General features: G+C 40.7%; 4 protein-coding genes across 8 annotated transcripts in view; 3 read left to right on the forward strand and 1 right to left on the reverse strand.

Moving 5' to 3' along the window:
- The first annotated feature begins 32180 nt into the window (after positions 1-32180).
- On the forward strand, positions 32181-43476 carry mmadhca (metabolism of cobalamin associated Da). Of its 2 annotated transcripts, none has more exons than XM_061715483.1 (7): positions 32181-32228; positions 36454-36592; positions 37436-37653; positions 37744-37849; positions 40821-40942; positions 41013-41099; positions 42732-43476. In XM_061715483.1, exons 1-7 carry the CDS (start codon positions 32217-32219, stop codon positions 42948-42950), a joined length of 903 nt encoding a protein of 300 aa, XP_061571467.1. In that variant the 5' UTR covers positions 32181-32216; the 3' UTR covers positions 42951-43476. The 2 variants fall into 2 exon arrangements, with proteins under 2 accessions (XP_061571467.1, XP_061571466.1); XM_061715482.1 differs by having other exon boundaries at positions 32186-32237.
- Positions 43477-46683: 3207 nt separating this feature from the next.
- Positions 46684-58650, reverse strand: lypd6 (LY6/PLAUR domain containing 6). 2 transcript variants are annotated; one of them, XM_061715722.1, is made up of 5 exons: positions 58616-58650; positions 53250-53401; positions 50413-50511; positions 47118-47248; positions 46684-46968 (listed from the first exon to the last, which is right to left on the reverse strand). In XM_061715722.1, the coding sequence occupies exons 2-5, from the start codon at positions 53368-53370 to the stop codon at positions 46795-46797; spliced, it is 525 nt and encodes a 174-aa protein (XP_061571706.1). In that variant the 5' UTR covers positions 53371-53401; positions 58616-58650; the 3' UTR covers positions 46684-46794. The 2 variants fall into 2 exon arrangements, with proteins under 2 accessions (XP_061571706.1, XP_061571705.1); XM_061715721.1 differs by having other exon boundaries at positions 58612-58650.
- A 9347-nt stretch (positions 58651-67997) lies between these two features.
- pspc1 (paraspeckle component 1) lies at positions 67998-107173 on the forward strand. 3 transcript variants are annotated; one of them, XM_061715706.1, is made up of 10 exons: positions 67998-68495; positions 71756-71905; positions 71998-72149; positions 72305-72400; positions 73680-73876; positions 73992-74076; positions 76393-76498; positions 88237-88294; positions 94227-94363; positions 94759-95991. In XM_061715706.1, the coding sequence occupies exons 1-10, from the start codon at positions 68082-68084 to the stop codon at positions 94933-94935; spliced, it is 1572 nt and encodes a 523-aa protein (XP_061571690.1). In that variant the 5' UTR covers positions 67998-68081; the 3' UTR covers positions 94936-95991. The 3 variants fall into 3 exon arrangements, with proteins under 3 accessions (XP_061571690.1, XP_061571691.1, XP_061571692.1); XM_061715707.1 differs by having other exon boundaries at positions 94762-95991; XM_061715708.1 differs by lacking the exons at positions 88237-88294; positions 94227-94363; positions 94759-95991 and adding an exon at positions 106706-107173.
- Positions 107174-119482: 12309 nt separating this feature from the next.
- LOC133424828 (rho GTPase-activating protein 20-like) overlaps positions 119483-144179 on the forward strand; it is a 30484-nt gene continuing 5787 nt past the window's right edge. Inside the window, exons 1-15 of the mRNA XM_061715358.1 lie at positions 119483-119809; positions 123798-123877; positions 131912-132085; positions 132164-132313; positions 133346-133387; positions 133472-133556; positions 133635-133712; positions 135117-135183; positions 136169-136336; positions 138341-138510; positions 138586-138750; positions 140466-140578; positions 140652-140844; positions 142121-142235; positions 143802-144179. The exon at positions 143802-144179 is cut by the window's right edge and continues 471 nt beyond it. Coding sequence (XP_061571342.1) covers positions 119735-119809; positions 123798-123877; positions 131912-132085; positions 132164-132313; positions 133346-133387; positions 133472-133556; positions 133635-133712; positions 135117-135183; positions 136169-136336; positions 138341-138510; positions 138586-138750; positions 140466-140578; positions 140652-140844; positions 142121-142235; positions 143802-144179 — 2053 coding nt within the window. The 5' untranslated portion in view covers positions 119483-119734. The remainder of the gene's footprint in view (positions 119810-123797; positions 123878-131911; positions 132086-132163; positions 132314-133345; positions 133388-133471; positions 133557-133634; positions 133713-135116; positions 135184-136168; positions 136337-138340; positions 138511-138585; positions 138751-140465; positions 140579-140651; positions 140845-142120; positions 142236-143801) is intronic.

Genomic DNA, 144179 nt, shown 5'->3' on the forward strand with positions numbered 1-144179 from the left:
CTGGGACCCCTCCTGATCAGACCCTGGTACGGCCCAGTTCTACGTAATCATAAGACAAGGGTGAACTCTGGTTCTGGTGACTGTGACCATAGCTGTCTTATATATAAGTACTATTATTACTTTTTTTTCTTTACTTTCTTTCCTTCTTAATTCAGTTATTTACTCATTTAAAGGAGCATGAGGTAGGATTGAGGCAGGATTTATGAAAAAAATTCCTATACGTTTTAAGTTTTCTAGTAATGTCAGATGAAGCGTTCCAAACCAAAAAGAATGAGCCCTCTACCGTATCTCTCAGTTGCCTTGAACAGGCTGTGTGCTGCAAAATGTGCTGCAATTCGGGGGCCGAATTTCCCGCGCTGTCCTGCGGATGTGACGTCACATGACGCTGCATGTGCGTTCTCCCCGTTCTCCCGTGCCGGCTTCACTGTTGGCTGCAGTACCCCCAACGGCCGTCGTGGCGAAGGGTGGTGCTAGAGAGTCTCATTTCTTAAAAGGAGCCTCATGCTCCTTTAACTGTTTATTGTTGTTGTCCTGATTTTCCGTATTATGTTTTCCCCTTATTCTACTTTGTTGCTGTATGACTTTAAGAACGTATTGTGTAATTTATTATTTTTCTAATTCGTATTTCCTTTAGAGGATCTGGGGACATGGGGTGGTGATGGTGGGGCGGCAGGGATTCATTATTTGAAGTTTCTTAAAGGGGACCTATTATGAAAAACCAGTTTTTTCTTGCTTTAACATATATAAAGTGGTCTCCCCTCAGCATGCCAACTCAGAGAAGGCGGAAAGCAACCAAATTCTGCAGTGTCTGTACAGCCGCCCGGATGAGCCGTCCAGTGTGATGTGGATCTACGAGCCGTTCAGATTCTGCTCCTGTCGTTACGTAACCAAAATGCGATTTACATAGGTTGGCCACCGATGTGTGAAACCACGCCCACAACTAAGTCTGCCGGCCGGAGCTTCCGCCATTTTTTCGTAGCGGTATATCGCGTCATTCAGGCAGCCAATCAGCACAGTCCCTCATTATCATAGCCCCGCCCACTCAGAATCCTGCATAGATAATGAGGTTAGAGACTGGGAAGATAAAGACATGGCTCAGAAGCTGAATTTCTCATTTATTGAGCAAAAACAATCAAAAGCTTGTTTTTAAGACAATCAAGGCCTGTTTAAAATAGGTATTAGATGTCATAATAGGTCCCCTTTAACATGTGACTTGTACACGATGTTTTGAACAAAAATGCAAAAATGTAGCGAGTCTGTTACAATCAACCCCCATGTTTGAATATTTACACCCCAGTTAATAAAACTATCTTTCATCTCTATGGCATAGTACATGTTTCTGTACTTTATCACGCATACTTCTATGAAGCCACAGATTTATGCATACGGTAGTTAGGGGCGTGGCTTCTGTGTCTACGCTTGCTGTTGTTCCCAGTGTCAGGCAGTTTCTGTGGATGTGACGTTTAAGCAGCTAAGTGACAGATAAAAGAGCGTAATCATTTTCATTTCAGGAATAATTAGGCTGACTGGCATGAAGGCTCTTTTTTAGATAGTGTGGTTCCCTACATTTACTTTGGAAAAGTACCGTTTATTACGTTTCCCCAGTTGCTTGTTTTTATCTGATGAACATGCGTCACTAGAAAGCAGAATTAACTAAATTGGCTTTTACATTCAAATGAGACATATTTGGCTTTTTCTTCATAGGCTGACACAATTTAATGAGTTATTAATGATTCTTTTATGTAATTTGGTCAAGATGCTTCAAGGGTACATTAATATGGCTCTTATCATGTCTCCACACTTATGAAGGGTGGAGGAGGGAGACACTTGACTCTGCTACGTCCTCCTCTCCTGAGATCTGACCTGCCGGGTGATCTAATAAAAGCACGGCGTAAAAACCAGTTTGCATTTACCAACGATCTAAAGAAAAGAAAAAAAGGAAACCTCAGCACTAGGGTTGCCAACTGTCCCTTGAAAAACGGAATCGTCCCGTATTTATAAACTAAAGTACGTGTCCCGTATTGAGCTGAAAAGGGACGCACTTTGTCCCGTATTACTGCAAGTCAAAAAATAGTCATAAAATGCCAATGGAAAGTGGCATTGAGCTGTTGAGTGTTGAGTTCATAAGTTATTTTTTTCTGTTTTACTACAACTACAGCCTACAGTCAAAATTTTGTGAATAAAGTTGAAATGTTGAGGAAAAAGGCGAAATTTTGACTTTATTCACGACATTTCGACTTTTTTTTCGAAGTGCACAATAAAATAAAATCTTCCCCTCTCAAATATTCTTTCTCCTACATGGCCCTAAAAATCTTCTGTAGAAAATGGCATTGAGCTGTTGAGTTCATAAGTTATTTTTTTCTGTTTTACTACAACTGTAGCTACAGTCATGGTTTTTGAGGCACAAATATGTTTACAAGTTTTCTACAGACTTTCTGTTTGCACTTTTGTTATTGCACTAAAAATGTGCACTATTACAGAATGGATGTTTTTTCTTTCTTTATATTGTTTTATATTGATTTATACAATTTTAAGTTAAGCAGGACATGTTTCTGTTTAAGAAAGATACTTATTTTATTCAGTTCATTTTGTGATTTTGTATTAAAGTGAATTGCTGGATAATAATTAGTTTTCCATGTGTTCATGGCATTCAAAAATATGCATCGAATTCAATTCAGGTTGGAGTCAAACAGTTAAAAAATCGTTCCACTCAGAAAAAAAAGGGGCTAAAAAAATTCACCACGCCAGGGAGGGTGAAGGCAATCCATGAGGTGTCCCTTATTTATTTTTCAGGGAGTTGGCAGCCCTACTCAGCACGGTTCAGAGGTGTTGCTCACGCGGGAAGGTCCTCGGTCCAGAACCCTGCGAGCTCGGTGAACCCAGCCATCAGAAAAATGAGCGCCCATCATCCCCCCCGACCCGTGAACCGGCCACTGCGCCACGGCGGAGGTGCCAAGCGTGGTCAGGTGTTGCCAGAGCTGCCGGCCTCCCCCCCCGGAGCAGGTGGTTGCAGGCGGCGCGGCGGCAGGCCCGGGTGGGGGATGGAGCCGCTGATGCGAGTGGACAGGGTGTCACTGCAGAGCATGGTGGGCTCCACAGCCTGCTGTCACTTCTCCTGACACTCAGTGGATGCTGCAGAGCACAGTTTGAATTATTGTGAATATTACATACAGTAGCCTCGCTGCAGAATATCAACCCCCGTTTGATTGAATTTACTTTTCATTCAAACCCGTTTCTATAGAGATGCTGCTACTTTTACCACCTTTGGGAAAACGTCTCACATCATTCTTAAAGGAGCTACTTCTTTATCCCAAATATTCACAACTGTAGCCAAGTTCCCTCTTACATGTAAATCTACATTTACCACCACTTACACTTAATATAAAGGTTTCAATTTACCACGTCGTCTTGGATTCCTGCGTCTCTGGATAAGAAAGCAGCAGTCGCCTGGAGCATTGATTCCTTTTCGGTCCCCCACTAATTTAATGAAACACGAGCTGTGTTTCCCTCGCTCGCAGCCTCCTCCGTTTCCACTCCTTTGAGGAAAGTGTCGCAGGGAGCCCCGGATTAAATGAGCGGTGGCACGCTCCCCCGGGGAAGCTGGGAATGATATCTCACGAGCTGTTCTGCAGACTATGTGAAACCTTCCCTCTTTAAATGGATTTCATCACTTCAGATTGAATTTGGGGCGCATGCTGCTTTAATTCACAGCGAGACCTCAACAGTAATCGGTTTTTGTTGTTTTTAAAATGAAGCATTCCAGAAAACCCACTTCATCAATCATTACATTTGGTAATTAAAAAAAAAAAAACTCTTTTAAAATCCCTGACCTCTGCTATAAATGCAATGATTATAAGTAAGGTACTTTATATCACTGTCTATGGGAATGTAAAGAATTATTTCCGCCCCGCTTCCTCTAAGCCCTAAATTGTGTGTTTTGAGTGCCTACCCGGACAATTGCGCTTTGTCCAATAAGGGAAAAAAAATGGTTGACCTACGCTTACTACAAGCTAGACGATCAATAGCCTTGTGCGGGAAAAGTGTTAAGGGTCCAACCTTAGGCTTCTGGCTGCGACATCCAACATCATGCCTGGTTCTAGAAAAACTCACCTACTGTGTCAAGAAAAAGCCCTTTGAATTTGATGATATATGGTACGGAAGGAGGAAAAATATTTGAGAGGGGAAGATTTTTTTTTATTGTGCACTTCGAGAACAAAGTCGAAATGTCGAGAACAAAGTCGAAATGTTGAGAAAAAAGTTGAAATGTCGAGAATAATGTTGAAATACAATTTCATGAATAAAATCAAAATTTCGTGAATAAAGTCGAAATTTCAAGAATAAAGTTGTAATACATTTCCACTTTTTTCTCAAAATTGTACTTCTACATTAATCTTGACATTTCCACTTTTTTCTCGAAATTTCAACTTTTTTCTCAAAATTGTACTTCTACATTAATCTCGACATTTTGACTTTTTTCTCGACATTTCGACTTTTTTCTCGACATTTCGACTTTTTTCTTGAAGTGCATAACGAAAAAAAAAACGCTTTAAATATTTTCCTTACGTGAATTTTTTCTTCTGTTATTTTTTTGTGGTTTTTTTTCTCTACGGAAGAGTATTAGGGCCATGCAGGAGAAAAAATATTTGAGATTGTGCACTTTTATTGTGCACTTCGAGAAAAAGTCGAAATGTCGATAAAAAAGTCGAAATGTCGAGATTAATGTTGAAATACAATTTCGGTAAAAAAGTTGAAATGTGGCCCATCAAATCCAGTTAGGAGAGCGACAGCTCTGCAGCAGCAGCCGTAACTAACTAACTAACTTACATCCTTGGAGTGGAACGTTAAGGGTAGTTTCTGAAGTCATGCAACTGCATATGTGCGATATGTGTTTCAAATCCATTTGCCTTTTTTCTCGACATTTCAACTTTTTTCTCGAAATTGTACTTCAACCTTAACCTCGACATTTCAACTTTTTTCACGATATTTCAACTTTTTTCTCGAAGTGCATAATGAAAAAAGAATCTTGCTCCTCTAAAATATTATTTTTATTTTTCTCCTGCCTGGCCCTAATACTCTTCCGTAGGTTTCTGTATTGTTGTGTATTATGTCGAAAATCTAATGAAGACATTAAATTAAAAAAAAAAGTAAAACATGCATACAGTAGTTTGGCCTCCTGGTGGACGGGAGGAGGGCCGGAGAGGCCTCGGGGTGTCAGTGTCGCGCCGCCCGCCGGACCGCTGCAGCATCTCCACGGTTCAGGCCCAAAGTGACACACAGCGGGCTGATGTTTTCCATATGCATCCAGATCGCCGTGCTTCCTTCATTAGGCGGTTCACAGCCAGCGACTGTTGCCCGTCACGGTCTCGTGCACGCGTGTGAGCGGTGATCTCTGCTGGCCGTCAACGCCCATCAAGACATTGCAGCTGAGTTTCCGCGTTGCCCGCAGCTATTTGGAGACGGCGAGGATGAGGAGCGTCTCGCGGCGTTAATGTGCTCTGACTGAGAAAACTCATTTGGCAAGTGGTTATGAACTAAATTATAACCATCATTTTTATGCTTTATGAGCATCTGTTTGTTGTTGTACAAGATGCCGATGCGTGGAATAATTATCCCTCAGATTCAAGAAGCCTTTGGTTTAGGAAGTCATCCAACCTCTTCAGTTTTTGCATGTTTGATTCAATTAAATCAGAGAGGGGGGAACCTCCACGACGAGGTACAAGGCAGTGCATACGATGCACGTGCTGACTATACACACACATATATATATATACATATATAGTTTGGACACACTTCTCCATTTGTTTGAATGAGGTGTGTCCAAACTAGCTATTGTGAAGCACGGTGGTGGCAGCATCATGTTTTGTAGCCAAATACAGAAAAAGCTTTGAAATGGTATCACGCGTTATATAGTTTGGAAAAAGGAAAATAATTATGAGGCTGACCGTGGCAGGCAGCAAAGCTGCGGTCCGCTAGCGAGGAAATTTCAAACGACCTCCCTCAAAAAAGGGAGAGCAATCTTCAATCTTCAAAAAAGGGAGAGCAATCCTCAATCAAGTCAGACATGTCAAGAATGCAATATTTAATCTTTCTTCATTAAGAAGGAAGCATCTTCTTTTTTGTCATTTTATCAGCTGTCAAAGGAGACATATTAATCCCTTTTGTGAAATGCTGATATCATTTCTTGTGGTTTTATTGAACAGACTTATTGAACTTGTGCACTAAAACAGTCCTTTTTTAGAATATGTCCCCTTTAAACCCACAGATATGGGTCTTGGCTTACATATACCCAGAGCAGGATGGGTGACCTAAATGACTTTGAATGTGTGTATTTTGGTCCAACCTCATTTATCAGCGTGGTTCTGTGTTGTTTATCGTGCACGCACCCTGCAGGAACGTGCATGCGGCATGTATAGAAAAGCATTATGGCGTCCATGTTGGCCTGGATTGATTGGGGGATTTAGTCTTTAGCACGCTTAAATGATTGTCTGCAGTCGCTGCTTCTGGTTTAATCCGGAGACTAAAACACGGGGGGTGAAATTGAGTCTTAAGGGGGGATTTGCTGCCGTACTTGTGGTTAACATGAGGTCATTACCTGAAGGAATCAATCAAATCCTGCTGTGATGGAGGCTCGCGGTGCCTGTGAAATACGCGAGGAAAAATAAATAAAAAGAAGAGCTCAGCGAGACGGGGAGGTCATTGCCGTCCTGTGCAAGGTCACAAAAATGCCACTGGGTAATTGAGAGAGGGCGGCCGCAAATCAGGAAGGAGCTTCACCTCCATCTGTCGACAGGAAAGCACATCAGAGCGGTTTTATGGCGGCGCTGCTTTTGTTTGGTCCTTTTAAGGCCGTCAGCAAACACATGTAAAGCAGCGGAAGGCGGACAAAAGTTTATCTGCTGGGGAGGAAAAGTGCGGCCGGCTTCGGCGGCTTCTCCGGCGAACCTTTGTCGCCCGGGAAGGCAACAAAGGCGAGCACTCTTGCAGGACGCGCGGCGCCTCGCGGCTCTGTGAGTGCATCAGCTGGGAAATGAATTCATGTTATTTGCCCATTACCTGCAGGCTCAGAAGTGCTGATGGCAGGGCTTTCTGTATCGACGGAGCCTTCCATCCCATCACAGCCTTGTCACAACCAATCCAGCTGCATCTTCTGATAGCTTTCTTTCACTCTGTGTCCGTGCATCATTTTGAAAGCTCCATCAGCTCTCCACAAAGTCTCTCTTTGGTCCGATACGTCCTTGACCCTCGTCTGCTGCCCACGTGAGGCGTGTTTGCTTGTCTGTGCGTGCACATGTGAACAGGCGATTAGAGGTGACATTGTGCGTTGGGAGGTGACGGGGAGGCTGGTTCTTGTTGTTCCCGTACCTCTGCAGAGCACCTGAAGAAAGAGCTTGGATCCTGGTTGGCTCAGAGTGAATCTATGGGAGACGGACCGTGCGGTGGCTTCTCCGCGTTCACGCTAACAATCACCCAAGGTTTCACAGATAATCACACGCACCGATGAAGCAATGGTCGCCTTAAAAAAATGAGTAAATACCACAGAAAGAGTGATTCAGTTAGGCAGCAGAGGGTTGCTTTTGAAAGTAAGCTAAATGGTTTTAGTGCTGTTTAACTTACAGAATCAAATGTGGGTTGGACATATTTTAATTTGAGAGTGAACGGTTTTTATAGAGAATTACATTTGAAGCGCCAAACTGATTCCTGCCACGCGCCAAGAGTAGTGACGTCCACACTGTCCACTTTGCCCCAGATGCTTATAGTTCTGGTCCCGAGCCCAGAAAAGGAGGAGCGTTGTGTCAAGAAGGATATCCGACATAAAAACCTGCCAAAGTCAGTATGCATGGCAGGGTGATACTAAACTGGAGCTAAAAAAACACTGAGCCGTCGAGAGATGGTGGTGGTTGGTGGTTCACAGGTTCTCTCCGTGCTCAGGTGGGTTTTCTCCGGGTACAACGGGTACTTCACACAGCCCAAAACATGTACGTTAGAGCAGGTTGATTAGTGGGTCTAAACCAGGGGTTGGCAACCCAAAATGTTGAAAGAGCCATATTGGACCAAAAACACAAAAAACAAATATGTCTGGAGCCGCAAAAAATGAAAAGTCTTGTATGTATAAGCCTTAGAATGAAGGCAACACATGCTGCATGTTTCTATATTAGTTATAACTGGGGGAAGATTTTTTTTTCATTATGCACTTCGAGAAAAAAGTCGAAATGTCGAGAAAAAAGTCAAAATGTCAAGAAAAAAGTCAAAATGTCGAGAAAAAAGTAAAAATGTCGAGAAAAAAGTAAAAATGTCGAGAAAAAAGTCAAAATTTCGAGAAAAAAGTCGAAATGTCGAGAAAAAGTCAAAATTTCCAGAAAAAAGTCGAAATGTCAAGAAAAAAGTAAAAATGTCGAAAAGAAATGTCTAAATGTTGAGAAAAAAGTTGAAATATCAAGAAAAAAGTAAAAATGTCGAAGAAATAGACAAAATTTCGTGAAAAAAGTCGAAATGTCGAGGAAATAGTCGAAATGTCGAGATTAAAAAGGAAGAAAAGAAGAAAGAAAAAAAGAGAAATAAAGGAAAAAAAAGAAGAAAAAAGAAGAAAAAAAAGAAAAAAAGAGAAAAAAGGAAAAAAAGGAAAAAGAAAAAGAAGAAAAAAAAAGAAAAAAAAGGTCAAACATTTTTGAAAAAGCTCCAGGAGCCACTAGGGCGGCGCTAAAGAGCCACATGCGGCTCTAGAGCCGCGGGTTGCCGACCCCTGGTCTAAACTGCCAGGACGATGTGATGGTGCACCTTTGCCTTTCATCCGCGTTCCCTCCGTGCTCAGGTGGGTTTTCTCCGGGTACTCTGGGGGAAACTCCGGAGTGGGTACTTCTTCACACAGTCCAAAAAAAAACATGTACGTTAGAGCAGGTTGATCGGTGGGTCTAAACTGCGAGGAGAAGACAGCTGGGACGGGCTCTGGCTGATCCCCGTGACCCTGACCAGGAATAAGTGGATTAAGATGATGGATAGACAGACAATCGTCCACACCTTCTCCTCTGGGGACCGGTTCAGATCACAGGCTGGATGGAACCAACAACACCTGGTAGATGCAGATGCCTCCGAGTCCAGAGACGTCAACATTGGGTTTCTTTCTTCTTGTTTTCTTTTTTTAGGGTACAGGTAGTCCCTTTCCTAATTTCTCGTCCACGTTGTGGCCAGAGAAGAGAAATATGAGAAACCTAGTCTCTTTTCTTTTGCCTTCTTCTTCCAACTTTCTTGATTTGATATGCAACTTGAAACGCTGCTTTTATTACAGAAACTATTTTTATGAGGGTAATAAAAGTGGAGCTGAACGTCAGTGTGTTTGTGTGTCCGTGTTTCGTGTCCTTCACCCTCCTCCAGTACGCCGCCCAGCCCGGCCTGGAGGCTTCGTAATGTGCTGTCAAAACCTATTCATCTCCGTCACGAGGCCCCGCCGTGGCCCCATGAGTGCACAGGAGGGGTGCTGGCTTTATTACTATCTGTCATTGCCTTTACTGTGTGGCGCACCACAAGTTCATCCTTTAAGAGTAAGAAATATGTTCTGTTTTCCATGTTGCTCATAACGTTTATTACTACTCTTTGATTGAAATCATCCTGATGTATTTTGACTTTCTGCGGCTCTCTTCCTCAGCGCTGCGACGCTTCGGCTGTGTTTACTCCGGATGAAAACATCATTGTCAATAACTCAGCCAAGAGGAGCTTCTGTGATGTAACTTGTCATTATTCCATCAGAGTTGGTGGAAAGCACAACATATTATAGCGGCTGCAGCAAACATGTTTGTACTAAGCGCTGTGGTGAGGCGTCCCACCGTGAATTCAGTCAATCTGAGCGTCAAACTTCTCGTGACCTTGGGTCTTGTGTCAGTCTTCTTTCACGCACATTAATCCTCCTCGTGTGTTTGGATCAGATGGCCAGATTTGTGCTGCAGTATTTCATAAATGTGGACTTTTTTCGCTGGAACAAGACTTCAAAACTGATTATTGTTATTATTTTGGTGGGTTCAGGTCAGCCCCCGGGGCCCTGACACAAACCATAAAGTAGGTTTGTGTCCCTGGGAAGAAAGAGGTGATTAAAGAGGCATATTTTCTAAGAGAAAATATATCCATCGTGCTACCGTTCAGGGTTGTGCCAGAGATGGAATACAACCATGATAGCTTGATAGCAGGGACACCAAGATAATATTAACTGGCCGCTGTGGCCGCTGAGGGGTTGGTATCTTCCAAGAGCTAATTGTTAATGATTCATAGAGGGACGGGGTGTTTGACCTCTCCACCCTCCGAGGATTTGTGGAGACCTTTCGCTGCAAGCTTATCTCACTGCGGTTCAATAACCAGGCTCCCGGCTGCGTCTACGCTTTATCCGGCTGTTGACTGTAGACCACTGATTATGTTTCAAAAGGAAAAGTTGTGATTTTAGCGTGATGTTTTTGTGTCTCTGCCCCCGCCTACAAGACTTTTCTGAGGCATTTTTGTCGTAAAAAACATCTGCAATGACGATGAGGTTGTGATTGCCTTTCTCCCTCTCAAAGTATTGATTCGGAAGTCGCTCCTGAGGACATTCTCTCCGATCTGAACTCTGTTATGAGTTTCAGCCAACCAGGGAGCATGCAGGAGGATGTGGAAGGCAGGTAGGGCTTATTGATTGGCAGACGGACAGCAATAAGGTGGATATTGATTAGGCAAACAGCCCATCTTTGACCTTGAAATGCACCGGATAACTCAATGCTGTTAATCCAGCTGGAAGATGGAAGAAACGAGGTGGCCAATCTCAAAATACCTCATGTTTTAATGTCAAACACCTTATTCTGGGTTAAAATCATCTATTTTTTCCATTTAAATATGTTTTCAAATCAACATGAGCGTTTCATTTAAACTATGTGTAGAAGGAGACGTGTTATTGATAAAGAAATATTATTTGCTTAAGATTGATCAGAAAAGTACGGAAGAGTATCAGGGCCATGGAGTAGAAAAAATATTTGAGAGGGGAAATTTTTTTCTATTGTGCACTTCGAGAAAAAAGTCGAAATGTCGAGATTAATGTTGAAATACAATTTCAATAATAAAGTCAAAATTTAGCCTTTTTTCGCAACATTTCAACTTTATTCACGAAATTTTGACTTTTTTCTCGAAATTGTACTTCAACATTAATCTCGACATTTCGCCTTTTTTCTCAACATTTTGACTTTTCTCTCAACATTTCGACTATTTTCTCGAGATTGTACTTCAACTTTATTCTCGACATTTCGACTTTTTTCTCGAAATTTTACTTCAAATTTTATTCTCGAGATTTCGACTTTTTTCTCGAAATTGTACTTCAACATTAATCCCGACATTTCGACATTTTTTCTCGAAGTGCACAATGAAAAAAAAAATATTATTTTTATTTTTCTCCTGCCTGGCCCTAATACTCTTCCGTGGAAAAGCTTGAAGTGACGATCAAAGTTAAAAACGATAACAGAAGACTGTTAAAGTCTGCAAATATGTCATTTAGCGAGCGGTTTGAATCAAGTACCGCCAGAGTTGAACCAGGGACTGACCTCGATGAGCTGACACAACGAGGCCTTCGGGTCCAGCAGGCGCTGTTTTCGCTAACTAGCATCACCTTTCATCCCCTCATCCCATATATAGACACTATATCAGATATCAGATGGTGGAATTACATTTTGATTGCACTTAAATGCAAAGCTTGGCATGCTTGAGTTGCCCCATCGAGGACGAGGTTTCCGAGGCGTTTTGTCTCCCGTCAGCGGAACGGCGGGATGATAGTTTCTCATGTGTTGCCGTGCTCAACGTACTGCAATAATATTTCGCCTGCATGTGCAGCGATGCTAAACATACCGTGACTGCCCTAAAAACAAGAAATAAATCACCTAGTAGATGATTTATGCTGCTATGTTGAGCCAGCCATGTATGTCGGCGTCAGCCGGAGACCCCGTGCTGTTTCCCTCCCCGGAAATGTAAATATCCGCCGGGTCGTCGTCTGCAGGGCAGCCAAAGCTCCTCCGTACGGAAACCCGTGAGCTACGAGGCCTACCATCACTCATCACGGCTGGGCCGCACTTTTGTCTTATTCCTTTTTCGTCAGGAAAATCAATCTGCAACTCACGTACAAGTCGTCCCTCCTCCTTCATCACCACCTCTGCTGGGTCTGCAAACAGGAGCAGCTCCTTCAATGCTGATCTTATCCTTCCACTTTGTTCAGCTTTTCTTCTTCTTTTTTTTCACACACACTGATGGCCCAGGCCCATCACAGTTAAGGTTGCCAACTCCCTGAAAAATAAATAAGGGCCACCTCATCTGCAGGGCCGGCCGACCCGATTGCCTTCACCTTTCCTGGTGTGATGAATTTTAGCCCCTTTTTTTGTGAGTGAAACGATTTTTTAACTATTTGACTCGAACCTGAATTGAATTAGATGCATATTTTTGAATGCCACAGACACATGGAAAACTAATTATTATCAAGCAATTCACTTTAATACAAAATAACAAAATGAACTGAATAAAATAAGTATCTTTCTTAAACAGAAACCTGTCCTGCTTAACTTAAAATTGTATAAATTAATATAAAACTATAGAAAGAAAGCAGAACATCCATCCTGTAATAGTGCACATTTTTAGTGCAATAACAAAAGTGCAAACAGAAAGTCTGTAGAAAACTTGTAAACATATTTGTGTCTCAAAGGCCATGACTGTAGGCTACAGTTGTAGTAAAACAGAAAAAAATTACTTATGAACTCAACAGCTCAATGCCATTTTCTACAGAAGATTTTTAGAGGGGAAGATTTTTTTTTATTGTGCACTTCGAGAAAAAAGTCGAAATGTTGAGAAAACAGTCGAAAATGTCGAGAATAATGTTGAAATACAATTTCAAGAATAAAGTTGAAATTTCGTGAATAAAGTCAAAATTTCGCCTTTTTTCTCAACATTTCAACTTTATTCACAAAATTTCGACTTTTTTCTCGGAATTGTACTTCAACATTATTCTTGACATTTCGACTTTTTTCTCGACATTTCAACTTTTTTCTCAAAGTGCATAATGGAAAAAAATTTTCCTCCTCTAAAATATTATTTTCATTTTTCTCCTGCCTGGCCCTAATACTCTTCCATAATTTTCCATTGGCATTTTATGACTATTTTTTGACTCTCACAGTAATACGGGACAAAGTGCGTCTCTTTTCAGCTCAATGCGGGACGCGTACTTTAGTTTATAAATACGGGACGATTCCGTTTTTCAAGGGACGGTTGGCAACCCTAATCGCAGTAAACAATGACTTGACAGCTAAAAAGAGAGGTCAGCCCGGATACAGCTCCGGTCTAGATTTTTTTTTCTAAATTAGTAAGTAGTTTAACCTGATGATTGATGTGTTTAGTGAACTAGCTCACTAATTCAGAACCACAAGTTCCTCCTACATTCTTTCACACACCTTTGTGTACCAGTAAAAATGAAAGAAAGGCTTTTGCAGCATTCTACCTGACACCTGGCATGGACCTGACCCCTGAGGACTAAAACAAGACCACATCACAGACCCAGATCCCCGGACATATTATAATAATGTCCTCGCCTTTACGCCTAACAGCTGCGAGGATTTGAAACAGCAGCACAAGCAGCTGACGGTAACACGACCAGATCAGAGATACCCCACCAAATTAGGTCAGTTAGGCTGGATCATTGCCCCCGTCTGATTGAAGGAGGGCAGCACTCTCACCTTTCCTGGCGTCCACACTTTCCTGCACCGTACGAAACAGAGCCGGAGGACGAAAGTCAGGACTTGGCAGAGCTAAGCAGTCGAGCCCCGGGCAGACATTTGGTCCATGCAGTGGGAGACATTTAAAAAAATGAAACGACATTCACGCACTTCTGCAGGGCAAATGTTAATGAGACGATGCACTGATTGTGTTAACACTGCGAGATTCTTGGTGCGGGCTGTGCAGAGTGTGACAATCCGAAGTGAAGGACCTTGAGGTGGTTGACGAACGCCAGAAGTCCCACACAACAGCGACACCAAGAAGAAGGAGCACGAGAAGCTGCAAAAACAATAGGGTTAAACAAGGGGGAAGATGTCACACCGTGGGGAGGTTGTCTTGTCTTGGGTTTGTTTTGTCCTGTCATTTCCTGTTTTATTTTGAAAAGTAATTCTCCTCTGGTTTCAGGTCCCTTGCCCTTCCTCATGTGTCTCAGTCTGATTGCCTTAAGTGTTTCCACCTGTGTCCTATTTCCCTCCATGTGTTTAAATAGTCTGTGTTCCCCTTGTCTTGTACCAGAGTGTCTTCGGCCTCGTCCTTATAATCGCCATAGTATGTTCCTCGTGGCGAGTGATTTTTGATTTTTTTTGTAAATGTTCTACCATAGATTCGACTCATAGCCCTTTGTTATTTCCTCGTCAAAGAGTGATTTTTTTTTGTTTGTTAACTTATATCCTATCTTAGATTCATAGTTCTTGGTTTTTTCCTCTTTAAGAGTGATTTCTGTTTGTAGCCAAATTATTTAATATAGGCAGGTTTTTCCTCCGTACGGAGCATTTTGTGTTTATTTGTTTTTATTAGTTATTTTTCCCTCCTCTTGGAGTGTTTATTCTCTCTGTAGTCAGAGTATAGATTCAGATTCAGATTCAGCTTTATATATATATATATATGTATAGTGTCTAGTTCAGCCCCCGGGTCTGGCACTCAGAAGGCACGCCGATTTTTTCCAGTGGCCAGCCGCGGTACTGCAACAAAAAATCCCATGGGGCCCAGAAATCTTTTTTCTCATAGACTGCAATAGTAAAAGAGAAGCCTCTAAAACTGTTCACAGGACACCTCCAGCTGTAATCACCGGCAATTACTAATCTTTGTAATCTATATTTTTAAGTCATGGACTTTATATCCGTCAAAAATGTTTTATAACGGCCAGAAAAGTCAAAGAAAAGTCTCTTTCTGGGTGTGACGTCACGGCTGACGTCACAGCCGTGTCCGTGCACTCCACGGATGTTTATATTAATATATATTATGTAATTATATTATATTAATACATTAATAATATATGTAATACTATACATGTAATAATATACATTAATTAATATATTATATTAATACATATTATATTAATATTCGCGTCATTGCCCCGGGGCATGATGGGAGGCCCCAGAGCATCATGGGAGGTGACTCAACTGCGCATGCTCTATGGGCCGCATAACGCGGAAGTAAACCCGGAAGTCCGGAAATTTTTTCGGCTTATGCGCCAGGTGAGCAACTTACATTGAAATGAACAGCGGCCATTTTCCTGTCTCGCATCCAGTTATTTTAATAGATCCATGGTCTAGTTTTGTTCGCCATTTGTTTGTCACTCTGTCCGAGGTCTCCGGTGAATTCAATAAAAGCCTTGGATATCTAATATCTCTGCATCTGAGACCTGCTTTGAGTCTTGGCCTAAAAACGTGAAGGACACGATGCCAGCGGGTCATGGAACGACTCTGGGCGGTGACCCCCAAACTGGGAGAGATCCCAGGAACAAACCAAGCTCCTGGGTTGAGGACACAATCTAGAATAAAAACAGCGCAACCACCCTTTCTCAAGATCCATCCATCCATCCGTCTGTCCGACAAGAGGCGAGGTACCATGGACAGCAAGTACATCAAAGTGAAACGACACAAAGCCACGTTTGTTTGTCGATGACACACACATATGTACAAATACATGTGTGTGTGTGTGACTCTCCAGCCTTTCTTCTCTTCTTCTTGTCAGTAACGTAAGATTTATTTCACATTCAGATACGTAGGGATCCGTGTAAACTGCTGGATAAATTGGTCCAGCAACGTCTGAATTTACTCAAAAATTCACTTTCCAGTTCCGACACAATTACCGAGTCGTGTCATGTGACATAACGTTTACGTTGAACGGGTTTCCCTTTCTATCTGCGGCAAGTTCTTGTGAAATGGCTGCAGAGCCCAAATACACGCTTTATATTTCAAATGATTGGATAATTGATCTGTCAAATTAGACCAAAAACATACCAGACAGACGTTATCCTGGAAAAGGATTTTTACACACTTCGCAAAAAGATTTGCACTTAAATTTGTATAAAAATTTCGACTGAATGGAAGTGATAACCTTTTTAATTTTACAGCTTTTTCATAATAGCTGTGAATAATGCATGTGAGGGAAGGATAACTTAATTTCAGCAGTTTACCGGCGGTTTTCTTTGACCTTAAATGGCAAACAAACGTTTGGTCCCAGCAGCCTTTAACCTTTGAGAGATATTTCCTGCTAAGGTGCATCGTCCTTCGGCGCCGTATCATGTCGGTGTGTGTAATCCAACCATGAAATCAGCCCCGGGCCGCCTGACGCGCCACAAACTCACTGGAACACCTCCACACGTCAGCCAATATTACCCCCGTTCCCTTGTAATGAGGGTGGTCATTTCTCCCGGAGGGTCATTCATCCCTTTAATTGCTCTAACGACACCCAGTTGGTGCACATGTGTCACAGATGCCCGGCTCGTCTCCTGCTCCCTGATGTTTCACGGCCTTCGGTTTGCTCCCATCTAGTGTTGTTTCTGTCAGCCTGTTTCAATTTTAGTTTTATTATAGTCTTTGGGTCAAGCTATCATTTTAGTTTTTATTAGTTTTAGTCACGTTCATTCTCCTTTTAGTCGTGTCAAGTTTCAGTCGACTAAAAGTCTGACCATTTTAGTCTAGTTTTAGTCAAAGATTGTATTCAGGCAAACCCATTTTACAATTCAAACAAGGTTATCTTATTATTATATTATTGTTACCTTATAGACTCCAGAATACATTCATTCCAGATACAGAAGACTCTAATTTGAGACATATTTCTTTTTCTGCATTTCTCTCCATCTTTTTCTTTTTCGACGACACATTCAGTTTTCTTTTCCACGTCTATCTAGGAAAGTGTATCCAAAGATGCTCTCGTCTTCTTCTCCCAGCCCCAGAGCAGATCCCCACGTTTCTCTATGTAACTTTGTTTTTAATAACGTGAACCTAGAGCTCTGCGTTAACGGCATCAGCCTCTAACTCTGCAGCTGCATCTTCTGGATCTGATTCCCCGCTGCAGCGACTGGGATTGAGGACTAACGTCACCCAGCAGAACTAAACCAGAGAAACTACTGGAAACATGGACATTAAGGATCTTTGTTGGAACATTTCGTCTCGTTTTGGTCAACGAAAATGAAGACACATTTTAGCCTCATTTTTATTCCTCTACGATATTGCATTATATATATAACTATCGTTATCGTCACATGATGGTAAAGGTTGGTTGACCAGTGGCGGCTTGTCAATAGGGGGCGCTAGGGCGCCGCCCCCATTAAAATTACAGGATAAAATATAGACCCAGTACACATAAATTACGTAATAAAAAGTAATTATCACATCTGTGCACTCATAAAATGTGTTTGACTTTTAATTTTTCAAGCCTTCCCATCCCATACTGGGTTTATTCAGAGTTGTTTTTTGTGCAGACTGAAATACATAGGTCTCAATGGCGAGGGGCGTCGGCCAAATGAGTGTGTATTGCATGTTCTTAAACTTTTCTTCCATGTGACTTCATGCTGGTCTCTAATTAGCTACTCAAAGCTTCTTCTCCGGGCGCAGCTCTCTGCACCCGTGGCCAATCAGCATGTTTTCGGTCATTCTTCATCCAATCTGATTGATTCATGAGCTGTCAATCAGAGTCACACCCCTGACAGTGTAGACACGCGACTGCATCCGTCACTCGCTACAAACGGAGTCACAACGACAAGACAGGAGACAATGGCAGCAGAAAAACTAAATTCGGTTGTTTCATTACAAAATAATAATTTCACGAGAGGATGTTGTGGTGCTTTGGGGTCGACTTATTCCAACCGTTCATGAACAATCTTGCAGAGGTCTTTCCAGAAACTGTCTTTTAACTCTATTAAAGATCCTCATCACCCATGACCACAGCTGAAGCTGAGAGGCTTCTCAACCTTGAAAAGAGTGAAAACCTTTCTCAGAAACACCATGACCCAGGAGAGGCTGAATGCACTGGCCATGCTCTCCATGGAAAAGAGACTTGTTTGTGAAATGACAGATTTCAGTCAGAAAGTCATTAAAAAATTTGCTGGCCTGAAGGAGAGGAGAGCAAAATTTATGTTCAAGTAGAGTTTATAGTTTATAGTTATAGTTGTAATCCCCACTCGCCAATGCGCCCCCCCGCAAATGTTTTATCACCAGCCGCCACTGTCGTTGACGATGATATTTAGTCATAATTTTCGTTGACAAAAGCAACTTTAGTCCCGTCATTTGCTTTATTTGTGCCGTAAGACCAAACGAAGTAAATTGTGGAATGATTTTTCCCACTTGGCAAAGAGCTCTTCCTCTTTGAAATGTTACAAAAGACGTTTGAAGGACCACTTGACTGCTGTTTTGTAACTGTTTTCCCAATGTAATGTTGTTTATGTATCCATGTTCTTTTTAATATTAATAATAATAATAATAATAATAATAATAATAATAATAATAATAATGACTTGGATTTTTGTTTTTTTTCTTGTGTTTCAATCATAGTGACATGTACCGTCTTATTTGCTCAGGAGTCAATATAAGTAATATAAGTTGTAAAAACAATATCCCATGCACACTCACACACACTTATTTTTTTGTCTTTATTCTTTATTTATTTATATATTGCATTATTAGTTTGTCAATACTTTTGTGTAGTTATACTTTTTTGTTTTTGTATGTTAATCTTGTGTTCTTTATAACACATTAAATTTGAATATCTTCGGTGGAGGCTTCAAATAAGCCCATTGGGTTTTTTGCCTCTTCCTGCACCTATAGTATTTATATTTGATATTTACTGTATATTTTTAAAAACTGTGCAAAACAATAAACTAAAAAAAAACTAAAAAAACTAAAGTCTCAGGACGGACGTCGATCATCAGTGTTGCCACAGTTCAACAAATAGCGCACATCAACATGAACACCATGAACTTAGTGCTGCAAAGCTCCTTTCTTTTAATAATTGAGCCTTCGAGGGAGCTTTACCTTCATCTGAGGACTGTTTCAGTCTACAAACACTGAGATTCAGAGTTATATTACCACTGGGAGTGTAAAGAAACAGCTCCTCCTCTCTCCAGCCGCGCTGGCTGCAGGATTGTTGCCTGTTGCCACCCTCCCAGATCTGACAAGCACAATGATCTTCTGTTGTGTGTGAATGCAAACTGAAAGTGCAGGTTAGCAGGGCATCGCTGAGTCCTCCCTCCCGCCATGAGGCTGTCTGGTGTCAGCCTGTGGATGTCGGGGGGGGGGGGGGGGGGGGGCTCTCAGTCTTGGGTGGAGAAAAAAGGGAATAGATGATCTGTTTTCATCAGCGGGACACAACGGTCCACGTTCTCCTGCATACCGGCGGTTTTGTTGGCCTAATATCTGATCATCCCTTTGATCGCTCCTCTGCTGCAGAGAGCAGATGCATTTATTCCTTCATATGTTGTGATGCTAATGTCTGCTCCTTTGTACATTTTTCATAATCTGTTTTCGGTGCAGCTTTTGAAAACACCAACGTATCGCTTAAATAATGTATAAGGTCTCCTGATCAAAAGGTGAGTCGTCCCTGCTGACGCTACAACCCCAGTTTCAGGATCAGGAGACCGGCTGCAGGAGACAGGGGCATGCTGCCTTGCTCAGCAGTCCTGCGTCTTCTTTGTGTGGACTGCAGGCCGGACGCCCAGCATCTGCACGGTTCTTGTAGTAGTCTTGCTTCCGTAAAAAAGAGGCTTTTTGCCGTTTTGCATTGTATTGCTGAAAGATGCAAAGCCTTCCCTGAGACAGAAGTTCCCTGGATGGGAAATATGTTGCTCCAAAACCTCTATGTCAATATAGAATTGTCAAATTGGTTTAATTCACCGTACGAATTGTTACAGATTACTTTTGTAATACTGTATTTGACCCGGTCTTTGTACGTTTTGACTTGTGATTTTTATTATTTTACCTCTTTTCTTATCATTTTATTTCATTTTATTTGATATTTACTGTTTAATTGTGTCTTGCCGCTTTTAATGTTGATGTAAAGCACTTTGAATTACCTTGTGTTGAATTGTGCTATACAAATAAACTTGCCTTGCCTATGTTAACATGTTTCCCTTCCTGGTGTCCAACCCTCTCGTGCTCCATACCATCAGAGATGCAGCTTTTAAAATATGCACTGCTATGAATCCGGATGCTCCCTCTCTCCTTTAGTGAGTGTGGGCTTTCCTGGTATTTTCAAATATTGATTTCTCTAACCACAGGATGTTTTTCCATTTCTCCTCAGTCCATTATAAATTAGCTTTGGCTGAGCGTAGTCAGCAGTGCTCCTGAACCAAATCCACGTGTAGCCTCTTCGTTGCATTGACGGTATTTGGTATCATGAACGTCTCTTTAAAAAAGTGACTGTTGCAGGTGTCGCAGGAAACCACGCAACCATCTATCTTACAGAGTCAAGCCTGTTTTAATGCAGTGTCGCCTGGCCGGGATCACCAGCAAAGTAACTATGGATGACCCGATACAATTTTTTTCACACTGAGTACGAGTATTTTAATTTGTGTACTTGTTGCCGATACCGAGTACCGATACGATACTCCTACCACAAAAAAACTAGTCTAAAAATGCAATGAAAAATGCAATGAATTGGAAGACAGGTTTTATTTGCAACAGTCCCTACGGATAACTGATAAATTCAATAAAAATAAATAAAATGAGTAGAATAACTATTTTAAAATAGTGTAAATAAAAAGTCTCCACACTGCCACCGTCTTCACATTTAAGAAAATATTAAACATATAACACATCAACGATACATCATATCGCGGCCAACCTGAGCTAAAGTTGGCTGTTGTGGTCTTGCAGTAGCATTAGCAAACTCCGTATACTCAGCTTTATGATGCTTCTTGAGATGTTTTATCAAGTTGCTGGTATTAAACGACGTATTCTCCTTTCCTCCTCTTGACACTTTAGCAGCTTCTGTCGTCGTCCCTTATTTTGAAATATGTCCACACTGCTGACATCCCGCTTGCATTAATTGTCGCTATCTTGCCTGAAACGGCGCTGCCAGTCCCACTCATGTATCACTCTCTTCTCATCACCACGCTGACTGCAGCTCAACATCTCCCCATAGAGTCACTAATCAGTAACTACAACAAAAATGAAGTGGTATCGGTGCGTGATATCGGAGAATTTTTGCGAGTATGAGTTGGCCTTTATGAGAGCAGTATCGGTATCGGGGCATCCCTAAAATTAACTGCATTCAGCCTCGTCCCCCGCGCACAGAGATTTCTTCAAATTCTCACTCTTTTTTAATGAAATTATTATTATGAAGCAGGAGATCAGGGTGCAGCTAGTACCACCTGAAGTAAAGTGCTTTAGTAATGCTAAAAAAGCACTGCATGGGCAGCTAATACAAAAGTAAAACAGGGTTGATGAGTGTACGGTTTTTACCAATGTTATTGGACTAATAATTCCCACTTGACCGGCAAAACAGTGTCACACTCAGCTCTTTATTTTCCTCGTTAGCAACTCCACATGCTAACTTAAACAGCGATCGTGCTGTCAGCAGGTAATCAACTGAAAAACATAAATATAAACTGTATAAATATAAACATCCCTATATTCATTTCACAGACATATTGATATTTAACACAAATTAAAATGATTTCGTATACTAAACTCGCCAGCTTAGCTTCACCGGTTAAACCGAGTCGCAGTATATAAAACCACAGAAGAAGAAAATTAATATTGCTACCGTTAGAATAACCGTTTACACTACGAATAAAACAATATGAAACGTAGAAGGCAAAATAACATGCCTGAACAAGAAAACTTCACACTATGAGACGATGTAAAAGAACAAGAGAAAAGATTTCAAAATAAGAGCGGGAGCAACAGAGCAGATAAGCCAGAGATAAACGTTATATTTGTAATTAAGACCCTTTAACTTGAACGTGCGCTCGTGCAGCTGAAGTTGCAGTTAGAGATGCTCCAACTGTCAAACGGAGGATAATCGTTTCATTAATATTCAGGCTGTTTTCTCCATCTCCACAGCTTCAAATACATAAGCTGCTGCTTGCAGACACTTTTTAAAACTCTGCTGCGTCTCGATGTCTGTTTTTTCTTTCCCGGGCGTGACAGATCCGGGTATTTCGGCGCGCGTGCAGAGCTCTTCCCGCCGTAATCCAAGCAGACAGAGCAGGAGACGCGGCGAGGTCCCTACGTGCCTTCACAAATGTCACCCTGACTCGCCTCTGGTCCCGGAGAACGGCGGGCGCTGACTCACTCACGCACCTCGGCTCGCGCACTGCACATGCACAAGGGACGGGAACGTTAGTCGCACAAACATTGTTTTTCTAAAGGTTTAGGAGGAATAATTTATAAAGGTTATGGTTACAGTGAGTGGGCGGGGCCGAGGCAGGTTTTAAATGTTAGGCTGAAGTCTGGTTGAGGCTAAAGATCAGCCAGGACACGCTAATCAGTTCAATAATCCTCCTTCTCCCTGTTGCTGACCTTCAGATCTCATCCGGCTGAAGTACCGTTGACGAAATGCTGACCAGGAAATAAAAATCCAGTCATTTTGCATTTTGATCAAAAGTTTTCATAAGTGCTACTGCACCCAGAGCCGGCCCAAGGCATAAGCACATCGTTTTCAGAACTAATTATTTAACTTAAATGAGCGTTTTAAGTTTTCTAGTAATAATGTCAGATGAAGCGTTGCAAACCAAAAAGAATGAGCCCTTGAACAGGCTGTGTGCTGCAAAATGTGCTGCAATTCCGGGCCGGAATTTCCCGCGCTGTCCTGCGGATGTGACGTCACATGACGCTGCATGCGCGTTCTCCCCGTTCTCCCGTGCCGGCTTCACTGTTGGCTGCAGTACCCCCAACGGCCGTCGTGGTGAAGGGTGGCGCTAGAGAGTCTCATTTCTTAAAAGGAGCCTCATGCTCCTTTAATATTTGATTTTTAAACAATTTCTGTTACCTTGTTTCTGGTACCTCTGATCATTCACATCATTATTTAAGTATTTGTTTGATTTTATTTGTTTATTCTATTTAATAATGTCTGTTTTTGTACATTTGAATTTATTCTTAAATGGAGAACATATTGACGAGGTACTGTTTATCTAAGTTGAGTGATTTTAATTATAGTTCTAGTTTTTTGTAGTACTTTGTTGTTCCACTTAATTGTTGTTGCACATTGCTGTTGCGGTTTATTTAAAACCAAAGATAAAGTAGATAACGTGTTTATGGTAAATGGTTTATGAATGATCTATTTGATTATTTAGTTTCTTTTAGTAGGCCTACTGTCTAGATGACACTCAGTATCACACTTAGTACTATATCACTTTAAATATTAAGTGTAAATCAACCCCAGACTGCTCTTGTAGCTGAATTTGCTCCCATTTCAGATTAAAAACCATAGATGGTAAAAACATGCCAGGCTGACAATAGTATGATGGAAACAACACTGATGCAACTGTGCAGCTCTTTGACCTTTTATCTGTTGCTACAAGTGTATTTGTAATGACAGGGAAGACCATGAAATAAGTTTATAGTGGGTGTGTGAATGATCAATAATCAGTATTATTGGCAGTAACAGAGGGCCCCAAAATCTAATTTTGCTTAGGGCCCCATGGAGGCTTGGGCCGGCCCTGACTGCACCGCATCCACATGGGGTCTTTATCTTTAAGGCATGTCCTGACAGCTCCCTTCTAAAAACAACCCTTGAAAATGAAAAGTTAACAGAAAAGCTTGAGAATTTTAGCTTCATTAGACTGAAGGAGTCATGTGGACGCAGCAGCGGTTGTTTGAGTCAACATTTGTGAATATGATGTTTGCAAGACAGACATCGGACCATTTTCAAGTGAAATATGAGCTCAGACCTTAAAAAAGTTGGGATATAGGCCCCAAAATAAAAAAAAAAGGTTATGGTTTGAAACATTACTCCTGATTTTCAGAGTCTGCACAAATAAAGCAAATGTTGACCTTTCAGTCTTCATTCACCCGGGCCCACAGCTTTGTGTTAACGGGCCTGCTGTCCCCTGCAAATGCAAAAAAAATGTTATTCTCCATAGTTTTACTCCCAAATTTCTTCAATTTGAACAAGGATGTGGTTTCAGTTGCTCCAATTGAAGAGGAGGATGAGAAACCCAGCTGCCTCGCTGTTTTTCTCCGGGTTCTTAAGTGCTGCCAGTTTTCATTTGAAGCGTACAGAAGGGACCTGCTGAACAGGAAGGGAAACATTACTGCATCGAGGAAGCATGCGGCATTTCTGAATGTTTCCCCTCTCTTACGAGTCTGGTCAGAAATAGAGTTGCGATCATGTTTTTATTTATAGTTGCTTCCCCAGGAGGAGCAGCGCCGGGGATATCACGCCACATCAGGAGTCTGGGAGGGTAAATGAGCTCACGATATGTAAAAATATGTAAAAATGTACAATTATCAGCACACCGTGTGCCTGAATCCTCTCAATCCAGCGTTATGGTCCTAATAATAATTGCTCGCTGAATTTTAATCAGCGGTTTGCAGCGTGAAGGAGTTGTGTTTCAGCTGACTGCTGAAGATCAGGTTCTACATGTGTACATTTGGCCAGCGACTGCAGGCGGAGCCTCATCTGCAGCCGCGTTCCCGGGGCCCTTTCTGCAGGCGCAGCAAACGCGCTGGCATAGCACCCGGCGCCAGCTCATTAGCGGCTGCCGCCCCGAGGCCCGCGGCTGGGAAGTGGCTTAATTGCACAGTTCAGCAGCACTGACAGCGCCCGCGGCGTGCTGGGAGACCATGTCAACAAATAAGCGTCAGGTGCTGTGGTTTCTGACCCGTCCTGTTGCTGCAGCCGCCGAAGCTGCCACATGGTTCACTCTGCAGCTTCACCGCTCAGGAGAACTGCACATCACAACAGAACAACAGGCTGGTGCACGCCTGTGTTGAAAAGATCGATTTTCCGATTCTAAATCGATTCTCATATTAATCCCTAGAAATCGATTCATATGTCTAAAGATCGATTTCTTTTTTCTCTCATCATTACATTACAACCTTTGGGATTTTTTTGTTTATGCCCTAAAAAGGAATGTTTTGTTGGACTAGTGCCATGTTTTTGCCTTTAAATATGTTTAAAAGGTATGAAAACATTAAAGTTTTCAGTTATAATTGCATAAATTGTCTATATTTCTTTGCTTTATATACCCTCTTGGGGTTACATTTGCATAAAATGCTAAAAAACAAATTCTCATAAATGGGAAAAAATAAAAGCAATTTAATGCGTCTCAGTTTGCTGCCCTGGATCTGTTTGGTAATTCTGACCCACACAATGTTTCTGAAAGCAGTTCTATCAGCATTCTGGTGGCAGCAACACATCGAACAAAAGTTGGACCGGGGTGACGTTTACCATCGTTTAGCATCCCTTCTTCATTTAACAGCCGTCTGTAGACGTCTGGGATGGATGGATGGATGGGTGGATGGATGGATGGATGGATAGATGTTTCAAATGTGATTTGTTCTCTGTTGTAATGGCTGATGTTACAGGGACAAGCAATTATATTAGTAATTGAATTATTTTGTTGGGAAACAGATCTATTTTTAAAGCTGTCAATGCATATTCTTTGAATCATTTTAGGATGCTTATTAAACGTCACTTTGTTTTGTAAGGTTATATTGCTAATATGAAGGGTGATGTTAGATTGTATTTGGAAAGGTGGGAAAGGTTTATTGAAGTGGAAGGTTGGCATTTAACTTAAAAAAAAAAGAAAAAGAAAATGAAAAGCAGAATTTGATGAATAGTTTGTTTTTGTTTTTCTTATTATTACTTTTTAGGTTGTTAAGTTTACTGATATACTGTATGTTTTATGTTGTAATGATGTCTGGTGTGTGTTTGTGTTAATTGTTTTGGTTATTTAGCGTGTTTAAGCGTGTCTGTTTCTCGTTGTTGTTGTTGTTTTGTTTTTGTTTTTAACTGTTTTGTTCATTGGTGCTTCATGTTGTGTTGTTTTTGTTAAAAAAATTTTTTTTTAAAAAGTCTAACACTGGAACTTTTATCAGCAGCAGGTTCAAAAGCTCTGAGGTCTGTGCGATAGCGCAGGACTGTGTCAGGACCACGATGTTCAGGAGAGATCATACTTTTAGTAAAACCCTGATCTAAACCGGGGCTGGAGACCAACAGGGTTCTGGACTGTCCTGCCTGCAGTCCTGACCGGTCCAGAGAGCGATCATAACCTCGCACTAAACCTGCAGCATCCAGAGAGCGATCATAACCTCGCACTAAACCCGCAGCATCGTACAGAAGCTGAAGCTGAAGAAAAGATGACTTCATGCAAATAAACACTGCATTTTAATATTTGCATTCTCCATATTTTCTCCATCTTTTTCTCTAACTCTTCATCTCTTCAGTGGATGTGAGATCTTTAATTCATTTATTTTGCTGCTTTCTCCTCATAAGCCCTGGTATGTGTGCACCAGGTGCCTATGTGTCGTTTCAAGCGCGCTCGGAGCACCGGGCTGAGCTGTTTGCTTATTTCCCAAGTGCACGCCGCGTGTTTACAGCCACTAATGAGGCGGCGGCGCCTGTGTGCTCTTATTCTGTGTTCGGGAAATTATTTGTTTCAGGGGGGAGAGGCTCATGCATTTTGCATCGGTGCACAGTGTGACCGTAATCACAAAAGGAGGTCAGTCGGGGAGAAGTCACAAAAGCAGGAAAATGCTAGCCAACGTTAATATCTAAAACATTAATCTCATCACGAAAATTGTTTAATTGGGGTAAGACCTGATAAATTCCAGTCCTCCCAAAGATCCCCCCCCTGTGGAGATGGAGATGAGGCCTTGGCAGCGACGGCACGCTAAGGCAGCTGCAGCAGAGAGGCGGGATGTCGTTTAAACGTCCTTGACAGGAAGCCACAAGCAAAACGGAGAGCTGGAGACACGCAGAGATCAGAAAAGCAGGGCGGTAATTGTTATGCTGCTTGAGCAAAAGCACATTGTTATGATTGTTGTCATCCAGTTGATCATAAATGGACATAATATGAGACATACTTTTGTAGTTTTTCATATTTTTATCAAACCAGGGAATGAATGTAGTCTCAAAGTAGTTTCCCATCACTAGAAAGACACTGTACACCAAACTTTTAGCATTTTAGCTTTGATCTCAAATCCATGCAGTGTCCTGACTTGCACTGTTAAAAATGTTTATTTGAATACAGTGACAACTACATAAAAACCAGAACATGCAAACAGGATCGTATTTCCTGCCGAGGGCCAGATAAGCGAGCTGTGCAGGTTCTGGGCCGTCGGTTCCCGTTAGGTTGGTGCCAGACCATAAATGAATGAACCGTGGTCATTTTTCCTGAGTCGTCACACAGTATTTTCAGAAGCACTTTTCCTCGACTTCACTGTACCACATCAAGAGAATTTCAGAGGAAAAGATGACGGACTTTAACGTCCGTACAAAGATCCAGTGCATGAAAGTAGAAGAACATCAAAGAAACTGCCTAAAATATGTCCATTCTTACAGTTTTTTATGGAAGTTTATAATGATGAATGCTGGAAACTTAAGAGAAAAACACCACTCCAGTTCACTCTTCTGAGCACAAGTGGATCAAAGTAATTGAACCTGCAGGAATTAAAGTGGAGACAATACGATGGAAAGCAGTTCAATAAAAGAGACTTTTAAAGTGGTCGAGACCAATTATTTGAAGCTACACCCAACTCTAAAACTCCATTACGAACCGACCACTTGGTTTGGAGCGACCCGTGGGACTGAAGAGTTCTCATTCAGTGAGCGAGTCGTAGCTACTGGTCCCAGATCTGTAGATCCTGATCCGAGTAGATCACAGACTGAGCCGGACGAACGCACTGCGGCGTCGCTCAGGAGTTCTCGCTGAGACGGGTGGAGGCCTGGATCTTGGGGCTAAATTAGCAGGAACTTAACCCAAGAATGGTCAAAACTGGGAAACGAGCAACCCGTCTAATAGGGCTGTGCGATTAATCGATTTTAAATCTAAATCGGATTTATTAATCAAGACGATGTTAAAAAAAGGAAAAATCGATTTTCCTTTTTTGCAGCTGGCTGCATTACAGACAGAGCTCGTCTAGTCATCTTTGTTTGGTCAAGAAAATTGTAAATGTTGTCACTTTACTAAACTCAAGGAGGATTTACAGTATCTTTTAATTGCACTTCATTCCCAATAGGGAAATTTGTTTGCTATTTTTCTTTAAAAATAAAAATTAAATATTTGAAACAATTTATTCCATTGTCTTTTGTAGTTTTACCAAAAAAATCGAAATCGAGATCGAAAATCGGGTTTTCAGAGAAAACAAAACGGGATTTTATTTTTGTCCAAAATCGCCCAGCCCTACCGTCTAACCTCAGTCATCACTAACTTGCAGTTTTTTTTTGTTTTTTTTCTTTTTCTTTTTTGTTGTTTTTTTTTTGTTTTTTAATTTTTTCTTTTTTTTTTAACATACAGTTCTAGCTTTTCTTAGCTAATGCTAAGCTATGATGATGGTAGCTAACGCCACCTTCCATGCATTTGTGCCATCGCAGCTGAACGGTCAGGACGATGGAAACAGAGCTAACCTGAACGTTTGCAACGCAGAGTTAAAGCACTGAAAACATTGCAAATCGCATGTTGTTGTCCTCCTTCGCTCTTGTTTACTAATTGTACCGGAAGAACACCAAGGCAAAAGTGTGTGTGGCGCCACCTAGCGCTGCGGAGTCAAACACACCTCACTCAATAATCAATTGTCTCTAAAACTCCAGTTTAATCCTTAGCTAGATTGTTGCCAATAGCTTGATTTAGATGTGCGTGTAACCGCACTGACTAGCTGGAAATTTTAGCTTGTCTTAGCTAATGCTAAGCTATGATTATGGTAGCTACCTTACATGCAATCTGGTCAAATTTGTGCATCCATCCTCGTGTAATCGGCACCGAAACAACGTTTAAGACGAGTGCTATCGCAGCTGAACGGTCAGGACAATGGAAACAGCTTCAGAAGCTGCAGAGCTAATGTAGAGTTAAAACATTGCAAACGTGCACGTGCAGGTCTTATTATTCAGCAACGACAAGCACAGGTTAACAGCCAGGCGGAGGTGCAGTGCACCACTACAGACCCCACACATGCTGCATGGATGGGAAGGAGGCCCTAATGGCCTGCTTTGTCCCTGGCGGAGGAGTGAGTGCAGCTAATAGCGTGCTGACACAGGCTGCCGCCTCACAATGTGAGAGATGTGAGTGCGGCTTTTGACAGAGGATGAAATGGCAACAGAAAATTGCTGATTCCAGCCAAGATCCGGCGCAGCCTGACAGCGCGGCAATAAAAAGACCTCAACTGACTCACGGCTTTGTCTGGAAGCCTCAAGGCTTTGCTGCAGTTAGAAATTCCCCTCACAAAGCCAGACGCCGCTGTCCAAGAAAAAGGGTTTCACAGAAACAATTAGACCGTAATAGGCTTTCACTTTACTCTGAACTGGGTTGAGTTCTCGTCGACCACAGACACAGACGGAAAAATGCTCACTAAATCACCGTTTATTACCATCAATCCCTCACTGCGCCTCCTCGGAGCGGGACCGTTGTCTCAAACCGCAGCATAATAGGGCCTTTCCAGCTTTATAGCTGAGCACTGGAGACTTCTGATGGACAGTCTCATTCACTAATTAATAATAACAAACAACAGGTTCATTAGAGGTATTTGCAGCTTTGATAGCAATGAAGAAAAGTATCATCTCAATACACGTCAGCTATTCTGCACTGGTCTTGAGTCAGCCGTTGCTTCTATGGTCTCCACCTCCAAATTAGAGCAGGGTGGAGGTCCCTGAGGTGAGGAACTCATTTGCTAGCTTCTTACATTTGCCAGCACACATTTATCTGTGTCTGAGAGTATTGTGTGTTTGTATGCATCCCGGAGGGGGGGTCCAGCCAGGGTGAATGCTTTTCACCAGAGATGCTGTGGGGACTTCACTGACACTTTAGCTCGCACACACACATCACATCGTCGCAGCTTGCCCACAGCAAGTGAGGCAAGTCGGTCCCAGGGTAAACTCCCAGTACATATCCTGTCAGCTCAGAGAAAATGTCAGTCACCTCCTCCAAGTCAGCTAAAAGGGATGTGTCGACGCTGGCGAATACACGAGCTGCCCTTGTCCTTTGCTACTCCTGACAGCAGAGAACATCGTTTTGGACAATTCTCCCATTTTTGGGTGTTAAACTTTATCGATCGAGAGAAGGGAGTTTGCTGAACATCTGTCCCATTTTTCAAGCTTTGCTGCTAAAGCATCAGCATCAGTTGGAGCAGTTCTATACTGTTTAGTGCAAATGCAATTAAATCCCTTTTGTTACCTTTTTAAAAAACATTCTATTTAACCTTTATTTACCCAGCCAGGCAAGCAATTTAAGAACAAATTCTTATTACACTTATAAGGTCAGCTTAAGTGTAAATAAATGACTGACCTTATGTTATTGACACTTATGAAGCAATCTAAGCCTAATCTATTAACAATGGAGCCAATGAAAACCAAAAAAGAGGGTATTTTTCAAACACATGTCTACTTCCTGTTTATCTAATTGTATGAGATGCCACTTGGAGCAAGCAGACAATAAAACTAATAATGCCAGTTCAAAATGACAAACACTTGTTATAAAGTTAGAACCAGTAAAAACAACACAATAATATGACTGAAGGCCACGTTACAAGGTTTCACTGGAGAGTGCAATTGTTCAACTCATTATTGTTGAGTGATGATTTACTGCCATCTTGTGGTGAGATTTGGAACAACACCCTGAAAAAAATAGTGGGCGACTTGAAAAAAAAGGGAAATAATGAGAGTGAGAGAGATATGCTACATATATAATTAAATAAAACAGCAAAAGTTGAAAGTTAGTACAGCAAACCTTAAATCTTCATATATTAGTTGCAAGTTGAAGTGACTTTTTGAATAGAGCGCCAAACACATAACTTTGCAATTAACCTTATGAGATGAGTTTTTATTTTAATGTTAAGTTTTATATATTTAATTACGACGGAGTATTAGGGCCAAACTAAGACAAAAAAAAAAATGGAAATTACGAGAATAAAGTCATAATATTACGAGAATAAAGTCGTAATATTTTGAGAATAAAGTCGTAATATTACGAGAATAAAGTCGTAATATTAAATATATTATATATAAATATAACTTCACAAGATGCTCAATATTCCTCATTTTAACACAGGGAGAAGACTGCTCTTCCTGTTAGAGTTCTCATAAATTATATTCTCATAATATTACGACTTTATTCTCATAAATTACAACTTTATTCTCGTAATGTTAAGACTTTATTCTCGTAATATTACGACTTTATTCTCATAATATTACGACTTTATTCTCATAATATTACGACTTTATTCTCGCAACATTATGACTTTATTGTCATTATATTATGACTTTATTCTCGTAATTTTCTTTTTTTTTGTCCCTAATGCCGCGTTCCATTTGTCCTCGGAAGTCGGAATTTCCCATTTCCCAGTCGTAATTTTCAACTGGAACGCCCCTCGAAGTGGGATTTGCTACTGGGGAAGTGGGAGAAGCTTCACCACCCCCGAGTTCCGATTTCCGAGGTAAATGGAACGCGGCATAATACTTCGTCGTATTTAATATATAAGGCCAACTGTAGAGATTTAAAATCGCCAATCGCAGACTTGTTGAAACTTTAGACCTGTCAATGAAACGTTTGACTTGTGCGTTACGCAAACTTCGGACGGAGTTTGTCCCTCGTCACTTCCCGTCGTTGTTGTGCAGGCGAGCAAGTTCACAGGTAAGAACATTATGAACTTATCTAATCCTTTCACCATATGACCTGTACTCTCAGCCGACAAGAATATAAAACCATCTGTCCAGGTTGTCCGGAGGTTTGTCTGAAGTGACACCGGAGTTCTGAGCGTTTAATCGCTGATAACGAGCCGAAAAGAGACAAAACAGCCCAGCTGACCTCAGCTGCCGCTAGCAGCTGCTAATGCTAACTGTTGTTTTTATGGCTCATGCTGAAAGTTTAACATGTCGTGGCGACGTTTATCTCTGTTAGTTTGATTGTGAAGCGAGACCAAGAAATAGGTGCATGTTCTGCTTTCACGGCCTTATAAAGGACACACGTTTCATTGCATCATGTCCGCTTTGGGAGCCATGACAGATATATAAACTCTGAAACTAGAATTCTACTTTGTCAACAGATTCAGAGATTAGAGGCGAGAAGAAGAACCACGATGTCCAGCAGTGTAAGTGATGTAAGATCGTCCTGTTCTGACCTGACCTGTTCTACTTTCCTTTAAGAGTAATGGCTCTAAAATGTGCTTAAATCCTGTTAACTAACAATATAGAATCCTCCCCATTTGAAGGTTGTAAAATACTACTGTTCTATAGTTGTAAATACTAAAGTGTTCACAGTTAACAACTTCAAAACGACTTGTTTTGAGTGCCGGTGACGTCATTCTCATTACAGATATTGTATTATTGTTTTATTGTTGGCTTTGTCTCGAACACAACAAAACCCAATCAAATTAAAAGCATCAAAATATAAAAAAAAGCAAAACAATTTAACAGTCTCATTCAAAAATAAAACACACAGCAAAATAATGTGTTGGAGAGGGAACAGGAGGAAGCAGAACGCTTATTTAGTCCTGTCCCTTCCTCACAATATCACATCATATAAAAAAAATACCTATAAAAAAAAATTTTTTAAAGAAAAGAAGGACAAGACAAAATAACAAAAAATAAATACAACACAAACAACCAATAAACAATATCAGTCATAATTGAACCGGTCTCCTACAATATCCTAAATTCAAAAGTCCAATCTCCCAGTCACCTCTACAATGATCCACAAACAGCCTTGAATGCCAGCAGTTATATTTGTATCATATATAATCCATCCCACAAAGAACAAAATAATAATCAAAGAAATACATATGTAAAGTAAATTACTTTCTTTAGAGGTCCCCATTTTTATACTTGTCAAGAATTGCTTTCTTGTATGTTTTTTTTTAAACTGTATAGAGTTAGTGCTTTGTTTGATTTCATCATCCAGATCATTCCACAAAGTTACCCCACAGACTGATATGCACATGGTTTTAAGAGTAGTACATACACAAGGTTGTTTAAAATGTAATTTTCCTCTTAGAATATATTGTCCTTCTTTAGCTTGAAAATTTTTTTGAATGTTTTCAGGCAGTGTATTATTTCTTGCTTTGAACATTATTATTGCTGTTCTAATTTTCACTAGGTCCACAAATTTCAAAGTCTGTAATTTAAGAAATAGAGGATTGGTGTGATCGAGATACCCAGCGTGATTTATTATCCTTACTGCTCTTTTTTGCAATGTGCATATCCTTTGTAAGGTGCTCTTGTAGGTATAACCCCACATTTCAACACAATAGATCAGATATGGTAATATGAGTGCACAGTACAGATTGTGTAGTGTTGTTTGGTTCAAGATGTGTCTACATTTACTCAGCACTACGATACACTTTGCCGTCTTAGAACACAGATACCTAATGTGGGCCTTCCAGCATAACTTGTGGTCTATTAAGACACCCAAAGATTTGTTTTCATAAACTCTTTCTAATACAACATTATTCATTTCTATTTGAACATCTTCATTCATTTTACGATTTCCAAATAACATAAATGTAGTTTTGTTCAAATTCAATGATAACTTATTTGTATCAAACCAACATTTTAATTTATACAATTATTTCGTGACCACTTCCACGAGCTGTGGCAAGTCTTCTCCAGAACAAAAAATATTTGTGTCATCCGCAAAGACAACAAACTTAAGTACATTTGAAACTTTACAACTATCATTGATATACCACATATTACATTTGAGTTTCTTGTTTGTTTGTTTGCTTATTTCATTGTTGTTTATGTAAGTTGGTGATGGCTGTAGCAAAGATGTTGCCATTCCTAAATTTGACAGTCACATAGATGTTGACATTGGGAAGGTGCACAGTGATGCAAAACAACAAAAAATAAACGAATAATATTAAAAACACAAGGTTATAACAAAAATGTTGAGCTGAAAAAATTAATACATTTCAAGAGAATATTCTCCCATTTGGTGTATCATAGTAAGTTTTGTGACATTTTGTCACCACATTGTTCCATGATACTTTTTTAAAATAAATAATAAACAGAAATTGCTCTTTGCTAAAACAATAATGAAGCTAATCTGTCTTTTCTTTCCAAATGAAATTAATAAAATAAAATGTCACTGTTTTACAACAATAACAAAGTTAAATATATGCAAAGAAAGGGCTCTTTTTTTCTGCACATTTTTTCAAAATAAAGCATATTACATGGAAACTGAGGATGTTGATCCTGATTTGAGGAAAGTTCTGGGTTTCTGTCTCAGTTGTTGAGGTAACTCGAACCTTCTTAAAGCTGAAATGGGTTTAAGTTCGTCAGATAATCACTTTTATAATGTGGATTTTGGAGACCTGATTAGTGAAATGTCCATTTATCGACGAGGCGGCTTCGCTGGTTAGACTGGATCGGAATTGTTTGGCATAGTTTACCCCGATGATCTTTGTTTGGGCATTTCCCCTTTTTTCTGCACAGTTACATAACATTTATACGTGACCTTAACTGTCCGTGCGTCAAAAATATCACACTTATTTAACATTTAACACCCCACTCTGGGTTATTGTATTTTTTATCTATTTATTTATTCGTTAATGTGACTTTTCTTCACAATGACGAGGATAGCCCAGAGGCAGCGGGAGGCAGAGTTGTGACAAAAGTGATCACAGATCTGTGAGAGCTCTTGACGAAGAATTTCACTAGATTTTCACATGATTTAGAAATTCATATCCTTAACGGTATACAAGTTTTTTTTCTCCTCTCACCTCTGTGAGTGATGAATCTTCCTCTATGAATGGCCATGGTGCACCCATGGTCCAATCAAAGCTCCATCAATGAGTTTTCCTTTTCTAGGCTAAACTTGTGTTAAAGTGAGTGACGATCGTGGCTCTGCTATGTTTTTATTCTTCATCCTCAACCGCTTTAAAATTTTAGTTTCTAATTTTTCCTGCCAGCAGGATTTCATCAGGGGAAAAACAATTTGGGTAAAACACCATTATATAATGGTCATTAGTTAAATTAAGACATTTGCTTGCTCGATAATCTTCACCCCAGGGTTTGTTGAGTCTGAGTTTGATGAAGCTTTTATCTGAGATGGGCTCCAGGGGCCTTAGCACGGTACTCTGAGCGATATCAAATCATTTTAATGAGTGCAGGTATTTGAGGAGAGGTGTCTTTTTTGCCCTCAGCTCCTGCTCAGTGTTGGTGTTGCATCTATACTTTAATCTCAGAGGGAGGAAGTGGAGAAGGGAGGCAAATAAATCCAATTAATCTCATCCGCCTGCCCAAATGAACTGATTTTCATCGTCTTTCTGCTTCCGTCTGTGTCTAATCATCATGAAAGCACCATTCGTTTAGGGCAGGGGTCGGCAACCCAATATTGCTCAATATCGATCACATCACACGACTCAACACAGTAATTGAGTATGCTGGCGCTGAATTTATGTCCTTGATTTGCTGATTGGTGATGCTGCTGCCATTTTAATGGCCTTTTCCTTCACTGTCTTAGCGGAGAGAGTCTGTATTATCTCAGTTTTGTTTTTGAAGTCTGCAAATTGGTCTGCAAACGGTTTTCCACGCTTTATTAACAAAACTTGCAACAAAACTTGCAGCAGCAGTGGAGTTTGGAGATGCAATCCACTTCTTGAATCTATTTTTGCGGTCCTCTAATTTCTCCAGAAGTACTTTTTCGCACTTTTTCTCTCACTCCCAACTGGGTACTCGGCTGCAAATGTAGCATGCCTTCCCTGGAAATGTCTTTCCACATGACTCTTTTTGTTATTCAGACAACTTCTCGCTACAAAGCAAACATTCAGGCAATGAATGCAAATGATTCGCTCCAAGAAACGTTGAATCCTCTTTTCTCCTCAGTTATTTTTCTCTTTTCCCTCTGGAAACAATCCCTTTGGCCGATTTGTTTACAACAGCCACCTGCCTGGCGCCGCCCTGCTGGTAGAAACGTGTGTCGCAGGCTCCGACGCAAATCTTCGTTAACAGAAATATTGAAATTTAATATTTATTCTACACATTTTTACAGCATTGGAAAACGTTGTTGTTTTCCAATGTTGAGAAAATGTTGAGAAAAAAGTTGAAATATTGAGATTAAAAAGGAAAGGGAAAAAGTAAGAAAAAAGAGGAAAAAAGGGGAAAAAAAGAAGGGAAAAAAGGGGGGGCAAAAAAGAAAAAAAAAGTCAAACATTTTTGAAAAAGCTCCAGGAGCCACTAGGTCGGTGCTAAAGAGCAGCATGCGGCTCTAGAGCCGCGGGTTGCCGACCCCCGGTTTAGGGTAACATTAAAAGGGGTCCAGAGTGGGCGTGATGACAGCTGGTTAATTTATCATAAAGAGATGGTCTTGCTCTGCAGGTGCTGAGCCGCGGCAGGTTCATCCTGACGCAGGCTGCTGGCAGACGAGCGTTGGCGTCCCTCAGGGCCGGCAGAACCAGGACCTTCTCCGCTGCAAGCTCAGATGAGCCTTACATCGCTGTGTCACCTGCAGACTCAGGTGAGTGGAGCAGTGAGGAAGTCAACACCTCAGGGACCACCGAAGGAGTTAAACATGGACTCAAACCCGGTACCGGGCAGAGGTGTCGAGTAACAAAGTACAAATACTTCGTTACCTTACTTAAGTAGAAATTTTGGTTATCTATACTTCACTGGAGTAATTATTTTTCAGATGACTTTTTACTTTTACTCCTTACATTTTCACACAATTATCTGTACTTTTTACTCCTTACATTTTAAAAACAGCCTCGTTACTCTATTTCATTTCGGCCTTTAAAAAAAAAAAAACTATCCAGTTAAATTGCTCCATCCGGATAGAGTGAATTTGGTTGTGGTTGTTTCAGATGTTCTTGTCCAGTTTTGTTCTTACATCCGTTCCCTCAGATTCCTGCAACTAAACTTGGATGTACATTCCAATAAAGGTTAGGATAAATGATAACATGCCTCTGAAGTTTGACTTTTTGCACCATTACAATACTTATAGGCAACTAGTCATCATATCTCCTGCTCTCTGAAACACATGTTAATGCTCAATAGTAAACATATATGGTTCTTTAATATATTTGCATTATACTAAGATGCATTCATTTTCAATGGCTTTTGTCCTTGATGGCTTTTTTCCCCCTTACATTACTTTTACTTTTATACTTTAAGTAGTTTTGAAACCAGTACTTTTATACTTTTACTTGAGTAAAAAACTTGAGTTGATACTTCAACTTCTACAGGAGTATTTTTAAACTCTAGTATCTATACTTCTACCTGAGTAATGAATGTGAATGCTTTTGACACCTCTGGTACCGGGAGCTGTTTCAACACCGTTATCAACACCGTTCTGCCCTTCCAGGCCCGAGGACCGTGTGGCCGGATGAAAACATGGGGCCATTCGGACCTCAGGACCAGCGCTTCCAGTTGCCCGGCAACGTGGGATTCGACAGCCACCTGGATGGGACGGAGGGCCAAAAGAGGTCCCCGGTCCACAAGACGGTGCCGGACGTGCTGACGACTCCCGGCAGCCTGGAGAGACACCAGTTCATCCTGGCCCAGTTCGTTAACGAGTTCCAGGTACGTCTTCAAACACGCTTACAAAGACACCAAACATGAAGGATTAAAAGTCCAGCACTGGTGTCAGGACCACTCTGCTTTGTTTGCCAGGGAAAGCTGGGCCCCATGTCCACCAGGGTCAACAAGGCGGAGCAGTACTTCACCCAGACGGACACGGACTGCTCCATCAGCTCCTGCCCCGAGCTCCTAAGGAAAGGTAGGAAAGGCTTTCCTTCATGCTTGTTTGTGCATACTAGGGATGGGCGGTATGGACTAAAAAATGTATCACGATAATTTCTGGCATTTATCCCGATAACGATAAAAATGACGATAAAAAATATACCAATTCAACTCCACCTTTGTAACTATAAATCTATCACCACATTCAGTCTTTGGAGCCCCCAAATCACTGCTCTAAAAGAATACTAAATGCTACTAAACTACACCAATTAAATTGAATTAATAAAAAACTATTAAATGAGTCCACCTGTACTCATGGATTAAAGTTCTCCGTACTGGGTACGGATTTCCGTCCTGGGGATTTTTTTGGGATATTTTTTTATGAGATCAGCGCAAATCCGACAAAAAATATGAACACCGGGGTGTCTGTAGCGCCGCGGCGCCCACTGCAGTCAATCAGCTGTTGGCTGTGCACACACAGTAAAGTTCTCCTCTGGTTTTAGATGCACGTAACCTGACACCTAATAACTCAGCCTAGGCTGAGTTATGGTTCTGCGTCAAAACGACGCCGTGCCTACGGCGTGTGGTTGGCTTTTTTCTACGTTTATGTGTGATTTTTTTTATTTTGTTTTTTTGCACAATAATTGTCTTATATCTCTTTGATTCACTGTGACTGGAAAAAGTCGGATAAACCATTCAGAAAAAGATCGCTAAATAGCGGTCGCGGGGGGTACTGCACCAGGGTTTCCGTTGTCCGGTAATTGCCGGACTTTGTCCGGTAAAATATGCCGAAGTCCGCCGAACTCCGCGGAGGGACACGCCGAGCCCCGGTGCCGGGAGGAAGCGCAGCTGCGGCGCCGACATCCACGTGTGCGTTGATTTATGGTTCCGCGTCGCACCGACGCAGAGCTTACGGCGATGGGTTCGCGGCGACGCGCACCCTACGCCAGACCCTACGGCGTAGGCTCTGCGTTGGTGTGACGCAGAACCATAATTCCGGCTTAAAAGTAAACAACATGCGCCCAAGTACCCGTGCATGACAGGCAGACACACACGGGGAGAAGAGACAATTTCTTTAATTTTTTTTTTTTTTTTTTTTAAACTTTATCCTTATGAACGCAATTGTTATATACGGTAGTCCAACTTTCCTTATTTTAATCAGAACACTTTCTTTTTTCCTCTTCGGCGTGAAGTAGTGGGCTTGGAGCGGCAGCCATCGATTAGGTTTTTCTTTTTAGATCCGAGGCTTTGCGTAGATGGCGGCTTCCGCAACTTTCAGGCGCTTTTTCTGCGCAAGCAAGCTTTATAGATGAGGCCCCAGGACTGTTACCGCAGTACTGCGCAGTAGTAGGCTACTCGGTGCCGGGAGCCGGGAGGAAGCGGAGCTGCGGCGCCGACATCCACGTGTGCGTTGATTTATGGTTCCGCGTCGCACCGACGCAGAGCTTACGGCGATGGGTTCGCGGCGACGCGCACCCTACGCCAGACCCTACGGCGTAGGCTCTGCGTTGGTGTGACGCAGAACCATAATTCCGGCTTAAAAGTAAACAACATGCGCCCAAGTACCCGTGCATGACAGGCAGACACACACGGGGAGAAGAGACAATTTCTTTAATTTTTTTTTTTTTTTTTTTTAAACTTTATCCTTATGAACGCAATTGTTATATACGGTAGTCCAACTTTCCTTATTTTAATCAGAACACTTTCTTTTTTCCTCTTCGGCGTGAAGTAGTGGGCTTGGAGCGGCAGCCATCGATTAGGTTTTTCTTTTTAGATCCGAGGCTTTGCGTAGATGGCGGCTTCCGCAACTTTCAGGCGCTTTTTCTGCGCAAGCAAGCTTTATAGATGAGGCCCCAGGACTGTTACCGCAGTACTGCGCAGTAGTAGGCTACTCGGTGCCGGGAGCCGGGAGGAAGCGGAGCTGCGGCGCCGACATCCACGTGTGCGTTGATTTATGGTTCCGCGTCGCACCGACGCAGAGCCTACGACGTAGAGTACGCGTCGCTGCGTACCTTACGCCGTAGGTTACGCGCAGGCTTCTGCAATATTTATTTATTTTTTGAAGTTAACTCACAGGAATGGGGGTCTGAAAACTTTCTGTCCTGGGATTTTTTTTTGCTTTAATCCCTGTGTACTGCAAAACTGGAATGACTCAGATCCGCCATGTTTGTTACACAAACACGTATCAACGGGAATTTTTCTTTCTTTCTTTCTTTCTTTCTTTCTTTCTTTCTTTCTTTCTTTCTTTCTTTCTTTCTTTCTTTCTTTCTTTCTTTCTTTCTTTCTTTCAGGCTCATTTCTTTCTTTCTTTCATTCTTTCTTTCTTTCAGGCTCATATCCTTCCTTCCTTCCTTCCTTCCTTCCTTCCTTCCTTCCTTCCAACGGGAATTTATAATTTTTACCATGAGATGACAAATTCTTACCGTGGGGAATTTTTTTGACGGTATATCGTGAACGGTAAAATATCACCCATTCCTAGTGCATAAGTTTATCAATAGAAAACAAGATCTTCCTGTCACTTTCCAGCAGTTTTTCACTTTTTCATCTGATTTTAATTCGTATCCAACTAGACACAGTGGCAATCTTCATTTACTCTTCTGTCGAACATCTGGTCATGAATTTAATATTACATTTAGATCCAAAACTCTGAATGTGTCGCTGAAGTCAACATTATCTTTTACCTCCTTCAGAAAGTTATTTAAAAAAAACATCTTATTCTGTCTTAACCTACAATGTTTTTATCTTTAATGTAATCCAGACCTTGTATCCATGTTCTCTTTTACGTTTATATTTATAATGTTTTTAATTTGTTGTATATTATCTTTGTTATTTCATCACAGTTGTTGATGGGAGAGGAAATCTGTACAAGCCCTTCGGCCTTCGTTCCCTCCATGCACTGCTTTAAAAAAAAATTGTGCTAAATAAATAAATAAATGAAATGAAATGCAAGGCTTACCTGCATCTGTGTGACGCCGAGCGCCTTTGACTAACACGTGTTTACGTGTCAGAGCTGGAGCTGATGTTCCCCTCGGCGCCCGCCTTGTCCATCACGGTCGTCACGGTGACGCAGAGGAGCGACCAGAGGGAAGACGAGGCAGCAGAGCCGGACAGAGGCCAGCAGCTAGATAAAGTGAGTCTTCCGGTAATTCTGATTTAAATGTTGGACGAGGCAGCAGCTGACGGAGGTCTCCTCCTTGCAGTTTGTCAGCGGAGCCAAGGAGATGTGCTTCGCCCTGTGGACCGCGGGCTACTGGGCCGACTTCATCGACCCCATGACCGGAGCGGCGGTGAGCTAGTCTCCGTTTTCTTTTTTACTTAATTTTTATTGAACATAAACAGATTAATACACATTTACACTCTTTATCCATGTTAACAGATACTAACAGAACAGGTGCAATCGTGTACAATGAAATAAAAGACATGAAAAGTAATGAATAATAAAAGACGAGAGAGAAAAATAAGAAATACAAAAGGTTAACAGGAGGTGTTCGTAGGTTTGTTAATGCTTCTGTTACTAGCGACCAGCGATCACTGAACTGGTTAGTTTTTAGCCTCAATCTTGCTGTAATTTTCTCCATCATAGACACATGTCTTATCCTCTCTCTCCAGTGTGTCATGCTTGGGGACTGTGGTTTCAGCCAGTTGAATGTTATCATTTTTTTGCCCACTAAAAGCAGAATTCTCAGTAGAGAAGCCAGATCTATCTCCATCATATCATCGAAGTCTAGCTAGTATGACTAGGGCCCCATAGTAAAATCAACATGCAGAATCTGTTTAATCTTTAATTCAACCTTCTTCCAGAAATCAGTGAGCTTTGGGCAGTCCCAAAATATATGTGTGAAGTCCCCAATCAGACCACAGCCTCTCCAACACAGCTCAGACATATTGCTGTATTTTGATGTGATGACAAAGGCGTCAAAGTACCGCATCTTCACCTTCCAGTCAAATTCCCTCCATAATGGGCTATTAGTCAATCTACAGGACTGTCTCAGAAAATTAGAATATTGTGATAAAGTCCTTTATTTTCTGTAATGCAAAAATGTCATACATTCTGGATTCATTACAAATCAACTGAAATATTGCAAGCCTTTTATTATTTTAATATTGCTGATCATGGCATAGAGCTTAAGAAAACTCAAATATCCTATCTCAAAAAATTTGAATATTCTGGGAATCTTAATCTTAAACTGTAATCCATAATCAGCAATATTAAAATAATAAAAGGCTTGCAATATTTCAGTTGATTTGTAATTAATCCAGAATGTATGACATTTTTGTTTTTTTAATTGCATTACAGAAAATAAAGAACTTTATCACAATATTCTAATTTTCTGAGACAGTCCTGTATGTCCTGCTTTAAATGTTTCCTCCCATTTGGTCATCGGTTATTATAATGTTCGCTTCCAATTCCCATTTTTCTTTGACCCCCATATTATCACCCTCTGATTCCTGTTGTAGGGCTTTATAAATCCTTGATATAATCCATTGTTTAGTCTCTTCCTTTGTAAAGGATATCAATAACTCCTCTAGTTTAGATGGATCTCCACTAATAATCGTCCATTGCTAGTCTCCGTTTTTTATCTCTGTTTTTTCCAGCAGTTCTGCTGCGTGGGGTTGTTTATCTCCTTCTTAATGTTTTTGTATTTTTTTTGTATAATTGTCTTGTAAAATTGTAAAAAGGTTATTTTTATTTTATTTTTTATTTTTATACAGAACTGTCCATTTTCTTTTCTTTTCTTTCTCTACCTCAAACTGCTGCACCTTAAATGTTTATTCTGTATCATAGAAATTCCACATTTTTTATTGTATATTTTACTACCAAAGAGCGAAATTACCGGAGTCAAATTCCTTGTTGGACAATGTTCGAACCTGGCCAATAAAGCTGATTCTGATTCTGATTCTCTTATGCTCTCCAACAGTTCTTTGCATCTCCATCAAGTCCCGCCGCCCTGCAGACAGACGAGCAGCTCAGACATCTGGGCTTCCACATTGAGGTGTCGGGCTCCTGCACCGTCATCCGCCACGTCCTTGGAGAAGCGCCTTTATTTGTGGGGACGGTTTTCACCAACGCACCCGCAAACAGTGCTGCTATCGCCAGACTACAAGGACTGTCCAACGTACTCGATGATGAGGAATAGGCTTTTTTTAAACGTAACTTACCAGGAAAACTGGACGGAAGCGTCTCTTTGCTCTGAAGATGCTTGAGGCGTGGGTAGACCCGTTTGTTTCAGTTGAGAAGTGTCTTACTGTAACAAGCACGTCTCGTGTCCTCGAGGACTCGACCTGAGACTCCCGCAGACTTCAGCGTCAGACTTTATCCTGCACTACACCCAGGGACAAACGCACTCGATCAAGTCTCGATTTCACAATGTGAGGATGAACCTTTAGAAATTGTTGGTATTTTTGAGGTTGATTTTGTTTATTTATGAAATGGAAGCCCTTCACGTGTCTTTTTGCAGCTGGTTAGAACTGGACATGGTTCAAACAAACTAAACTATTTTAGCTGTAATGAGAGCAGGTCAAACACTTCGCATACCAACATGCACAGTATTGTTTTATTTCACTATTATTGATTCCCTCTTTCATCTGGAGCACTGAATGGACAAAAACCCGATGTTGTTCCCAATGACGCACCTTAGTGCTAATAAAAGTGATTTGTCGTCAGGCTGCAGTGACCCCGTTTCTCCAGCAGGTGTCAGTGTGACGTCACACATGTCCACGACCAGTTTATCCCAAAGCTGCATTGATGTTTGGAGGATCATCCGCCTGACAGCACTTTTTTGTTCGCCACCGTTTTATCCTCAAATTATAGTCTTTAAATAAACTGTATTTTGATTACAGTATATTTGATCCTGGTGTACTTTGTCACGGAGCCTGGCAGGATTTTGAAGTTCAGCAGCACGTTTGACAGGAGAATATTAGTGAATTAATGCGTCCTGCTGCCTTAAAATGTATTAATTTTGGCGACCAAAGAAGAAACCAAGACCGTACAATCTGTTATTAAATAATAGTTCATTGCAAGTAAAAAGAAATCGGTGGAAATCCAAATGAAAACGCTGGTCGTTTCGGAATTCGGACACTACCGCACTACATGCTACATACTGCAAAGTATGCACTGTATACTGCCTACTAAATGAACGATTCAGTACGCTGCTCCATAGACATAATAAAATTCTTTATGTCTATGCGCTGCTCCAGCACCGTTCACAACATAGACATAAAGAATTTTTTTCTCTTTATTATGTCTATGGGTCTGGTGCATGCTGAGGATTTTTTTCAAAATCAGTAAAACACCTGGGTATTTTTCGCACACTGCAGATTTCCTTCTGTTCACATACAGCATACTACTTACTACATTTTGGCCAAATCAGTGTACACTAGTAGTACAGTATGCAAATTCGGAAACGGCCGCTGTGTTTACTAATCTAAAAGTTCCTCTGAATCACGTGGGCGGAACCTAAACCGGAAGACGGGAAGAGAGTTTCTATTGGCCCATTCCGGCTCGTCAGCGGTCACGTGATCGTCAGTTCCTGGATAAGGCGGGAGCGCAGAAACAGCGTTGTCGCATGTACATACAGGACTGTCTCAGAAAATTAGAATATTGTGATAAAGTTCTTTATTTTCTGTAATGCAATTTAAAAAAAAAAAAAAAAAAATACATTCTGGATTCATTACACGTCAACTGAAATATTGCAAGCCTTTTATTATTTTAATATTGCTGATTATGGTTTACAGTTTAAGATTAAGATTCCCAGAATATTCTAATTTTTTGAGATAGGATATTTTAGTTTTCTTAAACTGTAAGCCATGATGAGCAATATTAAAATAATAAAAGGCTTGCAATATTTCAGTTGATTTGTAATGAATCCAGAATGTATGACATTTTTGTTTTTGTAATTGCATTACAGAAAATCACAATATTCTAATTTTCTGAGACAGTCCTGTAGTTGATATACTTCATGTACAGGGGTGCACACAAGCCGGGACTCGAGGGGCCAGTCTACTACACGTTTTAGATGTTTCCTGCCTCAACACAACCCTGATAGACAAGGCTGTGTCACCAACAGAGTTGTGTAAACCTTGATGACATGTTGATGACGACCTGTGATTAGAATCAGGTGTGTTGAAGACGGGGAAACATCTAAAACAGGGGTCTCCAACTCTGGTCCTGGAGAGACCTATCCAGCATGTTTTAGTTGTCTCCCTGCATTGACACACCTGATTCTAATCAATGGTCGTCATTAAATTGTCATCAAGGTCCGGACAGTTCTGTTGTTGACAGAGCTCCTTGTATCATGAAGCAGGGAAAGATCTAAAACATGCTGGATAGTTGCTCTCCAGGACCAGGGTTGGAGACCCCTGATCTAAAACATGCAGTAGACTAGCCCTCGAGTCCCGGCTTGTGTGCACTCCTGTTCATAGACTATAAATCAATATGTCGTATTTGTATAATTTCATACGGCCCCTCAAAAAAATAATATTTTTCACGACAGCTATTCACTATTAGTCTGTTTTGGTCTCGTAATACTTTTGAGCCCTTGAAAATGTAGGCATTTTTCTTGAAATTGTTGTAATCCCTAAACAAATGCCATACTTTTGAGAAAGCCTTTAAAATAACATCTGAAAGTCTAAATTTACACAAAGACCCTTACTAGTCAAACAGAAAACCTTGTAAATATTGACTAATTGTGAAGCTTTTGAGCACTTAAATCATACCTCAGCAAAAATAATTCCCTATACGCTGAATTTACCACACATTTAACGTACAAACATTTTAATGTACAAAACCTCTGTGTAAAAATGAACTGTTACATTGGCACTGTAACAATTTAAACTTTCAGCATAAATAAATAAAAAAACGAAATGGTAAAATGTACAAAAGGAAAGAAGCCTAATCTGAAGAGAATATACAGAATAACGACAGATGTCATGCTACATGTATTTGCTGCGTAAGAATAGCGTGACACTGAAGAGACATCCATTAACGTCCACCTATCCAGCTTTGTCATGTGGACTTATTGGGGTTAGAGGGGGTTTCTTTGTTCATATCTTTACTTTTCTTGTTGGGATGTATAAAGCACTTGTGAGTAGTTAGAGCCTCACCTGCAGCAGACGGCTACTGGGAATAAGTGTCAGAGAACAACACAGTTTAGAGCTAAATTTGAAAGCTGTGTTAGATCCGGTACATTTACACCACAGGTACATGGACCTTTGACTACACTGCAACGTGGATGTCTGGAGATTTTAAAAACAAATGGGATCAAAAAGTAAAAGATCGACTTGTGCAAATGTGATGTGTTGTAAATTAAAGCTAAATGAGCCACAATTAAGTTTATGAGGCTCGAGTTGATTTCCATGTTGAACATCAGAATTCCATAATTAGCGTAATTCAAACAGTCTGAAAATGCTAATGTATCATCACATGAGCTTGAACCTAATGTGTGAGCATGTTAGCATTATGCTAACATTTTAGCAAGATGCTAACATTGATGCTGATGTTAACAGCATAATGCTAATAATCCTATTGTAACATACATATGGTTAGCATTATGTCAATGTGTTAGCATGTTAGCATCATGCTAACAAGTGAGCATTAGCTAACATGTTAGCATGCTAATGTTAATGATGACATTAATAGCATAGTGATTTGATAAAGTTCATTTTGTCACTGGATTACAATTACTTTGCTAGTTCTTTTTTTAGACAAATAATAATCATTTGTCCGAAAAAAAGAACTAGCAAAGTAATTAACAGCATAATGCTAATAATCCTAATGTAACTTACATATGGTTAGCATAATGTCAATGTGTTAGCATTTTAGGATCATATTAATGATTAATAGCATAATGCTAATAATCCTAATATAGCGCTGTGACCACTGGTCTACTGCAGGTAAGACCTTATTCAGTCACAAGTACTTCACATAACCACACTCCAGGGAAAATCGACATCCCTTTCAAAAATGAAAGTGTTGATTCCCTCTCAAACAGATGTAACCCTGCAGGTGCTGATGCTAATGATGATGAAGTAGAGCAGCACTGCAGGGTGAAGCCTCGTGCCTGAGTTGACCAGAGGAGACTTGGAGAAGACGGCACTGCTGTTGTCTCTCGGCACCAGCATGTTGCAGATGTTCCCCTCACAGCATGATGTGCACACCTGAGATGAAAAGCAAATTAAAGCTAGCTGATTCAAGAGCTCTCCACATATCCATGCTTGTAACCGGCATTTTTTTTTTTAGATTACAACAAACAGTTTAAGACTCCTTGCATACATCACTATTTTCTTGGCTACAGTCCCGCACAAACCTGGTAGCCGTTATCGGTGACAGTGACGCAGCCAGCAAACCGACAGTTCTCCAGGGTGGCGCAGCGCTTGGTTACAGACACACTGTCTCCAAGGTTATCCATCATGTGGAGGGTGTAACAGTAATTGGTTTCTGCAAGAAATATCAACAAAACCATGATCAGAAAGAAAATATATTCTCATAAAAGTGAAGGGGGATATGCTGCAGGAAAACGCCGAGTCCTGGCATCGCAACCCACAACCGGATCTCCTTGGAGGTTGAGTGAGTCATGTCATGACCCAGGGACTTTTATGAGGCTCTTGCTGAGCTGTGTATCTTGTAAAATGTTTATGGGCAGAAATATGTGCCACTAGAAACTGAATTTGAATCATTTATATTTGAATTTGAATTGCTCAACTTGAATTATTGCATTAAAAAACTGAATTTGAATCACATAATTTGAATTTGTATTGTTTAATTTGAATCATTACATTGAAAAACTGAATCTACATTCCGAAAAACTGAATCTACATTCAGCTCTCACAATTCAAATTCAGTTCTTGAAATTCAATTTCAATTCTACTGTGCCAGACATCCGGGTCTTCTGGAGGAACAGCAATCGAGTGCAGATACAAAGAACTCGGTTATCAGTCACGTGACGTTTTTTGTTGTCAGCGCCATCTGGAGGACCGACCGGGGACATTCCAGCCCCCCGGTCTCCACTCCGCAGCACGCCGATTTTTCCCAGTGGCCAGCCGCGGTACTGCAACAAAAAATCCCATGAAAGCTCCCCAGAAAGCTTTTTTCCCATAGACTGCAATAGTAAAAGAGAAGCCTCTAAAACTGTTCACAGGAACCTCCAGCTGTAATCACCGGCAATTACTAATCTTTGTATTCTATATTTTTAAGTCATGGACTTTATACATTTACATTTATACATTAATTGTTTTTTTTTAAATGTTTTTGTTGTCGTTTTTTTTATTGTATGACTGCACTGTACTGTATTTTTATGTTCAGGACCCCAGGAAGCCTAGAGGCACATTTGTGTGCTTCTAATGGGGATCCTTAAATAAACTAAACTAAACTAAACTAAACTAAACTATACATACCCCTACCTGCCAACATTGGGCTGTGAAAAAGAGGGAGGTTTTCTGGGGTAGTGGTTGGAATGCTCCACTCACAACATCCCTGCCCTGATAGAAACAAGACGACTTTTAATGAGCTTTAAATCCATAGCTACAATGAAATGTGCTAAAATGTACCTCCCAAAATGACTCTACAGCCTTTTTGGAGCCAAATATGTTTAATATTAATAACAATAAAATACAATTGTACATACAATAATAACAAAAAACAATGCTGTCATCTGACAGCTCAGGTGAAGAACCAGTAGCCTGGAAAACAGAGGAAGTTGTTGTTGTTGATGTTGATGACAAAAAGTGTTTTTTGCACCTTTTGAAAAAGCAGGAGAAATGGCCACACAGAAAACCCCATTGAGTATGGATAATTCTACTCTTTGCGCACTCCTTTCTTGCAAGATAAACCATACCAGCCCTGGCCACAAGTATGTACCTCCAAGAAAGTGATTGAAGCTGCAAAGTCTGACACCTACAATTACAACAGGTCCTTGGGTGACAAAGGGAACCTGGAAAACTGAAGTCCTGGACACACACACGCACACACACACACACACACACACACACACACACACACACACACACACACACACACACACACACACACACACACACACACACACACACACACACACATCACCACCACCTCAGTGCGTGATTCAGTATGTGTGTGGTTTAGAAGATGACATTATTGACAGCATTGTTTTTTGTTATTATTGTATGTACATTTGTATTATATTTTATTGTTATTAATATTAAACATATTTGGCTCCAAAAAGGCTGTAGAGTCATTTTGGGAGGTACATTTTAGCACATTTCATTGTAGCTATGGATTTAAAGCTCATTAAAAGTCGTCTTGTTTCTATCAGGGCAGGGATGTTGTGAGTGGAGCATTCCAACCACTACCCCAGAAAATCTCCCTATTTTTCACAGCCCAATGTTGGCAGGTAGGGGTATGTATAGTTTAGTTTAGTTTAGTTTAGTTTAGTTTAGTTTAGTTTAGTTTATTTAAGGATCCCCATTAGAAGCACACAAATGTGCCTCTAGGCTTCCTGGGGTCCTGAACATAAAAATACAGTACAGTACAGTCATACAATAAAAAAAAACGACAACAAAAACATTTAAAAAAAACAATTAATGTATAAATGTAAATGTATAAAGTCCATGACTTAAAAATATAGAATACAAAGATTAGTAATTGCCGGTGATTACAGCTGGAGGTTCCTGTGAACAGTTTTAGAGGCTTCTCTTTTACTATTGCAGTCTATGGGAAAAAAGCTTTCTGGGGAGCTTTCATGGGATTTTTTGTTGCAGTACCGCGGCTGGCCACTGGGAAAAATCGGCGTGCTGCGGAGTGGAGACCGGGGGGCTGGAATGTCCCCGGTCGGTCCTCCAGATGGCGCTGACAACAAAAAACGTCACGTGACTGATAACCGAGTTCTTTGTATCTGCACTCGATTGCTGTTCCTCCAGAAGACCCGGATGTCTGGCACAGTAGAATTGAAATTGAATTTCAAGAACTGAATTTGAATTGTGAGAGCTGAATGTAGATTCAGTTTTTCGGAATGTAGATTCAGTTTTTCAATGCAATGATTCAAATTAAACAATACAAATTCAAATTATGTGATTCAGATTCAGTTTTTTAATGCAATGATTCAAGTTGAGCAATTCAAATTCAAATATAAATGATTCAAATTCAGTTTCTAGTGGCACATATTTCTGCCCATAAATGTTTCCCATCTTTACAATGTTGTTTAGTTGGTGAAAAAGGTCACCCCAAGCCTGCACATGCATCATGTTACCTACTGTAGCAGAATTGGAGGTAAAGTAACTGGAACGTGAATTTGAAAAGACAAAAGTGAAAGTCTGTGAAGTCTATTTTGGTCTCCAATTTATAACATATATATCCTTTTAATTGTAAATAATCATAAATTAACACACATATAACATATTTTCTGGTTTAAAAAGAGTGAAAAAAGATAGTTTCAAAATATTGGTTATCCATCATGTGGAGGGTGTAACAGTATTTGGTTTCTGCAAGAAATATCAACATCAGGTTCAGGGTCAAAACCATGATCAGAAATAAAATATATTCTCATAAAATTGAGGGGGGAAGGGTTTGTAAATTAATGTCGTCGTTGTGTTTCTACCAGCCCAGTCGATGAGAGGAAACCAACATACCCTTTGGACAGTAAACATCTGGAGCCCAGCGGTTACAGTCGTAGTTATCTGCTGCGTCTTCACACGTGAAGCACTTGAAGCTGCCGGGGTGAGGCGTGGCTGTGAAGGACGTGCAGAAATGGGATGAAATAATTGTTTGGAACATGAAATATGAAATATAGAGCCCTGAAACAGAAAAACTTGTGACAGTGTAGAAAATGCTAAGAATCATGTAAAAAATCACAATCAAGCGTGAGCGCCAGTATGAAGGCAGAAATGTTGGCGCTTTGGTGGTCTGATGTATCCAGATGTCTTAAAGGGGATATAGTAACATGATAAAATAGTGCAACAGCTTCCTTTTCAAAGGTGCAGTCTCTGCTCTGTTCATAGCAGCTGTTTTTAGGGGGTGGAGACAAGTGTTTGGCTCTACCCACATCTCCTCCAGGGTGAGCCTCTTTTGCAGCTAGATGTGAAGTTCAGTGGACGTGAAGATGGAGAGGCCGGATACTTTAGATACAGTACCCTAAATGGATAAAGCGAAGGATTTTATCATTCCCAACTTCTATTTCTAGAGATAATATAACATTTGGCATGTTTTTACAAAACAAAAGTGATGAACTCTGTTGTAATATAATCCTGTTTAGCCAAATTCTTTATTCATAAAAATAGGTATTTAAAGTCATCCCCCAAATTATTATTTTTTTTTTTAAATGAATTTGGATTATATTTAAAATCTTTAAAACTTATAACTGTAGCAAAAGCACAAAAAATGTATGAAGTGTTAAGACATTTTCCCACTGATTTAAAAGACTGATAACCTTACTTACCCCTTGTATGATGGACTTTTTGTATTATTTTACTTAAATGTCATGTATTTAATTTATTTATTATTGTTTGTACCTTATTTTCATATTATATTACTGTATAATTGTCATGGGACATTCAATCTCTATACAGTTTGGTTCGCATTGCCGGCAGTAAGTCAGACTTGTTCCCACTGCATGTTGGACTCCGGCAGGGCTGCCCTTTGTCACCGGTCCTGTTCATAATTTTTATGGACAGGATTTCTAGGCGCAGCCAGGGGCCGGAGGGGATCCGGTTTGGGAACCACAGGATTTCATCTCTGCTTTTTGCGGATGATGTTGTCCTGTTGGCTTCATCAGACCGGGACCTTCAGCATGTGCTGGGGCGGTTTGAGGCCGAGTGCAACACGGCAGGGATGAGAATCAGCACCTCCAAAACCGAGGCCATGGTTCTTCACCGGGAAAGGGTGGCGTGCCTTCTCCGGGTGGGTGGAGAAGTCCTGCCTCAGGTGGAGGAGTTCAAGTATCTCGGGGTCTTGTTGACGAGTGAGAGAACGATGGAGCGGGAGATTGACAGACGGATCGGTGCAGCGTCCGCAGTTATGCGGTCGATGTACCGGACCATCGTGGTGAAGAAGGAGGAGGAGTCGAAAGGCGAAGCTCTCGATTTACCGGTCAATCTACGCAACTACCCTACTTTTTTCTCCACATTTTGACTTTTTTCTCTCCACATTTTGACTTTTTTCTCTCCACATTGTGACTTTTTTCTAACATTTCAACTTTTTTCTCCACATTTTGACTTTTTTTCTGGACATTTTTACTTTTTCTATCCACCTTTTGACTCTTTTCTCAACATTTTGACTGTTTTCTCCACATTTCGACTTTTTTCGCAACATTTTTGCTTTTTTCGCAACATTTTTGCTTTTTCTCTCCACCTTTTGACTCTTTTCTCAACATTTTGACTTTTTTCTCCACATTTTGACTTTTTTCTCCACATTTTGACTTTTTTCTCAACATTTTGACTTTTTTCTCAACATTTTGACGTTTTCTCTCCTCATTTTGACTTTTTTCTCAACATTTTGACTCTTTTCTCGACATTTTGACTTTTTCTCTCCTCATTTTGAATTTTTTCTCAACATTTTGACTTTTTTCTCGACATTTTGACTTTTTCTCTCCACATTTTGACTTTTTTCTCCACATTTTGACTTTTTTCTCCCCAATTTGACGTTTTCTCTCCACATTTTGACTTTTTTCTCCACATTTTGACTTTTTTTCTCCACATTTTGACTTTTTTCTCCAAATTTTGACTTTTTTCTCCACATTTTGACTTTTTCTCCACATCTTGACTTTTTCTCTCCACATTTAGACTTTTTCTCGCCACATTTTGAATTTTTTCTCAACATTTTGAGTGGGTAGTGACCGAAAGGATACAAGCGGATACAAGCGGCCGAGATGAGTTTCCTCCGCAGGGTGGCTGGACGCTCCCTTAGAGATAGGGTGAGGAGTTTGGTCACCCGGGAGGAGCTCGGAGTCGAGCTGCTACTCCTTCACATTGAGAGGAGTCAGCTGAGGTGGCTTGGGCATCTGTACCGGATCCTCCTGGACGCCTCCCTAGGGAGGTGTTCCAGGCATGTCCCTCCTCCCTAGGGAGGTGTTCCAGGCATGTCCCTCCTCCCTAGGGAGGAGTTCCAGGCATGTCCCTCCGGGAGGAGACCCCGGGGAAGACCCAGGACACGCTGGAGAGACTATGTCTCTCGGCTGGCCTGGGAACGCCTCGGACTCCCCTCGGAAGAGCTGGAGGAAGAGCTGGAGTGTCTGGGGTGAAGGAAGTTTGGGCATCTCTGTTGAGACTGCTGCCCCCGCAACTCGGTTCCCGATAAGCAGTGGAAAATGGATGGATGGATGGATGGATGAAAAAAAAAAAAGATACAGTACCCTGCAGATCTCAAGTGATCAGGGCAGAGCATACATGTGATATGCCACCCTGTGGTCAGGAGTGGTACTGCTACATAAAATAAGTAATGGCCGACCACATCTATAACATGGCGTTCTTACTTGAAGGATGCAGCAGAATGATGTCCTTCATGGTGAAGTCCCGCGCCTGGATGGTTTTCAGTCGGTCAGAGATGGCGGTCAGCAGCAGGATCCAGGCCACCGTTGGCCAGCCCTCCATCATCCCCCTCCAGTATCTTCATCCACCTGAACACCTGCCAGACCCAGAGAACTGAGATGCTGAGGTCTGAATACAAAGGCTCCACGCTCTGAGACCTTCAAACTGCAGAGGCAGTAAACCTGACAAAGCAAGAGGACGGGTGAAGCTAATAATAGTAGGAGTTGGTCTATAAATGTGATCAGCTGTGCTCACTGTTCACGCTGGGAACCTGCTTCATTACCTAAATGTCACAGGGACCCTGGAAATCAGCTGCAAGCTGCAGCTCCCAGCAGCTGTCGCTGACATTTCTGACTTTACTCATGAACTGACCTTCCTTTAAAGTGGAGTTTTCAACCTTAGAGCATCAATTCTCCAGCAAGCAACACATTCTTTCATATTTTTACATGTTTATAGTTCATGTGTGAAAATCTGCTTGTGGTTCTGTGATGATGCGTCAAGACATTTCTGATTCTGATGCCATTATCGCCTATTATGTCAAGGTTTTGAGGCATTTTCATCCAGCCTGTGTTCAACAATTGCTCTTCTTGTCCATGACGGCGTGTAATAGTATTTGTCCTGACTTTCCTTTTCGCTCCCCGCTGACAAATGCTCTTCTTGGATACAGTGACATGTCAATCAATGAATTAAGGACCAGATGACCTGTTTTCCCCTTTTATTGAGAGCAGCAGATTTGCGTGCGATGGCCCCTGTGTTAAGACAGTAATTTATCTTTTAGCCTCAGGAAACAGTGCCAGCATGCGTGGTTGTAAATGCTTGTTTTCTTTGCGTTATGCACGCTCTAGTAAAACTGATCCATGCACGCAGCAGAGATGCCGCAGCGGGAGCAGCCACGCAGAAGCATCCATGGCATCAGAAGCACAGATGTATTACATTCATCGCTTCATCAGATACTGTTGTTAAATATTTTATTTAGTTTTAATGTATTTACTTGAAATACATTTTATTTTATTATTTAAGTTAATTTATTTTCTCTTTACATCATTTTTTTCTCGCTTCAATTTAAATTTTTCTCATATCTATCCATCCATTTTCTTTACCCGCATAACCATACATAGTTAATTCATTCCATTCAAATCTGTTTTCCTTTTTTTAATAATATTAATATTATTAAATATGTAATATTATTAAATGCAATTTATTTTATTTTATTATATATTATATATTAAATATTTAATATTATTAAATGCAATTTATTTTATTTATTTTTTCCTTTGATTTAATTTTATTTACAGCATAGAATTGACTTTAAATTCATTTTATTTTATTTTATTCATAGAATTTGCTTTAGATATATTTATTTTATTTATTTATAACATTTACTTGAATTTACTTGGCATTACTTGCATTTTATTTTATTTGATCTTATTTTCAAAGCAAAAAATCAGGATGAATTTCACCATCTGGTTTCCAAGCATGAATTTCTTAAGAAAATATTTGCAATGGTTCTTCTTACTGGTTCTAGATGAAGCTAGTTCTTGAGGCACAAAGCAACTATTTAAGTTCTTCCTTGTGAGGTTAACGCTGATGTTACTTGTGCTTATTCAGTTTTCCTTTAAAAACAGCGTGGTCTGTCCTCCAGCCGAGATAAAAACAGTTGGCTCTGACTGATCAAAGTTATGACCTGACTCAGGTGCAGTTGTGAAATCAGAGCAAGACTGATCATATAAACTTCACATTTCCTTTCACCTGGCCTTTAAACCGTGTATACAGCTAATTAAATCCTCTGCTGCAGGCTCACACCTTTTCAGCTAGTGAAAAAAGGACGAGCAGAGACAAAAACATGTGGCGTTACAGTTTGAGTTTACTGTCAGACTCCACTATAAAAGCTGAGTTCAGTGTCGGAAGCCGGGTTTTAATTAGCTGATTATCTGAAGTTGTCTGAGGTCCCGAAGCCTAAGTGCTCCCATTCATCCATCGAGCTCCTCTGAGCGCCGTGCTACTGTCGGGCTCGTAATGATGGGCTGCAGAGCTCAAAGGAAAACCTGATTAGGTCCCCGGCGCTGAGCTGTCTGATTGATGCTCAGTCTCGCCCGCACTGAACTTTGGTTGGGGTCTCAGAGCAGCAGGGATTAGATACAATGGTGCCCTTTTACGACCAGAGGACCAACAAGCTCCTCCAGGTTCCAGCTAACAGACCACACAGGCCTGAGGGAATCTGGAGGCTCTCACGTTTGCAGAATGTGTCACAACAAAAACGAGTGGGGCCAACCACCAGAATCAGGCTGATTATGCGTTCCTGAACTTCCTGCATGCAAATTACTGTCAAAAACACACACGTAGGCTCTCCTGGGCAAAGCTTTTGATAGGATTTTCCTCGCTGGTTTGGATTCTGTGCTGATTGTAATTCTGACACTTTTTAACATCTGTTTGATGATGGAAAAGTTGTTCACATGTGAGGACTGTTGACTGAGCTTTTCAAAGCAAAACTGGGGCTGGGGATTGATTCAAATGTCAAGAATCGATTATCAAGATTTGATTCGATCCGATTTGATTCGATTCTGATGTTGATTTGGGTTAGTGTTATTAAAACAGTTTTTGAGCTGTTGCATGAATTTTATGACCGTGTAGTTACGCAACATATTACTACTAGTATTATATTGAGATTCAACAGCAAGTATTGGCAGCTAATGATGCTGTAAGGACCAATCACCTCCCACAATGCAATAACTGCTTTCAGAAACATTGTGGGTCAGAATTATCCAACAGATCCAGGGCAGCAAACAGAGACGTATGAAATCGTTTTTATTTTTTCCCACATTCCGATTGAATTTTTTCCATTTTTGGTCTATTTCAGTTTTTAATTTTTGAGAATTTGGTTTTTATCATTTCATGCAAATGTTACCCCAAGACAGTATATAAAGTAATGAAACATAGACAATTTATGCAATTTATGCAATTATAACTGAAAACTTTAATGTTTTCATACCTTTAAACATATTTAAAGGCAAAAACATGGCACCAGTTATTCTTGTGTCCAACAAAACATTCCTTTTTTGGGCATAAACAAAAAAATACCAAAAGTTGTAATGTAATGATGAAAAAAAATCGATCTTTAGACATACAAATCGATTTAGAATCGGAAAATCAATTTTTTCAACACAGACCTAAGCAAAACCACTGAGTTTTAATGTTAATTTGAAGGGATAAGTGATTCTCCTGTCCGCACTATCAAAAACCACATGAAGTGGCGCCCGGTTGCTGTCGTATCCTGTGGCAACTGTCAATGGCTTCACAACGAGGATGAAAGATGCTCACAGAACGACTAAAGAGACCCAAGGAAGTGATGACGGACCAATCTGGACAAGTTACTGTGAAGGAGCATGTCTGTACCCCAGATGCTGAGCTGAACTGACCAGAATATCTCTTTTGTACTTTTATTTTTACTCGCTTATGTGAAAAAAGTTGCTTTTGTTTCCCGCTTTAATTTCTTTTAGGCCACGTTTACACAGAGCCAGGTATTTACAAAAATTGATATTTCCCCCTTTACGTTTTGAAAAATACCATAATTTACACAAACCTGCATAAATACACTGTTACGGTGCTATGAGCAGCCAAACCTGCAGGGGGCAGTGTAACGAGAAGATAAAGTCATGCTAGCCAATCAGAATCCTGGAAAAAAACATCAACAAATGACACGAGTAACTTCCAGTTACTTCCAAGATGGAACAAGAGTCTTTCGTTTGGAGTGACAGAGAAGTAGAGTTACTTTTAAGTGTGACATTAGAATATAAAACAAGTAAAATACAAGAAAATATTGAGGGTGAGTTTTTTGCAAATCTCCACTTTGGCCGGAGTTTTCAGAAATGATCGTTTTTGGTGACTTTGAGCTTCGTTTTTGTGTAAACGAACGGCCAAAACGCAGGAAAACACCACTGTTTTTGCTACATGTAAACGGGGCCTTAGTTGTTAGCAGAAACCCCATGCGGAGAGGTGTGTTTTTAAAACTTAAAGCAACATAAATAGAGGAGAATCCGGGAGCAGACGATTCCCGGCGGAGCAGAGACCATGATAGGGGCCTCGACACCCCGGGGCCCCTGAAAGTGCTCTCATCTGTTACTTCACACTCTAACGCACCATCTGCATAGAGGCTCGCTCAATCATGTCATACCAAAGGCATCTGTAGGTCATGAAACACACGTGGAAAATGTGTGGCTGCGTTCATTTATTATTGGGGATAAGTGGTCGGAGCTGGGGGAGAATGAAATGTCAGCCGTGGGTGAACAAATCTCCCAGACGGAGGCTAAAAGCTCCACATTGGTCATGTGTGTCATTAGCAGTTAAAAGAAAAGACTAAATTTAGACCACCACGTTTGCCTTTGAAGTCGAGCAGCTCGGCTCTGGAGACCAGACACATATGGCAGCGGCTTAACCTCAGTCACGCTGGTGCTTTTGTTCTTCCTCGCGGTGCTCAGGTCGGAGATCTGCTGCAGGAAAACGCCGAGCCGTGGCATCGCACCCACAACCGCATCTCCGGGGAGGGTGACTGAGTCATGTCATGACCCGGGGACTTTTATGAGGCTCTTGCTGAGCTGTGTATGTTGTAAAATGTTTCCCGTCTTTACAATTTTGTTTAGTTGGTGAAAAAGGTCACCCCAAGCCTGCACATGCATCATGTTACCTACTGTAGCAGAGTTGGAGGTAACTGGAACGTGAATTTGAAATGACAAAAAGGAAAGTCTATTTTGGTCTCAAATCTATAACATATATTTTATATCCTTTTAATTGTAAATAACCATAAATTAACACACATATAACTTATTTAATGGTGTAAAAAGAGTGGACAAAGATAGAATAGATTCAAAATAAAGCGGGAAACACAATTAAAACCTGAAACATGAGAATACAAACATTAAAAACTAGAATAAAATCCTCACATGATGACAGATAACTGGAATAACATTAAAAAAAATCTCTCAAATTTGCACATCGTGTTCTTTTTTTATATACCTCAAAATAATTTACAAAATAAAAAACATCAACACAAAGTGGATTAAAATAATAATTGAAAACATGATGCACATATGAAATTGAATATTTACATTTACATTTTTTACTACACATATTTGCACATCATGTTAGCAGGATACATCTTTTCCAGCCATGAACCATATCATTTTATAATCTTGAATTATTATTATTTTACTGCACTGATTGGGGTACTACAGCTTAAAACGGGACATGCACGAGTGAAACTTCCACATCCATAAACAAGGCTAAAATAAAACATTCTGTGATCAAACGTACTTGCCTTAATTCCTCAGTAGACCCGCCGCAGACTTTACTCCAGGAGGTGAAAATAAAAAATAAAAAAAACTACACAGAGGCAGCGGAGCGGAGGGGCGGGGCTAAGGAGCCGCGCCGTCTGACGTCACGCTGCGTGTGTTTAAAAAAAACACTTTAGTCACAAAATCTTACTATTTTTAATTAAATAAAGTGAATTAAAAAAATATTATTATATATTTATGTACGTCATTAAAACTGTGTGTGTGTGTGTGTGTGTGTGTGTGTGTGTGTGTGTGTGTGTGTGTGTGTGTGTGTGTGTGTGTGTGTGTGTGTGTGTGTGTGTGTGTGTGTGTGTGTGTGTGTGTGTGTGTGTGTGTGTGTGTATTTATATATATATATATTTTTTTTTTATTTGATTTATTTTATTTTTGTACATGTAAAAAATAATAGAAACAACACTTCATGAGAAGTTTAAGAAAACAAAACAACAAAACAAAGAATTTCATCCTTTAAAACTTGCTATCTTGATTTACATGTGCCAAATATATATATATATATATATATATATATATATATATATATATATATATATATATATATATATATATATATATATATATATATATATATATATATATATATATATATATATATATATATATATAAATATGAAATCTTTATTTCAAGCATATTAATTATAAATACAAAAAAACAATAACACAAAACATCAGAAAAAGAATAGGAGTAGGAGGAAGTAAAAAACTTATGGGGTCCTACCCCTTGTTTCTATTTCAATTTTGCTTGAATACAAAATAAAAAAAAAATATACCTGTTATTACATTATAAAAATATTACAGCACATCATTGCAATATTATACCTGAGCCTATATATATACATATTTTTTTCAATGTATTTGTTAATTTACATTTGGGGTTTATTAGTTCAAAATTACATATTTTAATTGCTTCAATTAAATGTATGTTCTGTAGCCTATTATAAAAGTTTTTATTCCCAAACTTTTAGGGGCAAATACATTGTTAATTCCATTACAGAGAGAAAGTTGTTAGTTCATACATTTAAAACATATACTCTGTCTGAAGTAAGATTTGTTTTGTTATTATGGACTTGATAATGTGAGAAATTACAATAATGAAAAAGTTTACATGTGGGAGCAGTAGACCAAGATTTTTCAGGTTAAGTGGGTCTCATTGCTTGAAACAACAAAAACATATCGATAGATAAAATAAGTTTGGTTCAGATATGTTTAAAGATCAAAGACATTTCTCTTCAAAAGTAAAGCAATTTAGAAAAAAGACACACCCCAAACTGCTTTTATTCACATTCCTTGAGTGAAAGACACGGTATGCTGGTGCCTTCCTGTTCGGTTGCCATCAGATAAATGGTAACGAGTGCCCGTCTGAAAGGGGCTATACAAGAACTCGTCAGTGACAGGCAGCAACCCTCTGACCCAACTCGACATGCGATCTCTCCCTGGAAAGGCCCAGGAGAAGATAGCAGCCCATCAGGCGCTTGTCAAACACAGGAATTTCAATAGCATGTGCACACAGATGTGCTGTGATATCTGCACAGATGGCCCGTCCAACATGGAAGAAGATTTTAGACAACATACACACTGCTCAAATGACAAATGATGGCGGTGGGGAATGCTTGAAATATTAGATCCTGTTGAGCAAATTGTGTTAAACAAGTGCAGAGTATATTGTGCGTACGGGAGCAGCTGTGCGAGCCCCTCAGCTTCTGAACGTGCCCTTTTTAAAGTGCAAGAGTTGAGATCATCGCTTGATGAATCCATGTGGCTGGTAGAGTTACTGCTTTAAGGAGCAAGTATTTGTTGCAGAATAAAAATGTGGGAATTTTCCATCAGAAAATGATCTCAAATTAGTTCGGGGTGTCAAGTTCTTGCAGCAGAGTCCACTGCCGTCTGACTGTCTGTCAACAGGTCAGATGTTTTGAGCTCCGATTTCCCCGATCAACTAAACTGGAGTTAATTAATCTACATTTGTTTTTTGTGTTTCTGGCCTACAACACATTCAGGGAAAAGCTGGGATGAAAAAGAAAAGCACCCCTGTACATTGACAGGGACGGAGCTGCATCGACAGTACTGGAGTTGAGGGGGGATGAGGGGGGATGAGGGGGATGGCATCCCCCCCTGAAATAAAAACAGTCAAAATCATCCCCCCTGTAAAACTGCCATCCCCCCTTTCCATCCCTTATGTCATTTCATCAATCAATGTGGTTTTACTGCTTTTTCAACATTTAGAGTCATCACCAGAAAAATAACTTATATGACAATTTTCACCTGTTTCAAGTAAATTTTCACTTGAAATAAGCAGGAAAATCTGCCAGTGGGACAAGATTTATCTTCTCATTACAAGCAAAAAAATCTTGTTCCACTGGCAGATTTTTCTACTTATTTTAAGTGAAAATCTACTTGAAACAGGTGAAAATTGTTGTTTTTTCCACTGATGAGTCTTGTTTTAAGTGTAATGAGATTTTTTTACTAAAATGAGACATTTTAACTAGAAATAAGACAAATATTCTTGTTAAGATTTTGAGTTTTTGCAGTGATCCATTTTACTTATCTTGATAAGTTCAGAAAACTGTTTTTTATTGTTGTGTTTTGATGTATTTGATGTTACAAAAGGCTGCATTTAACTGCTGCTATGTCATTCCAGCAGTATTTCTGCAGGTGTTTTGGTCACTGCTATTATTTGTAATATATTATATTATTTGTAATCAGCACAAATTATCTGTCCCCATATGATAAAATCCACCATTTTTTTTTACAACTCCAGTACTGTGCATCGACACTCACAAGTGTTGCCCCAATGGCGGGGAAAGTCCTTGAAGTATGAATTTGTTCCGATTCAGAAGCAACTGACACACATTTGCACATGTTTGCTGGTTTCCAGGCTCTGGGGGAATGAAGGCAGATCAGAGAGCATCTTGCTGGAAGTGTAACCCCAAATTTAGAGGTAGAGGAACGAAAGAAGAGATGAGATTGTCCCTATTAATAATAGGACATACAAGTCTAAATACATGTATATTTAGAGGTTTTAATCACATACGTATCAATACATCTATGAACTTCCACTTATCTGAGTTTGGGAGGTATAGACCTCCCTCTTCCAGGCCACTTCTGCGAGAACAAGGCCTTTTCTAGGGTCCACTGTCCTGATTGAGCCTCACTTTGTCATCACGGTGTCCATCCGTCTGAGGTGTCAAAAGTATTCACATTCATTACTCAGGTAGAAGTATAGATACTAGAGTTTAAAAATACTCCTGTAGAAGTTGAAGTATCAACTCAAGTTTTTTACTCAAGTAAAAGTATAAAAGTACTGGTTTCAAAACTACTTAAAGTATTAAAGTAAAAGTAATGTAAGGGGAAAAAAGCCATTAAGGACAAAAGCCATTGAAAATGAATGCATCTTAGTATAATGCAAATATATTAAAGAACCATATATGTGTACTATTGAGCATTAACATGTGTTTCAGAGAGCAGGAGATATGATGACTAGTTGCCTATAAGTATTGTAATGGTGCAAAAAGTCAAACTTCAGAGGCATGTTATCATTTATCCTAACCTTTATTGGAATGTACATCCAAGTTAAGTTGCAGGAATCTGAGGGAACGGATGTAAGAACAAAACTGGACAAGAACATCATTTATTGTGCCACAACCACAACCTATGGACACTCTATCCGGATGGCGCAATTTAACTGGATAGTTTTTTTTTAAAGGCCGAAATGAAATAGAGTAATGAGGCTGTTTTTAAAATGTAAGGAGTAAAAAGTACAGATAATTGCGTGAAAATGTAAAGTAGTAAATGGAAAGCACCTCTGAGGATGCTTCCAGCGGCTACACGTCGATAAGGGAATAACCGTGGAATATCAATAACAGAAAAGGATGTGGATTTAGATTGTTTTAAGAAATGTACAGTGGGGCAAAAAATGATTTAGTCATCCACCAATTGTGCAAGTTCTCCCACTTAAAAATATGAGAGAGGCCTGTCATTTTCATCATAGGTACACTTCAATGAGAGACAGAATGGGGGGAAAGAATCCAGGAAAATCACATTGTAGGATTTTTACTGAATTAATTGGTAAATTCCTGGGTGAAATAAGTATTTGGTCACCTACAAACAAGTAAGATTTCTGGCTTTCACAGACCTGTAATTTCTTCTTTAAGAGGCTCCTTGTCTGACCTCTGTCATTGCCAACAAAGGGTATATAACAAAGTATTGAGAGGAACTTTTGTTATTGACCAAATACTTATTTTCCACTATAATTTGGAAATACATTCTTTAAAAATCAGACAATGTGATTTTTTGGATTTTTTTTTCATTTTGTCTCTCATATTTGAGATATACCTGTGATGAAAATTATTTATTTATTTTATTTATTGGTTTATTTGACAGGGACAATGTACATCAATAAAAACATTGCTGTAAATGTGCCAGAGTTAGCCAAGAGGCTATTTTTCATCTGTAGTCCCTGGACAGATGTAAGAATACAAAAAAGTACAGAAAAGATACAGAAAGTACAGAAAAGTACAAAAGTACAGAAATAAAGAAAGGTGCAAATTAAGTTTTAGTGCTGACAGAGCACTAAAACTACAGGTATATCTTATCTTTTTAAGTGGGAGAACTTGCACAACTGGTGTCTGACTAAATACTTTTTTGCCCCACTGTATCTAAAATCCAGAATTTCTTCTTAAAAGCTGATAGCAGTTACCTGGCAATGGTGTTGCTGCAGATAATCACTGCACCTTACTAATAGTAAGGTTCTTACGATAAGATTACCTTTTTATAAGATTGTTGTAATACATTTTGCTAAATTACTTTTACACAAATGTATAAGTCAAACACATGAACAGGAACATTTCATGGTGTACTTTGTCACTCAGGCTGGTTAAATCCTAAGAGCTTACACCCTCTTATCAAAGTCTGAGACGGACGGTACATAAGCAGCCAACCTGGAAACAATAAACATTGCAGTTCATCAGCTGACCAGTGCACTTGCTCTAAAAGCAGCTTAATCCTCTTTGGCTCCCGTGTTAACATATCCAACTATACAGTAGGAATAAATGCATTTACAGCCTGATTTTAAAAGATAATTTAGGTCTCCAAAGTCAGATTTTACAACCATGACAACTGTAGGAGGAGGGATGTATTCATTCTTCTTTTTGGACCTCATCAGGGGTCCGTTTCACAAAGCAGGTTCAACAAACACTGAGTCTAATCCTGAACTCTTGGTTGATCTACTCTGAGATCGGAAACTCTGAGTTTTCGGTTCCAGAACAGCGGATTTGAGGTAATTTACTCAACTCTAAGTAGTTTCACCTGGAGTTAAGCGCGAGCGTGAGGGAAATAAAAAGCCATCATCAGTAGATCGCTGATACAAGGATTCACCATGGCAACCGGCGACACAAAAGAGCGACATACATTTTCTTTTTTTTCTTTTTAACTTTATTTATCTTTTCAATTTACAAAATCCCTTTGAGGAAACATTAGTTTGCATCTGAAGATCCACATACTTCACGCCACTGGAGTTAGAAGCGTTAATACGTGCGTATGGCGAGTATGAGAGCATATTTTGAAAAAAAAAATGAAATTTTATTGTCAATTAGATCAGGGCCGTCAATTGGGTACGGCAGCTGCCACACCTCGGCTTCAGGGGAAAATGTAAATGTTTTTTTTTAAATACATTTATGGAATTACTCTGTATCTATTTGTATTGATGTATTCTATTACTTCATACATATAAAATAACTACAAATGCATATCAGAACAACATGATGGATTTCAGTAGGTATTATCTATCCCAACACTTGTACCCCCCTCATATGTTGAAATGTCCCAGCGTCCCTGACGACAGTGGTCGCTATCAATCTCGTTTTTAGTGCGCTCTGCAGATATAATATATGTCCTGCCATTTTCTTTCTTTTTATTTAAATTGATTTATTTTATTATATTTATGTTACTTATGTAATGACTTATGCACTTCATCCACTTTATGTCTCATACTGTATTTGTTTATTTAATTCCTTGATGCCTGACTGTCCACGGTCAATGTTCTGACTGTAATTGGAACTTTTAAATAAAGTTTTAAATAAAGTTAAAAAAAGTGCGCTCTGCAGTGTTACTAACTTACAAAAATTAAAATGAAGCAGACAACCACGCAATAAAAAAAAAGAAAGAAGGCAAGTGATGGGTCCAGAATATATTAACGAGGCTGTTAGCCACTGATGGATTAATTATGCAAGTTCATCTCAAAGTAAGATATAAATCCTCTTATACATCTGTTTAAGGGAAATATTTGACTTTTTTTTACTCTCCCTCTCCTTTTTGCATTTGGACTTTAACTGTTTGAAGTTAAACTGGGATGTGCCTGTGATATTGTTGCACTGACATAGTGAATAAAATACGTTGCGTTTGTCAGATACGCCTTTTCTGCTCTCTAACTCTGCCGCTTGCTGTCCGTGGTGCAGAAAACGGATGCGTATTACTTAAAGACCCATTGGCTGAATTGACGCCACTGAGGGAGGAGACGGAGAGAAACTCCAGGTTCGCTGAAATAAACCTGGTCCCGACCAGGTTAGATTCAGAGCGTCTGTTACTACGGTAACTGACCGAGAGCTTAAGTTACCTCTCTTTGTGAAACAGGCTAGAGTTACTCCTCTTTCTCTGGTTTGAGTTACCTCCCTTTGTGAAACGGAAAACTCAGAGTTTCCCTCATTTCAGGGTTAACAGACTCAGAGTTTTCACTAAACCTGCTTTGTGAAACGGGCCCCAGGTGAATTAATATAAAGCAATACTGTACATTAATTTAACAAATCCTGATTTGAGACAGGTTTTCTGCTGCAAGTGTCCGCTGGCATCTCTGCGTTTTCTCCTGCACACAACCGTAGCCACGACCAACTGACTGACAGAAGGTGGGTGTGTCTCAGCCGGTTTCCTGAGCCTGTCTGGTTCGCCAATTTACAGAAGGATGCTGCAAAGTAAACGGAAAACAATGCTGCCAGTTACCCAAAGCCAAATGATCGTACAGAGATCTTGAAACTACCGTATTACATCAAATAATCGCATGCTGCAACAACAGTGAATGAAAAAAAAGTTTGCTGATGGCATGAGAGAGAAAGTGAGGATCAAATAAATAAAATGTGACAAAACACCAGATTAATTACAAACAAATGAATCTGCTTAATCTGAAACCAAATCAGAGTGATCGTGAATAACAATCGTGAAGAAATGATCCTACACTTCCAACTATTGATGATACAGAGGTCAAAATTATCCTACAAATATGATATTTATCTTACATCAACAGTGGCAGAAAAGGATGCTTCAAAGCCACTCTCCAGAAAACCTGTGGTGACGTCACAGAGAGCTTGTCCAGTAAGTTTGATGAAAGTCTAATGAAAAAAAAATAAAAGTTTTGTGTGAAAAAAAAGGTTTGAAGCATATTTTACCTCACCAAAATATGAAGGTAGATTTCTATGGAGGTAGATTTGTGTCTTAATTATTCAATCAAAAAAAAGATTGCTTCAATCAAAAAAAATATTTTCAATAAAAAAAATCACTTTTTTCAATCAAAGAAAAAAAGTGTTTGAATGCAAAAAAGTATTTGAGACTCAAAAAAATGCATTTGAACACTTTTTTGGATTGGAAATGTCTTCTTTGATTGACAAGTTTTTGTGTTTGGGCCATATTATGGGTAGGACATTTGTGTCTTTAATATTCAATCCCAAAAAAGTTGCTTCAATCAAAAAAAATATTTTAATTCAAACAAAAAAATATGAATAAAAAATTTAAAAATCGATGTAATTGTTGATTTTCTTTTTATATTGACATTTCTTTTTTGATTGAAGTGAAACTTTTTTTTATTGAAAATATATTTTTTGATTGTATACTTAAGACACAAATCGACCTCCACACCAAAACTGGCATAATTAAACACAGAGGTGTCAAGTAACGAAGTACAAATACTTCGTTACCTTACTTAAGTAGAAATTTTGGTTATCTATACTTCACTGGAGTAATTATTTTTCAGACGACTTTTTACTTTTACTCCTTACATTTTCACACAATTATCTGTACTTTTTACTCCTTACATTTTAAAAACAGCCTCGTTACTCTATTTGTATTTGTATTTGTATTTATTTATTTAGCACAATTAAAAAAAAAAAATAGTGCAAGGAGGGAACGAAGCCCAGAGGGCTTGTACAGAGTTCCAGCCCCGTCATCTACTGTAAACAGAAAATTAAATATACAAACATAGGAAAATTGTAATTATAAACATGAAAAGAAAACAAAGATACATAATAGAGAATACATTGAAAAATTAGGACATGAGGTATTTTTTGAGCAATTTTTTGAAGGATATAAATGACAATGTGGACCTCAGAGACATATCTAAATTGTTCCAGAGTTTAGGACCTCTAAATGAAATATTAAACTGATGAGAAGATGTTCCACAGAAGGGTAAATATAGATTGACACTGTGTCTAGTTGAGTATGAATGCAAGTCAGATGAAAAACTAAAGAAATTATGAAAGGTGTCCGGAAGATCTTGTTTATTGTTGATAAACTTGTGCACAAATAAACATGAGTGAAAAACATTGAGTTTATGAATGGGTAATATAGAGTATTTTTTGAACAGAGGTGCGGATGGATTATGTCTATTGGACATAGAGATTGATCTCAGGAATCTCTTCTGGATTATCAGTAGTTTGTTAAGGAAGGATGGATAAGTTCGGCCTTTAAACAAACTATCCAGTTGAATTGCTCCATCCGGATAGAGTGAATTTGGTTGTGGTTGTTTCAGATGTTCTTGTCCAGTTTTGTTCTTACATCCGTTCCCTCAGATTCCTGCAACTAAACTTGGATGTACATTCCAATAAAGGTTAGGATAAATGATAACATGCCTCTGAAGTTTGACTTTTTGCACCATTACAATACTTATAGGCAACTAGTCATCATATCTCCTGCTCTCTGAAACACATGTTAATGCTCAATAGTACAAGTTCTTTAATATATTTGCATTATACTAAGATGCATTCATTTTCAATGGCTTTTGTCCTTAATTGCTTTTTTCCCCCTTACATACTTTAACTTTTATACTTTAAGTAGTTTTGAAACAAGTACTTTTATACTTTTACTTGAGTAAAAAACTTGAGTTGATACTTCAACTTCTACAGGAGTATTTTCAATCTCTAGTATCTATACTTCTACCTGAGAAATGAATGTGAATACTTTTGACACCTCTGATTAAACATAAAAGCAGATGTGTTTTTCTTTTAAAAACGGTGCAGTGGTTCCTCCCCGGCTGTAGGGGGCAGCATGCACCTTTACTGTGGAGTCGAGGCTGCTGGTAAACGAAGAAGGGCCTGGCCATCTTTAAACTGAGGAAGGTGTGAGGTGCTGAAGCGTCCAAGCATCTCTGTTTCACTAACATTGTTCCACATTGAGATGGCTAACCGCAGCATGCAGCAGGGGCGGATGCCGGGCATGCAGTCCCCTCCGCCGCAGCGCGGGGCCGAGTCCCCGGGGGGGGAGCCGGCTCCGGGGAACAAAGACAGCCCGGGCCGGCCTCCCGGCCGCTCCCCGGCGGAGCAGGCGGAGGGAGCCGGGGACGGGGCCGGGGACCCGGCCCGGGGGGACGGGGACGGCCAGGGAGACGGCCCGGGCCCCTCGGAGATGACTCTGAGCATCGCCAGCTTCAGGAAGCCCGGGGAGAAGAGCTTCACGCAGAGGTCCCGCCTGTTCGTGGGCAGTCTCCCGCCAGACATCACCGACGACGACTTCTACAAGCTGTTTGTGAAGTACGGGAAGATTGGGGAGATGTTCGTCAACAGAGGCCGAGGCTTTGGCTTTGTGCGCCTGGTAAGTTCTTAACTTGTGGTATAAATGTATATAAACATGAATTGTAATGAAACGGACATCAAAATGAGGCTGTTACAATGATTGTGCACCGCTGGCGCATGCGCACTTGTAGAAAAGGATGGACCCATCATTTAGATTAGTGTTTCCAAACCCTGGTCCTCAAGGCCCACTGTCCTGCATGTTTTAGATGTTTCCCTTCATCATCACACCTGATTCTAATTAATGGTCCTAATTAGCTTGTCATCAAGGTCTTGACACTTCTGTTGATGACACAGCCACTTGTATCACGGTGTGCTGAAGCAGGGAAACATCTAAAACATGCAGGACAGTGTGCCTCGAGGACCAGGGTTGGGAAACACTGATTTAGATCAGGGGTGTCAAACTCATTTTGCTTGGCGGGCCAGATTTGACCAATGTTTTTCTCATGGGCCACACGCTCAAAATAACAAAAACGGTGTGAATTTTTTTTCTAATTCTTTTTTTTTACTATTGTTATCTAATCCAATATCAGTTTAGTTAATTTTAAAGGAAATATGAACTTTGTTTACACAGTAAAATATATTTCTTCAGGATCTTTTCTTGAAATTTTTCTTATTTTTTATGTTAGATATTATGTTATGCAAGATACTTTTAATATCATTGTACAAAGATAAACAGAAACAAGTGTTTTCTTTTTATATTTCGCTTATTTAAAGAAAATTTAATTAAAAGCAAAATCTTTCTTGATTTGTTTATTTGCACAACATAAAAAAACGGTACAAAAGTTTAAATGAACATAAAAGCATGAAAATATGTGCAGGTGAGAAAGGAAGCCCTAAATGGGCTTATTCAAAGTTCTCACCAAGAAGATACATTGTATTGAAATAATAGCAAGAACAAAAAACAAAAAAAACAGCGTTCCAAAAAGATGGATATAAACAGACAATTTCTCGGTGTGCACGTGCAGAAGTGAGTCCACATTAAGTGGAAGCACTTCTATACGCTTGATCAATAAGGCTGGTCTTCAATCTCTCTTTAAAACTACTAATAGACAGTGAAGATTTAGCAATAAGTATATGAGAATTCCAGAGTGAGGAACCTCTGTCTTTGATGGAGAACTGACTGCTATTGGTACGACTGAATGAAGAATGGAGATCCTCAAATTGTCTGGTATTATAGTTATGAATTTGTGAATTGGTCTTAAAAAAATCTTTGAAAGTACTTGGAAGCATATTTGCAAGATAAGTGCATTTGTAAATGAAAGCACATGATTGGAGTATGTTAATATCATAGATGGATAATACATTTAATTTTTTAAACAAAGGGGCAGATGGGGCCAAATAGGAGGCAGAAGTAGCTATTCTTACAAACTTCTTTTGAGTAATGAGTCATTTGTGTAAATTTGATGAATATGTACTTGCCCAAACAATGTTGCCATAAATGAGATAAGGATAAATTAAACTGTAATAAAGAGTAACGAGACAAGCCTGATGGACCAAACCTCTGATTCTTCTGATGATACCAAGGGATCTAGAGATTTTGTTAGTTACAGAATGTATATGCTCTTTCCAGGACAAATTCTCATCCACAAAGACACCTAGAAATTTGGTGGATGAAACCTGATTGATTGTAATACCACCAATAGAAATCTTAGCTTTTTGCGGACAATATTTTTTGTTTTTACTTGCAAATACAATAAAATTAGATTTGTTAACATTTAACGACAACTTATTTGCAAAAACTTATTTGAAAGCATTGCTATACCAGAATTAGCTTGCTCAATAAGTGAATCAAAATTTCTGTGAGTTAGTATCAAATTGGTATCATCAGCAAATAAGATTGGTGTAAAGGATGAAGACTCCACATGACATCTTAACATTGACATCTTAACATTGTGCATGCCAACAACCGTTGGCATGCACATGTTGTTCGCGGTTATGAACATAACTAGACAACCATTTCAATTTTCAAAGTAATATCATGGAAACCATAATGATGTAATTTGTCAAGTAATATAGTATAATCTACAGTATCAAAGGTCTATGAAAATGCCAAGAGCAAATTCTTTATTATTAATAGCAGTATAGATTCTTTCCACCAGTTGTAATAGGGCCATTCTTATTACATCCAAGAGTTTTTTTGTGATTTAAAGATTTTTCCAGTACAATTAAGTGTATTTATTTTAAAAAATTGGCGTGGATATTTACGCCAGTGTGCCGAAAAAGTCAGCACTTCTCTGTTTTACTTTGTCACTATCCTCGTATTCAAAACTGAAATTCTCAGAATAAATATCTTCTATCATCTTTAGCAGTGATATTTTTCCTGCGAATATATATATATAATAGTAGTCAGTTAATAAAGATAAACGACCGTCTACAAAGAAATAGAATCGGCAAATGCATTCTAGAAAACTAAAAAAATTTCAAACTGCTCTCTTTGTGGAATAACGATGGATTTGTAGAAGAAATATATATTATCGGATATGCTGCGATTCATGGCAATTATTTATGCCTTCCTTTTTATTAAATTAACATTTCGGTTTCTTGCGTTGGAAACTTCTCGTGGGCCGCATGAAAATCTCTCTCGGGCCGCATGCGGCCCACGGGCCGCACATTTCACACCCCTGATTTAGATAAAGCTGTGACAAAATTATAACCTTTTTTCTTTTTGAATCAAATCAGCTTCCACGAGTTTAACTTTTTTCAGTTCAACATGTTTACATTTTAATCTTTTGGTTTAAATGTTGAGACAGGAGGAAGCCTTAAAAAAATCTGTTAAGTTGTTAATGAGAAACAAGGGTGGAATTAAATAAGTTTTCTTCTTCCCACTCCCTTTCGAGTGTTAACAAATTAATTTGTATTTTGAACCTGCACATCTACGGCACTGTTAAAGTTATTTGTTTAATTTTCTGTTGCAAATCAACTGAAATATTGCAAGCCTTTTATTATTTTAATATTGCTGATCATGGCTTACAGTTTAAGAAAACTCAAATATCCTATCTCAAAAAATTTGAATATTCTGGGAATCTTAATCTTAAACTGTAAGACATAATCAGCAATATTAAAATATTAAAAGGCTTGCAATATTTCAGTTGATTTGTAATGAATCCAGAATGTATGACATTTTTGTTTTTTTAATTGCATTACAGAAAATAAAGAACTTTATCACAATATTCTAATTTTCTGAGACAGTCCTGTATTGCTTGAAATAAATATAAACTGAACTGAATCTTTTTATTATTATTTTTATAAATTCCTGCAATGCCCCAATTTGTCCTTCAGGAAACCCGGACGCTGGCAGAGATCGCCAAAGCTGAGCTGGATGGGACCCTTTTGGGTAATCGTCAGATCCAGATCCGCTTCGCTACACACGTCTCTGCCCTCACAGTCCGTAATCTGTTGCCAACGGTGACGAACGAACTCTTGGAGCAGGTATTTTAGGAGCTGCTGCTGATAAAAATCTCTGCTCAACTCTTCCTCTGTGGCGCCGTGATTAACTCCTGAAACCATCCTTCCACCCCCAGGCGTTTGCTCAGTTCGGGCCCATGGAGCGGGCCCTGGTCGTGACGGACGACCGCGGCCGTCCCACCGGCCGAGGCATCGTGGAGTTTGCAAACAAAGCAGCTGCTCACAAAGCTCTGGAGCGCTGCAGCGAGGGAGCTCTGTTGCTGACCAGGTGAGGACTGCAGCATACTCTTGGTGATAAATCTATTGATCGGTAGATAAATCTATTGATACCCCTGCGGAAGCGTCACAGCCAATCAGAATAATGGATAGTTCACAATGCCAGTCACTTGACCTGTTTTCACCTTTCACCTCCTCTTTTCTCAGCACACCGTGTCCAGTCATCGTGGAGCCTTTGGAGCAAATGGATGACGAGGTCGGCCTGCCTGAAAAAATGCTGCAGAAAACCCCCAGATACTACAAGTGAGTGGAAAGATTTTGTTGCATGGTGGGAAGTGCACGTATGTTTGCCCCGTGCTGTTTTTTTATTTTTTTAAATTTAATTTAATTTTGTTTCACACAAATACAAGGATGACACGGAGGAGTATTAGGGCCAGGCAGGAGAAAAATAAAAATTATATTTTAGAGGAGGAAGATTCTTTTTTCATTATGCACTTCGAGAAAAAAGTTGAAATGTCGAGGTTAATGTTGAAGTACAATTTCGAGGAAAAAAAGTCAAAATGTCGAGAAAAAAGGCAAATTGATTTGAAACACATATCGCACATATGCAGTTGCATAACTTCAGAAACATACCCTTAACGTTCCACTCCAAGGATGTAAGTAAGTTAGTTAGTTAGTTAGTTACGGCTGCTGCTGCATAGCTGTCAGTCGCTCTCTTAACTGGATTTGATGGGCCACATTTCGACTTTTTTACCGAAATTGTATTTCAACATTAATCTCGACATTTCGACTTTTTTCTCGAAGTGCACAATAAAAAAATTTTTTTTCCCCTCTCAAATATTTTTTCTCCTGCATGACCCTAATGCTCTTCCGTAGAGAAAATAAATAACAGAAGAAAAAATTCACGTAAGTAAAAATATGTGTGAGGAGTGGTTAGAAGCCTACATGTGTATGGGCTTATATGAAAAATATTCTAAAGTTAAAATATTAACAAATATAAAAATCACAATTACATATTAAATGCACAAACTGAACATTTCCTATAAGAAAAAATAGGGGGTCCTATTATTCTAAATCAAATGATTTAGAGAGCAGAGCATTCTTAAGTTTCTTTTTGTACATGGACAATGACAAAGATAAATCAATTAAATGTACATGTGTGTGTTGAGTGTACTGCTGCTGCACAAAGTGAATTTCCCCATTGAGAGAGAAATAAATAATAGGATAGGATAATCTTATCTTATAATCCACATGATAACTGCACGGTATTTAATAGAAGACTGACCACGGGATGTTTTATACAATGGAAGATGAAATTTCTTAACCTGTCGGGTGGAATAACTATGAACTTGAATTAAATTGCAATTTAAGACTAGAGGTGCACTTGAAACATCAGCTTTTGGAAAAAGTTGCTAATCTAACAAAACGTTTCTGCAGCAGTAATATTTTCTGCAAATAAGATGGAAAGGTACTTGCCCACACAATATTACAGAATGTTAAATATGGATAAATCTGTTTGCCCCGTGCTGCTGTTGAGCGTCGGTCCTGCGGTTTAAAGTGTGTGCCGTCTCTTTCCCTCCAGGGAGCGAGAGCAGCCGCCGCGGTTCGGCCAGCCGGGGACGTTTGAGTTCGAGTACGCGTCTCGGTGGAAGGCCCTCGATGAGATGGAGAAGCAGCAGCGCGACCAGGTGGACAAAAACATCAAAGAGGCTAAAGAGAAACTTGAGGCTGAGCTGGAATCGGCTAAACACGAGCATCAGCTCATGCTGATGAGACAAGGTGAGCGCTTCCATTCTCCTTCCGGTTGGACCGTTTTGTTCATATCCAGCCGTCAGTGGAAAATTATTATCCCTTATTTATAGGAATATATTAAAATATTGTCGTCCGCCTTCAGATCTAATGAGACGTCAGGAGGAGCTGAGGAGGTTGGAGGAACTTCGCAACCAGGAGCTGCAGAGACGAAAGCAGTTTGAGATGAGGTGCGTCTCCTTTCTCTTAGTAAACCGCTGAGATCCAAACAACTCCGACTGCAGTCTGTTTACTAGGCCTGTGTTGAAAAAATCGATTCCTATGTCTAAAGATTGACTTTTTTTTTTTTCCCCCATCATTACATTACAACTTTTGGTATTTTTTTGTTTATGCCAAAAGGAATGTTTTGTTGGACACGAGAATAACTGGTGCCATGTTTTTACCTTTTAAATATGTTTGAAGGTATGAAAACATTAAAGTTTTCAGTTATAATTGCATGAATTGTCTATATCAGGGGTCTCCAACCCTGGTCCTGGAGAGCACCTATCCAGCATGTTTTAGATCTTTCCCTGCTTCAGCACACCATGATACAAGGAGCTGTGTCAGCAACAGAAGTGTCCAGACCTTGATGACAATTTAATTACGGCCATTGATTAGAATCAGGTGTGTTCATGCAGGGAGACACCTAAAACATGCTGGATAGGTGCTCTCCAGGACCAGAGTTGGAGACCCCTGGTCTATATTTCATTACTTTATATACTGTCTTGGGTTACATTTGCATAAAATGCTAAAAAACCAAATTCTCAAAAATTAAAAACCGAAATAGACCGAAAATGGAAAAAAATTAAAAGCGGAATGTGGGGAAAAAAATCAAAGCGATTTCATACGTTTCTTTTTGCTGTCCTGGATGTGTTTGATAATTCTGACCCATAATTAGAGATGCACCGATCGATCGGCCCCCGATCGGGATCGGGCCGATAATGGCCCTATCGGTTTTGATCGGAGATCGGAAAATAATAGTTCAGAGCGGCCGATCTGATGACGTTTACAACAACAAACCCCCGCCCGCGCGGGCGTTCACACATCTCAGACCGAGCGGTCCTGAGGAGGCTTCGGCCTCGCCGGTGCGGGAGTTTTACAATGTCTGAAAAGGACAACAAATTTGCAGTTTGCAAAGTGTGTCCAAAGGAGATACCATGAGGAGGAATGTTACAAAAGAATTTCAACACAACGAAGCTGATAAGACATTTGAAAGTTCTTCACACGGAGTATATTGAGTTTTCAAAGTTGGCTGCAGCAGAAAAAAGGGAGAGAAAAAAAAGGAGCGTGCGCAACGGCACTAACTCAGCTGTAACACCTGTAACAGAGACTTAGAAACGACAGCAAGAAAAATAAAGAACTACATCGTAAGGTAATGAATTCATATGCTTTGCTCATCAGCCGCTTTCTGTTGTACAAGACATCGGGTTTAAACAAGTTTGCAGTTTGGATCCGCGGGGCGCGCTGTGCACGCTGCCGCGTCGTAAATATTTCACTGATGAAAGCCTGTCAGAGTTTTACCAAACTATATACAGTCCAAAGCCTCATGCAGGACGACAGTCGTGTCAGTTGCTTCACGAGTGACATGTGGAGTTCTAGTGTGAAGAGTTTTGCTTCACTCACAAGAGTTTCCTCACACGCGGCTGATGCTAAAGCTTTCACAAAGCTTAATAATTCATAATTAATTTTTATTTTAGGATTTAATTCCTCTTTCCACAGGAAAACTAAGGTTTATAGTTTACAACTTCTATCAACTTTGAGAGAGTGACATGTCTGCTGTTTCTGTGTTGGTCACATGTACATAATTATTACCACAGGAAAGCTGAAGCTACTAAACTACACTTACTCTTTATAAGCCGAGTCTTACACCTAATCTCCTAATTTTTATACCTAATAATACAATGTCAGTGTCGTGTACATGGGACAACAATATTGACGAATTTATGGATTTCACCCTATGATCGGTGATCGGCAAAATCGGGATCGGCCGATACTAGTTTTCGAGATCGGTGATCGGCCCTCAAAATCCTGATCGGTGCATCTCTACCCATAATGTTTCTGAAAGCAGTTCTATCAGCATTCTGGGAGGTGATTGGTCCTTACAGCATCATTAGCTGCCAATACTTGCTGTTGAATCTCAATATAATACTAGTAGTAATATGTTGCATAACTACACAGTCATATCATTCCTGTAACAGCTCAAAAAACAGTTTTAATAACACTAACCCAAATCAATATCGGAATCGGATCGAATCAAATCTTTATTATCGATTCTTAATCTTAAGAATTGGAATCAAATCGATTCTTGACATTTGAATTGATCCCCAGCCCTACTGTTTACTTTGGCTCATGAGCACAAAAACAAAATCATGCATTTTTGAACCGTTATTATTTCTCGAACAGACCTCTGTGACCAATAAAGGATTTATAAAGATATATAAAGTAAATCCAACTGTGGTGTGATTATTTAGTTTTGTTCTTTTTGATTGGTGCGACTCTCTGTGTAGACACGAGGAAGAGAGGAGGAGGAGAGAGGAAGAGATGATGAGACACAGGGAGCAGGACGAGCTGAGACGACAGCCGGATGGCTTCAAACCAAACTACCTGGAAAACGTGAGTACAGACGTGTGAACTCACGTGCGCCTGCTCACTTTCATTTTAGAGCTGCTGCAGGAACCAAACACTAACTTATTATTTAGATGTTAAACGGTAGGGGCTGGTGTGTATTTGTTTGGTGCGTTCACATGTCGCGTGTAGAAATGTGAAAACGCAAAAACAAAGTAGTTTTTTGAACATCAACAGCTTGTTAGGGTTGCATCTTTTCCCGAGGCCACACCGTCCTCAGGTGTGTGTAACTGCCGTGCTTCACTGTTTCAGTTTGTTTTTGCCATTCCCATCTGCATATTATTATTTCACTTAACAGCATAAACAAGTGTCAGTTTCAGATCCATTTCCTTTCACTCTCTTACTTATTGGTACAAAGACTTAAATGGGATAAAAAGTAGGGCTGTCAAAGTTAACAAGTTAATAACGCGTTAACTTAACGTCCTCTTAACGCCGACAATTTTTTTTAATGCAAGACTAACGCACAGGATAAAAACAAAAACGCGCATTATATAATTTCTGGCGGTCGACGGCACCGTAGTTTGAGGAAAAGTGGTGATTTACTGCGTGAACTTTTTTGAAAAGCGAGGAAAGATGGAGAATGAAAAGGGACTTTTGAACGGCAAGTTCACTTTCAAAAAGATGCAGATGGTTTGCTGGACAAGACTAAAGTTATTTGCATGTACTGTCGATTTGAAGTGAATTGGAAAAAAAATGAAATGAATTACCATTGAAGTACGTCGAGTCTCAAATACCACTTGCAGCCAAACACACGGCCGATGCAGAGAGTGCACTCCACCCCCTCTTCAAAAGCAGACAAGCCTTTTATTTTCGTCCATATGAGGTTAGACATTATTACATGGAAAATTTTACTGACCAATGCACTTCTTGTACAATGTTTGTGATGCATATGGTTAATTGTTTTACATTGATTTGCTTAAAAAAACAAGGAATCTTAAGTTAGTCTTTACAAGTGTAAAGTTGGCACTACATTGTGTTTGTATTTATGAAGGAATGTTACATTCAGGTCAAACGCTTCTTTTTTTTTTTGTGGAAAGTTGATTAAACATTGGCATAAAGCAAGATTATTTATTCTCATGTTGTTAACAGTATTAAAAACATTTAAAATTACCTTACGGTAATTTAGAACAGCAAAAAAGGTGTGAATAAATATGCGATTAATCACGAGTTAACTAGGGACAACATGCGATTTAAAAAAAAAATAGTTTGACAGCCCTTATAAAAAGACGTCCGTTCATAAGTATAGATAATTACAGATTACTACATTACCCACAATACATCTTGGCTTTGTTTCCTGCCCCATGACAGCATCTCTCCAGTAGAGGGAAGTATCTCCAATTAAGTCCTTTTTCTCAACTGTTTTTGTAGTTTAGAAATTGATTTGAAGCCAAAATGTTTAAGAAAAGAAAATCTTATGAAGAGGGGGCACATATATGTTTCTGGCTAATGCAGAAACACCTGGAGGTTCTCTCCTTTAAGATGGTGGCAAAAAATACATGTTACATTGGTGCTTTAACACCAAACAAGGAGCCAAGTGTGCTAACTTTGGCCATCAAGGATAGGAACAAAATTAAAACGCAGCATCCGTCTTTAGAGGCCTGAGGGCAGAATTGTATCTGCCACACGTCTGCAAATGTAATGAATTTATATACAGTATGTTATTAGTTTAGTCCTTTACACAAGAGCTACCTTATATAGCAAAGAAAAACCTGTTAGGAAAATGCCTAGAATTATAAAAAAAACTGTCAAAAATTGCGAAAAACATTTTTTACACTTTCATGTGATGTGTCGCTAGTCCACGTTGTCATGGAGACACTTTTTTTTCCTTTTCTAACTTTTGCACATTTCCGGCATCACTGGATGTGATGTAGCTGGTCGATCTAAAGTCATCAAAATCTACTTTCCAGCTGTTTTTGGCCTCATCAATACACGTAGTTGTGCTGTGATGATGATTAAATGTGTTACATAACTGAATGATCATCCGCTGCCTTTGTCTTCTGTTGAATATTTTTGCATGAATTTGTCCAAAACTAAAGTTGTTTTTTATCTGTCCATCTTCGTGCAAGTTGAGATCTTCCTCTTCTTTGATTTGAAGAGACGTCTCGCAGGACGAGACGCGGAGTTACAGAAATACGGAGCGAGATATAGGAGAGTTGCGCTCCTGAAAATAACAACACAGTTCAATAGAAGCGGTGGCACCTTTATCACAAATTCAGAATTGTGTGATGGAAACCCATTTAATGATATCTAAATGCAGAGCCAATATGATTGTTTTTTTCTAACTAGTTATGTTTCAGCTAGTTGCTATATTACTGACCCTTTGGTGCTATAATGATCATGTGGCCTGGGATGAAAGCAGTCTGACACCTCGGTGTTAAAACATTAATTGTGTTATAACTGTATGTACCAAAAACAGAACAAAGAAAACAGCAGGTTGTGCATATAAATGGCACTGAGAGGTCAATGTCTCCAAGTTAAGTTTCCTACTGACGGCCTTCAGACTGCAACCAAATGGTGGAATTTGCCCAATGCAAGACTGTACAGGTGTTATTGTACAGTACTGATTAAAATCAACATTACAGACGGATGGGAGGAAGGAAAGAACTGATAAATAAATGAAAGAAGATGGATAATTAACTAATAGAGCCTGAGGTTCTCTGCATGTTTACTGTCCTCTACCGTCTTGAAAGGCTTCAACCGTTGTTTTTGTTGTTTTCCTCACATATTTCATACAGCTTTTGATACAGATACAAATGCATGAAAAAACATTATCTCTGATAACCTTTGCGGTTTTGTCCATATTAGACCACGACTGTCGTGAAGTCTTCGGTGGATTAAAAAACTGTTTTTGAAGGTCAGATTCTCCTGAGGAGTGTGGATGCTCAGAAAAAAGATTTCCTGCTCAGAAAACGGTATGAATGATTATGAATTGGGTGCCAGAGGAAAAACCAAGTCTGCTGGAGAAACTGATTCCTCCCAGTTCAAACAGGATGCCTTTTATCATGTATAATAACAGCCTGAAGCACAAAATACGTGACAGATTCATCAGTGAAACCGCAAAGCTTGCTTTTAAGGTTTTCACGCGGGTGTGGTGGGTTCTTTCATCCGTGAAGACGCGACTACCACTACTCTGTTGCCTTTCTCTCAGATGTCCTCTGTTTCATACATGTATTTGGGCTGTTATGTTCGGACAGCGATTGTCCTCCACTAGCTATAAAAACACCGATCAGGCTGGATCAATGAGCCAGCTTTTGTCTGGCTGAGCACAATTAACATTCATATCCTACAGTTTCTGTTGAGGGCCTTTTACTTTTTTTATTTGCTTTGCATACGCGATAGCGGTAGTTCATTGATTTGTGTCACTGTTGTTGGCGTCTCTGTGCTGCATTTTTTTAAAAGCCTCCAACATCTGCCAGTTGCTGGTTATTTGTTACAGAAATGTTGCAACTTGTAAAAATGTACCTTTTTGTTAATCGCTAGATGCAGCCATACTTTTGTCTTCTTTTTTTTTTTTTTTTTTTTAACTTTATTTAGCACAAAGAATGTACAGATCAAGGCAGGGTGAAAAAGGTATAAAATTGGGAAATAATTACAGCAACAATGGTGACGATAACAGATTCACACAATAAACAGACAAAAAGCACAAAGGCAGCAAGGTACAATAAGTTATGGATGAGTACAGTTTCTTAGCAACCCTATTAATGTTATCAAGCTTTTTCATAGATTTAAAGTAGTTGGTAAAAAAATATAATACAAATATAGTAAAGGAGGGAGTATTTCCACTCCACTTACAATTGTGAATATGATATTTACCCTACTACTTTTGTGTCTTTGCTTCGGTTATTTTGAGTTTTAATTGGGCATTTATACATATATGGAAAAACTGTAATTCATATTGTGTGTCATAATTATACATGAAAATATAATGGGGGGGAGGGGTCAATGAAATTACCTTGATCCACAGAGAAATTAATAATTATGTCATGTGTGGCTTGATGATCTTTTGGCTTTATCACCTACTCGTCGCATGCTCAATTGAATCCAAGTGAGTTACATGACGGGCTTTTGCCGTGTAGACATATTCTCAAGCCCTATTAGTTACTGAGATGTTTGCTGTTTTACAATTGTGACATTACTTTTGTTCCTTGATATTTTTGACGAAGTTTGGGCACAAAAGGACCCATTTTAATTGAGGAGCATTGAAGTGGACGTAAATATGCCCGGTCTGAAGGCATGAAGGTGTGATACTTAGCTGCCTAACACTGTTTATCACTTTAGCTCCATATCCACTGAGCGGTTCGCTACGGTTTAGAAAGGTCCAGTCGATCCAGGCGAGCGTTTCCACTGCAAGTCGGGCCGCCTGGGTGCGTACGGGTTTACAGGGCCAGACTGAGACAAAAAGTCCGGCCGGGAGTCATGCACTCACTCAGGCCACCCCTACTCATACACTGCACACAAATGCCACAATTGAGCAGGTGCACACAACCAGTGTGCGAAATACCCATCCATATTCGGGGGGGTCGCTAACTCGCGTTTGTTTTTTGTTTTTTAAACAGTGTGGCCCTATACAATAAACCAATACAATCAGCCTACTATAGCCTATGACAAATGCATGCACACAGTAAAACAACGTGCATCTAAAATGGTTAACAAACAGGAGGCAAGATTGTGCATTACGATGCAGAATGTTATTTAAAAATTAAATCCAATAATTAATTAATAATAATTAAAATAAATAAAATACATTAATTGTCACCACACTGGTGCACTTAATGAATAAATGCCAGGTATAAGACACTGGCGCACGACCAGTGCATTGCAGAAACAAATAAACAAATAAAATAGGCTAATGTATTTTTTTACATAAATAAAAAAAAAATACAATGAAAATGAATTGTGCATTCAAATAACAACAAATGCCACTATCGGAGACGTGCAATCAGTGCACTTAAACAGATCCTCAGCCTGCACAATGATGATTTAACGTTATGTAACCATCCAGGAGAACACAGCTGTGTTAAGGCATTCACAAATTCCACTCATAACAGGTGATCACGCAAAATAAAAAAAACAAAACATGATGGCTCTCAGCAGGTGGGTTCACACAGCTTACATATTCACAAATCACCCTCATAACAGGCCATAACGCAAAATAATAACAATAATTAAAAAAAACATTGGCTCTCAGGTGGGTTCAGGCCATATTAAACAGGCTGGCCTCTTACCTTAAGTTAAAATAGACCAAATGTGCCTTTCCTCGACTTCTTGTGCTTTCCGTCCTGGTTTCCAGGAAGAAAAGAGGTGATGTCCTTTTTTAATCCAGCTTCTGACAAATGGAACTGGGTGGAATTTGTCCAGAGGAGGTCCGTTGAGGTCCACAAACAGGAGTGCAGACGGGCTTTCTTCGCACATGTAATAATGTTGCGCGCCTGGCTGTCCGTGTTATTAACTGCGGAAAAGCCTCGTTCGCACTCAGCTGAAGCACATGGCTAATTTGCATACATAAAGGTGCAGGACTTGTGTTAAACCAATAAAAGTTTTGAATTGTGAATACTTGATATGGCGATCTCTTAAACATATTTAATTGCCCATTAGTGACAATGAAATGATCATATTATATTACATAGCCTAATTTATTAATTTTTTTGACAACATTGAGACCTCCCGCTAAATTTGGCTTTTGAGTCCTTCAGGGGGGCTCAAGGGTTAATTGGGGGGGGTCGGACCCCCCGAACCCCACCGTATTTCACACTCTGCACACAACCACAAATCCAAGCACACGCATACAGTATGGGATAAGCTCTTTATTCTTAATCAAACTTAAATTTAAACGCTATTAACACAAAACTATAAGCCACCAGTCCAGTGCTTTTATCTTCCTCACTCATCAAAAGGTTCAATTCAACAGTCACAACAGGACTTAACAACATAACTATTATTTTGTCTGTGCTGTTTTTTCTGCACTACAAGGTGCACTTAAAATCAATACATTTTCCTAAAACTCGGCAGTGTGCCTTATAATCCGGGGCGCCGTATGTATGAATATTGCTGTGCCTACTGACCTCGAACCAATTTTGGGTTGATATGGGTTGCAACGTGAGACCACGTTACCTAACGTTGTCTGACGCACACACACACACACACAGAACAGGAAAAAAAGGTTTGCTATCTTTAAAGGTTACTAAACATATCTATCTTTTTTATGCTAAAAAGGTTAATATTTTTCAAGGTTTCTCGACCAAGCAAACTCTTTAATGTAATGAATTTTCTTGCCTGTTGTGGTAAATCAAAATGAATGTGTATGAAGCAGAATTTTCAAGTGCTCACCATTTTAAGGTATGATAGACGGGTGCATATATCTACCATATCCGGTTTACATTAGCCTATATAAATTGTGTGGTGTTTATCGCTGTCTTTTATTCACTTGGAAACTTCTCCTCAGCACCCCCAACCCACATCATCTTCCCACGGCCTTGGCAGCTTATAACACGCACACCTGTCTCTCCTGGATGTCATTTATTAAACGCTAACTTCGCGATGTGGCGGTGGACTAAACACCGCTGCTGGCTATGAAATGTCTCAATGTTTTCTGCGTTTACCGGCCTCTTCTACTGCCTTCTTTTTTTTCTTTGTTTCCCCCTTCTCTTTTTTTTCAACCCCATTACAACCAACACCTCCATATCCCCTTGCCTCCGTCTTGCCTCTGTGTGCTTTTGTGTTGATCAGTTTGAAAAATAAAACTTGACTGTAACTTTGACCAATTGGCAAAATTACTGACGACTAACAAACACAATTCACTGCATTAGTGGGCGGTGCCAGTTTCTGCAGACCAATCAGCTGCACCAATGTATTTTGCTGTGGGGTTTTTTGTTTGTTTTTTTTGAGTAGCGGAATAATCAGGCCACCGGGTATTGTCCCGATGGCCAGTTTTAAAAGCCACACTGAAATCGAGTTATTAGTGCCAGATAATGTTTTGTTTTTTTAGCTATTCTGGCATGTATACCAGAATGCCTGCGGTCTCTTCACTTCCCTTCTGGAAGTGAAGAGACCGCAGGAGCTCTGAAACACCAGTTAAAATCCTTAACTCGATTATTACGGTACTTATAGCTCGATTTAGATGTGCATGTAACTGCACTGAGAGTTAGCAGGCTAACTTATCTTTGAGGGGCAGGTCTTAGCAATTGTTACTGTAAATGCAAAACAACCTCAAAGATAGAAACCCAGTAGAGGTCGCGTAGCACCCGTTAAACATAATTTACAACAAAAAATTGTTTTCAATCAGGTCAGAACTTTGTTTGAGTTGAGCTGTGAAATGCTGAAGATAATTTAAAAAAAAGAGAAGCGGCATCATGATTCTAGATATACTATCCAGTCTGTTTTGTGTGGATTCAGTGGTACTTTTGGTCACTGAAACTGAACGGGGAAAAAATAAATAGTTTACTTATTTGAATGATATTGGTGTGTACAGCACGTCTAAAAGTTTTACCTTAACTTCTAAACTGTCCTCGAAAAAGGTGAGCTATTTTAATTTTTTTAATTTAATTTATTGGGTTTTTTTGGGGGGTGGGGGGTGCTGTTGCTGCAAATGATTCCCATTTGTATTCCCCATTCATCATTTCTCAGCAGCCTTGAGCGGTCTTGATAGCTGTGGTTAAACAAGTCATAGCATGCACATCGTACTAATTTTCAATATATTAGACATGTCATTGTAGGAAGTTTGAAATCTAATTTAGATTGTGAAGAACTGAAACCACTTACTCTTCTGGCGCTAGCCCTCTCCCTTTTCTGCTTTTTCTTTTCAAACTGTTGGAGCTTCAAGCTTAAAAGCAGTAATTCAAGATTACGCACCACTTCACACTGAGCTGGTAATCAATGCAACAGAACAACCTGTGTGTAAGTAGTTAGAGGGTAAAGTGGTGGACACGGCAGTAACTGATTGTAATGGTTTGCTTTATGTTTAAGTTTGTTGTAGAAAACCTTTATTTTCATTTTGAGATGGCAAGGTTTATGGGTTTTTCCTGTGTTTCACCCCCACAGGAGCAATATTTCAATAGCCTACAATACTTTTTTAGAGCATGGGAATACATTATGCTGTACTTGTGCTATATATTTAAAACTTTGAACAACAGATATTTGTGCCATAGACTTGTGTATGTGTTTGTTGGGTGCTCCCATTTTCCTTCATATCACTCTATGCTCTTTTACGACATGGACAAGAGAATATGTTGCTTTTCATTATTGTTTTTATTGAAGTGCCAAATATTTTACGTATATCCTAGTAGAACATTACTACAGAGTATTCCATTGACTAACTTGTCTTTACAGGTCTAAATTATGGCGTTGCTGCTGTCTAGTTCTTGAATTTTCCATCTTTGCGTTATGGATGCTGGTTCCTCACTTGAGCAGCAGTGATGTTTAATCATATTTTTAACCCCTTTGTGCCGTAGCACATTTGCTTTTCTTATAAACATTTTTCATCACTTGTAAGGTAAGTATAAAATGAATGCAATTTTATGTCTAGTCTACGAGTGAGATATTGTTTTCCAGTTGTATCTCACTCGTCGACAAGATAAATGGGTAGTTGCATGCTCCAGGACTGACTTTAATCAATTTTTCCATTGTATACTGTAATATAGAAACAGTAGTAGTATATACGCCCATTGATAAAGATTTGTCAATATTGTAAGACTTAGGTCAGGGATATCTGTGAGACTTTATACACTGAGAATTGATATATTATGATCTTAAAAACCCATTTGTTTTCAGGATTGTCTGTATGAAAATGAGAGGCTTGTGTAGCAGTGACAGTATGACTTGTTTAAGTGAGAAAGAAGTACTTGAGCATGTGATGGGGGTGGGAGTGGTCCAGATGAATACCACTGAACTTGTGTAGTCACTGTTACCATTTATTGTACCAGTTTTCCAATTGTAGAATCTGGGCTGTACTCATTTTGTCCTTTTAAAATCTTGTGTTTTGGGGTTTTAAAGGGTTGGTGTTGGTATCTAGCCTGGCCAGCCATCCTTGTTCTTTCCCTCTTCGATAATAACAACCTAGCCTAGTTCCTCTTGATGTGACTTTGATTTTCAGGGGACGGTACCAATGGATGCAGAAGTTCCTGCCTCTGGATGCCATTGGATAGGTGCACAACCAGTCAGAGAAACGATGCTTGGTACCTTGCAAGAATGTTAACTAGAAACTAGTATTTATCAAAGACATCCAGAGTAGCGTGCAGCTGAGTAGGAACACTGATGAATGACTGTTGCCAGCTTTGCTGAAAAAAACCTTATTGATCCAAAGTGGTGTTCACTGTTGCGATTGGTTCAAAATGTTCCGTACCAGTGAAAATGACTGACTGGGAGAGATAGCCGACCAATCACGAGAGAGTATTTCATGTGGTGAATGAGCAAGGCTGGCCAGGCTAATTGGTATCCAGTACAAAGCAAAAGATGAACTGGTAGTTGCCACAACGTTGACGGGCCACTACAATACTTGTGTGTTTTTTATTTTGTGTGTGTGTTTGTGCATGCGCGTGTGTGTGTGTGTGTGTGTTGAGGATAATCCTAATGCATTTTTTCCTTTGCAGGGGTGTCTCTGTTTAGCAGGAGATGTAATTTCCATCTTAAAATTCCACAATGTGCTTTTGAACATGCTTTTCCTCTCTGGTATTTCAGTACATATATACATACTTCAGAAGTTACAAATGTTGTGTATGTGCATTTACTCGCCTATCCTTTTATGAAGGTTAGACTGTCAACTTGGTGTGTTTTTCACATTACAGCGATACGTTTTTCACATATCTACTCTTGAGAAAATTTGACCTCGGAGCTGAAAATACTGTAATTTTTCTTTTTTACAATTTGCACCTTACAAGTTGGTCGGTACATTTTGTTGCATTAAAATGTCTATAAGTACATTTAAACCACTAGAAAAGTGTAATGCAGTATTTTTTGTTTTGTTTAAAAGTAGAGCAACAACTTGAATGTCTACCCCCCTGCGCCCCCCACACACACACCAAAAAAAGAAAGGCTTAGCAACTCATCGTCAAGCCTACTTATACTATCTTCAACTCTACAAAGCTCGGTCCAACCCATGGCCCACTTCTTCACAGTGAATAAACTCATCAGACCTATTGATAACACCTCCAAACCTCCAAACTTAATTTTTTAATGGTGTGAGCTTCCACACCATTTCCACACATGTCAAAATCATCAACTCTCCCTCTGCTCAGGCTCTGTCCCCCTGACGCTTAAACTGGCTGCTTTCACTCCCGTTCTCAAAAAACCTGGCCTCAATGCTGATGACATGATTAATTTCCGCCCAATTTTACCCTTTCTGTCAAAAGTACTGGGTCGTGCTAATCCTTCTCACCTCAAGGCCCATCTAACTTCTAATGATTTGTTTGAACCATTTCAATCTGGTTTCTGCTCACAGCGTGGCACTGAATCTGCCTCTAACTCTGGCCTTCTCAATAATCTTATCCTTCTAGACAACCATCAACATTGCATTGTTCTCTCCCAGCTTGAATCCACCCTCAACTTTACTGAAACCGTCCTGGCTTGGCCGAAGTCACATCTCCCAAACTAGCAACAATTCATCAGCATTAACAACTGCCTTTCTCCCTATCCCCCCTGACTAAATGTGTCCCATAGGGTTCATTGTTCGTTCCCCTCCTATTAATTCTTTACATGCTCCACCTTAGTGATATAATAAGTCAACATGGTCTCCGGTACCATTGCTATGCTGATGACATTCAACTCTACATCTCTACTGAATCTGTCACCCCTGCCAGCCACTCCACTTTGACCAGGTGCACCACTGGATGCAGTCCAACATCCTCAAGATCAACTGCAATAAAATAGCTCATCATTGGCCAGTGTAACTTACAAAGAACCTTTCACCCACCATTGATAACTTTGTCATTTCCCCCTCCCAGCACCTCTGAAATCTTGGTTACCTTTTACAGCAACCTTACTTTTGAACTTCATAATAAGTTAACCACCAGAGGGACATCTTTCCGCCTAAAGAAAGTAGCCCGTCTCAAGCCATCCCTTTCCTTCCGTGCTGCTGAAACTCTGAGCCATGCCCCCATCACATCCAGACTGGGATTCTGTAATGGCATCTTCAGAAGTCTTCAATAAACTGTGATACATCCAAAAATCTGCTGCATATCTCTTCACCCACTACTTACCCTCCGTAACATATCGCCCCTATTCTCCACAAACTCCACTGGCTACCTGGTCCTCAACGAATACAATCGAATTACTGCTCCTCAGCCACAAAGCCCTCCATCAGTGGACCCCCTCCTCTCTCTCAGACGTGCTCCACCATCATACTCTCTCAAATAACCTCCGTTCTTCTGACGCTAACCTTCTTTCCATTCCTCTCAGGACCAAACCCTGAACTTGGGGTGAAGGAGCCTTTTCCATTGGTGCCCTCTCCCCTGGAAACCCCTCCCTAAACACATGAATGTTTTGACTCCTCCAAATTTAAATTATTACGCAAAACCCACCCTTTTAGAACATCTTGCCTATAACTCTTTGTTTTATATACATTGTTTGCTGTTTTTATTGTTTTAAATAATGTATTATTAGATCTGTTGGGTAACATACTTGGCTGTCCTCAGTTTGTTTGTTTTTATAATAAATGGTTGCTTAATAGTAGGTCTTCCGCTGACAACTTGTATTTTAGGAGTTTTTTCCTGAAGGTTCTTCTTTACTTCTTCCAGAGAGATCAGGAAATGAGAGTGGGTGAGCTGGGCAATCGTGGAGCCATTAATATGGGAGGTATGGGCATAATTGTGTAGGCGAAATGTGTTTTATTTATTTGATTATTTATTATTGTATTAATTTGGTTTTGCATCCCCAGTGTCTCTTGTTTGAGCACCTGTCCGCATATTTAGAACCTGCAGCAACATTTTTTAATTTTATTGAAACATTTGACCTTTTTAAAAGGGTCACTAGGGATGTAATACCAGGAAAACCATATTCTACTACAACACAAAGTCTATACTAACTATTTATTTGGGATTTGTTGTTTGGGGGTGGGATGTTACTGCTGGAGAAACTTGGTCCCTGACCTCTCATCCTTAGCTGTATGCAGATCTTAACATTATCTTTTATGTTTTGCTTTTTGAAGTCTCAACAGGTATGTTTTACTACACTGTCATATTCATAACGTGTAAAGGTATTGGCTCTGACTAACATTGGGAATTTGAGCAAGAGGGAAAGACGAGCATCTGCTCCTTATGCTGGTCTGCTAAGTTCTGGATGAGGGGCTGAGGGCTGAGTCTGGGATAATATCAATGGGACAGATTGTTAAAGATGTACGTGATTGACACAAAGACTTAGGATTGCACATCACCTTCATAAAAAAAGTTAATACTTTTACGATATACTGTGTATTTCATTTATCGTAGTGAAGAATAAGAGTTTAACAGTGATAAATCAGAGAATGTGAAGTATTTTTAGGGTCCGAACGTTGGAATAAGGCACAGTTTAATTAATGAAGCAGCATCTTTTTCCCAGGAAAGCTGCTGTTACGCTTGAAGATTGTTGGATGTGGAACATCAGTGACTTGGGATGAGATTATTTTTGTCAGCTAGAAACACCAAAAGTTGGAGGTCTATTGCTTAAAAAGACCACACCCCAAGTCTAGTGTGTTCACTCGCCTCTACACGTGTTAGTGTTATTTCTTGGCAATACCATGTGCCATTCAGCCTAATTGGAGCATGACGTTGCGGTGTGGTTGATCTATGGCAGGTGGAAAACGAAGATACTTTTTCTGTTACTACTCTGCTGAGGTTCTAAGCGGCTGAGTCAGGCTGCATCTGACGTCAACACATTACACGCCACCGATTGGTTAGGGGGTTGGCCCAATCGCACAATTGAGTCACAGCAGCTTCGCTCCAACCCGCTTATTTCTGATCTGGGTATTGAAAGGAAAAAAGGGCAAGTCGAGTCGGGCTGAGTACGTACTAGTGTAAAAGCGCCAAGAGTTGGCAGGGAGTGCACGTGAATAACTTTTGGTGGTTTTGTAGCAACAATGTGATGATTCATTACTAGCAGTTCTGCAACCGTCTAGATTGTTTTGAATCGTGGCTGTTTGACAGTTCTTGGTTTGTTAAATTCTCTGCCAGTAGAAATGGCTGATTTCTCTTGAGATTGAAAGAGAGAGAGAGTGATAATGAGAGGGAACGGGTTTGGCTCCAACTGTTTGAAGATGGTCATAGCTGGCCATGTTTAAGATTCATCTGCCTGCTAGTTCCTTCGAAGATTATTGTTTAACAGTTTATATCATATTTATTTATTCATTTTATTAAACAAATGAAAATAAATAGTATTTTTTATTTCTTTGTATTGCTTGTTCCCTGGGGGGGGCGTAACTTCTCCAGGTTGTTGCTTTGCTATATTACACCTCATTACGTTACATTATGAATTGTTTGGGGGTCATGTTCTGGGTCTCAAGAAAGTGCCTAGAGACAACTTCTGTTGTAATAGACACACATTCCTGATCAACATCTTAAGACCAGTTCAGTTCAAATTGCAAGAATTGAAGAAGGTTCTGAGTAGAGCTTCAGGTTGCAAGGCATCAGCTGATAACAGCCCATTTAAGTCAAATCATTGTTTTCAATAAGCTGCTCAGTATTTTTGGTCTCTTGCTCCATTTCTTCTTTTTGGCCGACCATTTAAAATGTGATCTAAATCCTGCACAGGTCATACATTTGAGTAGAGCTTTTTTATTGATTTGTCTTTAGTCCTGTGTGATGAGGAAATGGACATCTGCATGCTTGTGCCCTGAGTATTGAGACTGCTGTCGTGGATGTGGCCAACACAAATGCTGGACTCTCGCTGGCTTATTGGCACAATTGTTCTGCTTTTGTTGCACATTATTGTAAACAGCTAATAGCATATAGAAAAATATATAGTTACCTTTGTTTCATATTATTTTGACTGTGTTGAAAACCTCTTCATCAGTACAACTTCCCAACTTTGCTGCCCCTACATTCCCTAAGGTGATGTGCAATCCAGTGGTTGTTAATGACAGGGATGTGGACCATAACACATTGTTGTTTCAAATATTTGTCAATTTAGGACCTAATTTTCCTCCCTTCAATAACGTTTGTTGAAGGCTACTCGCCGTGCTTCTGTACCATTATGGGCACCTGACATAACTTTGGTGTTTGGTTGTCATAAGTGTGTGTGTGTACATATATTTTACTAGAATATGAAGTTCTACCTAAAACAGTGAAGTCAGGTTCATAGAATAGCTCCATGGAAAACAGGTTTCGTAACAATAATGGTGGTTGGAGCCCTGTAACATTACGCTTGACCTTTTTCAGGGATGCATGGATTTTCTTAATTGCTCCAAAGTCTCATACAACGGGGCTATAATACTATCTGCTGTCTAGAGTAGCCCCCCGACGCCTCAGCTCTGCCTGTCACACTTAGATATTTAAACTGCTCTACCTCAAAACCCTGCTCAGACGTCTTCTGGACTGCTTTCCTAAACATTGTTTGGTTCTCCCGGCCAGTTTAAAAGCAGGACTGCCTGACAGGCTTCTATTGTTTCTGGCACTTTCTGACATATTTCTTTACACCGTCTTTACCTGCAAACAAGAACCCAGCTAAATAGATTTATTGAAGACCCCCCATCCATGATGAATTGAAGGAAAGACACCCATCGATCTGGAGGAATGTAAGACCACTGGCCAGCAAAATGGAGGAGCCTAGAGCGTTGTCAAGGCAACAGCAAGGATGTCAGCATGCAGTCCAGCACCTTTCTACTTGGCTTTCATATTGTACAAGCAGAGCTGCAAGGAGAAGGGATGGCAGTAACTGGTGCGATGCTGGACCTGGGCTTCACCTAATGATATTTTTTTAGTTCCTACCCCGTGGGAGACAGGGTGGAAGAAGGCAGGCGTAGCCTGGTACTGCGATCAAGAAAACACCTTTGTTACTCTGGAAGGGGAGTTTATCTCTCCATCAGCCACTGTTAAAGCTGCGTGGGAAATCTTCAGCTCAGTTGATCCCTTGTTACTTCCCCTCAATGCATTACTGGTCATCTATTCAGTTTCCCATTCTGCTACAATTCCAGATTATCAACTGCTTGAAAATAATACACTAGACATACACTCGCCAGCCAATTTATTAGGTACACCTGTCCAAATGCTCAACGCAAATTTCTAACCAGCCAATACACTTGGCAGCAACTCAATGCATTTAGGCATGTAGACATGGTCAAGACGATCTGCTGCAGTTAAAACTGAACATCAGAATGTGGAAGAAAGGTGATTTAAGTGAACGTGGCATGGTTGTTTGTGCCAGACGGGCTGGTCTGAGTATTTCAGAAACTGCTGATCTACTGGGATTTTCACGCACAACCATCTCTAGGGTTTACAGAGAATGGTCCGAAAAAGAGAAAATATCTAGTGAGCAGCAGTTATGTGGGCGCAAACGCCTTGTTGATGTCAGAGGAGAATGGCCGGACTGGTTCAAGCTGATAGAAAGGCAACAGTAACTCAAATAACCACTCATTATAACCGAGGTGTGCAGAAGAGCATCTCTGAACCACACGACGTGGAAGCTTGAGGCCGACAGGCTACAGCAGCAGAACCACACCGGGTCACTCCTGTCAGCTAAGGACAGGAAATTGAGGCTACAATTCGCACAGGCTCACCAAAACTGGACAACAGAAGAAGGAAAAACGCGGCCTGATCTGATGAGTCTCCATTTCTGCTGTGACATTCGGATGGTAGGGTCTGAAATTGGCGTCAACAACATGAAAGCATTGATCCATCCCGCCTTGTATCAACGGTTCATGCTGCTGGTGGTGGTGGTGTAATGGTGCGGGGGATATTTTCCTGGCACACTTTGGGCACATTACTGCATAGCCTACCTGAGTATTGTTGTCCATCCCTTTATAACCACAGTGTAACCATCTTCTGAAGGCTACTCCCAGCAGGATAACGTACCATTCATAAGATAATCACCTCAGATTGGTTTCTTAAACATGACAATGAGTTCACTGCTCAAATGGTTCTGCAGTCTCCAGATCTCAATCCAATAGAGCACCGTTGGGATGTGGTGGAACGCGAGATTCCCATCATGGATGTGCAGCCGACAAATCTGCAGCAATTGCGTGATGATATCATGTCAATGTGGACCAAACTCTCTGTGGAATTCAGTTCAATTTTATTTATATAGCGTCTATTACAAGAGAAGTTGTCTCTAGGCGCTTTCCAGAGACCCAGAACATGACCCCCGGAATGTTTCCAGTACCTTGTTGAATCTATGCCGCAAAAGATTAAGGCAGTTCTGAAGGCAAAAGGGGTCCAACTCGGTACTAGCAAGGTCTACCTGATAAAGTGGCCGGTGAGTGAATCAGGTGCCAGTGTTTGAGTTGAATATGACACCTCTACCCATTCTCCACTTGGCAAGGCAAATCATTTGATGCTTCTCACAGTCACCATTCCTTATTGGCAAGCTGTGACCAAAAGATCCTGGTGGAGGGATCGCAAGAACCTGAGGAAGCTGCAGGGGTGCTCCAACGCTACGGACTGTGAGAACAAGGAACCAAGTGCCAGACTAACATGCAGGACGTGTGGTTGGTGATTAAAAAGATCACTGGCTTCAGACAAGTTCAGAGTGATGATGATTATCCAAAGGTTCAACTGAGGAAGCGGAGCATTGTCTCATCATCTTGACTGTGAACAAGACGAAGGAGATAATTGTGGATTATACAATATGTAAAGTAGAATACTGCAAAAGTTGAAAGCATACATTGGATGGACAATGCTGCACATCCTCCTCACAACACGGAGATTAAACAATGGATCGTCTTCAGTCAGAGGCTTCCTGAGAGTTCCCGCCTCAAGGATCAAGAGCTTGTTCCTGGATCGCAACTAAAACCTTGCAAAGGTGCAAACATAATATTGGAAGCAGCAAATCTTACCAGTGAACTGCATGAACAGATGCTTCTCCTCTTTTACAGTGTGTTTTTTTTAAGAATGAGTTTAATTGGGATGACTCTTCAAGCAGGCGGCATCATTTCCCATCAGGGATTAATAAAGTATTGCTGGTTTTGGTCAGTCAGTAAAAATGGCTTCTTCAGCATCACATCTGGCCTTTCTGGAAGCACAGAAAAGAGCTCAAAATGAAGAGCAGGACATTTGCACAGCTAAGGATGTAGCTCTGAGCAGGTTTTGTGGTAGAGCAGTACAACATCTGAGCATGACACGGAGGACGCCTGCTTGTTTTAAGGTGGTAATTCACTTCTAGAAAATAAAAAATGTAAGATAAGTACTTGGCTACTTTAACTTTCTTTGCCCAATATTTGGACGTTTTTGAAACTGTTTAAAATACTCACTGCGCCAAGATTCTTTTTAGGCCTATACCTATTATATTGTACATTATTATTTCATTGTGTCCATCAGATTGCATTTTCAACTCCATTATAATTTTGCTAAGCTGCTATTGAATTTATATTATATCATGTCCCTTGATTCCAGTTTGAATTTTTGTACCGTTTCTCACCAAAAACTTAAGTTCTTGAGATGTGACGTATTCAGGGCCGTCTGTTACTGCCAATCCAGTGCATCCCTGACTATTATCCCAGTGAGGACAACCTTAGCTTTAGTTACCATAGAGGCCATCTTGAGTGCATTATTTACATTGCGGTATCTGAATATCAACCGATGCTCCGTTGTTTTGCGTATAGATGGCTATAACCAGGCCCCTGCAGGGCCCAGTGCTAACCAGGGTCAAATGATGGGCTTGAGTGCAAGGGGAGGAGCCGTTGGCCCCGAGGGAACAGCAAATATGGGGACACCAGTGATGACAGAGAATGGAGCCATGGTAATGTATTTGATGGAGAAAAAAGAGTGGAAATTAGTACTTTCATGTACCCTCAACATCAAAGCTATCTTTCATAGCATATACAGCCATAAATGTTCCTACAACTGAATCTCAAACTCTTAAAAATGTGGCTTTTGACAAGTTTCTGAATTAATATATTTTGTATGTAAACATAGACTAACGGTCATATTCCCTTCTCTCTCTTTGTCTACGTGGTTCACCTCTCTCCTTTTTACTCTTGGATGGTGACACTTGGATCAAACTAAACCCTGACCGACCCTCAAATGTCTGAAAATCCTGTGGCCCCGCTTTCGTCGCTTTTGTCGGGAAAACATAATTCCCAACTTTCCCCCATGCACCAATCCTACATGGGCTATGCCGGTCTCATGACACAGCAGCGAAGTGATAGGTACCCACAGGGTGGATCAGGCGGGGGCCGACCAGAAGTTGAATCCCCAAAGCAACATCAGCAACCGATGGGCCCCCAGGCTGGAGCGGCTGCAGGATTTGGCCGGGGCAGTCCAGTTCCAGCCGTCTTTGATGGGCCAAATAGCAAGCGTCGCAGATACTAACGGTGCTAATGGATACTTGTTACTGCCCCCCCCAGAACAATACCGTCCTCCCCTGGTTTACCCACCCCCTGACACACTACCCTGGTGACTTGGACCTGCTGGATGACCCATCTCACGCTTTTGTCACTTAGGGACATTTATTATGTGATGGATTAAAATGATGGGATAATGTTTGTATCTCATGTCTGCAGTGTTTTTACATAATTTATCAGAATTATGTCTCCAGAACATCCAAATGAAACGGTTTCTCTGGTTGTGTGTGTGTGTGGGTGTAGATGTTTGCGAGACCATTGTGTCCGGGGAGTCTTTTGTGAGACTTTACAGTGGCAATGACTGCTACTGGCTGGGATTCACCTGAGGGAGCGTTGAGTTTTAAAAAGCTAAGATTACTCAGCCAACATTACCTCAGAACTGGGATGTCACTCCAACTAATATGTGGTAATTCATAAAAGAATCGGTACATTTCCACGGTTTTCAGTCCCAAATTAAATATCTAATCAACCTGCGCTGTATTGGTAGGGCAGCTTTGCAGACCGAGCTATAACGATTGTGGCTGCATATTAACCGCCTCCAGCCTGACCAGACCCTCGCCTTTGAAGATGCGACTGGATCGTTAATGTCAGCATTCGCACAAGTTACGATATCGAAACTGTTAATCTGCTTTTGACGACTTCTCTGTACAGATGCAGATGTCTGTTTTAGGGATCATTAGAAAAGTTTCAGGCTTTATTGTCAGATATGCTGTATGTTCGACATACAGCACAAATTAAATTACAGTCCTCTCTGACCCACGTAGCAAAATATCCATCCATTCAGTATCTATACCCGCTATATCCTTTGCAGGGTCACGGGGGTCTGCTGGAGTCAATCCCAGCTAATTTTCAGGCGAGAGGCAGGGGTTCACCCTGGACAGGTCACCAGTCCATCGCAGGGCCACATAGATGCAAACAACCAGACACACTCACACCTACGGGCAATTTAGAGTCATCAATGAACCTTCTACGCATGTTTTTGGACTGTGGGAGGAAGCCGGAGTACCCGGAGAGAACCCACGCAAGAACATGCTAACTCCACACAGAAAGACCCTGCCGGGCCAGGGAGTCAAACCGGGAACCTTCTTGCTGTGAGGCAACAGTGCTAACCACCAAGCCACCGTAGCAAAATACAAGTAATAAAATAGAAGCATAAAAATAAACAGTCTCACAATCTAAAATGACAAACTAAACTTGAATATTTACACATGATGAAATAAAATAGGAGATAAATAAGTCTTTCTTTTTAGGGGTAAGAAACATTTTCACACACTTTTCTGCATCTATTTTTTTGTTTTTGAAGATACAAATGAAATGTTGCACCTGCCTGGCTTTTATGGCATCGTCTCCCTGCAGCTTGAGCGGGTGGAGGCAACGAGCACCAGCATGTTTTCACACTCTTGGTATTAACTATTGGCTCTATTGTGACATCCCTACCTCTTAGTTTAGAAAATATCCAGATTCTTGGAATATACAAGCGTGTTAATGTCAACTCCCTCTTTTTCTTTGTTGTATTTGGCTGATTGCTTTTCCTTTCCACGTTATCCTCATTTTAGCTAGTTACATGTCCAGACTAATAACAAATGAATGTTTATGTATCTTCAGTGCATGTTGTATTTGATGGTCAATACAAATAAAATATTTGTAGGAAAGTGTGTTTTGTGATTTGCAAGTTGTGTGTTTGTGGGGTTTAGTGTTTTTTATTTGAACATATTCTGTCTTCTGTCCTCAGTTTATATTTTAAAGTTTAATACATGAAACAAGTTCAGACACTCACAATTGCTGTCTGTAAAATTACAGTTGTCCCAAACAGCTTAAATGTTAAATTCCATGAAGTTTTGAGTCAAGTACAGCTTAATCCACCAGTTCTATTTATTATTTTATTCCTTAAATTCTGCATCTCAAACAGGAAGCGGAATATACTAATGAGACGGTGTAGAATAATTAGTATTGATGTTAATAAATAGGGGTGTAACGATACACTAATCTCACGATACGGTATGATACACGATATTGAGGTCACGATAACGATACGATACAATATTATAGCAGTATTTTTTTAACAACCTTGCATGAGGAACATATGACTGGAAAAATTGTCTTTTATTTGAAAGACACAGAATACAAAACAATGCTGTGCGTTTGCCCTATTGTTACAGTTTGTAATGCTTTATAACTGTTTAAGTTTTAAAGAGAAAGCCAGGCCAACCATTTTCCACAAACTGAACTAAAAGTAAATGTCAGGTTTGCATTATGCATCTTCAGTTTCAAGTACAAATATTTTGCCACAAACTGAATAGTTTCTGTCATGTATGATTTGACTTTTTTCTTTTCTAGAAATTTAACAACTAAAATTAAATAAATAAATAAAAGTAAATAAATACATTTTTACATAATAAAAAAAGATTGATTCATGCTCACCTTATAAGTGTAAGAGGAGATTTATTTTTGTTAAGAAGGTTATTTTGATAATTCAGGGTTCATTATTTTATAAATATATTCTTTATATTCTGTAAATCAGGGACTATAATTACACTAGTCAGTTTATCTGTAGTTTTCAATATGTTTTAGATTGGGCGGAGTGATACAGTGGGTGCTGTGTTGATGGTCTAAAATCCTACACTGTTGAGGGACATTGAAGTACACTCGAACTGACGCAGAAGTTGTCTTGTGTTTATCCTACTCACGACCCGAAATGGGTTTAATTTAATAAGGTAAGGCTTAACTCTACACCAGCCTTACATCAGTAAAGGTTCAGACCTCAAAACGGGACCGCAAAACGGGACTAGTTTCTTCTGAGCGGAGTAAGATTTTGGTCCACGCGGTCGCGGTCAGATGCGCGTTACTAGTCAACACAATAGATTAATATTAATAACCCAATATCGCGATACACTTTGTCACCTCCACGACACGTATCGTGACGTTTTTGTATAGCGAAATTTCGTGGCACAATATATTGTTACACCCCTAATAATAAAACCTTTTAATTAAAAAACAACGAGGAACTTGAGCAGCAGAACCTTTCTGTGGAAATTGTGGGTGCTCCACCCAGCTATTGTGCAGGCCCACTTTCATTTTGGTAGGGTAGGTTAGTTTCTATTTCAGCGCCCGCTCTAGACGTCATATTTACTCGAGGAATATGTAGATGGGGTCATCGTACATTTTCATGGAGGGGCAGTGGATTTAAAACTAAATGAAGGCTGTCAAATTTTGATTAGTCAAGCAAACGTTTTGGGTAAATTGTGATGTTTATAGATATATTTTCCATTCACAACTGCAGTTTGCAGAATTTCAGGCGTAATGGAAATGAACCATCTGATCATACTCACTACTCTTATCCACTATCGTTTCGTTTTGTAATTGATTTTTAAACTTAAATAGTGGAAATCACTTTTTTTTAAGTAAGACATGTACCATAGTATTTTATTCAAATTTCTAAGTGATAAAATATAGATGATACTAGAATAGTCCAATTTCTTTCCCTTGTTTTTTTTCTATTATGGGGTTATAGAAACAACCTTGAGCATGTCATGCTTTATTTTAGCTGTGTATGTTTTATATGTAATATTTGGATACAAACAATGTTTATTTCAATATAGTTATGCAGCACTTACATAATGACTTGTAGTGCAGACTGTTTTTTTTTTTTGGGGGTGTTCAGGTACAAAGTGGATATTGCACCGAGTAATAACATCTCTTGACTGGATGTTAAATGAAGTTGAAACTTGAGTGGATGGAGAACAGGTAACTGACTCGATCTTTAACTTCAAAAGCCGTCTGTCTTCCACAGCCTGTAGCGGGTCAACGCTCATCTGTACAGTGAATACTCGTCCGTTTCTGCTGCATCTCCTGAAACTTTGAGGGTAGAAATGAACATTCATCCTCCTGTCTGTCTCTGTGTGACATCATCAACACTGATGGGGGGGGGGTAGATATGACATCATGCCAGTGATTAGGTGTGTGTGTGTGTGTGTGTGTGTGTGTGTGTGTGTGTGTGTGTGTGTGTGTGTGTGTGTGTGTGTGTGTGTGTGTGTGTGTGTGTGTGTGTGTGTGTGTGTGTGTGTGTGTACGTGTGTACACATATTTGTGCATGCACAATGTATGCATTTGTATTATCCTCGAAATTAAGCAAATCTTCATTATCTTGAGGAACCAGGACGTATGATCCTCGCATCTTGCATACTTCTAAAATACTAATATCTTAAATTAAATTAAAAACCTTTCAGTTAAGAATCAAGGTGGATAGTGAGTTTACAGCAAACTTGCAGGTCAGAAAATAAAGTTATGAAGGCACTTTATGTAGCAATACCACTACTGACCACACGGGGGTTGCATATCACGGTCTGTGTCACGATGAAGGTGCAACTCTCTCAATATGTGCTGTTGTGAAATGTCCTCTGCAGCAGAAGTACTGTCCCAGTTGCAAGAATGCCCAGACGTGATTTAATGGAGGATGTGTCCGCTGGAGTTTTGTGTAGACCGAGCGCCAACCATCTATTTTCTGGATTGAGGCTCATGTGGAACTAAGTTTCACTGCAATTCCTTGACTGACCACCAGAGGCTACAAAAGCGAGTCGGTCTCCATCCACTCCCATGTTAAAAAAAACAACTTTAGGAGAGGAAAGGGGGGGGGGGGTTCTTCTTCTTCTTATAAAGTTATGGTTATAAAAGCGTAAGTGGGAGCAACATATGGCCCATTCTTAGTTGTTTCAGTGTTAAATAATGTTGTACGCTCTTTAGTATACTATCTTGCGTTAGAAGATCTTAAGGTACTTTCTTCTGATAATAGAAATGACTGCTGCATTAAACTAGCTGAGGCTCTTCCCCTCATGTAACTGCTTGTGGTCATCCAGCTGTTCAGCAGCTGTCTCAGCACCCTGTGCCTCCTCAACGCTTGCAACAAAAAGGTAAAAGCATAAAAGATGTTTTCTTTGTCTCACTTTTTTCCTCTTTCGACCAAATGCACTTTGTCATTAAAGATGTTATTTATTGAACATGAATCATCAATTGATGGGACAAGCTCAATTCTTCTGGTGCCCTTTGACGTACGGGTTAACCCCTTCCCCCCGACGGAGCCGGTACCGGGTCCAGCAGCTGCATGCACCAGTTCATGTGTGGAAAAAGTTACTCAAGTGCTGTCAGGGTTTTTTCTGTCAACTGTTTCTGCCAATATGTGAAAACTCCAAAGTATTTGATTTATAACAACTTCAAAATAAATATTGCGCCAGATGGCGCCCCCAACAACAGCAACACCGCAACAGAACGCAAGATCAACTTTCTCCACCCCAACGTAGTGGGTATCATGAAACTAGAAAAGCTACACTTTCAGATGATACCGAACATAATCTTTTCTGGGCCGAACACTTCATGCCAATCTCAAAACAAACAGGAAAAGCTGCCCTCACAAAGACATGCAACAGTCCTGGGGCCTCATTTATCAACCATTCGTAGAAAAGGTTCTAAATTCTATCGTAGGAATGAAATTTAGAATGTGTGTAAGTACAAAAAAATCTGGATTTATCAAACGTGCGGACACCGGTCGTACGCACATTAGTGATGATAAATCCCACCTGTTCTTAACTGCCTTGTTACCGTCATTTGCATTCAGAAACGGCTCCAATTGACCATATATGGAGCAACAACAGCTCCCGGTTGGAGGTTTTCAAACTTTATTGAACAAAATTCTGTAGGGTTTACAACCCTACAGGGAAATGAAACAAAATAATCAATTATCTACAGATATTCAACATTTGGGGGGGTTGAGAGCAAAAAAATAAAAAAAGATACATTTACTGACAAGCTATGGGAAGTGTATTAATAAAAAGCTTTTGGCAATATCGTTTTTTTCACATATCAGTTTTAGAGACGCTGAGTACAGTTTACATTCATTTTTCAGATGTACAATGGAGGGTTTGCTGTTATTCCATTTGCATTTATGTATGTGATATTTACCTAGTAAAATAATTATGTTGACCATGTTTGATATATTTCTTGGAAGATTATCCATATAAATTAAGATTTGGTTGGAGTCAAAAGCTCCTGCTTGGAGGTGCAAACACCAACAGAGCTGTTCTGCAGAATAAATGAGTCGTGCGTTCAGGCCACCGGGCAACAGAGACATAGTTGCATTGCAGATTATTTGTGCATGGATCTAATGAAATCCTTTCATGTTCACGTAACTGAATTCATTGTGTGATGGTGCTTTTATGGCGATGTGGGTGCAACCTAGCTCCAATTACGTTTGGGAATCCGGCGATGGCATGAAATCCTCGTTTAATTTCGACTTGGTGATGTGTGTATGGAAACTGGGTGTAAATTAGGGCCAGAGAAATTATTGCATCCAACACTGCCGGCCTGATTTTGCTTAGTGTCGGCTGCGAAATGTCAATGTCAATATGTCAAAATTTTCCGGTGGCAAAAAATCCCAGGGTGGACAGGAGCTGGATGTGACTGGGATGTGTTTTGTCTCTCGCTCCAACATAGGTTGTAAATCACGGCATAGATCCATCAGAATGTTTTTTGGGGAAGCGGCACCTGCTGAGAAGCCGCTCCGTGCTCTCACAGATCAACAGATCAGCACGCTCTTTGAAAACGCGCTCCCTCGGAGCGCAGGTTCTCCAAATCCTCCAACACTGCAAGATAAGCCATGGTACTTGTATTTTCTTTTCAGGTCGTCCTGCCAAAGCTGTCTTTTATAGCTTGCCACACCAATTATTCAAAATGTCTAAATTACTAATGGAGAATTTTTATTAATTGGAGGAAACGGGGAACATGTGTGAAGTCTGAGATTGCTGAACACTGTGACTCTTTTAATGGGTTCTATTTGTAGTTTCACTGTTCTACCACTATGTTTTGTGTGTACGCATGGTCGGAGTTGTGCGTATATTTACACGCGTTCCTGCGCACAGGTACATGTTGATAAATTCCATACTTTGCGTGGGAATGTTCTTACGCACGCTTTACGCACAGATCTGTGCGTACGAACAGTTGATAAATGAGGCCCCTGGGCTCTACTGCCCCCTCTGGCCAAACAGGGCGCCAGATGGGGTGGGGAGGATCCGGCCGGAATAACGTGATCCTTCCACGCTCCGGAGAAGCCCCACCCTGCCTGGTGAAAAGATGCGGCCTGCTCACTCCTCAGGTTAAGAAGGAGACCTGAGCTCAGTGCAGGGCCCTCCCGGGGTTGGTAGAGGATGGCAATGCCCAGGGGCCTCATTTAAAATGGAGTGCGTAGGATTCATACTAAAAGTGCATGTACACTCAAAAGCCGAAAATAGCGGGTGCAAAAAAAAATCCGGATCTATAAAACCGCGTGCACGCACACTTGCACGCAATGTTCGCTTTATAAATCACAGTCCAGCTGGAAGGTTGCGCAGCTGAATCCGCCTCATATCCCGCCCTCTACACGCCCACTTTTTACCATAAATGATATGTTCTTGCATATGAATGAGCCTGCTGAGCATGCGCAGTGGCTTCCTGCAGCCTGTTTGGCGTCAGAATGAATGAGACGTGTTGAGCCACCGTGACACTGACTTTCACGGAGACTGAGATGAGGTGGAGGACAGTAAAACTACATTATTTGGTGGTCACAGTAAAAGTAGAAAAAGTATATAAATAGTATAAAATAAGCGAGTGAGTGGCAGCACGCCGTTGCTGCCCGTTAGTGCCACGACGCAATTTCCACTGGGGACAGGGGGGACATGTCCCCCCCCACTTTTCAAAATCATGTATTTGTCACCCCCACTTTTTACAGTTTAAAAACTAACGGTAGGCTCAGCCTGTAATTGCAAATCATCAAGACACTCTGTGCGAACACAGGTCGGCGGCCCGGCAGCCCCCGGCCGCTCCCCCTCCTACCTCCCGTCTCCCCTCAGAGCTGCTCTAGGCTGATTTATGGTTCCGCGTTACACCAACGCAGAGCCTACGGCGTAGGGTACACCCTCTGTGTGTGACGCTGAGCTTCACACACAGAGGACACGGTCAGCGCTATTATATTATAAATCTGATATCTGATGACATTAAGAGTATGACATGAATCTGGCTTCATTTCACCACCTCAACGCCTGCGTCGCCAGTTCCCCATGTCTTAAGTAAGTTCCCACAGGAGGGTCAGGGTTGCCGTAGGGATACGCAGATTTTTCGGTTAGTTTTTTCGTTTTAGATCCCAGCCTTTGCGTAGAAGGTGGCTTGCGCATCTTTCAGGCGCTTTTTGTGTGCAAACAAGCTTTATAGATGAGGCCCAAGGACTGTCACTTAGGAGCACTGGGTGATAAAAGGGAGAAAAAACCGGGATAAAAATATTTAAAAAAAAAACAAACAGGAAGCCAAAATTCACATTTCATAGCCCGGACATCAAGTTGTTCATCACACACTACGCCAGCAAATCCCAAAGCTATTCCGACCAAACGGAGTATATTTTATTTCCTTACCGTTTCCTTGTCATTTTCAGTCTATCCTTACCTTCTTTGACCAAAATTCACGATTTAATCCTTCATAGTAGTGAAACTGCTTCATCTGCCATCATTCATCATTTCATATCCTGCTGGTCGCAGCCATTTTGTTGACTCATCGTGGCTTTTGGGAATTTACATAAACTTTGTTGACATTTTACATGTCGAAATATTACACTTGAACGAGATTTCATCCATCAGGCCTCTGGAGCGCGGCAGCCATGTTGGATCAGTGACGCACAGTTGCACAGCGCATAGAGCGACACCCACCCAGAGACCTGCACAGAGCGCAGGGATGTATGGATTGAGATTTTTTACGAAATCATGTATCATCAAAGTATTTTATAGCCATATTCCCTTCAAAAAGGGTAAAAAACACATTTGGCACATTTTGGCAGTATAGGTATCCAAGAGTCTGCCTGGTACTAAAACCTTTATAAAATCTATGCGCTTTAGACTATTCTCATGTAACTTGGTACAGTTGTAGCCAAGAAGTTGCTGAATCCAGGCAGTGGTATCTTTATAATTATATGCATTGCTATCATGGTGTTTTTCACTGTGCAAACTAAAAAAAAATTAGACAGGAATAAAAATTTCATTTTCTTTCTTTGGTTTATCACAATTTGCTCAGGCATGTGAACATTCACACATTTTTCTGACACTGTAAATGTAAGCTGTGAGGTCTTAGCTATCCATTGAGACGAAGATTATGCATATTGTCCTTATAATTGTGGAGATATTTATGATTTAATTTGGATAGGCCTGTTCAGGCGAAATTCACCTCCAAAATCCCCTAGGGGGTGAACAGGTTGAAGAGAGCCCACTTTAACGCCCCGAACCGTAGATGTTAGGGGTTGTTAGGGGCGACTGACTCTAGTCTAGACCTGCGTTATGCCGTTTCCATTCATCCTGGCAACGTTTCACAAACTGGGGAACGGACACGACGGGCCTCACGTGCACAAGTTAGTAAATGTACTCCCAGGTTCTGTTCTTCTCTTTGGTGTAAATCGTACTGAAGGGGGTCTTATCTTAGTGGGTCTCAGTATTGAGCTGATGCAACCGCCGGCTAACATTATCTAATCTTGTCTTTCCTTGTGGCATCATTAGTTTAATAGAAACTCATCTTGGGGCTTGTAGATCTGCCTCTAGCAGAGTTTTATTTATTTATGACTGATCCCCATTATTCCTCACTGCAGTGAAGACTATTCTTCCTGGGGTCCAACAATGCACACATAAAACAATAAAATACAATCCTTACAATTAAAACATAACTAAATCTAAACAAAAATGATCTGAGATGTGATGGAATTCAACCCTTAAATTGTTGAAACCAGCCAGAACCAAACAACAAAAAATATTCCGTTTTACACACTCCCACAGTTGCTTTTTAGAATTTGAATAATAGTACTGTGAAATAAAACCGTTCATAATCAGAAGTCGGATTTGCTTAATACCATTAAGCTGATGACGGAGCACTCTGTTGCTTTGTAAGTCTTTTTTGTAATGTTTTTCCTCTTTTTTTTCTGCCCTAAAAGTGACTGGAGAGCAAAAACTACACCAAACCTGGTGCATTCATAACCGTAAAAACCTCCAAGACCCTGACTCGCTCTGCCAGGTCTCTTGTGGCGTTAACTTGTCGTTAACGAATTTGAACAACCTCATGGACTGAAAAAAATCTTATTTTAATCTATTTTTTGACCCCGATTCCTTTCAAGCTCCTGAATCAAATCCCCCGTTTCTGTCCGTTTCTGCCGACAACAGAAAGTGAAAGGTGAAAGCACGACAGACTATTTAACCAGACAGACTATTTAACATTTTTACAAAAGTTTGGATGGTTCAGCTACTAGTGGGATAGATCTGTATCCTTTCATGAGAGGCTCCATGGCTAAATATCAATAAACTCAGCTCAGTTTGATCATTTCGATGTTCTGATGTCTGAATTGAATAAAGTCGTCATCCTTGGGAAGCATCAAAGAAGTCCTCCAGCTCTGAATCTTTGTTTTTGCTTCTTTTTGTTTTCTTTTATCTTTTACAACTCTTCTTAATTTAGCACCATGTGTATACGATCATAGTTTTCACTTACATGCACTTAGATCCCACCATAATCACCTCCAATCACAATCACAGTGTCTTTAATATTAATCTCTCATTCGGTGGATCGATAAAACTCTTGTAAATGAGCTGCTCGTAAAGATCATTCATGCTTTTGGACGCTGCCGTATGATCTCTGTATGATTCAAGAGGGGAAGTTTGCTTTAAATGCTGCGATGACGGACGCTGAAATATATATATATATATATATATATATATATATATAAGTAGACAGTGTTTTTTTTTGCACAAGTGTTTTATCTGAAGATTTACTTCGAACATGCATGTTAAAAAAGTACAAATAAATATATATATATATATATATATATATATATATATATATTGTGTGTGTGTGTGTGTGTGTGTGTGTGTTTTTCAATAAGCTTAATTATAAAACACACATGACCAAGCACCCCTACTTTAATAACTATACAATATAGTGATATAATACTCAATTATATATGTATATATAAATATAGTCAAAAACAAAACCAATCCAAGCAAACAAAAAGAAAACAAAACACGCCCAGCATTTACTACTATGTATGTATGTATCTATGTAATAATAGAAGTAATTATAATGTACAGTATTACATTATCATTACTTTACAATAATACTACAATATAATAGAGAACAATAGACAGCAATTATATAACAATATACTTAATTAACTATATAAGAGTAGATATGATATATACTAGTTCATATATTTACCCCCAATTATATATATATATATATATATATATATATATAAAAATGACTATAAATCTATATCACATATCTACATATAACTATAATTCAATATATTTTAATAGAGATATAGATATATAAATACTGTACATATAATATAACTCATAGATCTCTCTCTCTCTCTCTATATATATATATATATATATATATATATATATATATATATATATATACCTACATATAACATATCTATATCCATAATATAAATCTATATATCTACATATATTAATAAATGTACATATCTACATGTTTATCTGCATCTGTATTTTGAAAAAAAGTTTCTTTGTATCTTTTTTTTAAATTGTGATATGTTTTGACCTTGTTTTAGCTCCATAGGTCGACATACAGAAGAACAGCTGCATTTAACACATTGTTTAATAGTTGGATGTTGTCTGTCGTGTTTGAGAGCATTTGCTGTAAATTGTCGTCCTTCTCATCTGTTTCAGGTCCCGTTTGTGCTCTGACTCCAGTAAAAGCAGGCAAGAAACAGGTAAACCTTTGCACACCACTGGACTCAACTGTTTTCTTTTCCTCCTAATTTAAACATCGGACTTTTAAAAATGCATAGAAACAAAAAATGTCCACTGAATGAAATACTTTTTCTCCTGGCACTTAATGACATATTTACAGTCCAGCTGTGAATGTGATGCACTGAACATGTACGTACTGGTGCAGAGCTCTGCAGCAGCATGCTATTATACATTTATTCACATAATAAAGAGAGAGATCTTGTAAAAAGAGCTTAAAGAAATCAATATAGGCTACAAACGTCCCCACGGTGCCCACGTTCCGCCTGAGCTCGTGAACCGTTGAGGAAAGTAAAAATTACTGACATTTAGTGGTCAAGTGTGAGATGACAACATCTCAATATTGTCTGGCTTCATGAAAACAAAATAATTTCATTTATTTATTTATTTATTCATTCATTTGTTTGTTTAAAGTACTCTTAGTTGGATTAGTCAGACCACAAAATATTCACTTTATGCTTCAGATTACCAAAATCTTTCCCGCTGGTATATCTAAGCAGCTCTTTACTCTGCATTGTTGTTTTAAGAGTTTTTTTTTTTTTTTAATGGTGTAACTCTTCCAATTTGAATGTTTTAGTTGATCAGTGTTGATAAGAATATGCAGCTGTTTTACGGAAAACAGGATTCAGGTAAGTTTTCAGCAGTTTTTCTACGTAAAATAAAGATTATTTATGAAAGCACACTTCTATCTTGCCTCTTTTTTTTTCAGCTTCCAGAAAACATTTAAGATGCTTCAAAAGTATTCAGTTAAAATAAAAACTGAATGTCTTTTACTTACAATCGGTTAACAAGAAAGAAATAGAACATGAAAATAAACCTGGAAAATATTTAGCATACCTTACAAAAAAAAAGATCTGAATCACAATGTGTGATGCTCAGAATAATTGCATATATGACAATAAGTCCATAAATGAAACCTTCAAGGAATTTTATTGCAGACTGTTTGCATCTGAACAACCATGTGACAGATTTGACTTAATGGAAAATGTCTTTTCTCAGCTTAGTTTGCCTACTATATCAACAGAGCAACAACGTTTCGGAGCCCTACTTGAACTATTTATGTATCTATTCTTTACTTGTAAAAGTGAAACATTTTTATAAATATTGTTTAAAAAATAAATAAAAATAGTCCCTAAATATTTGACCGGGATTTAATAGAAACTTGAACTGAAACAGTTTTTTTTTTAAACTTTTTTTTAATTGATAATTTAATATTTAAAAAAAAGGGTGTGGAAACCAAGTTATAAGTGAAACTTGCTTCCCACGGTAGTTTTAAATTAAATTTGGTTTAATAGTTATATCTGAAAGATTTGTAGATTGCATCAGCACTAAACTACTAATCTAATAAAAGCAGCACAATCAGAGCGATCAAAGTGTTGAACAACAAGTTCATCCTCAGACCGGCCGTCCACGCGACTGAAAGAACCTGATTGTCTCATCACGCAAATGCTACGAGGAGGACGTGGTGTGTGTGTGTGTGTGTGTGTGTTACTGTTACTTTTCTCCGCCATGCCCAAGGCGGCTCATTATCAACAAGAGGGAACATCATCACTGAAGTGATCCACTTTAAACGGGGCTGATTGAGGCCGATTTGGGGAACGAATACGACCTGTTCTTCACATCATGGCCTCGTTCTTCTGTAGCCCACTTTATGCCCCACTTTTGGATATGAAGAACAATCGATTGTTTAGTTGTTTCCCCCCTCTCTTCCCCTCAAACGCTCATACAGATCCTTGGAGGCTTGACATGGGTCTTTGAGACTTTTTAGGGGGGTTAAAGTGAAGCAGGACCGTGTTTATAACTTAAACGTGTCCCACATTTGAAGGTTGTGGCCCAGTTTGTCAGTCAGGACGGTTCCTGACAGTTTCCCAGAGACTAAACAATTTAATAATGATGTTTCAGACTGATTGAGCGCCTGGAGCCACTTTACCAACAGTGAGCGTCAGACTTGCACGATTAACCTATTATCTGATAACCTATGTCTATTAGATTCACAAACTTATTTTAGTTTGGAAAATGTCCCCAGGATGCCCTCAAGTTTATTAGCTTTACTGGTTTTAACTTGGACACTGAACCTCCTTTCAAACAGTTCAGAGCTGTTGCGTGTAAAGATTTTGTCTTTCTAACCTTTATCAAGTCACTGGAAACTGCTTGTTTATCACCAGAGGTGGGTAGAGTAGCCAAAAATTGTACTCAAGTCAAAGTACTGTTACTTCAGAATAATATGACTCAAGTAGAAGTAAAAACTAGTCATCCAAATAATTACTTGAGTAAAAGTAAAAAAGTACTTGGTGAAAAAACTACTCAAGTACTGAGTAACTGTTGAGTAACGTCGGATTTATTTTTTTTAACACAACCATTCAAACAGACAAAAGTACAAAATAATCATATTCAGGCAATAAAATAATAAATAAAATAAATTAAAATTAATAAAAAATAGCTTAAATTAAAATAAGCTTAAAGTAAATTCAAGTACTTTAATAATAAAATAAATAAAATAACAGAATAAAGAAATTAATTAAGCACAAGTAGCACAAAATTTCAAGCCTTTGTACTTTTTTTTTTTAACCAGGCAGAACTAGAACAAGCCCATGAACTCATAGAAACTCTGTGTGTGTGTTTGAGTCTGTGTAAATGTGACAAAACATGCAAAAACAAACATTTTTCCCAAAGAATCACTCAGTGGTGTCATGAGATTGACGCGTACGTGGATAAAAGGGATAAAAGAAAAGTAACAGCTCAATGTAGCTTAATGTAGCGGAGTAAGAGTAACAGTTTCTTCTTCACAAATCTACTCAAGTAAAAGTAAAAAGTATAGTGATTAAAAACTACTCCTAAAAGTACAAAATTTCCCAAAAGTCACTCAAGTAAATGTAACGGAGTAAATGTAACTCGTTACTACCCACCTCTGTTTATCACTGACATGAATGTTAGCACTGTAGCTCCGTTTATAAGGTACCAGCAATACATGGAGGGGGATTGAACCAGCAACTAGCAACGTGTCATTAACAGGCCTCTCTGCCTACTTAGAAAAAAGGTGAAAGTGAGTAGTAGGGCAGTAACATGGAGCGGTGATCTATTCATGAAACCGTCAGAGGACCTCGAACAAACGATTGCGCTGCAGGAACAAAAGCAGGGAGAAGTTACCGCATGTTTTGTTTTTGTTAAATGAGTTTAAACTTTTCAGCAAGCCAAATGATGCTCCGAAGACGCGCAGGAGGAAGAGTTTCCCTGCTGAGCTGGAGACAACGTTGGTTTCCAGGGGAATTAATGGACTTCCAGGCAGTTCACAACTTCACAGAAGTAAGTGGGAATGACGTGTAAGAGGTGTCAAAAGTATTCACATTCATTACTCAGGTAAAAGTATAGATACTAGAGTTTAAAAATACTCCTGTAGAAGTTGAAGTATCAACTCAAGTTTTTTACTCAAGTAAAAGTATAAAAGTACTGGTTTCAAAACTACTTAAAGTATAAAAGTAAAAGTAATGTAAGGGGGAAAAAAGCCATTAAGGACAAAAGCCATTGAAAATGAATGCATCTTAGTATAATGCAAATATATTAAAGAACCATATATGTGTACTATTGAGCATTAACATGTGTTTCAGAGAGCAGGAGATATGATGACTAGTTGCCTATAAGTATTGTAATGGTGCAAAAAGTCAAACTTCAGAGGCATGTTATCATTTATCCTAACCTTTATTGGAATGTACATCCAAGTTTAGTTGCAGGAATCTGAGGGAACGGATGTAAGAACAAAACTGGACAAGAACATCTGAAACAACCACAACCAAATTCACTCTATCCGGATGGAGCAATTTAACTGGATAGTTTTTTTTAAAGGCCGAAATTAAATAGAGTAACGAGGCTGTTTTTAAAATGTAAGGAGTAAAAAGTACAGATAATTGTGTGAAAATGTAAGGAGTAAAAGTAAAAAGTCGTCTGAAAAATAATTACTCCAGTGAAGTATAGATAACCAAAATTTCTACTAAAGTAAGTGTAGGGGCAAAAACCTAAATATGAGTTTTCCATTAGCTCATTCATTCCTATTTGTTTGCCCCATGAGAAGGCTTTAACAGGTGTCAGACTCCCAGCTGTCCTTTAAACAATCCAAAAGAGCGTGTTGATTTATGCTTATTTATTGCAAAATAACAAAGTTCAAAGAAAAGGTGACATAGAGTCCTTGAGTTCTATCAGCAAATATCAGAGGCCATTCCCCTGCTCATCCTGCAGCCGCAGTCAATGACAGTGTCGCTGCTCTCCGCCTTTCCGCGTCATACGTCACCACCACCAACTTAAAGACTAGCGCCAGCCTCCCCACCTGAAGAGGGAGGAAGGCGCACACTTAATATTTTACTAATAAACAACACAAATTGTAAATAAACTTAAATGCGGCTCCTACACACCGGCCCCTAATTGTTCTTTACAGAATCAATTATTCAAATTACAAAAGGGAGCCGTAAATTAACAATTAATTACACTAATAAATGAATTAATTAAACTAATTAATGCATTCAGGAAAATAAAGTAAATACATTACACCCCTTGTAGATGTCTTTAATCTTCAAGGTGAAGACTTGTCACTCTTCAGTCTCTAGGAGGCGGCACAACTTGGATATGGGCCTTTCGATGACTGAAGTCTTGGTCCAGAGCTTTACTGAGCGGGTCAGACCTCTTGCGTCAGGTTTGGTCTCCAGTATTCTGCCTAATGGCCACGACCCCCGAGGGGCAGTGGGGTCAACCACCAGAACAATATCTCCAGTGTTGAAGTTCTTCCTCACTTCTGTCCTTTTCTGCCTCTCTTGGTGTAGTAGAAGGTATTCCTGTGTCCATCTATGCCAAAAAAGATCGGCCATGTACTGGACCTGTTTCCAGCGGCGTCTGGCATAAAGATCAGATCTGTGAAAGGTTTCAGGGGGTAGGATAGGTTGGGTTCTTTGCAGGAGGATGTGATTTGGAGTTTTTTACCTGTCACTATTATGACTTTTCTCTTTCTGTTCTCCTTTCTTCCAGTCCTCCTCTTCCTTTTTCCACAGATCTCACTTGTCTTCCTTCCTCTTCCAGTCCTTTTCCTGTTTTTCATTTTTGCTCTTAGAGTCATAACTCTTCCACTGTTTTCTCTCATCATTCTTGTTCTCCATCCTTTTTTTACCATGTGTGCCATCTTCCCAGTGCTTTCTTTCACCCTTTCCTTTTCCTTCTTTACCACGATCTTTGTCATGTTTATGCTTCCACTCATACTTGCTTTTAAATATTTCTTATCCCGCTTCTCTTTGCCAACTTCCTTAAGCACATCTCTGCATTTCTTCCATTCTTTCTCTCCCTTCCATTCCTCCCTGCCCTGGTGCCTCTCACCATGATCCTTTCCTTTCTGCCAGTTCTTTTTATCCTCTTTACCCCTCTGTTGAGGTTCTTTTATTTTCTCATGCTTTCCCCTTTTCTTTTTCCTTTGTAGGCTCTGAAGTCGCTGTTCAGCCATTTGGCGGTTGTTTGACATGCTGATATTGGTTAATCTGAAAGGTAGTTTTAAATGATAATGCCCATTCTGCAGAACAGCCTCACTGGCTATTTCCAAAACCCTTTTGTCCTCAATTGATGTTTCGGTCTTTTCCTCTGATGATAACTCGTTGAAATCCTGCTTATACTGTGAAATCAGAAGCTCTTCCAAAGTTGCAACTGATATCCTATTCACAGTCACGCTTGCCGCTGTTCCACCATCACTGCCGTTTCTGAGTGGCCCGTTTACTACCCACCCCAATAGGGTTCGTACTGCGTAAGGGCCCTCGCCTTGGCTATTGATAACCTCCCATGGCTCCAATAGCTTTGGAGCATTTGTGCCAACCAATATCTCCACTTTAGCACTGATGCTGGGAAGTTTGACTTTGTTCAGGTACGCCCACTGCTTTACATCATTCTGCTTGGCAATGTTGCTTAGAGTGACTGGCATTTCTTTCTGAGTAAAAACGTCAGGAAGAGGTAAGAAGTTGTCGCTGTCCAGTGCTGAAACTTCAATTCCAGATATAACATGGGATGGAACAAGCTGTTTCTGATTCATGGTGCTTAACAGAATGTGCGTTTTTCTACCTTTTAGATTGAGTTGAGACATGAGTGCCTCGGAGCAGAAGGTAGCAGTGGACCCAGGATCCAGGAGGGCATACACTTGCAGGACCTGGCTGCCTTTGGCTGCCTTCACTTGAACTGGGACAATGGAGAGCCCATTCTCTTGTTCTCCGGCCCCTATATGGCCACATAACTCTGCTGATGCTCCACCTACTACACCAGAGGACCTGTCAGTCTCTTTAGTTGCACCATCTTTACTATAAATGTGCAGGACACTTGGATGGGCTAGCTTGCACACTTTGCAGATGAGACGTCTTTTGCAGTCCCTGCTAATGTGGCCTGTTGAGAGACAGCCAAAGCATATGCCTTTGGTCTTTAAAAAGTTCAGTTTATTCCTGTGTGTTGTCTCCACAAACTGTTTACACAACTCCAATGTGTGCTTGCAGCTGCAAAGGGGACAGAAGGGGTCAGGTTCTTTTTCCGTTGGAGCAATAGCGACACCTGTGGCGAAACTGCTGCCATACGACTTTGAAATCTGTGATTTTACAGTAGATTTATCCTTTACATCAACCTTTCCTTTAACAGCTGACTGGTCCTGAAGGTCACCAAAAACTGGGTCAGCTGCTATCCGAGCCTGCTTTTCAATAAAAAAGACAAGGTCCAGGATCCTAACTCTACGACTGCGCTCCTCTTGCAGTTCGTAAGCTTTGTTGCGCCATCTCTCCCTGAGCTTGTATGGCAGCTTAAACGCAATGCTTCTCATGTTGGACACCGTGTCTAGTTCCTCCATATACTCCATTTCCTCCATAGCATTGCAGCAGCTTCTAAGGAACATGGCATAATCCTGCAGTGATCTTGAATCCTCAGATTTAATTTGGGACCAGGATAGTGCCTTTTCCAGGTAAGCACAGGAGACTTTATATTCGTTTCCAAAGTTTTCCTTTAATAACCTTTTTGCTTTCTGGTAGCCCCTGTCTGGAGACATGTACTCACAGCTTTTGACTAGTTTTTGAGCTTGGCCTTTTGTAAACTGTATAAGGAACTGCAATCTGTCCCTGTTGTTGTCTGTTTTATTTTCAATCATGTTTTCGAAAGAGTGAATAAATGACTTGTATTCCAGGATTTGTCCATCAAAAGGTGAAATGCTTCCTTGTGGCAGTGTTGACAGAAGTTGCTGTTTTACAAGAATCTGTGTCAAATTGTTTTGATTTTCCAGTATTTTTATCATGTGGTTATCTGGTGCTGAACTGAACGTAGGAGGGATTTGCATTAATTGTGTGTTTTGGGATGGGGGTGTGACAGAGGGAATTCTGTGCACTGAGGTTGGGTGTGGTTGTTGTTGGGCATCACTGCTGGTGTTAGGCAGAACAAAAAAATGATTTTGCTGATCATCCCCAGAATCAAAAAGGGGAAATTGAACCTGGGCTCCTGCCTTGCTCCTAGTTACTGGAGCACTCCTACCAAAAATATGACATAAACCTTGTGGCTTTTCATCTAGCTGCACATCTGTGGCTGCTGATGCCCCAGCTATGGTTTCCTCTGGCTCTGCACCTGCATCATGGGCAGGGTTGAGCGTTGACATTTCAGCCTCCTTTAGACAGTTAATTTTGGCTGTAGCGGCTGCTATTTCAGTCTGTAGTTCCAATGTTTCTCTCCTTTTCTTAAGCATTTGTTCCTGTTCTTCAATGGCATGTTTTTCCTGCAACATTGCAGCTTTGGCCAGTAAAGCTGCTCTCTCCGCCTCCGCACCGATACGTAATGAGGATGACGAGGAAGAGGCGCTAGATTTGACTGACTTCTCTGAGTGTGTTTCGACATCATCAAGATCACTGTTTGCATTCTCACCCTCCACCTGAGCAACAGAATAAGAGGCTTCAGCCAAGCTGAGGGAAGTGCGGGCTTCCATGCGTGAAATCCATTTTGTAACGGTGTCAAGAAAAGCTATTATTTGCGCACATCTGGGTTGATACCATTTATCATCGTCTTCCTTTTTTGCGTCCTCATCCAATATTTCAGTGTAAGAGATATGCAGCATTTTAAAATCATTCAGAAGGTCGTTAAACTTCATCATATTTCCTTTCACTTCCTCAAGATATTTGTCAGCCATTAAACTATTTACAATGTTCATTCTTCTTGTTAGATGTGAAGCTTTTCCTGCTCTAGATGAGCGCAGACGCGCTGCAGCCTCATTCATGTCTTTAACAGGACTCGTTTCTGCCTCGTCGGAACTTGCCATTTTATTCACAAATAAACTTTCAAAAACGTAATCAAAAGGTTTAGAAAACAGTTCTTATTCTTTCCGATGTCCTTGTATTTAATTATTAAACTCAGGTTCATTCATATAAGTTTGTTCACGCAGGTGGGCGTCGCCCCGCTCCCAATTGTTTGGCCAAGTCGGCGAAAAGTTGATAAACAAAAAGATCACAGTCCATTAACACAAAATTCAGCGGTGAAGTTGGCTTCAGAACACTTCAGGCATTTTTTTCCAAACTTATAATCCATCCAAAAAAGTTTGATTTGAAGCACGTACCTCCTCCAACGTGTTTCTTTGTTTGCTCCGCCTGGCTCCGCCGCGTCCGCCGGCGTTTCCTTTGCCTTATGTTTCTCTTAATCCTCAAAACAGTCCTCCAATCCAGACTCACAGCGTGTCATTGACAAATTGTAGGGGCAAAAACCTAAATATGAGTTTTCCATTAGCTCATTCATTCCTATTTGTTTGCCCCATGAGAAGGCTTTAACAGGTGTCAGACTCCCAGCTGTCCTTTAAACAATCCAAAAGAGCGTGTTGATTTATGCTTATTTATTGCAAAATAACAAAGTTCAAAGAAAAGGTGACATAGAGTCCTTGAGTTCTATCAGCAAATATCAGAGGCCATTCCCCTGCTCATCCTGCAGCCGCAGTCAATGACAGTGTCGCTGCTCTCCGCCTTTCCGCGTCATACGTCACCACCACCAACTTAAAGACTAGCGCCAGCCTCCCCACCTGAAGAGGGAGGAAGGCGCACACTTAATATTTTACTAATAAACAACACAAATTGTAAATAAACTTAAATGCGGCTCCTACAGTAAGGTAACGAAGTATTTGTACTTTGTTACTTGACACGTCTGCGTGTAACTAACTACATGTTTGACTTAAACAGAATAAAAATGATTAAAAAATGAAGATAAACACAGCAGCATGTAAGCGGTAAAAAGTGATCCTATGTGTTCAACAACTAGAGGTTTACTAAACGCTAACTAGAGGTAAACCTGGAGAAACGCCCACAGCCGCTACCTGGTGGACCTGGTTGATTTCTTCTCTAATTCTGATAATTTTCTTGTTAAAGAAGCTCATAAAGTCTTCACTACTGAGAGCTGCAGGAATGCACGGCTCCACAGAGTTGTGACTCTGTCAGCCTGGCTACAGTGCTGAACAGAAAACGTGGGTTACTTTTGTTATCCTCTATCAACGATGAAGAATAAGCTGTTCTGGCTTTGCGAATGGTTTTTTATATACTATTAGAATATCTTTCCATTCACGATAGGAGTTTACAGACTCACAAGAGTACCACTTCCTTTCCATTTTACGCACTTTTTGTTATATCTGAATTATACCAGGGAGTTAAGCTCCTACGGTTGGAAACCCTCCTTCTCAAAGGAGCAACTGCATCTAAAGCTGAATGCAAAGAATCAGCAGTGTTGCTAGCAAGGAAATCAACATCTGCAGAGGTAGAACCCAGGTCACTGGCCTCGACTACTTCACTATTTTCCACTATCGCAAGATGAGCAATGGCCTCCCTAAATTTAGCAATAGCTTCATCGGACAAACATCTGCTAAAATAATACCTCCTATTTTGCGCTTCAAAGTCGACAATATTAAATTGTTATTAAAAAGTGGTCGGATAGGAGGGAGTTTACAGGTGACACCAACAGATTATCGGGTTCAACACCGTAGGTGAGAACGAGATTGAGGGTATGATTAAAACAGTGCGTCAAAGTGGAAGTAGTGGTTTAATAAAAGCTGGTTATTCACCATGTGCTGGATACTAGCACAGCCACGGTTGACCTTTTCCATACTGCTGTACAAATAATCTTCCCTGGCCTCATCTGGGATTGTTGGTTTCCATTAGTGATGTGCAGATCAATACTGAAATATCGATACCTCCGATACCAGATCTGTATGCTCTAAAATAAAATAAATTCTTAAATGAAAATATTGATACTTTTGATACTTCAGTCATTTGTGGTAATGTATATCATTAACAGGAATACGGTGGAAAGTAACTAAACTAAACTTTTGTATAAATGACACGCTGCTGGTAGGAACTACTTTTTTTCATTTTCATTTTTATAGTAGTTCTTGTTTTTGTTTATTATTTTCTTAGTTATTTTAATGGTTTTATTATGTTACTTAGTAATGGAAACACCTTTTTCAAACACTGGTTTTCCTGTTGTTGTAACAGCTCGGCTATATTGTGAATGAGGCCGCTACCTCAGCATACTTCTGACTTCAAAATAAATAGATAAATAAGTGACTCTTGTATTCTTAAACTATCTAAAACACATTTGCCGGGCACATTAGGTGTATTTGCACAATGTATCGGTTTTGAAACGTTTTCGCCGATACCAGTCTGAATTTTACGGAGCCCCTTTGGTGACATTTGAAAAAAATAAAATAATGCGTGGCCACGCAATAATAACTCGTGGCCACGAGATAATCAATGCATGGCCTCGAGATATTAACTCGTGGCCACGCATTATTTAATTTTTTTCAAATGTCACCAGAGGGGCTCCATAGAACTTTACTCTATATCGGATTGTATTGGAAATCAGTGGTATCGAACATCACTAATTTCCATAGTAATGGATAGCTTCTTTTCCCACACATCACAGATACAAAAGAAAATGAGGAACAACTATAAATACGTGTTTGATTTAAGGAACAAATTAAAAAATGTTTAAAAAAAAAAAAAGAAAAGATGACTGAGCAGAGTAACCTGCAGCCTCCGCAGCTCCTACTGATGTAATCTCATAAACTTGTTGGATATCTGTCCAGATCTGCTACTGAAACAGTCCTTCTCTGATAATGAGTGTTTGTAAAACGCATCGTGCTAGTAATAAAGTTTATAAACGTGTCTAAGTCAATAGCTTCTGGCATCTGCTCCAAACTACCTGATAATGTGACTATTTGTGTTTGTTTTCGGGTAAACCTGATTGCTTCATGAATGGAGAGTGTATGGAGGTAGATTTGTGTCTTAATTATTCAATCAAAAAAAAGATTGCTTCATCAAATTTTTGCTGCATCAAAAAAATATATTTTCAATAAAAAAATAAAATTCACTTCAATCAAAAAAAATGATTTCAATCAAAGAAAAAAAGTGTTTCAATGCAAAACAAATATTTGAGAGTCAAAAAAATGCATTTGAACACTGTTTTTCTTTTATTGAACATGTCTGACTCTGGGCTGACCAATGAGGAAGCATCCGCCCACTGCGGGATGTTTGTGTCAAAATGATTCAATAAAAAAAAAAAAGACTTCAAAACTTTTTCCACTTCAATAAAAAAAAAAAAAATCACTTCAAATCGAAAAAGATATTTTAAATCCCCAAAAAGTGTTCAAATGCAATTTTTTGGGTCTCAAATATTTTTTTGCATTCAACCACTTTTTCTTTGATTGAAAAAGTTTTGATGTATTTATTTTTTATTTTTGTACATGTAAAAAAAAAAGAAACAACACTTCAATCAATCAATCAATCAAATTTTATTTATATAGCACCTTTCATCCAGGTACATGATATACAAGATGACATTTTGATTGAAAAGTAAGCATAATAAACAAATAAATAAAAACTGGGAGACCAAAAAATAAAAACTGGGAGACCAATGCACACTGACATACAATATAGAATATATAAAATTTATAAAAAGATAAAAGTTCAAGGATTAAGGCTAAAAAATAATCAGTCCACAACAATAAAAAATAATAAAAACATTATAAGAGATAGATAAATAAATAAAACAGATACCTTTAAAAAATGTTAAACAGAATAAAACTATAAAAATGTAATGCTACATAAACACTTCATGAGAAGTTTAAGAAAACAACAAAACTAAGAATTTCATCCTTTAAAACTTGCTATTTTCATTTACATGTGCCAAAAAAGGAGTAGGAAGAAGTGTAAATTGATATCCTTTTATTGAAGTGATTTTCTTTTATTGAAAATATTTTTTTCTTTTTGAAGCAACTTCTTTTTTGATTAAATGATGAAGACACAAATGTCCTACTCATAATATGGCCCAAACACAAAAAACACTACTCGAATCAAAAAAGTTGCTTCAAACAAAAAAAAACGTCACTTCTATCAAATAAAACATTTCCAATAAAAGAAAAACAGTGTTCAAATGCATTTTTTTGAGTCTCAAATATTTGTTTGCATTCAAACACTTTTTTTCTTTTATTGAATTTTTTTTTTTTATTGAATAATTGAATAATTTCGACACAAATCTCCCTCCATAAGAGTGGAGCTATAAATAGGGCGAGCTATTTTCCGCGGCAGCGAGGTGGCGCCGCCTCCGACCTGCGCGTAAAGACGCATTAAGAGGCGCAGCAGCCGGTAATCCGGGCGAGGTCCAGCCTACTACCGTTACTGCCGCTCACCTTTTCATTGATGGAGAGGATAGACGGGGGATTGAACTCATTTTACTGCTAACTTTAGCTTTAGAGAACTCGTCTGAACTTTCAGCTCACAGATCAACCTCTCTCCTTTTACGCGCTCGTCCTGCACATGCGGCCGTTTCAGGGACGTCTGATCCGCTTGCGTTGGAAATGTGTGGCGACTTCCTCAGACTGCGGTTATTAATGGGACTCCCGTCTGCCTTGCATCACCCGGGGACGGCTGGACACTGATCCGGATGGACAGCATGTCTCCACAGCAGCAGCAGCAGGAGTGTCTGAGCCGAGGCGGCGGCCAGCAGGACAACAAGCGGGTGGGTGTTCCCTCTCATGTTTTTTACTTTTGAGAGAATCACACTTAGAAATTGAGTTTTTGTGTCATTTATGAGTGAGATTACCAGGTTCTCTGTGCGTAAAATGGGGCCAGTTTGGCTCCAGACGCGCAGCTCTCACGTGAGTGCGTTTAAGGACTCCAACAAAGTTTCATTTAAAAGTTAAAGGCCTGGATGGAAATGTCATGTCAAGCTTTAGAAATATGCTTTTAATTATAATCAAGAAAAAAAACTGTTTTATTCAGTGGTACTTCATAGTTTTTTCACCAAGTAAACAAAAACACAGAACATCAGTTCAAATTTATCCTTTATGTATTCAGGAAAGTCCCATTGAGATACAATATCTCTTCTGCCAGGGAGTCCTGGTCAAGATAGCAGCAAAAAAATAAATTCAGTTTCATATAAAAGAAAATACATACAAGGACAAGTAACTTTACAAAAAAAAAAAAATATCAAAACAAAAAACAAACATAAAACATACAAGGATCAGAAAGCTAAAAAGAATTCATGACAAGAATGACACTTGATTAAAAACAATGACATTGTTCTGTGAAAACTGATTTTAACATGTGTTTGAACATGTTAAGAGAGGGTAAATATTTAAGGTTGAGTATGTGTTGTAGCTCATTCCAAGCTTGCGGTGCATAAAAGGAAAAGGCTGATTTACCCAACTCTGTTCGAGTTCTTGGGACCTTGAGGAGAATTTTCTCTGATGATCTGGTATTATAGCTGCTAGAGTAATATTATAAAAAAATGGAGCATTAAATCACTTTTGTTCCCTTATTTTAGGCAACACTTCGTTTTTAAGTTTTCTGATACGGAAACGTGGAGTTTCGGATGAAATGTAAAGTTATTTTTTCTTAAAACTGAACAGTTTCATCAGAATCAGAAAAGGGTTTATTAACACTCACAAGGAATTTGTTGTGGTGATTGGTGCAACACAATACAAATATATATATAAGAGATCAAATAAAATGTATAGACAATAAAATAAAATGTATAAACAGAAATGTGCAATATGAGGTTTTAAAGTGCCGCATGAGTCTGTACAAAAAGTGACTTAGGATGACTTAGGACAGATAAAATGTATAGACAGAAATGTACAAATGAGGTTTTTAAAGTGCCGGATATCATTTATCAACAGTGAATCCCCGAAGAAAATAATCAAAAGAGCGATTGTGATGAAAATAGTTGCTGTGCTGCTGATATAACGCTTTATGTTTGGAGGACGAGCTCTCAGTTCGCTTTTGATGTGATGACCTTTACCGGAAAATGTCATACCCCCCTTTTAGAGGCCGCCGTGGTCTTATAGGTGAGGGTTCCGCCTCTGCACCTTCAACTTTTCATCCATAGTTTTAAATGAAAGCCCCCGTATGACCTCCCGGCCTTTCATCGTGTCTGGAGGTATGACACGTTTGACGGTGATCCTCCACACACAACCTCCATCTCTGTGAAACATTAGTTTAGTTTTCACTCTGACAGGTGAAAAGCTGGAGCGGCGGGAATGTTTCACCGTCCTGTGAGCAGGTTAAATCAACAATCTTGCTTTGTGAAATGTCAAAAATGTGTGGACGCGCTTGTCGGTTGCAGGAGGGAGGAAGATAGATGTTTGCAACTTCTTGTTGGACTTTCAGATGTAGAGTAACCCGACAGAGAAGGGGAACTTGATGAGGGATGGACGGGGAGTGAAAGGCTTTGAGGCTTTGAGGCCTCTGGCAGGAGGTTATGATCCAGGTCCTGGTCCAGGTTTCTTCCCTCCTAAAGGAGTTTTTTCTTGCCACTGTTTGGCTTAAGGTTTTTCTCCCACTAGGGGAGTTTTTACCTGCCATTGTTTATGTAATAATTGCTCGGGGGTTTATGTTCTGGTCTCTGGAAAGATCCCAAAGACAACTTCTGTTGGAATAGACACTAAATAAAATTTAATTGAATTTAAGGGCCCCTCAGTGGACCCCTCAGACCGCTAAGGTTTCTGAAGAGTAGTTTGGAAGCCAGTGTTTTAGGTCTCCATGAAGGAACGGATGTAAAAATGGGAGGAAGGGTGGAATGAACAAGCCTGGCACAAACTGATAACCAGCGATGGCAGGTATTGCCACCTGTCAAGGATTGTGATGATGCTACCACCACGACATCTGAACGACACATTCATCAAAAATGCAAAGCGCCTAGTGGCTGAAGACCCCTAATTATGCAGGAATGTGTGGCTTCATATCGTTTACCTGATGAGGTTTAGAAAAGTTTACTGACACAGTTGTCATAGTAGGGAAATCTGGTTTTGAATCCAAAACCATCTTTTTGTTTTGTTTTTTTAAATCCAGGCTGCAAATATGTTTATTTCTGCTGTTCAGTTGGACATTGGACACGAGGGTCAATGGAGATCGACTCAGTTTTGGAGGCTGCCCCTAGTGGTTAGTTGAAGAACTGCACTTCCAGGATCACAACAGTTTCCGTTTCACAAAACCTAACAGTTGCAGTAACTTCAGGGAAATTTATCTCCAGACAGCTACGATCTGCAGGTGTTGTAAGGATTCATGTTTGTTCCCACCTCACTACGCTTTATTGCAGTTGACCGTTTCATTTCTTAACCCTAACAAGTGGACAAGAGGCTATCGTAGCAGCAATCACATGACTCCTGCCTCCAGAGACCGTCTCACTTTATATTAAGTGCTCTTTGGTTAATACCATGTTTAACTTTGTTGGAGAACATTTGTAAGCGCCGATAATAATGATGTTACAGTTGTCAGTCGATGCAGAAGCACGCTCACCTCCAACATCTGGAGTCACAAGGACGACCTCAGAGCCGTCTGCACGGCTGCTTATCTTAAAACCCTTAATAATTGAATTAAAGCAGAAATTTGTGAGGGGGAAAAGATGGACTTATATCACGAAGCCTAAACTACCAGCAAATGGCCGCTCTCTTCTTCTTCTTATCCAACCCTTGTGTTAGCGGAGCCTCAGCAGCGCAGTCGGCCGTTGTGTTTAAACGGGACTTCCTGCTGCACTCAGACCACTCTCTTGACCTAAAACGTGTCCAAACAAGAGGAAGGACGACGCTCAGCTGCTTCGCCGGAGCGAGAGGTCGTCCAGCTGCTACCAAGTATAATCTGACTAGTAGGGAAACAAACAAGAGGTCGTGTTTGTCAGCCTGCTTCTTTCTCACAAATGCTTAGAGTTTAATAGTCGTGGTGGGGCAATCGGGATGAGAACCATAACAGAGGAGAGGACGTCCTCGGGGCTGCACGCAGCAGCATGTGAGCGGCTGCAGCTGAGCATGGAGATTGTGTTTCAACCCTCCTGTTGTCCTCGGGTCACAATGACCCGCCACTGTTCTAAAAAGCAACCCAAAATCCTTTAAATGGTCATTTTTTAACTTGAAATTTAACTTCCCCAGCTAGGGCAAGTAAGAGGAAGAGATGTCTGTTCTGCCCTCAAAAGAACGACAATACTGTGTGCTGCAGGTGTAATAAATATATCTGCAAAGGCTGCACTTGCATACTGCCCTATATGTGCTTATTAGTTGAATGGGATGTGTTATATTTCATATTTTTGTATTGTACATTATCTAAAATTGTTCACTGGAAAAAAAAAGTCATTGGGATGAAGAAAAATGCATTGAAAACAAATTTTTGCAAATTTACTTATAGAAATGAAGAGGGAAAACTTAAGCATTCACGCATTTTGTGATGAATGACAAGTTGTTTTCTTCAAGCAAGATGAAATTTGGTGTTTAAAATTCAATTAAGGTGCTTATAATGGGGTTTTAGTGAAGACCGGTCATTTTGACCCGGAGGACACAGGGTGTGTATTCAGAAATGAGTAAAATAGGAGGGTTAAGAAATAATATCTCATGTTTAGAAGGTATCACGTGCATCATGAACGTACCACGAGTGCCTCTGACGGATGGTAATGGTGCAGATTTCAGTCTTTATTTGGAGGAAGTGGGTTAATTCAAGCTTTTGTGTATGTTTTGCAGCGGTTTCAGAGCTACCGGCGTCAGTCCGCCCCATCCCTGGTCCTCTCCAAGGCCCTCACCAGGTCCAAGACCCTCTCCAGGTACAGAACCTTCAGCGTCCTCACTTCTCACTCATTCATTATGTGTGCGTCAGGCGCGTAGCCAGTAATGGGCCTGGATGACACTGGCCCTCCCACATTACTCACTGGCCCTCACAGCCAACTTTGATCAAAATACATGTTTCACATAAACATATTGTAAAAAAATATATGAGAAAAGGTATAAATATAAACGTGATTTGTTGTTGACGTGTCCTCAGCCTTTATTTTTTTCTTCTGATTAAAACAGAACTTTTGAAACAAGTTGTAGGAGCCTCGGGACATAATTGATTGCTCTGGTTCCGACAGATTGAGCTGCCTTTAGCCAGCAAGCTAGCCGGCGTTGCAGCCGACTTTATCGCCACAACAATGGCTAAACAGAGTTCATTGATTAGTTATTTAAAAAAACAAAACTTGAAGAAGACACGCCACTGCCAGGGCCTCGGACTGAGTCCCCCCAGCCCACTTTTTCACACAGTCCCAGAGGAGGTTAGCCCTAGGGTTGCCACCTTTCAGAAATAGAAATAAGGGACACCCCGATTTCAGCAGCACAGGCGCCAAAAAAAGGGACATCCCCAAAACTTCTAAACTGCATAGAAATGTATTTATTTTATATGAAAAAACTAAATGCTTTGATTTAAAGTTTAAAGTGCTTTAATTGCATTTAACTTGCATGACTGTACAGACAGCCAACCATACTAGCAGCTGAAATAGCCTCCCATGATGTGTTCGTCCCTCAGCCCAGATGTAGAATATAGGGTGAAGGTCGGAACATTAGAATATGGTGTAAAAGTTAATTTATTTTAATAATTCAACTTAAAAGGTGAAACTAATATATTACATAGTCTCATTACACGCAAAGCAAGATGTGTTAAACCTTTATTTGTTATTATTTTGATGATTGAATTGTTTATTGATTTCATAATATAAAGATTTTTTCATTTGGGGTTTTCATAAACTGTGAGTCATAATTACCAAAATTATAACAAATAAAGGCTTGAAATATCTCACTTTGAATGTAGTGGGAAATAATATATTTGTTTCACCTTTAGTTGAATTTACTAAGAATGAAGTTTTGCAATATATTCAAATTTTCTGACCTTCACCTGTATATTATGACTTCAATAAATAAGAGCATAATATATGTCCGTATTGGTTCAATACAGAACGCAACTTTTAATTCTCAATTACGTAACAATTCCGTATTTTAAGGGAAGGGTGGCAACTGTAGTTAGCCCTGGCGCTAGAGGAGGTTAGCCCTGGCGCTAGAGGAGGTTAGCCCTGCCGCCGGCTCGCCGGCACCAGCGCTCTCTCCCGGTCAACCTGCGGTGATGTAAACTATGTTATGAAGGATGTTAACACCTCTGCTGTTTGGGTTTATGTTTAGTTGCCACTTTGTACAGTTAAATTGTTTATTATCATTCCTTATTAATTATTGTGTTGTGCGCTGCAGAGCCAATGCGCTGCCAGTTCAGCAAATAGGCTACAATAGTTGCAAATAGGCTACTGGCCTACATAGACAGGGTTTCGTGCTCTGTTGGTTGAGCATGTTGTTTAACTGTCATAATGGATTTGTAATGCAGATTAAGAAGTTAAATTGACACTGCCTTTAATCTCTCTGTGTTTCATGTTTTCTGCTTAAAAGGTTTTATAAGTCTGCTTGTTCTGGGACAATATGTCCCAGCCATTTTTGTCCTGGCCCACCCAAATAAATATTTCTGCCTACGCCACTGGTGTGCGTGCAGATGCGTGACCTCATTCAGGTGTTGCAGCGGTCACAGCGGTCAACCCGCCCCTCCCACGTGCATAAACCCACAGGCCCGTGCAGCAACCCCCGATGCAGCCCTTAGATCTAGTCTCATATCTAATCCTCCTCATGCGGGGCTTATCAGAGGATCAGGCGTCTATTAATAGTCTCCGTCTTTGAACATACTGTATGGACCGGGAAAGTGAAGAATAACTAACCTTGTTATGGTGCTGTTATGACCAGCCAACCAGCGCCACAAGTGTTTTTCTTGCGGTGTCATCAGTTGCTACGCTGAACCGAGCATGAGGCAAACTGCGCAAAGTTGCTGGCTCATCATTCGCCGTTGTTTCGTATTTAGTGATTTTGCCAGAAGAAAAAAATTCCACTGATTTATCGAGCAGATGAAAAAGGCACGGAAGCAGCTGGTTCTTGTTCTTTCTAATAAAAACAAAACTAATTAACTCGTTATATCTTGTTTACTTAATCGGCCCCAACAGCCAGGAGGCATCGAGGGTTTCCGGGAGTTTGTGCAGGACCAGGTCTTGGCAGGGCTGCTGTCGCTGGACTCTTGTTGCGAGCGGAATGTGTTAATTGGAGATCTTTGGAGGCGCTGACATGGACGTGTTGTGAGGAGGGAGACGGGGCTCAGCCCTGATGCCAGGTTATCCCAGCAGGTCCATGCAAACACAAAACCCCTGCAAACAGTTTCCTCTGGAGGAAATCAATAAGAGTCTGTTGGCGGGACACTTAGAACAAGCGCACATTGTTTTTGACTGAAGAGTTCGGATATAAAACGCTCCCAGCTTCTATAAAAAGCCGGTTTTGCTTCGTCTGTGGCCAGAATAAAGAATCTGCACAATGTCAGCACAACCCTGGAGGGAGAGGAGCTTTGAGTCTGATCAAATAACACATCTCCGGGTTCAGTCAGCAGATCAGATCATATGTAAAGTCGCTGTGAAAATGAAAACACAAATACATATTATCATTTAAACTCATATTTTATTTGCAAGACTTTTCGCAACAGGTCAGTGACATTTTTTGGTATAAAAGGAGCTTTTTATAAAAGCGGAGTCTCTGAATCTTCAAAAACAAGCCATCATGTACAGATTGGGGATAAAACATCATCAAAGGCTCCAGGAATCTGAAGAAATCTCTGTGTGCATGGGCCGAGGCTGGATGCCCGTGGTCTTGGAGCCGTCAGGCGGCAACTCAGTAAAAACAGGCCTGATTCTGGAAAGATAACCGCTGTATGAGCTCAGCAGCAGCTCTGGGAGTAAGCTCTGCCATCCACCAACGTACACTAAAGCTCTATTAACCAAAGAACAGGATTTGGATGCACCACTATCTTCTCTGGGCCAAAGCCGGTTTTAGAAAGGACTAGTCTGGGGTCCAGCAAAGTAAAATCTTCAAATGCTCTCTAGAAACCTCGAATGATGCTTCCTCCAGATCAAGAAGAGGGGAGCATCTAGCTTGCTTTCAGCACCTCTGATGCTGCACTATGGGACGGGCAGCTGGCACATCTGGAAAGGAAACATTAAAATGAATAGAATGAAAGTTTCAGTTTTAGAGAAACATGTTTAATTCATATTAAATAATAAAACGGTATTAATCCCCAAAGGGAAAGTAAGTAGTCATGAGTTAAGTTTCCTGCTTCGTTCAGTCATCTCCACAACAGAACCAGTCTTCTGTATATCTTTGTTCAGTGTCTTTAAGGCCACGTTTACACAGAGCCGGGTATTTACAAAAACGGATATTTCCCCCTCTACGTTTACACGAACCCGCATGAATACGCTGTTAAGGTGCTATGAGCAGCCAAACCTGCAGGGGGCAGTGTAACGAGAAGCGTAAAATTATGCTAGCCAATCAGAATCCCGGAAATAAACGTCAACAAGTGACACGTGTGAAGCCTGAATAATATGGTTCCGCGTTAAATCGACGGCGTAGCCTACGTACGGTGCGCGTCGCCGCGTACCCTACGCCGTAGGCTCTGCGTTGGTGTAACGCGGAACCATAAATCAGCCTTGACTGCCAGTTACAAGACGACACAAGAGTCTTTCGTTTGGAGTTACTTTTAAGTGTGACTTTAAAATATAAAACAAGTAAAATACAAGAAAATATTGACGGTGGCCAAACTAATTGTAAACACAGGTCGCACAAATGATGCTGGTGACGTTTCCGTCGCATAATGTGACGTTCTGAAGCCTAAATGTCCGTTTCCCTCCGTTTACAAGCAAACGTGAAAACTGAGTTTTTGAAAATCTCGACTTTGGCCGGAGTTTTCAGAAATGATCGTTTTTGGTGACTTTGAGCTTCGTTTTCGTGTAAACGAATGGCCAAAACGCATGAAAACGCCACCGTTTTTGCTACGTGTAAACAGGGCCTAAGTCTCTGGTTCTGATGCTGCTCCCCAACAGATGACTCGGATGTGACTGAAGTCTCGACAACAGACTGATAGAAGATGTAAAACACCTTCCTGCAAATGCTGAAGGACCTAAACTTCCTAAAGTAAAATCTGGTCCATCCTTCCTCATAAACAGCACCAGTGTTGCATCTCCAATCATCTCGTTGGTCTTGTTTACATCCAAGATGAGATGATTGTTCTGCCACCGAGCCACAAAATGATCCATCAGCTCTCTCTACCCAGTCTCTGGTCCACCACTGATTCACCCACAGCTCCAGAGTAATCAGAGTATTTCTGCAGATGACAGGACTCCCACTTGTGCTGGAAGTCTGAAGGTGTACAGCATGAAGGGGAGTGGTGAGAGTACAGTTCCCTGTGGTGCTCCTGCGCTGCTGAGCTCCTGGTCAGACACACAGCTGTGGGCTGTCTGTCAGGTAGTCAGTAATCCAGGTGTTTGTGGAGGCCTGCACCTGTGTGTGTGATGGAGTGTAGTGATGCAGGCTGGATGGTGTAAACGGTGCTGCTGCTTTGTCCAGATGACTGTGGCTTCAGTCTCTGCAGCGGTCTGGTCTCCTGACTGCTAGAGACGGACAGGCGGGAGGTGGAGGAGGGGCAGCATCTCCTGACGTGGGAGGAGACGACAACGGAGCAGCAGCTAGATCCATGACTAGGTCTGGGGATCGATTCAAATTCTTAAGATTCAGAATCGATTATCAAGATTTGATTCGATTCGTTTCCGATATCGATTTGGGTTAGTGATTGGGTTAGTAAAACAGTTTTTTGAGTTGTTGCATGAATTATATGACTGTAGTTATGCAACATATTAATACTAGTATTATATTGAGATTCAACAGCAAGTATTGGCAGCTAATGATGCTGTAAGGACCAGAGCCGTCTAGGAGATTTGCGAGGCCCTGTGTGAAATGTCCGGGGGGGACCCTAGAAATTTTTGGGTTTTTCGGGTCGGATCGGGTGTCTATATGCGCAATTTTAACTCTCCAATTAGCAAAATACTGGATACATTCCCCTGCCTCATCATCATCTCTTGCCTCAACGCGGGGCCCCATGGCTGCTTGAGACCCGGTCGGATCCGTGATTTTTGTAACAAATTTATCAAACGAGCCTTTCAGAGAGGCATTAAACTCTTCCATTTTCTTTAGTTTTTTTCTTTTTTCATCCCCTGATGGAAATTTCCTGATTCTGTCTCGTTCTCTCGACATTGTGAGACAGTTTGTTCCAACTCCACCGTCTGGATCAGAGCAGCTTGTGTCTGCGCTTGGTCAGACGCAGTTGTATTGAACAACAAACACGCACATCATTGCACATATATTTATTGATATGCACAGACTAGTACACATTTAGGTGTGTAATAGAACGTGACTGTTGATATTTATAAGGGAAAAAAGGAAAAAAAAGAAATTTGAAATAGCCCATAGCGCGAGGCCCCGTGCAGTCGCACGGTTCGCACACCCCTTGCGGCGGCCCTGGTAAGGACCAATCAGCTCCCAGAATGCTGATATAACTGCTTTCAGAAACATCGTGGGGCAGAATTATCTAACAGATCCAGGGCAGCAAACAGAGACGGATGAAATCAGTTTTATTTTTTCCATTTTCGGTCTATTTCGGTCTTTAATTTTTGAGAATTTGTTTTTTAGCATTTTATGCAAATGTAACCCCAAGACAGTATATAAAGTAATGAAATATAGACAATTTATGCAATTATAACTGAAAACTTTAATGTTTTCATACCTTTAAACATACTTAAAGGCAAAATCATAGCACCAGTTATTCTCGTGTCCAACAAAACATTCCTTTTTTACGCATAAACAAAAAAATACCAAAAGATGTAATGTAATGATGAAATAAATCGATCTTTAGACATACAGGGTCGGGGGATGATGGGAGGTCTTGCATCGTTGAGCAAGACGCAGCTAGAGTCCGAGCTGCATCCGTTACAGAAGAGTAGAAAACAAGGAGAAAACAAACACTCGTAAAGTTTCAGCAACTGCTCTCCTCAGTTGTTTCTTTTAAAAAGAAGTGGGGATGCAATGAAGTAGTAAACACCACCCCACTCCAAAGTCTTTAGAAACATTGACATGTTGAGACCAACACTACGTTTTATAATCTTCCAGTTTGTTGAATCTACTCGTTGGAAAGCCCTGCGATGTTGTCGTGGCTGTTTGAAAAGCTCAGTAATCGGCAGACTTGGCGTGCTCACTCAAAAAGACCAAAAGTATGTCACCGGGTGCCAGTCCAAAAAACATGTCAAAAAATCCAAATCCGACAGCACTCACTGTAAGTACAAAACTTTTAATGCATAGTTAAATCACTGCACAGCAGCAGAGAATCGGACGCGCTGAGGACGGCTGTAAGCTGAAACGCGTCCGATTCTCTGCTGCTGTGCAATGATTTAACTATGCATTAAAAGTTTTGTACTTACAGTGAGTGCTGTCGGATTTGGATTGTTTGAAAAGCTCTCCATCACTATTCAGAAGGAACAATCCCTCTTCATCTGTAAGATAATCAGAAAGGACCGACTCTGCAACGCCTCCTCTTCAGTAATGCTGGAATCTGATATCAAAGCTCATGAATGAGTAATTTTCCTGCATTCGGGTCGTTTTTCTCTCAGTTCCTGCAGGACGACTTCCTCGCTGTGCTTAACAGGATTATTCTTAGTGGAACATGTTTGTTAGTAACTAGAAGGGGATCAGAAGTTCGGTGTTTTAGGAGGTCTGCCAGATGGAGAGACAACGATCTCCCGCTTCCCGAGAGGCATTTCCCCGTGTGATGTGATGCTCCTGACCTTACTGGAACTTTTAACCGGGTTTATTAAGGAGATTGAATTATTCAGCCGCCATGAGCAGCGGGGGCTGACTCTACGTTTACATCCAGATAACGTCGATGGCCTTGGGAACATCTGAGGAACCGCAGGATGGGACCAATGAGTTAGCTGCTGCCCGGCATTAAGGTCCAGTCACGCTGCTGCTGAAAGAGGTCACTGTATCTGCGGGGGATCTGAGGACTAAAATGGCGCTCAGCAAAGAGCAGCGCTTCTGTGTGACCTCACAAGGTCGGCGTGGAGGCTAATGGCACTTTTCCACTAGTACCTACTCGGCTCTACTCATCGGCCTGGTTTCTTTTCCATAACAATTCAGCACCTGGAGCAGAAGTAGGAGGTTGGAGAAGCTGCTGTGACGTATTTGATTGTGTGATCTAAACGAAGAAGAGAACAACACTAAAGATGTAGAACCTGGAGGAGATGATAGATGTGATGCTGGGTCTGTGGCTTGTGTTTGATATCAAGTTAAAAAATGAGAGTGAGAGAAGCTTTTTTAGTTTGTCTCTGCGCTGCTGAAAAGTCAGCTGGGAGCCACGAGCAGCTATGAAGTGACAGAGCTCCTGGTAGATCTGGTTGTTCCTTATCGCCCGTCTAGATCCCTTTTTAATTCTCTCCTCAGCCACCAGGTTTATGAACATCTGCAGCTCAGAGTTGGATCAACAGACTTTTGCTGCCATTGCTGGTCGAATAAAATGAACAAGAAGCCGCCGTCAGAGTCGCTCTTTCTCTGATGTCACATCCTGACTCAGACGTCTGACTCCAACCCCCCGACCAATCGGTGGCCTGTAGTGTGATGACGTCAAATACAGCCGACTCAGCCGGTTTGAGTAGTTACAGAAAAAGTATCTACTCGGCACATTAGACCCCTGGTGGGAAAGCGCAAAACCGAGGAGAGTTGAGTCGGGCTGAGTAGGTACTAGTGGAAAAGCTCCATAAGTGCCCGATGGAGACCGACACTTCCCAACCAGAACCCTAACGACTCTTCTGTCGTCAGGTGTTTGTGATCCACAGTCTTGGGTTTGAAGATTACTGTTTTTATCTTGTCCCCAGAGAAAGCTTCCTGGTCCCCGTGTGTCCAGAGACGTGTCCGCTGGTCCAGTCCTTCCTGACCGGCGCAGAGCGCTCCTTCCTCCTCCATGGACAGGCTCAGCTGAAGGCCGGGATGCAGACCCAGGACCGACACCTCTTCCTGTTCACCGACCTCCTGGTCATCGCCAAAGCCAAGTAAGCGTACGTGACCCCCTCCACCCTCCGCCAGGTGACCCTGGCGCTGCCTCCTAACCTTGGGGTCTCGGCCCCCAGGTCAGCCAACCACTTCAAGCAGAAGACCCAGGTGAGCGTGCGCCAGATGTGGACGGCCAGCTGCACGGACGAGGTGTGTGAGGGAAGCACGAGCCCGGAGCGGAGCTTCGTCATGGGCTGGCCCACGTGGAACTGCGTGGCCATGTTTAGGTGACGCACGCACACGCACAAGCACACACACATACCCAGCTGGAGACACACGCACACACTTATACGCACATACACACGCGCGCACACACACATATCCCTCTGCACATCAATACTCATACATGTGATGCAACGTCTGGACCGTGATTAAACATGCGCAGGGTTTGTTCTGTGGGGTCACCACCATGTTTACGGGTCCTGAACCCTCTACAGTTGTTGCTCGTGGGCACGCTGCCCTACGTACGAGGCCGCCCTACGTACGAGGCCGCGCTACGTACGAGGCCGCGCTACGTACGAGGCCGCGCTACGTACGAGGCCGCCCTACGTACGAGGCCGCCCTACGTACGAGGCCGCCCTACGTACGAGGCCGCCCTACGTACGAGGCCGCCCTACGTACGAGGCCGCCCTACGTACGAGGCCGCCCTACGTACGAGGCCGCCCTACGTACGAGGAGTACGAGGCCGGTCTACGTACGAAGCCGGTCTACGTACGAAGCCGGTCTGCGTACGAGGCCGGTCTGCGTACGAGGCCGGTCTGCGTACGAGGCCGGTCTGCGTACGAGGCCGGTCTGCGTACGAGGCCGCCCTGCGTACGAGGAGTACGAGGCCGGTCTACGTACGAAGCCGGTCTACGTACGAAGCCGGTCTGCGTACGAGGCCGGTCTGCGTACGAGGCCGGTCTGCGTACGAGGCCGCCCTGCGTACGAGGCCGCCCTGCGTACGAGGCCGCCCTGCGTACGAGGCCGCCCTGCGTACAAGGAGTACGAGGCCGGTCTACGTACAAGGCCGCCCCGCGTACGAGGCCGCCCCGCGTACGAGGCCGGTCTGCGTACGAGGCCGCCCTACGTACAAGGAGTACGAGGCCGGTCTACGTACGAAGCCGGTCTACGTACGAGGCCGCCCTACGTACGAGGCCGCCCTACGTACGAGGCCGCCCTACGTACGAGGCCGCCCTACGTACGAGGCCGCCCTACGTGTTTCTGCTTCAGCCACGGTTGTATCCCGGTCCCGGGTAACACTTGTGTTTGTGCTGCAGCTCTGCCGAGCAGAAGGAGAAGTGGCTCTCCGTCCTCAAGAGGTAAACTCCCAGCATGCACCATCAACCACGCGTACTCCTTGTTGTCTTCAGCTAACGCTGCTTCGTCCCCGCTCTCGCCTGCAGTCGGATAAAAGCAGAGAAGGACGACGAGGAGCCAAAAACCATCCCTCTGAGGGTGTACGGGAAGGGCATCAACACCTTCGCCGTGGTGAGTCCCCGCGGCTGTAGTCATGGTAACAGCCACCTGCCCCCGAGGCTGTAACCTCCTGATCCCTCTCCTCTTCAGACCAAGACGCTCCCGGTCAGCAACTGGGATCCAACCAACGAGGTGATCCGGCTGGCCCTGCAGCAATTCGGCATCATAGTGAGTACGGCAGAACCTGTTAGTTGGACCGGGGCGGTTCCTCCACATCAAAGGGCTGCGTCCCCTCTCACCCCCGCCTGGTGGCATGAGCATGTCACCCAGTTTAAACCATGTTCAATTCAATTCAATTTTATTTATATAGCGTCTAATACAACAGATGTTGTCTCTAGACGCTTTCCAGAGATCCAGAACATGAACATGAACATAAACATAAACATAAACCCATGAGCAATTATTACATAAACAATGGCAGGTAAAAACTCCCATAGTGGGAGAAAAGCCTTAAGCCAAACAGTGGCAAGGAAAAACTCTATGGGCTCAAATTAATGCCATAAGTATTTTGTATCTGTAAATAAACTTTGTACTTGTAGAAATATTTTGTGCGTGTGCAAAAAATATTGTACTTGCAAAAAATATTTATATTTGTACTCGTAGTTGTAAAAAAGTTTGTAGCTTTTGAAAAAAAGTTTGTAGCTTTGTATCTACAAGTACAAATATTTTTTGCGAGTACAAATATTTTTTTCACACGCACAAAATATTTCTACAAGTACAAATATTTTTTGCAAGTACAAATATTTTTTGCACACGCACAAAATATTTCTACAATAACAAAGTTTATTTACAGATACAAAATACTTATGGCATTAATTTGAGCCCATAAAACTCCCCTGTTCTGTGAAGAGGTGTCAAGTAACGAAGTACAAATACTTCGTTACCTTAAGTAGAAATTTTGGTTATCTATACTTCACTGGAGTAATTATTTTTCAGACGACTTTTTACTTTTACTCCTTACATTTTCACGCAATTATCTGTACTTTTTACTCCTTACATTTTAAAAACAGCCTTGTTACTCTATTTCATTTCGGCCTTTAAAAAAAAACTATCCAGTTAAATTGCTCCATCCGGATAGAGTGAATTTGGTTGTGGTTGTTTCAGATGTTCTTGTCCAGTTTTGTTCTTACATCCGTTCCCTCAGATTCCTGCAACTAAACTTGGATGTACATTCCAATAAATGTTAGGATAAATGATAACATGCCTCTGAAGTTTGACTTTTTGCACCATTACAATACTTATAGGCAACTAGTCATCATATCTTCTGCTCTCTGAAACACATGTTAATGCTCAATAGTACACATATATGGTTCTTTAATATATTTGCATTATACTAAGATGCATTCATTTTCAATGGCTTTTGACCTTAATGGCTTTTTCCCCCTTACATTACTTTTACTTTTATACTTTAAGTAGTTTTGAAACCAGTACTTTTATACTTTTATTTGAGTAAAAAACTTGAGTTGATACTTCAACTTCTACAGGAGTATTTTTAAACTCTAGTATCTATACTTTTACCTGAGTAATGAATGTGAATACTTTTGACACCTCTGGTTCTGTGTTTGTGCTCAGGGACAGGTGAAGGACCACCAACTGTGGGTCCTGTCCAAGAGGGACAACACGCCCTACCCGCTCATCGGTACGAGTTCCCCGCACAGCCCCGTCATGTTGCACCTTCAGGCCTCATCCACACATTAGAGCAGGCGTCGGCAACCCAAAATGTTGAAAAAGCCATATTGGACCGAAAATACAAAAACGAAATATGTCTGGAGCCGCAAAAAATTCAAAGTCTTGTATCAGCCTTAGAATGAAGATAACACATGCTGCAAGTATCTATATTAGTTATAACTGGGGGAGATTTATTTTTTCATTATGCACTTTGAGAAAAATGTCAAAATTCTTGAGAAAAAAGTTGAAATGTCGAGAAAAATGTTGAAATTTCGAGAGAAAAGTCGAAATGTCAAGAAAAAAGTCAAAATTTCGTGAAAAAAGTTGAGATGTCAAGAAAAAAGTCAAAATTTTGAGAAAAAAGTTGAAATGTCGAGAAAAATGTTGAAATTTCGAGAGAAAAGTCGAAATGTCAAGAAAAAAGTCAAAATTTCGTGAAAAAAGTTGAGATGTCAAGAAAAAAGTCAAAATTTTGAGAAAAAAGTCGAAATGTCGAGATTAATGTTGAAGTACAATCTGGAGAAAAAAAGTCGAAATGTCGAGAAAAAAGTCAAAATTTTGTGAAAAAAGGCGAAATGTCGAGATTAATGTTGAAGTACAATCTGGAGAAAAAGTCGAAATGTTGAGGTTAAAAATTTCGAGATTAAAAAGGAAAGGAAAAAGGAAGGAAAAAGAGAAAAAAGGGAAAAAGGAAGAAAAAGAAAAAAGAAGTAGAAAAAAGAACAAAAAAAGAGTAAAAAAGAGAAGAAAAAAAAAGAACAAAAAAAGGAAAAAAAAAAAAGGTCAAACATTTTTGAAAAAGCTCAAGGAGCTACTAGGGCGTCGCTATGCGGCTCTGGAGCCGCGGGTTGCCGACCCCTGTACTAGAGCCATTGATTCGGGGGGAAGAGTGTGACACAGCTCCGGGGGGGGGTGAGGGTGCTCTCACTGAAGGAGGTGCCGGTTCCGTTCCCCAGGTCACGAGTTCCCCTTCAGCATCCAGATGAGTCACGTGAGGGGGGGCGGGGCCAGGGATGCTGCCGCCCCCCCACCGACGGTGGAGCAGCTGCAGGCGTCCAAGCAGTGTCAGTTCATCCTGAAGCCCCGCCCGGCGGAGCCGCCGCGGCAGCAGCACGTCCCCGCAGGTGCAGTAACAGCTGACCGCCACGACGCCATGGTCACTCCCACCCGTCCTGTCTTCTGCTTCCATGCATGCATGTATTGCTGACATCAAGCAGTGGTTGGCCCAGAACTTCCTGCACTTTAACGAAGACAAAACAGAGAGCATTGTGTTTGGGGAAACTGCAACGACTAGCTTTGGCGCCTTGTCCTCTACTTTCAGTCCTTATGTCAGAAATCTGGGTGTGATTTTTGATAGTTTTTTCAAATTTGACAGGCAAGCTGATAATGTCGTTAGGACAAGTTTACGCCTCCTAGCCAAAGTGAAATCTTTTTTTAATAACAACCTGGAGAAAGCTGTTCACGCTCTGATCAGCTGGAGATTAGACTATTGTAATGCACTATATGTTGGTGTCTCCAAGTCCTCTATTAGCCGCCTTCAACTAGTGCAGAATGCAGCTGCCCGTCTTTTAACTAACACTCAAAGACGTGAGCACATTACTCCGGTCCTCCATTCACTCCATTGGCTTCCTGTCCATTTTAGAATTGATTTTAAACTTTTAATGTTTGTTTTTAAAACCCTCAACGGCCTATTTATCTGAGCTTTTTACGGTGCGTGAGCATGGCAGGGCATTGAGATCCTCAACTGTTGTTGGAAGTGCCAGGTCAAAGTTCAAGCGCTGGGGGGGCCGAGCCTTTTCAATCCCCCCCCGGCTCTGGAACAAGCTCCCCTGCAACTTACATACTATCTCTGACCTGGGCCTGTTTAAATCAAGGCTTAAAACCTATTTATTTAGAATGGCTTTTAATACCCAGTAGTGTGGTGACTTTTTACTCTTTTTCTTTTATTCTCTTTATTTTTTTGCTCTGTCTTATGATTGTATGTTGTATTTCTTTTTTTTTTCCAACTTTTTTTATTAGGAATTCACAGATGAGATGATACAATTTCACAGGTGGTACTTACAGTGGTCTGCGTTTTTTTTTTTTTTAAATACACGACAAATAAAAACAAATACAAACAGAGAAGGACGGAACACAAGACAAAGCGTAACAGAATAAGACATGAGAACTCAAAGTATTGTCGTTGTGCAATTGGCATATTAGAGTTGGATCTAGGTTCCACTTGAGAAAAGATAAATAAAAAATAAAAAAAGATGGGGGATAAATAAGCAATAATCCATCCCAGACACAGACATTACATATATACAAAAATACACATACATACAAACACACTCATTCACTCGGGGAAGGGGGGGGGGGTGTTTATTCTGCTCACAGCTTTTCTAATTAGTCCTCAGGTTCTTCATCGATGCTGAGTGAGTGAATGTGGTCAAAAAAAGGTTGCCAAGTTTTGTTAAAGGCTTCCAAGGAGCCCCGACGGGAGAACCTAATCTTCTCCAGCTTAATGCAGTATAGGATTTCATGTATCCACTTATTGTGCGTGGGCGGAAGCATATGTGTCCATTTGAGGAGGATGAGCCTTCTAGCGAGTAAAGTTGTGAAGGCTATGACTCGTTTCGCAGTGTTAAGCATCCCAGTGTGTCGTGGTACTCCAAAGAGGGAAGTGAGGGGGTCGGGGTCAATTGTGCTACCCAAAACCCTCCCCAGCGTATCAAACAACTCCAATCAAAATAAAGACAATTTCGGACATGACCAAAACATATGCATGTAATCTGCCGGTGATAGTTTACATCTGTTACAGGAGTCAGCCCTATCTGGGTAAATCTTCGCTAATCTTGCATTGGTGTAGTGGCTCCTGTGTAGGATTTTGCATTGAAGTAGACAGTGTCTTGCACATATAGAAGATGTGTGTACCAGATCTAACATATGATCCCACTGATATCAGTCCCAAAGTCCTGACTCCACACAGCTTGAAGTGAGTCCAGTCTGGTTGGATTAACGGCAAAAATTTTACTATAAATGATAGTATATTGTATTTCTGTATGTTTTATTCTGTAAAGCACTTTTGCTCAACTAGAGGTGGCTGTAAAGGGATATATAAATAAAGTACATTTACATTTACATTCCAGATTTCTCCCAGAAACCCTTCAAACGGCGGCGGTCCCTCATCACCTGGGCCTTCTGGCGCGGCTCCTCGTCGCACCTCAACGAGCTGTCGCTGGCCGGGCCGCGGGGCTGCTTGTTCGGGCAGCCGCTCGCCGCCGTGTGCTTGGAGGACGCGCTGCCCAAGCCCGTCATGGTGGGTCTCAGGGATGCTCTTCATTACCTGGCTGTTCTAAAGACGTGACACCCCCCCCCCCCCTCTCCTCTCCAGGACATGCTCTCCTTCCTGTACCACGAGGGCGCGTGGACGCGTGGGATCTTCCGGCGCTCAGCGGGGGCGCGGGCCGTCAGGGAGCTGCGGGACTCCCTGGACGGCGGGGGAGGGAAGCTTCCCCTGACGCGGGACCACGTCTTCATCATCGCAGGGGTGTTTAAGGTAGATTGTGTTTGTGTACATCCCGGCCCAGTCACCTAATCTGGATTAGCATCTCATGATCTGTAGGGATAACAGCTGCTGTGCACGAGCGCTGAGCCCGGTCACGTCTTTACGCCGCAGCGGCGCAGAGCCGTGAGGTGATCTGCGTTCACCACGGAGATGCTGCTCTCTGCTGGGGGCGGTCACGTGATCCAGGTTCAGGGTTTCACCACCCTGACTCCACCTCCGAGCCCACACCATCAAACTGCCTCCGCCGTGCTCCACACATGACCTGGTCTGCTTTACCTTCAGGCCCGTTTCTTTTCCTTCTCAGCGTTCTCGGTTTCATCTGTACAAACAATCTGACCCCAGAACATCCCAGGTTGTTTTTGTGCAACATCCTCGTCCGTTAGTGCCCGTGGTCTTCCAGGACCTCCTGGTGTCGTTGTTTCCTCTTTCAGAGCGTACCACACTGTTGCTTTGGTTCACACCGGCGTGGTCTCGGTTTAGGACGCGACGCTTCTCCAGCAGGTCCTCACACACATGCAGGGCCCTCAGGTATCGGCAGTACTCGAGTTGTAAAAAAAAATCAGAGGGGATGGGGGATTTTATCATATGGGGACAGATAATTTTTGCTGATTACAAATAATATAATATATTACTAATAATAGGACTGACCAAAACACCTGCAGAAATACTGCAGGAATGACATAGCAGCAGTTAAATGCAGCCTTCTGTAAGCTTTAAATATCCACTGGGCTTACATCAAATACATCAAAACACAACAATAAAAAACCGTTTTCTGAACTTATCAATATGACTCTGTCCTTCACAGGATAAGTAAAATGGATCACTGCAAAAACTCAAAATAAGAATATTTGTCCTATTTCTAGTTAAAATGTCTCATTTTAGTAAAACGATCTTATTACACTTAAAACAAGACTCATCACTGGAAAAAAACAACAATTTTCACCTGTTTCAAGTAGATTTTCACTTGAAATAAGTAGAAAAATCTGCCAGTGGAACAAGATTTTTTTGCTTGTAATAAGAAGATAAATCTTGTCCCACTGGCAGATTTTCCTACTTATTTCAAGTTAAAATTTACTTGAAACAGGTGAAAATTGTCAAATAAGTTATTTTTCTGGTGATGTCTCTAAATGTTGAAATAGCAGTAAAACCACATTCATTGATGAAATGACATAAGGGATGGAAAGGGGGGATGGCAGTTTTACAGGGGGGATGATTTTGACCCCTCATCCCCCCTCAACTCCAGTACTGGGTATCGGTCTGTGATGGTCCAAGCCTTGATCACATGACCGCGAGTAGACGAGCGTGGTGGAGGTGCAGCATGGATGGAGATCTTCTTCGAGATGGAATACAAACGAATAAACTGCAGTCGTCCTTCTCATGGTTCCAAATAGCTTTTTCTTCCATGGAGGGACCTTTTCACTCCCTGGAGCAGGTAGAGCAGCAGGTAGAGCAGCAGGTAGAGCAGCAGGTAGAGCAGCAGGTAGAGCAGCAGGCAGAGCAGCAGGCAGAGCAGCAGGCAGAGCAGCAGGCAGAGCAGCAGGTAGAGCAGCAGGTAGAGCAGCAGGTAGAGCAGCAGGTAGAGCAGCAGGTAGAGCAGGTAGAGCAGCAGGTAGAGCAGCAGGTAGAGCAGCAGGTCGGGGGGGTTGGGGCTGCTGCTCAAAGACTGGTGCAGGTTTAATGTCCTCTTCATGGTTCTGCGTCTCCAGGACTTTCTGCGCAGCATCCCGGGCAGCTTGCTGCGCTGTGAACTACACGAAGACTGGACAGATGTGCTGGAGGAAGAGGATGAGGAAGACGAACAGGTGCAGGACGTAGTGAGGTAAACACAAACGGGGGTTGCAGGACTTTCATCCAATGAGATGTGGGCTCTGACAACAGGCTGTTTCACGCAGGATGATCTTCCGTGTGGGCAAAGAGAACATCATGCTGCTCCGATACCTGCTGGCCATGCTGCACGGTATCCAGGGCAACGCTCAGGAGAACCAGATGACTAGTTTCAACCTATCGGTGTGCATCGCTCCCAGCATGCTCTGGCCTCCTGGAGAGCCGTGCAGCTCGGAGATGGAGGGAGAAGGAACCAGAAAGGTGAGAGAGCTGTTGAGGCTTCAGGATGGACTCTTCACCCCCCAATTCAATTATAGCGTCTATTCCAACAGAAGTTGTCTCTAGGATCTTTCCAGAGACCAGAACATGACCCCCGAGCAATTATTACATAAACATAACATAAACAATGGCAGGTAAAAAACTCCTCTAGTGGGAGAAAAACCTTAAGCCAAACAGTGGCAAGAAAAACTCCCCTTTAGGAGGGAAGAAACCTGGACCAGGACCTGGATCATAAGGGGGACCGTCCTGCTGAAGACCAGCTGGGCAGAGCAGGAAAAGAGAGAACAGGTCAGGATGTCAGCAGGTATCAACCTAGTTTCATCTGACAAACTTCTGCTAAAGTAATACCTAAATCTAGATCCAGGGTATGACCAAAACAGTGTGTCGGTTTGTTTACTTTTTGTTAAATACCCATCGATTCTAGAAGAGAATTAAAAGCTAATTTAAGATTATTGATTTCAACATCCATCCATGAATGTTAAAGTCACACACTATGATGAATTTATCTGTACTGATCAATAAACCAGATAGGAAATCTGAAAACTCAGACAGAACCTCTAGATAAGCACCAGCAGGGGGCCGGTACACTACCACTAACAAAACTGGCTTCTCTGATTTCCAGCTCGGGAGTTTCAGACTAAGCGTGAGCCTTTCGAACGTATTATAATCGCAGACTGGATTTATAAATTGCTGCGACTCTTCTGCCTCGGCCCGTGCTTCGATGAATATGATGGTTAAGTAGCCGGGCGGGCATTCAAACTAACATACTCTTCCTCCTGTAGCCACGAATCCCAACTCTTCAACCCAGTCGCACCAAGAAAAACGCTTTTACACAGAGCTTTTACACAGAGCTTTCACAGTAAATCTCCACAGTCACGTCTGAGCGGGTGTTTTTAGCTGAAATATAGATTTAAACCTGATAATACATCGTGGAATTTGACCCAAATCTCAGAGGAGCGTTCCTGCCGTCATGACTGTGACATTTACAGTAATCTGTCTGAGCGCCACAGAGACGTTCAGCAGTTCAGTTTGCACTTTTCCTTTCTGCTGATGGCAGATTATATGACATCTATACCCGTTGAGCTGTCTGAAATGTTACTGTGAACAACGGAGGCAGAAAGAGGATTAGCGGTTCCTTTGAGAGCAGTTTGACTTGTATTGGGTCAGAAATGTTCCAGCAGATCCAAACAGCAAAGGGCAGCTTGAAAACTCCTCGCTGGTGGAGTTGAACCGCTAATCCTCCGCTTGTGCGCCGCAGGTTTGTGAGCTGGTGAAGTTCATGATCGATCACTGCCAGCGGATCCTCGGGGTGGACCCGGCGTCCCTGTTCGGAGGACCGCCCCAGCGGCTCGACGAGGAGGAGATGGCATCAGGTACCCGAGCGGGAACATGTCTCAGGGTGGCTCTCAGTGTTTGACAAACGGATTAAAAACATGCCGTTAAGGTCCTCAGGAACAGTTCCCATCACAGAGCTATTTGCCCCAATGTGGGCAGAGGTGGCATTACTACTTACAGTGGCTTTAATAGAGGGAATGCACATGACGTCACAGATGCGACTTCACAGCGAGTGGTAGAAAGACTGAACGGCAGCGTAAACTTTCAGTTTGAGCAACTCAAAAACATCTAAAATGGGAAAGAGCTGTTGTGCGATCGACTGTACTCATAGATTTAGCAAAAAATCTGAGTTATCATTTTACAGACTGCTGAAAAATAAGCTTAAGAGAGACAAATGGATCGCTACAATTCGCAGAAACAACTGGATTCCAGCAGTGGTGTAAAGTAACGAAGTATTGTCGTATTGTCTTCGTTATTGTACTTAAGTAAGATTTTTGAGAATTTGTACTTGTATTGATACTTTCATTTTTCTGTACTTTTACTTTTACTTCGTTACATTTTCAAGGAAAAAAATCGTACTTTTAATCCGCTATATTTAAAATTGGACACGTCGTTACTCGCTACAAATTAAAGAACAGCACAGCGGGGGCTGATTTATGGTTCCGCGTTACACCGGCGCAGAGCTACGGCGTAGGGTACGCGGCGACGCTTAATGTTGTCACTGCATACTTCAGGCTGGGGGTGGACCTGTCAGCGGGGCCAACGGGGGACAGCAGCAGTGATGAGCAAAGGGAGAAATTAAAATGGGGTAATGGAAACAAACGCTAAAGGGGTCAGAATAATATCACCATTATTTAGAGTTGTAAGCAAATTCTTGGATTCTTCATTTCTTTGCAATCCTTTTGAAAATAATTTTGTACTTTGAATTTTGTACTTTGTACTTTTTACTTTTGTACATTTTACACCATGTACTTTTGGTACTTTACTATATTTAAGTTGAGGTACTTTTATACTTTTACTTAAGTAATTTTCAAGCAGAAAATTTGTACTTTTACTTAAGTACAATATTTTTGTACTTTTTCCACCTCTGGATTCCAGGCACTGAAACGTGGATTTGCGGTTCCCATTTTGTATCAGGTAATGTTGGATTTTTGGGTAGCTAAAGTTAAACGGTCAAATCATAAAGTTCGGTTTCCTCGTCACTTTAATTTCTACAACAAATCCTGCCTTGAAGTCGGACCAAGCGTCAAGACTTTTGTATGCCTTCAAGCTTTGCTTCGTGTATTTTCCCCGGTGTAGAAATTAAGTACATAGAAATATCAGGAAACTGGATTCGTGGCCAAATATTAATGTCCATGGACCACTGGTTCTTTAGGTAACTGTACGGGTCACTGTCAAGTCCAACTGCCTTTAATTTAAGCTGATAATCGGCTGTTATCCCATCTTCTCCACTAATTGCAGCCATTTTTGCTAAAGTTTTGCCACTCAGTGCGAATAAGGGGGCTGGTCCAGTGGAGAAGTGATGTCAACGCATATCCTCTATAATGACGTTTCCATTTCTGTGTGTGTCCCACCACCCCCTGCACCCCCTCCCGGACCTCCAGAGTCCTGGCCGTACCCTCTGACGGACTCCTCCTACGACAGTCTGGAGAACGAGCTGGACAACAGCAGCGCCGGTTCTCCCGGCTCCTGCAGCCGGAGGCGGCTGCAGGCCAAGCCGCTGCAGGGCAGCCTGGACTCCATCCTCACCTGCAGCGACTACGACCAGAACCCCGACCCGGAGGTGGGCCGGCCCAGAGGCCTGGAGAGGCGGCGGAGACGGGAGCTGTCCCCGTCCGGGGGGGTCTCCTCCACCCTGGACTCGCTGTCCCTGGAGGGCGGGCGCTCGCAGCGGCGCTGCTCGGAGCCCGCCATCGCCTACCCCGCCCGGCTGTGTCCGTACGTCTCCAGCAGCGCCGACGCCCTCACGGGGGACGAAGACG

This window comes from Cololabis saira, chromosome 24 (genome assembly GCF_033807715.1).
Source record: "Cololabis saira isolate AMF1-May2022 chromosome 24, fColSai1.1, whole genome shotgun sequence".
NCBI classification, from domain to species: Eukaryota; Metazoa; Chordata; class Actinopteri; order Beloniformes; family Belonidae; genus Cololabis; species Cololabis saira.

Coding starts and splice junctions, on each gene's coding strand:
- lypd6 (XM_061715722.1), bottom strand. CDS start 53,370: ATGATGGAGGGCTGGCCAACGGTGGCCTGGATCCTGCTGCTGACCGCC. Junction 50,512..53,249: donor CATTCTGCTGCATCCTTCAA/GTAAGAACGCCA, acceptor CGTCCTTCACAG/CCACGCCTCACCCCGGCAGC. Junction 47,249..50,412: donor AGATGTTTACTGTCCAAAGG/GTATGTTGGTTT, acceptor TATTTCTTGCAG/AAACCAATTACTGTTACACC.
- pspc1 (XM_061715706.1), top strand. CDS start 68,082: ATGGCTAACCGCAGCATGCAGCAGGGGCGGATGCCGGGCATGCAGTCC. Junction 74,077..76,392: donor CGAAAGCAGTTTGAGATGAG/GTGCGTCTCCTT, acceptor CTCTCTGTGTAG/ACACGAGGAAGAGAGGAGGA. Junction 94,364..94,758: donor TGACAGAGAATGGAGCCATG/GTAATGTATTTG, acceptor CTCATGACACAG/CAGCGAAGTGATAGGTACCC.
- mmadhca (XM_061715482.1), top strand. CDS start 32,217: ATGTCCAGCAGTGTAAGTGAT. Junction 37,850..40,820: donor CCCCGAGCTCCTAAGGAAAG/GTAGGAAAGGCT, acceptor TTTACGTGTCAG/AGCTGGAGCTGATGTTCCCC. Junction 41,100..42,731: donor ACCCCATGACCGGAGCGGCG/GTGAGCTAGTCT, acceptor GCTCTCCAACAG/TTCTTTGCATCTCCATCAAG.